Source organism: Phycodurus eques, chromosome 9, assembly GCF_024500275.1.
Source record: "Phycodurus eques isolate BA_2022a chromosome 9, UOR_Pequ_1.1, whole genome shotgun sequence".
NCBI classification, from domain to species: Eukaryota; Metazoa; Chordata; class Actinopteri; order Syngnathiformes; family Syngnathidae; genus Phycodurus; species Phycodurus eques.
Window position 1 is genome coordinate 29,937,053 of NC_084533.1, and position 131,698 is coordinate 30,068,750.

A 131,698-nucleotide genomic window follows, 5' to 3' on the forward strand; every position below is an offset into this window, starting at 1 on the left:
CGTTACGTCATCCCGTGCATGTCGTTCACGTGTTGCAATTCGTCCTCGTTTGTGTCTTTTTTTTTTACGTATTATTTTTATCTTTGTTTTTCTTCTTTTTTTTTAAAGACTTTTTACTGGCGGTATTTTTTTCCCCTCGGGCGGTTTCATCACTACTGCATCCGCGGAGTGACGTCACCTCCGTGCAGTAACGCTTTGACCACGTGAGTCGGTGACGTCACGGTAAACCAGAGCAGACCGAAGTATGCTGAAAGTCACACGCGTGACCGCGAGCTTAGGGCGCGCGCTGCGGTGCTCGACTGGAAGTTCCATCTCACTTCCGGGTTCAAGAACGGTATCGGGACGCGTTTTGGGCCGACACGCGCACGACAGAATCCCACGTGGACTAGAACAGAGCTGCACGGTGGACCCGAACCAGGAAGAACGCTTCTGGTTCGTGGAGGTCACAGGTCAGCACTGCGCGTGCGCTCCACTTCGCGTGCTTGGGTTTGTGTATCCTGCGAATGCTTGTTTCTTGTATGTATTTTCTCTGTAATGTTTACTGTGTTTGTTTGTTAGTGTTGGCGTGCGCATGGTTTTAAAATATACTATGTTGCCTGACTCGATCACGGGTGTCAAACGGGTTTCCACTTGTAAAGTGCTTTTCTACCTTAAGGTAGCTACAAAACAATACTTTTGTATTGTACAGTAATATGGGTGCATAGGGCCTAAAAAAAACAAACTACCAACCCTTTATTGCTCAGTGACTGTTTTTTTTTTCTCTCAATGTCTTTGTCTCCAAAGTGGTCTCTGTCAATTGACTGTCTTGTCGTAGTAGAGCGGCTCCAATTACCGGAGACAAATTCATTGTGTGTTTTTTGGACATACTTGGCAAATAAAGATGATTCTGATTCAATGTAACAGACAATCGGCTATATCGGATGAGCCCCTCACCCTTAATAGTCCGTTCTATCGAGGTTCGACTGAATTTGCCGTGCTTTGAACCGGTCTCCTGTCCTTTCAGATCCAGAGGAGGAACCTGTTATGACGGATGTCGGTCCAAAGCAGAGCTCGCCTCCTCCTCCTCTTACTCTTCGTCCTCCTCCTCAGCGGACTCCCAGCAGGTCTGTGCAGCTTCATTTGAAGAACTTAACCAGCCCGGACCTTGAGGATGAATCCCTCATTCACTTCCACGATGCAGACTTACCGCTGTGCCTGAGCGTGGTGGCGTCCATCAAGAAAAAAAAGGCGGCGCTTAAGGAAGAGCACAAGATCTACGGGACGCCAGATTCAGAGGAACCCATTAGTGATACCCGCTGCCCTGGCTGCGGCGCCGTCCTGCACTGCGCAGACACCGCCGTCCCAGGGTACCTGCCAAGCGAGAAGTACAAGGTCCTGCTACGGGAGGAACGGCTCAATAGCGCTACCTGCCAGCGATGCCATTTTCTGCGCCACCATCAAAAGGCCCTGAACATGCAAGTGTCCAAGGACGAGTTCCGCAACATGCTGCGGGAGATCCGCTCCCAGAGAGCACTGGTCCTTCTCATCGTGGACCTCCTGGACGTCCCCGACTCGGTTGTCCCGGAACTTCCGGACTTGGTGGGTCCCAACAAACACGTGGTGGTTTTGGGCAACAAGATCGACCTCCTTCCCGCAGACTCGCCCAACTACCTGCAACGAATCCGACGGCAGCTGGGCCAGTTCTGTCAGGAAGCCGGGTTCGGGACTCAGGTGAGCGACGTCCACCTGATCAGCGCCAAGACCGGCTACGGCATCGAAGGGCTGATCTCCAGCCTGCAGAGGTCGTGGAAGTACAAAGGTGACGTCTACCTGGTGGGAAGCGCCAACGCGGGGAAGTCCACGCTCTTCAATGCGCTGCTCCAGTCTGACTACTGCAAGTCCAGAGCCTCCGACATCGTTGGCAAAGCCACCATTTCCCCATGGCCCGGTGAGATCGCCGCAAAGTATGAGTATAAGTTGAATGTTGGCAACTGGACTCTTGTCTGTTGTTGACGTCGTTATGATCGTGGCTCGCTATATCGCAGTTCACGTATTGCGGCTTCAGTACATTGCGGCTTTTTTAAATGTACAGTACAGTTACTCAACTGCATATTCTTGGAAAAGTAAACATCCTAAGCTAGTTTTATTTTTATTATCTATCATTTTGCACTGAAAACTGTTTACATATTGCAAGTCGAAAAGTAGTGCAATGAAATTTTCTCTTACATGAGATTGCGACTACGATATTGATCAAAATAATCATGATTCATATCATTTTGGCAATAATCGTGCTGCCCTTCCATAAATCATACATGCAAATCAGTCGCCTTTTGGCAAAATCAGCCGTTTTGAACTCAAAATAGGCCATTTCCATGAATCGTACAGATCCGATGAGTTTTTTCTGAGGGGGGGCGTGTCGCCATCGTCATAGGCTGTTTCGTACTCCTTGAACGCTGGCAGCCTGATGCATTCCACACATCCACCATCCACACACAGATGTAATTGTGAATATTACTCCGCGGCAGACTAATATGCTGGCGCATCAGCCTGAGGTTCCGCATGTGTGCCCGGGACCGGCTTTGAATCAATCACAGGAGTTGACGAGACCAGAAAAAGCACTTCCGCCGCTTCTGCTGTTAAGAAGTAACGGTAGTTTTACTCCATTACCATGATCTAAATGTCGGTCGCTGCTTTTATTCATCAATTATTGCTTATTTATCAACTATTTCGTGAGCGAGACTACGACTTAGACTTCCGCATTGGTGGTGTTTGCGCCAATCCAATTTTAAGCGCTAGTGACGTTTAAGTGTAGTGCACCAATCAAACGACACAAGAAAGTCACATGACCTCACACAACGTCTTCTGTTGGGCTTCCCGGGGATGGGTATTAAAACTAGATAAGCCAGCCTGGCTGATCGTCGTGCCTACGTGGCAGCCGTGTTGGGAAGGTCGTCGTTACCATGAAGGCAACGGCGCGCAACTCGTGTTTGCATTTAGACGAACAAAAGCAGCAGCTTTCATGTATTGCAGTACAATCCCAATTCCAATGAAGTTGGGACGTTGTGTTAAACATAAATAGAAACATAATACAATGATTTGCTGATCATGTTTAACCTATATTTAATTGAATACACGACAAAGATATTTAATGTTGAAGCTGACAAACTTTGTTTTTAGCAAATAATCATTAACTTAGAATTTTATGTCTTCAACACGTTCCAAAAAAGCTTGGACAGGTGGCAAAAAAGACTGAGAAAGTTGAGGAATGCTCATCAAACACCTGTTTGGAACATCCCAAAGGAGAAAAGGCTAATTGGGAAAAGGTGGGTGCCATGATTGGGTAGGAAAGGAGCTTCCCTGAATTGCTCAGTCATTCACAATCAAAGATGGGGCCAGGTTCACCTCTATGTGAAAAGTTGCGTGAGAAAATAGTTCTAGAGTTTAAGGACAATGTTCCTCAACGTACAATTGCAAGGAATTGAGGGATTTCATCATCTACGGTCCATAATATCATCAAAAGGTTCAGAGAATCTGGAGAAATCACGGCATGTAAGCGGCGAGGCCGAAAACCGACATTGAATGCCCGTGACCTTCGATCCCTCGGGCGGCACTGCATCAAAAACCGACATCGATGTGTAAAGGATATCACCGCATGGGCTCAGGAACACTTCAGAAAACCAATGTCAGTAAATACAGTTCAGCACTACATCTGTAAGTGCAACTTGAAACTCTACTATGCGAAGCAAAAGCCATTTATCAACAACACCCAGAAACGCCGCCGGCTTCTCTGGGCCCGAGTTCATCTAAGATGGACCGACACAAAGTGGAAAAGTGTTCAGTGGTCCGACGAGTCCACATTTCAAATTGTTTTTGGAAATTGTGGACGTCGTGTCCTCCGGGCCAAAGAGGAAAAGAACCATCCGGACTGTTATGGACGCATCTGTGATGGTATGGGGCTGTGTTAGTGCCAATGGCATGGGTAACTTACACATCTGCTTCAGCTGCCCCTGCTCCAGTGTGTTACAGTAACTTGTGTATGTGTTCACTGTGATGGGTTAAATGCAGAGAACAAATTTCGTGCATATGCATGCATGTTCATGACAATAAAAGGTGATTCTTCTTCTTCTTCTGTGAAGGCACCTTTAATGCTGAAAGGTACATACAGGTTTTGGAGAAACATGCTGCCATCCAAGGGGACGTTTTCACGGACGCCCCTGCTTATTTCAGCAAGACAATGCCAAACCACATTCTGCACGTGTTACAACAGCGTGGCTTCGTAGTAAAAGAGTGCGGGTACTAGACTGGCGTGCCTGCAGTCCAGACCCGTTTCCCATTGAAAATGTGAAGCTGTACATCGAGCAAGAATGGGAAAGAATTCCACCTGCAAAGCTTCAACAATTAGTGTCCTCAGTTCCCAAACGTTTACTGAACGTTTACCAAACGTTTACTAGATGGCGCCTACCAGTGTGGCCGCCTCGGTAACGCGCTCTCTAGTATTGTCTTTGTTTTTGTGTTTTTCGTCCGTCTTTGGAGACCTTACACGACTCACTTACACAAGGGGAGACCTGCTAACCATCAAGGAGGCTACTCCGGACTTTCTGTCACCAACTTTCGAAAATCCGCTCAGTTTTTTCCCCGAGTTACTCACCGGAGCGGCGTCCGCGGTTTTCGGCGCATGGATGCGGAAGCGGCGCCACAGAGGAAAACGAGCCGGCATTCAGGTGAAACTCCGCAAGAGAGGACACAGATTGGCGTTCCCGTCGATCCACCTCGCGAATGTACGCTCCCTACCCAACAAAATGGACGAGCTTCATCTTCTGTTAAAGACCAGTAAAGACGTCGGACGTTCCGCGGCCATGTGCTTCACGGAGACCTGGCTTTGCGACGCCGTACCCGATGGCGCCGTCACGCTTCCCGGCTTCAACATTCATCGAGCGGACCGCGACATGGAATCATCGGGAAAAACGAAGGGCGGCGGGATATGCCTCCATATAAACGAAAAATGGTGTACGGACGTCACGGTGCTCAGCACACACTGCAGCCCGCATTTGGAGTCGCTGTTTCTGAACTGTAAACCATTTTACTCGCCACGTGAGTTTGCATCGTTTATACTGGCTGGAGTCTATATTACACCGCAAGCTAACACGAGCGCCGCATTGCTAACGCTCGCCGAACAAGTCAACGAAATTGAAAAAAAAACACGCTGACTCACCCCTCATTATTCTCGGGGACTTTAACAAAGCTAAACTCAACCACGAACTCCCTAAATACAAGCAGCACATCGACTGTCCTACCAGGGAAAATAATACTTTAGACCACTGCTACACTACAGTAAAAAACGCATACCGTGCTATACCTCGTGCAGCCCTGGGCTCGTCTGATCACTGCTTAATTCATTTAATACCGACGTACAAGCAAGAACTTAAATGTGCGAAGCCTACAGTGAAAACAGTCAAAAAGTGGACCAATGAAGCAAAGATGGAACTTCAAAGCTGTTTAGACTGCACAGACTGGAGTGTCTTTGAAAATTCAGCTGGCAGCCTGGATGAATATACGGACACTGTCACATCCTATATCAGTTTCTGTGAAGAGGTTTGTGTACCAACAAAATCATTTCGGACATTCAACAACAACAAGCCGTGGTTCACTGCTAAACTTAAGCAGCTTCGCCAAGCTAAGGAAGATGCATATCAGAGCGGGGACAGGGCCCTGTATAATCGAGCTAGAAACCAGCTTACTAAAGAAATTAACATTGCAAAGAGGATCTATGCAGCAAAGTTGGAAAAACAGTTTAGCGCGAACGACTCGAAATCAGTCTGGCGTGCATTCCAATCGCTGACTAATTACAAGCGACGATCCCCCCGAAGCTGAGAACAATAGCACACTAGCCGACGACTTGAATACCTTCTATTGCAGATTTGAAAAGGAGCAGTTTCACTCCACACACCCACCCGGCCGCACCCGCGACCACAACCACACCTCTGACTTCTGCGTTAACCATCCATGAACAGGATGTGAGACGCATCTTCAAACAACAGAAGATTAACAAAGCAACAGGACCGGACCATGTGTCCCCATCCTGCCTCAAAGTCTGCGCGGACCAGCTCGCTCCAGTCTTCACTCAGATCTTTAACAGATCTTTGGAAATGTGCGAAGTTCCATCCTGCTTCAAACGCTCCACCATCATTCCAGTCCCCAAGAAACCTGCAATCTCTAGTCTGAATGACTACAGGTCCTGTCGCTTTGACATCTGTGGTCATGAAGTCCTTTGAACGTCTCGTGCTGGACCACCTCAAGAGTGTCACAGGTCCCCTGCTGGACCCCCTGCAGTTTGCCTACCAAGCGAACAGGTCTGCGGATGATGCAGTCAACATGGGACTGCACTTCATCCTAGAACACCTCGACAGTGCAGGGACCTACGCGAGGATCCTGTTCGTGGACTTCAGCTCAGCGTTCAACACCATCATCCCTGAACTCCTTTCAACCAAGCTTCTCCAGCTCAGCGTCTCACCTGCCATCTGCCAGTGGATTTACAGCTTTCTGACGGGCAGGACACAGCAGGTCAGGCTAGGGGAGGCCACCTCATCCACACGCAGCATCAGCACTGGGGCGCCCCAAGGTTGTGTCCTCTCTCCGCTGCTCTTCTCTCTCTGCACGAACGACTGCACCTCAGCGAACCCGACTGTCAAGCTCCTGAAGTTTGCAGATGACACCACTGTCATCGGCCTCATCAAGGACGGTGACGAGTCTGCATATCGACAGGAAGCGGAGCGGCTGGAGCTGTGGTGCGGGCGACACAACCTGGAGCTGAACACGCTCAAGACGGTAGAGATGATCGTGGACTTCAGGAGGCATCCTTCGCCACAGCTGCCCCTCACGTTGTCCAGCTGCCTTGTGTCAACCGTCGAGACCTTCAAGTTCCTGGGAATTACAATCTCTCAGGACCTGAAGTGGGCGAACAACATCAACTCCGTCCTCAAAAAGGCCCAGCAGAGGATGTACTTCCTGCGGCTTCTGAGAAAGCACGGCCTGCCACCGGAGCTGCTGAGACAGTTCTACACATCGAATCGGTCCTGTGTTCTTCCATCACAGTCTGGTTTGGTGCTGCTACAAAAAAGGACAAACTCCGACTGCAACGGACAATAAAAACTGCTGAAAGGATTGTCGGTACCCCCCTACCCACCATTGAGGACTTGCACGCTGCCAGAACTAAGACAAGGGCGTGCAAAATCCTCTCGGACCGTCCGCACCCCGGTCACCGGCTCTTCCGGCTCCTTCCCTCAGGTAGGCGCTACCGATCAACGCAAACTAGAACTAGTAGACATTCCAACAGCTTCTTCCCTCTTGCGATCAACTTCTTAAACACCTAACCTATAATTCCATTACAACAAGCTGGCAATTTTTTGACTTGAGTTCGTTGTCACATTTCTGTGGGGCCAATTATGTATTACTCGTGCACTCACTGCAGTTGTCTCGCCACGCTGCACTATTTGCATATACTGGCCACTCATGCCAGAGTAGCATCTGCTCCATTTGCACACTGATTGAGGAGTATCTGTAACATTTGCACAACCGACATTGTCCCAGATGATCGCACTACTCGTCACTTTAAACCGCATACACTCCTTGAAGTCTCAGCGCCCTTTGCACAATGGTCATTGCACCGGACTATTGCAATATTAGTCGTTCGAACTGCTCTAAGTGCTAGAGGACTCTGCATCTTTTTGCACAATTGTTTTTTGTCAATGTCTTTATGTCCCCAAAGTGTTCTGTAAATTGACTGTTTGTTGTACTAGAGCGGCTCCAACTACCGGAGACAAATTCCTTGTGTGTTTTGGACATACTTGGCAAATAAAGATGATTCTGATTCTGATTCTGAATGTTGTTAAAAGAAAAGGTGATGTAACACAGTGGTAAACATGACCGTCCCAGCTTTTTTGGAACGTGTTGCAGCCATAAAATTCTAAGTTGATGATTATTTGCTCAGAACAAAGGTTTATCAGTTTGAACATTAAATTACCTTGTCTTTGTAGTGTATTCAATTAAATTTAGGTTGAACGTGATTTGCAAATCATTGTATTCTATTTTTATTTGTTTTTAACACAACGTATCAACGTCATTGGAATTGGGGTTGTATTAGATTGCACTGTCTGCCCAAACGTGGATATTTCAGCTCACTTCTAACTTGAGAAAACACTGCAGTAAATTGTAGATGTTTTGTTGTAGTTTTGCATACACATCAGGACCACTCACAGCAACATCAGAATTTGCATTTTATTTTGTAATTTTTAATTTGTATTTTATTGGTGTTGATTCTGTGGTTAAACAATCAGAAGTTACTATTTACTCAATACTTGAGTAATTATTTCACTGTGTACTTTTTACTCTTCAATGTTTTTGGAGGACTACTTTTTACTTTTACTTGAGTCACATTATTGTACTCAAGTAACAGTATTCTTACTTGAGTACAATATTTGGCTACTCTACCCACCTCTGGAGCGGGCATCCTCTATTGCTACTCTTACGTTTAAGCAACATTTTTGCTCATCAGATCAGCCAGTGTGGTATTTGTTGCACTGGTCTTTTGTATTTTCACGTTGAGGTGCTGGAGGTCGTGGCCCTGGTTGCGGTCCCAGCGGAACCGCCAAGCACATACAACATCGACGACAAATAATTTTTTCCTGAAAAATGTTCATCTTGTACATCTTGTATTAATTAGGAAACAGCACTTACAGTTATCTAATTAGTTTACGGATGTTAAAGTTAAATGTATTAAACGACGAAGCGATGTTAGGGATTATGTCACAAGACAGAATTGAACTAACTTCAAATTTAGCAATGACCAATAAAAACAGAAAAATATTGTACTTAATATTTTCCTGGTGGATGCATTTGGGATTGGCCTTTAAAGTAGGTAATAGTGGAAAAATGAAGTGAAACAGACAATGATTGTAGTCAATATCTTTCTAGAATGAGAGCGCTTAAAGAGGAGGATGCTATTCATGTGGCACAGCTTGAAGCTGGCATCGGGTGCAGGTGGAGATGGGCCTGGCTCAAGTTGGAGGCCAAAACAAAAAAGCAAAGAAATGAGGCAGATTTAATTTTAATCCTAATTTGTACATCAACATGTACTTGAGCGGTGTAAATAACAGTTTTTCTGCGTGAAGAAAATTGATTTTGCCTTATTGTACTCTTCAGTCTTCCAGATTGCTTAATTTATGTTAAAATCAAAAACATTCTCTGCGGGAGCCCGGGGTATCCCCTCAGACGGCCCCCCTCCAATGTTTTTTTTTTTTTTTTATCACCTTTTTCATGCCTTTGGTGTTTGCATGTCTTTGTCACTCCTTTGCAGAGTTCGTCAATCACTGTGATGGTCCGGAACGTAACCACTGCGATAAACCAGGGACTACACTACACCTTTAAAACAAAACGCTGTGTAAATTCTACGTTTGGTATGAAGTTACCCTGTTGATGTGTCTGACTGGTGAAAAGTCTTCAACAACCAACAGGAGTCCAGTTGCCAAAATTAAACTTTTGCAGATTCCCATGACCTGGATGACTGAGGATGTCCAAAGTCAAATTGCGTTGCTTCTCACGGTGTGACGGTGTGCCGTCTTGTGTGCAGGGACCACTCTGAACCTGCTCAAATTCCCCATCATCAACCCCACGCCATACCGGATGTTCCGACGGCACCAGCGTCTTCGGGAGTCTCGCCGGCAGACGGAGGACGACCTGTCGCCCGATGAGCTGAAGTGTCTGAAAGACCTCCGCCGCCAGGGGTACTTAGTAGGTACGACGCGGGCAGAAGAGCAGGGGACGCGGCCGTGCTCGTCGGAGGGCTCAAATCGACTTGGCGTTTTGTGTTCAGGTCGCGTGGGTCGAACATTCCTGCCCCAAGTCGTTCATGGAACAATCGCCTTTGATCCTGACGCTTTAGCCTTTGGAGAGGATAACGACGGCGAAAACTGTTACAACGAGTGAGAAACATGATTGGTCGACTGACGGTGTTCTTCGGTGTTCTAACAAATCAAAGTTTCCACAGGAAAACGAGAGGACTCCCCTGGTAAGTTGACGTATAACGAGCTGAAAGATGCACACTGGCTGTTCGACACACCAGGAATCATGAAGGAACAGGACGTGAGTGGCAGTTCGCCGGATCGGCGCTTCAGCAGCTTCCCCTGGATAACGAGAGTCAACCTTTGTCCGTCCACAGGTCCTTGGTCTGCTCACCCAACAGGAAGTGAAAGCCGTGGTTCCGACGCGGGCCGTCGTTCCTCGCACGTATTTGTTGAAGGCTGGAATGAGTCTGTTTGTCGGAGGTCTGGCCAGGATCGACTTTCTGGAGGTCAGTCGGCATCGTGCTAACCCTCAATGAAAAGTAGCAACACAGCAAGAAAACCTTTCAAGACAGTTTTATTTCTCGGTTACTTTGGACTTAACCCTAAAATTAACTAATTAGCAGGTGACCACTAGTCATGTGCACCCTGATGAAGCTAGCTGTCAAATCAAATCAAGTAGACAAGTCATTCCCAAGCATAATGTATTTTGATTTACTTACTACGGTGGTTCTCAAACCTTTGACACAACGTATCAACCCTAACCCTCGAGACCAAGACCGGCTTCAGGTGTTAGAACACTACTGGATAGTTCCCTAAAAAGTCCACTCTTCTGTGTTGCGTTCGCAATCATTCATCATTCCTGACTCCCCAATCAGTAGAATTTGCAACGTGACAAGCTTTTCCCCAAAATGACAGTCTGTCAAAATGCCAAGTGTGGTTAGAATTTGGAACAGCCACTTCAACCCGAGTACAACGCAGCAAGAATTTTTAAAATTGGATGATTGGTTGCAGAGAAATATATATTTTTTGTGTGGTTATGGTTAGGTTTTAAACTTGTATGGCCAAACATCCGAGGGGGGGTTCTCGAGTCGATGCGTCAAAAAACTTGACTTAATTAGTGGAAATGGAACATTATTGTTGAGAAGGGCAGCAGAATAGCTCATGTACGCCAGTCATCAATTGTTTTTTCGTGAATTTGTTCTGGAGGATTTTCGAGGCCTTTGGAATGCTCATTCCACTTATCACGTTGCTCCTGTTAACACGTTTGACCTTCTTTGCCACACTAACATATCATTTCGGATTGGGGCGCTCCAGGGGGAGAAGTCCTGCTGGTTTTCCGTCATTGCCTCCAGTCAAGTTCCGGTTCACTGTCAGCAGCGTGGAAAAAGCAGACGCCGTTTATCAGAAACACGGCGGACGTGAGCTGCTGGGGGTGAGAGGTCGCCCGTGCTCGCAAGATTCCAGTCCGCTTGAGTTGGGATGGTAACAGACAGCGTTCTTGTGGTTTTGGCTTCAGGTGCCAGTGGGAGGAACGGAGCGCATGAAGAACTTTCCGGCGTTGACCCCTCAGGATTTCCAGCTGGAGGGTCGAGGTCCCCTGGAGGCTGCCGCCGATGTCAAGTTGTCGTCCGCAGGTACGCCGCAAACCGGACTCTGGTGTCATTGCTCAGTCGTCACGGAAACGGGCGCTGTCTGTTGTTAGGTTGGGTGGCGGTGACGGCATTGGAGGGACAGCGGCCGCTGCTGAGGGTTCACGGGCCACCCTCGGCCGGTTTTGGCCTGAGGATGCCGCCCCTACTTCCTCACGTGGTTACCCTGAAGGGGGCGCGCATCCCCAAGTCGTGTGCCTACAAAGTGCTGACGCCGGCGGTGTTGCTGGACGCCGGCCTGAGGCGGAAGAGAAAGACCACCAGGAAGGACAAGAGAAAAGCAGCTGATAAGTAAGAAGAGTCTAAAACATCTTGTCAAATCAAGAAAACATTTATTTCATCAAAGTCTAACTCCTAAAGTGTTGATGTGGGGAAAAAAAAAAAAGCTCAAACATAATAGCAGTTATTGCAACCATTTTCTTTTTCGGTTTAATGTACAGTGTCCTTGAGGGCCTTGAAAGGCGCTTACAAATAAAATGTTTCATTAATTAATCTTTTAATTGAGTTTCATGATGTTGAATGTTATTAGGCACACACAACTGTTTCTAATATTTTGACCACGTTGGTTACATGACTGTCAAAATATTGCAAACAGTTGTCAGTTTGATGACACACGATACACATATATAATAAGGCTGTAACAATTATGTATCGAAACCAAAAATCGCGGTCTTCAAACAGTTTGCTTTCACTTTTGCTTTTCACTACCTACACGTGTTTATGGAGCAGCAAAGTGTCCGCCCAACAAGGCGACACAGTCAGTGGACATCTGCACGGGTTCGACAGTACGGAATATACGCTGGCCCCGCTGCCCAAGTTGTGGGTTAACGTAGCAGTTAGCCGTGCATCGTTAGCCTCGGCTAGTCCGATCTGCTCACTAGGGAGGGAGAGGGACGAGGGAAGCGAGCAGCACAAAGTCACTGAAAGTCCAGCTTCGTCCCCAATGTTGTCCAATAATGTGAGTACGACTGTGCGCCAACAGTACTTTATTGCAACTCGCTACTATTGTGCGCATTCCATAACATGCCTTTCCCAACACTGCTGCAACACTTGTAGTGTAGTGTGCTTCGTGCACAATGTTGTTAAGCTGGCAGCACTGAGCTGTCACAACTCCTTTGAGACGGTAAGAGAAAAGTTGTGTTTTTACCTTTTTGGTTTGGAGCACAGATAGGAAGTCTCCTGCGGTGTTAACTCAATGTTTACGTTGTTGTTTGTTTCCTAAACTCCACAGTGTCGTTTATCCAGCCATCCATTTTCCTTACCGCTTATACTCACTAGGTCTGTGGGCATGCTGGAGGCTATCCTATCTGACTCTGGGCGAGAGGCGGGATACACCCTGAATTGGTCCTTAACCAATCGCAGGGCACACGTAGGCACTCTCACATTCACACCTACGGGCAATTTAGTCTTCACTCAACATATCATGCATGTTTTTGGGATGTGGCAAGAAACCGGAGTACCTGAAGAAAAGCCACGCAGTCATGGGGAGAACATGCAAACTCCACACAGGCGAGGCTGGACTTGAACCCGGGTCCTCCGAACGGTGAGGCAGATGTCCTAACCAGTCATCCGCCATGCGTCATTTAATTTTTATATTTTGAACAGGAGCTATTTTGTTGGAGAAAAGTTTTTCTCATTTTATTATTTCTGGTTTGCAGCACAGACCGGAGTCTTATAATTATTTTTTTTACAATCATGTATAATTGTCCTAAATAAATAGTCAATTTTTTTATTACAATATCTTTTTATTTTTTTTACCTCCACCCAAAAAAATGTGTGTATCGAACCGTGGGTCAGAAATCGTGATGCCGTATCGACTAGTGACTTGTTACAGCCGTAATATATAATATACATATATATTAAACAATGTATTAAAAGCTTACATCGAGCACTCAATTTTTCATGTTGGATTTCATGAGAATTTAACCTTCAGAAGCAACCTAACGTTAATCAAGTGGCTGCCAAAAGCTGATGAAGTTGACACTACTGTAAAAAAAAAAAAAAAAAATGTAAAAATTGCACAACAAGGTCCAAGGTTTAATTAGCTCAATCTGATCTAGAAAAAGATTGTCAAACGCTGGAGAGAAATTTCTGTTGACCCGATTGCCTCTTGACGTTGACGGGTCCTCGAGGTGATGTTATCTGCCGCATCAACACGCGAATAACAGCCCCACCTGCTGCCAGAATTGTCAGATGTGTTTTTGTGCTTTGGCTTCAGGAGGAGGAAATGAAAAGCAGCAGTCATGACAGATTGCTCATGAAAGGCCAGTTTGCGAGGATCGCTTGGTGTTTGGCAAGGGCGCAACGGCTTGACATTAGTTGCTTGCCGGCGTTGCGCCCATGTAGTACACGTTGACAAGATGGCGATTGAGGTGGCGGCGGTATTCGGCCTCCATGGGGAAATGCCGATCGCAGAAGATGCACACGTGACTTTTGAGCTCGGTCGGTGTGGGAATTTCATGGCTGGGCGTCTCCGGGTCGTTGGACGTTTTTTCTGCAGCATTTCCGTTGAGTCCCGAGTCGTCGCTGCCTTCGGAGGCACCGTCGCTGTTGTCGCTTACGTTGCCGCTGTCGCCGCCTCCTTCGTGGCTGCTGTGGACGCCCTCGTCGTCCTCGGGGTCGAATGCTTTGCCGCAATGCTCTGGCGGCAGGGACGAGGGTTTAGCTGGAGACGCCGGAGTGGGCGGTGCAGGGGTTGCGTCAGCAGGCGTGTCAGTGCGACCTTCTTCTGGCCTGTCGATGGGCTCCATCGTAGGTGAGCTCGCCTTTACCGCCGTGGGGGTCGACTCAACCGGGCAGGTGGAGCTTTCTGGTGCATCTGGAACGCCGGACTGGCCTTCCGGCTGATGTGCCAAAGATTTTCTGGTGGACCTCCTGGCCCTTTTGGCGGGCAAGCTGGACGAGGGCGGCGCATTGGCGCTGTGGTTGTACTTTGAAGTGGGATGCGACTTGTTGCCGGTTCGGAGCCGCCGGGCCTCGGAGGCTGGCGCGCACGGAAAGTTGAGCGCTTCAACCGCTTTCCTCTTTTTGGACTTTTCTTTGCCGTCCTTCTGAAGACCTTGTGGAGTGACGAGGCTCTGAGCAGGTTCTTCTTGTTCATACTTCTTGCCGCCGGACCTCCTTGGCTTGCCCCTCTCATTTCCATCTTGCTGGCCTGCCGTTCCTTCCGCTTCCGACTTCTCCCTCTCGTCCTTTGTCGCTTCCGGGTCACACGGTTTGTCAGTCATCGTCTTCTTGACTCTTCTCTTGGCCTTTACGATGCTCACCATCTCTTCTGGGTTTTCCTTCAACTTCTTTTGTCTTGTCGTGATTGTTTTCTCCTGCTCCACTTTCACTGCAGAGCCATTGCATTTCCTGGGAATCTCCTCTGGCTCATCTTCACTCTGCGCTGGTTTTCCGCTCTTTCTGATAGACAGATTGATGGGACCAGATGGTTTGTCACGAGGAACCGGCTCCTTAATGGGACCAGATGGTTTGTCACGAGGAACCGGCTCCTCGTCTGCCTCCTCGCCGTCAAAGTCCTCCTCCACGCCTGACACATTTGTTTTGGAAGGCTCCTCTGGTTTTTTTACCCTCAGTTTGACCTTGGAGACGTCCACGGTGACGTTGCAGCCGGAGTGTCGCGATTTGATGTGGTATTGCAGGTTGCACTTCTTGGAAGCGGCGTACTTGCACAATGGGCAGAGGAACTGGCGAGGGTTGAGGTGGAGCTCTACGTGCTTCTTGAAGTTGCTGCGGTCGGCCGTCTTGTACTCACAGTAGGGGCACGCCAGCGGTTTGGGACCGTTGTGGACCTGGCGGGCGTGACGGGTCACCTCGTGCTGATTGGCTGCCAGGTAGTTGCAGCTTTCACACTTGAAAGGTCGCTCACCTGCGCACAAAACACAACAACCATCAGGATGTGGCTGATGCAGCTTCACTTGACGTCATCAGCAGATGTTGTCCATCAGACAGGAAGTAGACTGAATCAGCATGTGTAAGCCGTAGAACATGCTTCAAGGGACAAATGTATCACATTGGAAGTGTTTGTCGAACAAACAGAAGACAACCAGATAGCCATTTTCTACAGTACTTGTCCTCTTTGGGTTAGGGGTGAGCTGGAGTCTATCCCAACTGACTGGGGGAAAGGCAGGGTACACCCTGGACTGGTTGCCAGCCAATCACAGGGAGCATACAGACAAACAAAGACTGGGCGCCACTCAATGACACGGTACATACAAACAAACAAAAAAGCATTCAAACCTCAAAACAATTTTGAGGTTTAACGAAGCTAATGGAGGAAAGGAAAGGAAGCTTCTCTTGCAACTCTTGTCAGAATAAAATACTCAAGATCTAAGGTCCGCTGTTTACAAGTGACATGATCTATTTCAAATCTGGTGCATACCGGCACTACATTTAATCGGAACAGTTTTACAGATGTGTGACGTGCGCATATCTTAGCAAGATGGAAGTATGTCGTCAACTGTATTTAGCATAGTAGTTGGGATTATTTTCTACACTTTTATTAAAGCAACAGCTTGACAAAATCAGGTTACACGTAGTTAAAAATATCTCTGTCGGCAAAAACCAGCTCTGGTAGGAAGTAGTCATGTTTTCAAATGTGTAAACGATGACATCACAACACATTTACGTCAAGACAGAACATGCACAGGCCGACAACATTCCTATTCACATGACCAAAATTTACTTTTGATCGGTTTGGCAAAAGGAATTTTCACCCATTCGGATTGGGCCCGTTCCAATTGAGGTGTTCATGGCGCAGTTTCATTTGTTTTGGGCTTCTAAATGGATTATACTGAAAACACAAAGCTCCACGTAAGCTCCAGGCTTGTGCCACCCCATGAGAAAAAAACTAACTTATTTGCTACTGCCTAACCTGCCTACCTAGTCTTCAAAACACTTCAACAGCAACATCGAGACACACATACACAAACACACACACTTTGTTTTTACCGTGTCGCTGTGCCATTCGAGTGCTTCAGTGGATAAACAAAAGTCACAACAACGAAACATTGTCAATACACACGCAACGTTTGTGGAACTTTCCAGTTGTCCAGCAATTGTGAGTGGCGGAACAAAAGCTGAATTTGCGCGTGCGCTACTGACCAGAGTGTGTCCGCATATGTCTGGTCAGGTGCGTCTTCTGAGAGCTGGAGTAGTCGCAGTATGGGCACTGGAATGGACGCACACCTGGAACATGGACACACACACGCACACATTAAGGTTGGGCAGAGAGCAGGCGAAACACACACACGTCTCTGTGTTTGTGTGGCTCACCGGTATGCGTCCGGATGTGCTGGATGTAGTTGCTCTTGCGGTCGGAAAAGTAGGAGCACTGAGTGCACGTGTGCAGTTTGCTGGGAAAGTGATTTCGCAGGTGCTTGCGCCAGTGGTACTGACTGACCGTGCTGTATGCGCACAACGTGCACTTGAACACTCTGCAGCAGCACGCACGCACGCACGCACGCACACACACACACACACACACACACACACACACACCGTCAGTTGTCAACACGTGGTAAGAAAGAGCAAAAGAGAACGAAAGAGTGAGAAAATGAAGGGAAAGAGAGGAAGAAATTGAAAGAGACCAAAAAAGAAATAGAGTAAGAAAGAAGGGAAAAAAAAAGAGAAAGTAACAGGAAAAAGAAAAAGTTAAGGAAAAAAAGAAAAGCGAAAGAGCGAAAAACAAGGGTGGAAGGAAGGAAGCAAGGATGGAAAGAAAAAAGAAGCAAAGTGAAAAATAAAAGAAAATGGAGCAAAAGAGGATCAAAGGAAGGAAAAAGAAAAGATGGAGGATAGCTGGGATAGGCTCCACCACGCCCGCAACCCTCGTGAGGATAAGCGGCTCAGAAAATGGATGGATGGATGGAAGTAAGGAAAGAAGGCAAAGAGCAAAATACAGAAAGCAAGCAAGCGTGCGCTTGACCTGTGGTCCTCTCCGTCCTTGTTGTGGTGTTTTAGGTGCGCGACGTAGTGGTCGTATCGGTTGGTGTTGTATCCGCAGCGCTCGCATCGGATCAGGCCTTTGGCGTCCCCTGCCGCCGCCGTTGCCACCTCCTCGCCCTCACCGTCGCACACCCGCGGCGAGATGTCCGGGGCCGTCTTTCCCTCTTTGGCCTTCAGTCTGCTGCGCCCCTCTACGCGGTTGACGACCGCCATCTTGCTGACGGCGTGCGTCCGCAGGTGGTCTACAAACCCTTTCTCGTCGTGAGCCTGAAAGTGGCACGGTTTGCAGTGAAAGGGCTTTTTCTTCCTCGCGGCCTCCGTGGGCACGGCAGGCGCCAGAGGCGCGTCTTTGCGCATTGGTGGCGGAGGAGCGGGGCCGCTTGAGGTTGGCGGCGAGAATTCGGCATCGTCCTCCCGTCCGCCGTTCTGTTGTTGTCGCGTGGCGTCGAGGCCCGGAGCCTCCGAGTAATCGACGGCTACGCAGACGCTGTCGTGGTTGTCGTAACCGTACCTGCGAACGAAGGCCGCGTAACGTCAAGCCGAGCATATGCGGTTCACCCGCGCGTCAGTAAGGGGCGCTCACCTGATGACGCTCTCATCCTCGCTGTCCGAGTAGCCACATCCCACCGTCTTTAGCTCCATCATCTCTTTGTCGTCGGCCACGCTGCCCTCGGCCAACGCGCCGCCGCCGTCCACAGCCGCCACAGCCGCTACGTTGGCCAGCATGACCAGCTGCGGGGCCGCCGAACTGCGGACATCGTCGTCCATCAGCGGAAACGTCTCCATCGAGAACATGGAGGGAGCCGCCATGCTGATTTCCTGGCCGCAAAAACATTTTCTTGCTTTAGGCCTCCGAAACAGAAACCAACTTGATATGTCCACAAGAGGAAAATAAAAAAACAAGCGGTGCAACAATTAATCAAGTCATTGACAACTCGTAGATTTTCAAACGAATCGACAACTTTATTGATAATCGATTAACCGTTCAGAGCCATTGTTCACTTCAAACTGTCCAAATTTTCAGAATCCTGTATATGTGCAATAGACTTTACATCGATTTTATCAGCCTGATCGGTATCGCCTGATAATTAGCATTTTATGCTGAATGGCTGATCGACTTTAATGTCATAATTCGTCGATTCGCTCCGCAAATGACATTTACTCCGTGTCGCTATCGGGCACAGTATATTTGAATCCAAAAGCCAGTTTATTTTTTGCCTTGTCTTTTGACATAGTACTGAAAATATCTGACGGCCAATGAAGTTATTTTTAAAAAATAAAAAAAATAAAAAATGTCAGCGGTATGGGACAGACAAACACGTCTGACACAGACAACACGTAAAATCTATAAATGTTTTGTGATGAGCGCTCCGCTTGACTGACTGGGAGCATTTCCTGCCGACATACTGCTTATATAGAGGAAGGCGGACGTGACTGAGGACAGCATGCGGACGTAAAGGGAGAAGGGTGCGCGTGACAGAGGACGCTAAAGACACGCCCCCAGTAGGTATACAGTTCCGGTATCTGCATCGGTTTGGCTAAGGACCCCCAAAAATGACTGCGGGCAAGCCAGCCTCCACTTGTAAAGTAGCAATCAAGCCAGCTGCCCCGAATTTTGTTCATACTAAGCATTACAGTAATAAGTCGCCAACTCGTGCAAAAGCCACCTTCAAAATAAAATCCTTCCAATAATACGGATGTATCTCATAGATTTTTTTTTAAACAGATTTTTTCAGTCAGGGGTAATGACAGCAAAATAGGCAGTTTTCAGAGACTTTTATTTTGAAATACAATATCAGATCTTCATCAAACCTCTTTTAGTGGAGTCCTTGGTGGTCTGTCACACAGATCTGGACTTGTCTTGCGATACCAATGGGATTATGTTGGGGTGGCTTTGGCTTAGTAGGTAGAACAGGTTCGAATCCCTGCTACGACTGTCCGCATATCTAAGTCTCCTTGGGCAAGACACTGAACCCTAATTTGCTCGCAGTGGACCTGGCAGCGCCTCGCATGGCAGCAGTCGCCCATCGGTTTATGAATGTGTGTGTGAATGTGAGGCTATGTGAAGCGCTTTGGGCACAGTGATGATGTAGATAAAGCGCTATATAAGTGCAGTCCATTTACCATTTATTTTTCTTAAAAAAAAAAATAAATAAATAAAAAATGTTTTAATGCATCTCAAGATTCAAATAACTTTGATGGTTGCATTCCTTAACCGAAGAGCCTTGACGTCTGTATTATTGGGAAGCCTTTATTTTGAAGGTGGCTTTCGCCTCGAGTTGGCGACCTATTACCGTATTGCCTAGTATGAACAAAATTAGGGGCGGCTGGCTTGACTGCTACTTTGAGTGGAGGCTGGCTTGACAGCAGTCGAAAAAGGCACCTACGAAGAGACGCGCTTACGAAGCACAGTTTGAACTGCAACCTATCAGTTACACGGAGGAACATGGAATCGAGTAGCCGCGAGAGAATCAAGATCAACAAATCCATGGTTCACAAGTGGAGGAAGCAGGAAAACGAGCTTCGCCAAGTCAAGAAGACGAAGATGAGTTTCTGCGGAAACAAGGCGAGGTGGCCCGAGTTGGAAGACCATCTCGAGCAATGGATTAATGAGCAAAGAACAGCCGGGAGAAGAGCCTCTACAGTCACCATTCGACTGAGTGCAATAACTCGGGCGGACAATTTGTTATGGATTGTGGATGCTTGGGCTAACGTGTCTGCTTGCACTGTTGTTTGAGCTTTCGTAAAAGCCGACATCATTTCTGAGGAGCCGCACGGCAACGAGACTGACTCCGACGAGTACGAGAGGGAACCTGCCGTGTTTGATGGAGAACTTGCCCAGCTGTACATTTGGGATACAGAACATGAAGACTTTGATGGATTTGTGGATGAGGATTGATCAAAAAATAACTTGAGTAAATTGTTAAATACTTCAATAAAGTACAACCGAACTCACTTTTGCTCCCGCTGCCTTTTTAAAAACATTGTTTTAGCGTGCATGAATGCTACCGTCTGTTTTAAGCTAGCGTATGTTTTACCATGCCTGCGCCCAATAATACGGTGCTCCTTATGTATGTGTTAAATACAGAAATAGTCCCCGTAACTGAGACTGCGCCTTTTAATACGGTGCGCCTTATGGTCGTGAAAATGCAGTACTTCCACATTCGGCAAAACAAGTCTATGCTCTTCCTCCCGGTTCGGCTGATGGAACCGTAGGGGCTTCAAAAGTCTGTATTATTATTATTTATTTATTTTTTTAAACACAACATGTCACCACAGAGCCAGCAAAAATGACAATAGCCAATGTTAGACTTTGTTTGTGATTACATACAGCTGAACCAGAAGTTTACATACATTTTTTTCACATTGTCTGACATAGGGCTGCACAATTAATCAAATTTTAATTGGTCATAATTTTGGCTGCCACAATTAAATTAGCTTGATCGGCGGCGATTTGTACATTTAAAATGCGGGCTCTGCACAATTGCATGAACTTGAAGCACTTTCTCAACCAGTAGTTAGCCAACCACTACGGGGCGGGTGAACGCATGGTTAAGGCTTCATCAAGCTGCCTAAATAACAAGCGAGCATCGTGTGCTCCCTGCAGCGGTATCTGGGAGACAGTAAGCAGTTACTTGGTGGACTAAGTGGCGAGTGAACAAGTCGTGCCGAGAGAAGAAAGTACAGCAAACATTGCAGATGATGGTGAGAGCTCGTCCCTCGAAAAGGGATCAACATCTGTTTTCTGGACATGTTTTGATTCAGGGCAAGTGATGTTGAACAAGAAGTCATCTGTAAAGAGTGCAGCAGAGTCGCTGCCCACAAGCTAACACAACTAATCTGTTCAACCGTCTAAAAAAACAAAATGGCAGAAAAACAGTCAAAAGTATTGGACAACAAATATGTGAAGCAAAGTGGCATTACCTCCACTGCACGGAAAACAGCTGCAGTAAAGCGAGCCTCCAATCGAAAAGATGAAGTCAAGCCAGCCACCAAAATTGTTCTTACTATGTTTTATGGTTAAGACTGCGAGGACTGGTGGCGTCTTACCTTAATACATAGTATGAACAATGGTCGAGGCGACTGCCTTGACTTTTGTGTTTTCGACTGGTGGCTGGCCTGACCAGTGAATAAAGTGAAGAGTAAATAGAGAAGGAAACCAAAACTGTTGAGTTCTTTACAGTTTGGGACCACAACTGACCTATGGTCAAGCACAACAATGGAACCTTGATTATTAACGATACTTTCAGGGATTTTCAAATGAAAAGTAATGTAATGATTTTGAGTTTAGTTTATGTATAATTTGAATTTGCTTCCATTGAGTTGCACTTCATGGTTTCACTCTGTAGTGCCATATTTATTCAGTTAGCCCTGGGTAAATTTGAAATTTTTGGATACATTTTATTTTTTATTGTCCATCACTGATTATTTAAAGTTTCATTGTGCACTGAAATATTTTTACATTGTTTGTTAAAATGTAGTGCAATAAAAATACATATGCTTTCAAGGGGTGGGTAAAAATATCCATTCAGCAATGCATTGTAATTTTTCTTTTCGCAAATCTGCTGAATCAATTCACCTCCTTCCCACTGTGAGGCGCTGTGTGTGTGGTTCACGTATGGATGGAAGCCAAACAAAATGGCTACTCAAGCAAAGCAGCATGAAGGGAGTGACTTCTACTTTGAAATCTGACGTTTGGGGTCATTTTGGATTCCCCTGTAAATCCGGAACACAAAAATGGACAAAACACACTCCAACCACGATACGCAATTCCAACACGAAAATACGCCAGAAGTCGGCGTCCCAGAACTGTAAATGGAGTTAAGACAGCGGTTTTGGAGTCACTGAAGTCAACAGAAAGAAGAGTAAAGTTTAGAAGACAGTGGCGAGGCCAGCCATGATGGACGGATTAGAGACCGTGGCACTCAAGAGACAACAGGAAGCAGAGCAAATGAAGATGTTGAGGTTCTCTCGAGGAGTGAGCAGGTTGGAGGGGATGACAAATGACCTCATCAGAGGTACGGCCAAGGTTTGATGTTTTGGAGACTTGGATGGTTTGGACACATCTAGAGGAGAGAGACTGAGTATATTGGTAGAAGGGTGATGAGGATGGAGCTGCCAGTTTCCTGCTAAATGCACAATGTGAATTAAAGGAAAATACTGTTGATTGTCTAAAGAGGAAACCATTTGCTCTTTCATTAATAAGTGAAATGTTGCATTTTCTCGTGTATTCATAACCCTTCGTTAACCAAGCAAAACTATATTTTATCCTTACACTTGGTTATTCCAATGGAATTGTCAGTAGAATACTTGATTACTAATTGCAAAAGTACTGAATGCAAATACTTATTTGTGCCAGGTCTGTTTAATGTCACTTCAGAAATAAAGTGAGAAAAAGTCATAGCATTTTAATAAGAGTAACTGAAAATGTACTAGGAATCGCTTTTGAAGGGGCAATAAACTAACGATTGACGATTGGCTTTGAAGGTGCAAAAATTTTGATTAGCCCCCTTGTTTTCTTTAGGTTTGATGCACTTGTTTATAAAATTTGTTTTGATAAATATGGATTTTAAAAGATATAAATATATATTAAAATATATCTATATTTTCTCGCTAAAATGCCTCAAAAGGACTCGAAGCTCAAGGTGTTGGACTTGCTACTTGACTCAAGACTGGCCTATCTCAACTTGGGACTTGACTCAGGACTTGAGGACTTGCAAAGCAATGACTTGGTCCCACCTCTAATCGCTACAAAGTGATTTTTTTAGTGGACATTTTAGGAACGATGTAGGTCCAAAAGTTTAAGTGGCCAATCTGAGCAGACTGTGAGCCCTGCGTGAAAGGAAGCATTTTCAGCGTGTTACGTTAAATGCTACTGACGTCATTGTTGTGAAGAATGCGTCCGTGACAAAGTTCGCAAAGTTTGTAAGAGTGGAGGGGGGGGGGAAAACGCTGGTCGGCCATTTTGAAACAGCACCACCACAGTCGACAGCGCCTCGATCGCAAAACAAAAAAAGCAAAAAAACAACTTGAACAGCACATCGAGGACACTCGCTCACATTATGTGAAATCCTTCAACCGTCAGGCAAAAAGTCTAAGCACTTTTACTCACAATCGGCAATCTATTTCCATTGATTTCGTATTTTGGCTGCGCATGAACTTTCCCAAAACATTTAGAAGCACATCGAAGAGAGAAGACTAAAAGCGCAAAGCTGCAAAATGAAGCTGTCAAACGAACGAACGTGGTGATTTGTTGTGCCACCATTTCACTTTTCAACAAAGTTTGCGGAAGCAAACAGCCGGCGAGCGAGCGAAAGCCTCCTCAAAACAGCAAATAAACAAAAACCAGCAAGTGACGAGGCTGAAGAGCAATAAAAGAAGGCAAAAGTGTCGCTTGCAAAGTGTTAGCCATGGTCCTGATCAGCGGCGGACAGCGCCTCCGCCTTTTCGTCTTTTTGTGGTCTTTCTGCTTGCCTCCATTTTCCGCAGTCTCCAAAGTTTGCTTGGAACGGGCGACACAAGGTCGACTTGGAGGTCGGTGAGCGTCACCCAGAACCCGGCCTCACTCACCCGGTCTCCCGCGACGAGCTTGTCGAGCGAGCCGTTGGCTTTCGGAGAACTTTCACACGACGACGACGAAGGAGAAGGAGGAAAAGTTTGCGCACATTCCTGCACACCCCACCGACTGACGTAGTGTCCGTGACGTCACCACGCTGGCCTCGCACACAACTCCGAAAAAACATCTCAAACTTCACTACGACCACGTGTAGTTTACTGCAATCATTTTTTATTTTACTACAGTACTTTTTCTTTACAGTACTTAATTTTACTACAGTATGTTTTCTTTTTCTACAGTACATTGTTATATTACTACAGTACTGGTACTTCTTTATTTTATATATAAATATATAAAATTAACTACAAAAATATTCTCAAACGAAACCTAACTGAACCAAATTGATAAATTAGACCAAATTATGATGTTAAGTACACATGTACTGTATGTTAACAATCCGTGTCAGTTACACATGTACTGTATGTTAATAGTTAGACTCAGTTGCGTGATGAGTGAGTGATTGAGTGGACGATGCGTGCATGGGTGTTTTAAGGTGCAAACCTATTCCAAGGTTAACCAAACATGATCTAACCCAGGACCAAAAGGATGGGCGGCCAGTCTGGATGTGCTGTTCAGTAGCTCGGAGTAGACAACAGCCCAGGAGAAAAGAAGCAACAGAGTAGATGTGGGCCACATTTGACTACATGAACTGGGACTCCTGGGCGCCACAGGTGTCCCAAATCAGCCCAGTCAAGGCAGACGCACTCAGCCAGCGACGCGTTGTGGCGCCTCCAAGAGGATCTCAGGGGAGAGGGGGAGAAAAATGACCTTTGCAATTAAATATGTAAATCTAAAACATATTTTATATACACAGTATGTATGTCTATGTTTAGATTTTTGTATCCATATAACTACATCTATCATGTATGTAATGGCTGAACGCACAAAATTCCCTTGCCTTGACCTAAAGAATACACGTTTTAAGATGCAAAGTAAACCTCATGCAAATCGGGTGACAAATGAGCAAGTTATGATTTATTTTCAATGTTGATGCATTACCTTTGATGGGAACAATGCCCCCACCAAGGTGGCCGTAATGTAGTCACGCTTTGCTGGCGAGTTATTAGGGGTACGTTCGGAAATTGACTCCAAGCGCCCTCTACACTCGGAAGATTCGGAAACGCAGAGCGTTGTTGGTGTGTGCCGTTCGGTTATTTAGAGCCCCGCACTCCCGGAGCGTCAGGCAGGACGATATGTTTACTGGCAGAACTGACACATTCATTATGGCGGACGCACTGACGTATCCTGGCTAATGGCCAACACGCTCGTTCGTAAATTCATTGTAAATGGAGGCGCTGTGTCTCTGAAAACTGCACTCTCAGAGCGCAGTTTGAATTTCCGAACGTACCCATAGGACTCCACCATAGTTTGTAGGCAGGACACGCCCTGCTCCAATATTACTGGCTCCATGACGGCTGCCGCTGCACTACGATTGGCTGTTGTAACCCTAACCCTATCCCAATAGAAGACGGCCTACTGCTTCCACAGAGCCAATCATGTTGCAGTGGGGCGTGTCTTGCCTCGAAACGTGGGTATCCTAATAACGCTTCGCCGGCCAATCTAGTTTTCGATATCTATCTGTGATTTCCAGTGAAATGACGGCTTACCAAAAAAAACCCAAAATAGTTTTGTTTCTTTTATTTATGTAATCAATTGTTCGCGCCTGTATTTCTGTACTTATTGGTAAATTTGTTATAAAATAAAATATGAAACCACACAAAGTAAAAACCATGTATTAAGTGCAAATAAATGTGTAACTTGATCGTTATTGTGCTTTTACTTGTACATGTTGCAGTTGAACTCAAAATGTCCGTTGTCAAAAAAACAAAAACAAAACGTAGCAAACCAAATGTTTTATTTTGAAAGGTCTCAGCGCAGTCGTTTGGCTTCTCGGAAGTAGAAGTTTGAGGACTTTCTGGATTGTTTGTAGCGACAAGTTCCTAGTGGCCCTCTTTGGACCTGTGACGTCACCACGAGGCTCCCGTGGAGTGGTTCATCCTTGAAAGTTTTGAAGACGCGGTCCACCCGAGCCGAACCGAGTCAGCGGAGTCACGTGAACGAATCGTGGGGGAAGCTAACGTGGCTAAAGCTAACTGACAGCGCTCTTGCTGCTGACGTCTCGGTTCGTCTTCGTGTCTACCTCAGGTAAGATGGAGGTCCACGCGAGCAGCTAGCACAATCAGCAGAAGTGAATGAGGTCAGAGGTCATCAGGATGGCCTCTGCGGAACCGTCGGTCAATTTTAACCTCCTCCATCGGACGTGCAAGCTTGTGGTGCTGCTCTGCTTCCTGCACATCTCCGTCACCGTCTTCTTCTACGTCCGCTCCCTGGATATCCGCGTAGCCTTTGTCCAGAACCAGCAGACCCGCAACGGCACTGCCGAGGCTCATCCGCCTCTGGACGCCAAAGAAGCCGAACAAGCTGAGGACGAGCAGGCGGGGAAAAGCTTGAAGAAATGTCCAGAAACGTCTCCCCTGCTTGGTCAGATATTTTCCTCATCTGCTAAACAACTTTAACTTTAACTTTAACCTTTAACTTTTCATTTTCACTTTTACTTATTTTCATGTTTTGTCCTCCTTTTGTTTTTGTTTTTGTATTTTGTTGTTTTTAGTATTTACTTGTCCATACCTTCTCTTTAACTTGTGCTGATCCTTAACTTTGAACCATTTTTGCCATTGACCTAGTTTTGCATTTGTTCTCTGTCTTGTCTCGCTATATTTGTAAACGTAATTGATTTGCGTTCCTCCCGGTGAGGCTCGTTGACGTTTGTTGCCACTTTCAAGCTCATGACGCATCTTCAATCAGGGGTGTTCCAACTACATTTGCAGCCCACTGTGACGTATACTGTAAATAATAATTGACAAAATGGGCTGTGTGTTGTTTGCCTGCCTTGTGCGATTTACTTTCGCTACTGAGTGGAAAGGCAGGAAATGAAGGGAGCAAGTCATTTGCTCTTATCGCTCACTTTTTTTTTTTCTTCCAACAATTACACATCGTTCTGTAAGCTCGCATGTGTTTTGGTTCAAGAGGTGGACGTGTGATTCTGCTGCTGCTCAGTACAGCGGTGGCCTTCAAATCCAGAAAAGTCCATGATTTTTTGCTTATTACCTAGCTGTTTTTTCAAAATATATATGTAGAATTGCTTTGCATATCTTTATCTCCACTGATGGATTGGTTTTAGTGCATTAAATAAAATGTCAATGTGGCCCTCACATCGTTCTATTTTTCTGTTTGCTTGGAAGAAAAGGTTTGGACACCCCAGTGTTAAATTGTAAGTAGCAACGTGATGAGTGGCTGCCATCTTTGTGGAATTCTCTCAAAAACATGGAATGAGTGCTAAAATCCTCCAGAACAAATAAATTCACGATTGATGACTGACGTACTTGACTAATCTTCTCACCAACAAGGTTGCATTTGCACAATTTGAGTCGAGTTTTTAGGGCAAGTGACACCGTTACAAACATCACACTCATTTTAACGTGTCCACTTTTGGGAATTTCAGCCCGTGCTAATTTATGGGTGGATATTTTTAACTATAACTTGGTAGCCAATCAGAGAAGGGCTTCCCCGAGTAGTATACAAAACCAAAAGGTGGACATTTGTGAAGAAATAATCAAGTTCAACTGTTTTTTTTTTTTCTAAATTGAAGGGATTTTTTGGCCAGATTTTCTATAAACACAACAAACTCTCACTGCATTCGCAATCATGCAGCATTCCTTACTGTCCTTACTTAAATTACTTCCAAGGTTTTTTTTAGTGGACATGTTAGGGATCTATCCAGAAGTTCCACAAGTTGAAGTGTCCATGCCAAGCAGACACTCGTTTTTGGCAAATCTTGTCACGTTGCTCCTTAAATGGCTCGATGGATTTATTACCGCTCGAATGGTTGGCGCCCTAAGAGGGGGAGGATCTGTACCCGCTGTGTTTCCTCAGCTGCGACCTCCCCGCCGGCCAACTTTGCTTAGCTGAGGCGCGGGTGACAGTTACGTGCCGACAGAGCTTATGAAGATGCATGGCTCTAACGCTCACTCTGGTTTCCAGTGGGTCCTCTGCGGGTGGAGTTCAACATTCCGGTGAGCCTGGACACGGTAAGGAAGGAGAACACCGGCGTCCGGCCGGGCGGCCGCTACAAGCCCGACGACTGCGTGGCGCTGCAGAAGGTCGCCATCGTCATCCCGTTCCGCAAGAGAGACGAGCACCTCAAGTTCTGGCTCTACTACCTGCACCCCATCCTGCAGCGCCAGCAGCTAGACTATGGCGTCTACGTCATCAACCAGGTAGTCGTCGGCGGATGGGCGGCCTGTCGATGAGTCGTTAGCCTGGTTTACCGGGATCTTAATATTCCCATTAGAATCGGGTTAGAAGTCCAACCTGAAAATATTTTTTAAAATGTGTGTATGGACACACACACACACGCGCACACATACGCACACACACATAGATATATACAGTGGGGCAAAAAAGTATTTAGTCATCCACAAAAGTTCTCCCACTTAATAAGATTAGAGAGCCCTGTAATTTTCATCATAGGTATACCTCACCTATGACAGACAAAATGAGGGGGGGAAAAACTGAAAATCAGTTTTTTTTTTAAATTATTATTTATTTATTTTTATAAATAATTCGTGGAAAAGTATTTGGTCAATAACAAAAGTTCATCGCAATACTTTGTTATATACCCTTTGTTGGGCAATGACAGAGGTCAAACATTTTTAGTAAGTCTTCATAAGGTTTTCACACACTGTTGCTGGTTTTTTGGCCTATTCCTCCATGCAGATCTCCTCTAGAGCAGTGATATGTATATATATATGTGTGTGTGTATATATATATATATATATATACGTGTGTATATATATCTATATACGTGTGTGTGTGTGTATATATATATATATATATATATATATATGTATATATGTATATACGTGTGTATGTATATGTGTGTATGTATATATATATATGTGTGTGTGTGTGTGTGTGTGTGTGTATATATATATATATATATATATATATATATATCTCTCTGACCGGAAACGCTGGGCCGGTGCCGTCGTGCTTTGATGTACTCTGCTCAGCCCCAAGATATTTTTGTGACAATAGGACCAAACGTGTTTGAACTAACAGTGTTTTGGTGACTGTGCTTTCAGTGTAACAATTAACCTAATTGACGGGTTTTTGGTCAATAGCTTCCTGACAGGAATATAAAGCTGCTTTGCCACAACTTTACTTGGTGCTCGTTTGTTTCCCGAAGTGACAAGCACGATCTGTTGACTAAGCAGCCGATTTGTTTTGTTGGAATGTGAGTACCGGCGTCTGTTCACATTAGGGCTGCCACTATCCAATATTGTTATCATCGGTTATTTCATCCATCCATCCATCCATTTTCTATCGCTTATCCGAGGTCTAGTCGCGGGGGCAGTAGCTTTAGGAGGGATGCCCAGACTTCCCTCACCCCAGCCACTTCATCCAGCTCTTCCGGGGGGGATCCCGAGGCGTTCCCAGGCCAGCCGAAAGACGTAGTCTCTCCGGCGTGTCCTGGGTCGTCCCGGGGTCTCCTCCCGGCGGGACGTGCCCGGAACACCTCACCGGGGAGGCATCCGAATCAGATGCCCCAGCCACCTCATCTGGCTCCTCTCGATGCGGAGGAGCAGCGGCTCTAGTCTGAGATCCTCCCGGATAACCGAGCTTCTCACCCTATCTCTAAGGGAGAGCCCGGACACCCTGCGGAGGAAACTAATTTCGGCCGCTTGTATCCGGGATCTTGTTCTTTCGGTCACAACCCACAGCTCTTGACCATAGGTGAGGGTAGGAACGTAGATGGACCGGTAAATCGAGAGCTTCGCCTTTCGGCTTAGCTCCTTCTTTACCACAACGGACCGATACAAAGTCTGTATCACTGCAGACGCTGCACCGATCTGCCTGTTGATCTCCCGTTCCATTCTTCCCTCACTCGTGAACAAGACCCCAAGATACTTGAACTCCTCAACTTGGGGCAGGAGCTCATCCCCGACCTGGTTATTTCAGTTTCACCCCCCTTCCCCCCAATGGCTGTTTATTAACCGATTATTGTTGTTTATTTGGTATTGTTTAATGATTGGACAAAACCATATAACAATTGAGCAATATCAGAGTGGAGTGATGTACTCTGCAACCTCTTGGAAAGTGAGAGTTACTTCTTTGCTACCGATTCATGCCAATGAAGGGCTACTAATTCGATCAACACTTCAGAGGTTTCAACTACATGTCAATTGCAAGTTAATCACACTACGGGTGCAAATCAGCATTATATTATTTTTTCATATGGATTATGTTTCAGTTTCTGGTTTGGTTCGTAACATCCGCCAGAAAATTTAAAAAAATGTTGGTCGTTGTTTTCCAAAGTAAAAGCAGATTTCATGGAGGATGACTGAACTGGGAGGATTTGGACAATTTTTAAGTTCAAGTACAGTAGGTCTCTAAACGATTAATCGATTATGATAATAGTTGTCAATTAATTGTGCACATGAAATTCACATGATGAACAACGGTTCAATTAGGTGTCAGTCATAACACTGACTCACGATGTGGTATGCTTTGGATCATTCACATATCAGAAGAACGAGATTGCAGCTTTTTCACACGTTTTCTGTTTTTGCACATAATGAATACGAAGTATTATTTAAGATTATATTATTTAACGATGTTAGCTGTGTATTTGACCTTTATCAAGCCGTCCTTCAGGTTCTCTTTTCAATTCAAACCCCTTGCGTGGGCTGTAAAAGCAAATTGCTTGGATGAAAACAAATTACTGCTTGAGTTATAACACTTTTTTGAAATGTCAAGTTTGCATGTTGGTGTGAACCTTTCTAACCTTTCTTCTTCTTCTCCTCCTCGTGTCTTCCTCCTCCTCCTCCTCCTCCTCCTCTGTGCGTTTTAACCCTAACCCGGCACGACAGGCTTGTTTCTCTGGAGCTGCTGAGACACACCCCTGCTCCATGTCAGCCAGTTGCAGCTCATCTTGGCTGACAGCTGATGAAAGGGGCTGCACGTTTTTCTTCTTCTTTTGCTTCTTCTTCACCTTCTCCTTCTTTCTCTTTCTTCCTGGGCTTTGTAAAGTCACAACACGCTTTAGTATCGCCATCATTTGCAGGTGAGCTGACCTTGCCGTGTTTATAAAATAAAATCATTTTAGGGTTCAAAGTTTTAATCTTTAACCCCCAACCCCCCAAAAAAAAACTAAAAAAAAAAAAAAAATCAAAACTAAAGTTGGAACCCTAAAGGGATTCAGAAGAGCATTTGTTCAAATTTGAATGTGCCGTGTTCCTCATTATTGCCAAGCGATGGGCGGGGCCTGAGCTGTGCCCCCGTATGGCCAAAATCTATAAGTACTTGATGCACACCCTATTTTCTGTAGATGCCATAGGATGGTGTCAAAAGACTACTTTTGTCTAAACAAAGCTCCTCAACTCACTACACATTGTTTCCTTGGCACTGAGATGCCACCAGATGGCATCAAAGCAATACTAGTGTTGTTTTGGTGCCATCTGGTGGAATCTCATTGCCAAGTACCAAAGCAAACCTGAGCCCAATAACATTGAATAAGGAAAGGTAGTTCCCCCCCCCCCATAGTGGGCCAGTTCAGACACCACAACAACAACACTGATAAAGCCTTTGTGAATGTGTGTGTGTGTGTGTGTGTGTGTGTGTTGCTGCATCAGGATGGAGACGAGATCTTCAATCGGGCCAAACTGTTGAACGTGGGCTACGTGGAGGCAATGAAGGAGTACGACTACGAACTGTTTTGTCTTCAGTGACGTGGACTTAATCCCCATGGATGACCGCAACATCTACAAGTGCTTCAGCCAGCCCAGACACTTGTCCGTGTCCATGGACAAGTTTGGCTTCAGGTCAGATGCGCCGCCGCCTCCTCGCTTGTGTTCATCACATGACCCGCGTGTGTGTGCGGCAATGAGAGCAGAGAGGAAGGCGATGTTGTCTCAAACTGTCGTCCACACTTCCTCTTACCCACGCTCACACGAAGGCAGGCTTCCTGTTGCTCGGACCAATTTGTGGATCAGCAGGCTGCGGAGTATGAAGTCGTCCAATTGCACACGGATAGGAAGTACAGTTGTCCCTCGCCATATCGCGCTTCACTTTGGGCCGTTTCACTGTATCACTGATTTCTAAAAATATTTTCCAGTGATCATTTCTCCACGCGGACTCATGTTACAGACTCTCTTCGCAATAATCGCCAGCGAGGACGAAATACTGCGGAAAATATGAGAGAGAGTCCATTGTTTGGGATAATTTCCTTGAAACATCCATGAAAAAATAAGATAATGAAGTCCAATGTGTCAAATGCCCTGCAGAACTGGCTAACACAACTCCACGTCTACTGTAAACATCCACCCAAATCTCTCCTTACTTCCCTGGACATTTATTGATAGACACAGCGTTGCAGAACAACAGCTCTTGTTTATTTAGGAAAGTGCCTCATACATCTACTGCAAAACATTGCGCAAGAATATTGAATGGCAATAGTTCACAGTTAATAACTAGGCTTTACATGTTCAGGATTTTTGGGGCCGATCACCGATCAGCAAGTTTAAAAAACTGATCACCGATCCGATGTGTCCATTTACATGACTTGTTCATTTATTGTACATACTTGTGTACTGTATACTGAGTACTGTTTCCATCCATCCATTTTCTGTACCCCTTATCCTCACTAGGGTTGCGGGTGTGCTGGAGCCTATCCCAGCTCAAAATTATTCTCTAGCATTTTAGACAATTCTCTATTCTCTAGCATTTTATTTTTAGACAAAAGATTAAAACATCAGTGACCTCTAGGGGGCATTCAAGGATTGGCCACTGACATAAATTTACATCAGATCAACATTACAACATGACAGAAATAATGGGTGCTAACTTCCATCCATTCATTTTCTACCGCTTATCCGAGGTCGTTATCCGAGGTCGGGTCACGTGGGCAGTAGCTTTACTGCCCACGTGACCCAGCCACTTCATCCAGCTCTTCCGGGGGGATCCAGAGGCGTTCACAGGCCAGCCAAAGGATGTCGTCTCTCCAGCATGTCCTGGGTCGTCCCAGGGTCTCCTCCCGGTGGGATGTGCCAGGAACGCCTCACCAGGGAGGCATCCGGGAGACATCCGAATCAGATGCCCCAGCCACCTCATCTGGCTCCTCTCAATGTGGAGGAGCAGCGGCTCCACTCTGAGATCCTCCCGGATGACCGAGCTTCTAACCCTATCTCTAAGGGAGAGCCCTTAGAAATGTCTTGTGCGGAGCCGATCGATTATGTCATTGATCGGATCGGCGAATTATGACATGAGAGCCCATCAGCCGATCAGCATAAAATGCTAATTATCGGCCGACACCGATCAGATCGGCGTAAAGTCTATTAATAACTTCAAGTTATGTCCAGGGTGTATACAGTGGAATATGCCACATCAGGTTTGCGCAACAGTATTTTAATTAAGCATTTGTAAAATAACAAATGGTTTCCCTGCTTAAGGCTCCTGCCCGCGCGACCCGACCTCAAATAAGCGGAAGAAAATGGATGGATGGACTACAATACACTGGCAAACAAATTTGGCTAGAACACTGCAGAAAGAAATGTAGTCGTTGGCGTTCTTTATGTCCTGCCAATGTTTACTTGCTTTGTCATATGGTACGTGTTTGCTAAATGACTCAGCAAGGGTTTTCTGAGTGTGTTGTGCAGATTTCCTTATCTTTTCTTTAGCGGTAGTCGTGCTTGTGGAAACAACATCAAGTGTTTTACGTATTCCCTCATACTCAGGCTGGGGAGGGTTACTTCATCCATCCATCCATTTTCCTCCGCTTATCCGAGGTCGGGTTGCGGGGGCAGCAGCCTTAGCAGGGAAGCCCTCTCTCCAGCCACTTCATCCAGCTCTTCCGGGGTGATGCCGAGGCATTCCCAGGCCAGCCGAGAGACATAGTCTCTCCAGTGTGTCCTGGCTCATCCCACGGGGTCTCCTCCCGGTGGTACGTGCCCGGAACACCTCACCAGGGAAGCGTCCGTGAGGCATCCTAATCAGATGCCCGAGCCACCTCATCTGGCTCCTCTCAATGTGGAGGAGCAGCGGCTCTACTCTGAGCCCCTCCCGTATGACCGAGCTTCTCACCCTATCTCTAAGGTAGAGCCCGGACACCCTGCAGAGGAAACTAATTTCGGCCGGTTGTATCCGGGATCTTGTTCTTTCGGTCACGACCCACAGCTCATGACCATAGGTGAGGGTAGGAACGTAGATCGACCGGTAAATCGAGAGCTTCGCCTTTCGGCTTAGCTCCTTCTTCACCACAACGGATCGATACAAGGTCCGCATCCATGTAAACGCTGGACCGATCCGCCTGTCGATCTCCCGTCCCATTCTTCCATCACTCGTGAACAAGATATTTTAACTCCTCCACTGGGGGCAGGATCTCCTCTCTGACCTGGAGAGGGCACGCCACCCTTTTCCGACTGAGGACCATGGTCTTAGATTTGGTGGTGCTGATTCTCATCCCAGTCGCTTCACACTCTGCTGTGAACCGCTCCAGTGAGAGTTGGAGCTCACAGCTTGATGAAGCCAACAGAACCACATCATCTGCAAAAAGTAGAGATGCAACACTGAGGCCACCAAATCGGACCCCCACTACGCCTCGGCTGCACCTTGAAATTCTGTCCATAAAAGTTCTGAACAGAATCGGTGACAACTCTGACTCAATGTCCCCGCTTCCCCCAAGACGTGGGTGAAGTTCTGCCGGAGGTGGGAGTTGAAACTCCTACTGACAGGGGATTCTGCCAAACGTTCCCAGCAGACCCTCACAATATGTTTAGGCCTGCAAGGTCGGACTGACATCTTCCCCCACCATCAGAGCCAACTCACCACCAAGTGGTGATCAGTTGACCGCTCCGCCCCTCTCTTCACCCGAGTGTCCAAGACATGCGCCCGCAAGTCCGATGACACGACTACAAGGTCAATCATCGAACTGCGACCTAGGGTGGCCTGGTGCCAAGTGCACGTGTGGACACACTTATTCTTGAACATGGTGTTCATTATGGACAATCCGTGGTGAGCACAGAAGTCCAATAATAGGACACCACTCGGGTTCTGAGCGGGGGGGCCGTTCCTCCCAATCACGCCCTTCCAGGTCTCACTGTCATTGCCTATGTGAGCATTGAAGTCCCCCAGCAGAACGATGGAGTACCCAGCGGGAGCGCTCTCCAGCACTCCCTCCAAGGACTCCAAAAATGGTGGGTACTCTGAACTGCTGTGTTTGTGCATAGGCACAAACAACAGTCAGGACCCGTCCCCCCACCCGAAGGTGGAGGGAGGCTACCCTCTCGTCCACCGGGGTGAACCCCAACGTACAGGCGCCGAGCCGGGGGGCAATAAGTATACCCACAACTGCTCGGTGCCTCTCACCGTGGGCAACTCCAGAGTGGAAGAGAGTCCAACCCCTCTCGAGAGGACTGGTACCAGAGCCCAACCTGTGTGTAGAGGTGAGTCCGACGATATCTCGTTGGAACTTCTGACCTTGCACACTAGCTCGGGCTCCTTCCCTCCCAGAGAGGTGACGTTTCACGTCCCAAGAGCCAGCCTCTGTACCCGGGGATCAGATCGCCAAGGTCCCTACCTTTGGTCACCGCCCAGCTCACAATGCAACCAACCCCTATGGCCTTTCCAAAAGGTGGTGGGCCCATGGAAAGGGGGACCCATGTTACCCTTTCGGGCTGTGCCTGGCTGGTCCCCATGGGTGCAGGCCTGGCCACCAGGCGCTCGCCTACGAGCCCCACCTCCAGGCCTGGCTCCAGAGGGGGACCCCTGTGACCCGCGTCCGGGCAAGGGAAAACGCGATCCAATAATTTTTCTCCATATAGGGTCTTTTGAGCCGTGCTTTGTCTGGTCCCTCACCTAGGACCTGTTTGCCATGGGTGACCCTGCCAGGGGCATAAAGCCCCAGACAACCTAGCTCCAAGGATCATTGGGACACACAAACCCCTCCACCACAATAAGGTGACAGCTCAAGGTGGGGCGGGGGAATTACTTTCGAAATGTATTCCGATACAGTTGCTAGTTTCCTATGACGATATGTGACGTCATAACCGTGGAATCTTTTTTTTATTCGCGGTAACAAGTTTAGCAGCTGGTACTGGTAATAGGGTTATAATAATTTAGGATTTTCCATTATAGTTAATTATTTCGTTTTGCCTTTTTTTTTTCAAATTCATTTCATTTTAGTTTTGAGAGCAGGTTTGTTACTTTTTATTAGTTTAAATTTGTTTCAAAAATGCTTTGTTTTCATTTAGTTTTTATTAATTTAAGTGTGAATACTCGATAATGGAAAATTGCACATCGTTAAAGCCACGTTGACAATTGTATCTTGCCTAACCTAACCTAACCAATCAGAAGTAAGTTTTCGCCATGTATACGTCATTTGGAATAGAGCAGGGAAAAGCTCTGTCTGTGCATGCTTCGTCTCGACGTAAATGCGTGGTGACGTCATCGTTTACGCGCGGCGTAAATATGGCGGCTCCCGACGGAGTTCGTATGTGACTGAGAATTTTTTTTAACTACTTATAAATTGTTAATTTTTTTTTTTTTTAAATAAACGTATAAAAACTGTGCTGAATAGATGACGGACCTCCATCTTGATAAATGACGTGATGCTCACTGTAACGCGTGATATAGTAATTATCGTGACAGGCTTATGTATTGTATATACAGTGGTGAAACAAATGATTAGCCAACCCTTTTTTCTTCAATTTCGTATTAATTTGAATGCCTGCATTGTGCTACTCGAGGTACACTATATTGCCAAACATATTCCCTCACCTGCCTTGACTCACACATGATCTGAAGTGACATCCCCTTCTCCATCACTAGGGTTTAATATGACGTTGGTCCACATTTTATAGCTGTAACAGTTTTAACTCGTCTGAAAAGGTTTTCCACAAGGTTCAGTATGTGTAGAAAATATTTGGGCCATACTTCCTTCCTCCATTTGTGAGGTCACACATTGATGTTGGACGAGAAGGCATGGCTCTCAGTCTGCACTCCAATTCATCCCAAAGGTGTTCTATCAGGTGGGTGTCAGGACTCTGTGCAGGCCAATCAAGTTCCTCCACACCAAAGTCTCTCATCCATGTCTTTGGGACATTGCTTTGTGCATTGGTGCACAGGCATGTTGGAACAGCAAGAGGCCTGTACAATCCTGAGATCAACCCTATGGAACACTTTTGAATGAATTAGAGAATTAGACTGAGAGCCAGGCCTTCTCGTCCAACATCAGTGTGTGACTTTAGAAAAGCGTTTCTGGAAGGATGGTCAAAAGTTCCCATAAACACACTCCCAAACATTGTGGACAGCCTTTCCAGAAGAGTTGAAGCTGTTATAGCTGCAAAGGGTGGACCGAAATCATATTGAACCCTATGGATTTGGAATGGGATATCACTTAAGTTCATATGTGAGTTAAGGCAGGTGAACGAATATTTTTTGGCAATATAGTGTATATTACCTGCAAAATATTATTGTCTTATTAAACATGATTTTGGTTATTATCAAGAAAACCATAAAAAATGGCTAGATATCAGCTCTTAAACTCTTATGAGCTTTTTACCTTGTCATCCTTATTTAACCAAACAAATGTACCTTAAGTAGTACCAGGCATTAAAAATGAAGAAGAAACTGAAGAAGAAGGGTGGTCTAATTTCCCCCCATGACTATATTAATATATTTAAATATACTTTGCTTTACTTCTACATGATATACTGTAAGCTTTTAATATGCCCCTCCCTAAACACAGAGCAGAGCTCATCCTCCATGAGGGGCCACATTTTCGTATCTGCGTGGATGCGCATATTGTATGTGCTACCGTGAGGTGCATGTGGCACATAGAGCAACAACTTAGCTTGAGGAAAGAGAGAGCCAATGATTACAATGACAGCACTCGAAATCTGACCAATCAGAGGGATGCACTTGTCACCGCTGCACGGGAGGCACTTACAGAGCAACTAATATAGTTTACTAATTGCTCCTCCCGGCTCACGCGCGCACACACACACAGAAACCTCCCTCCACACTTTAAAGGCACTTTGAACTTGTCGGAAGATAGGCAGTCATTGACTGACCCGTCTGCTTTTTGTGTGCTGGCCTTTAAGACACAATTGGAGTGCTGTCCCATTTTTTTTAAAAATAGCGGTACTATAACTGTGGTACCGTGCTATGTTTTAAGTCAAAATTCCTCAGTTAGGTACTAGTATCGGTACTTTGTGCAACACTCAGACAGCCGCCGGTGTACTTTCAATCACTTTATTGAACAAACAACAAAGGGAGGCAGTCAACACGCAGACTGGCTAACGGGTTAGCCACTTAACAGCCCGCTGCTCTCCTGCGCCAACAACAGCCAACTCATTGGCTGACTCCCACATCACTCACCGGGCCAGGGCCCGCCTTTAAAGGCCACTCATATTCAAAGTCAAAGAGACTGCAGTGTAGAATGTGATGATGGTGAGCCCAACTCGACAAAATAATATCGGCACTTTACATGCATATTTTGTATTGTTATTATGCATAAAGCTTTAAAATATATTTAATTACCGGAGACAAATTCCTTGTGTGTTTTTTGGACGTACTTAGCAAATAAAGATGATTCTGATTCTGGAAAAAAATATGTTTAAGGCCGCTACATGGTGGACTACAGTCTTGAGCAGGCATTGCTGGAACGTGAATGAGGAACCACTGTACTCTTTAGCATGAAGACTTTGTTTTTCTGTCACTTGATTTAAATTCTGAAAGGTAGTGGTCTTCCCATTCCTCATGTGTTGAGCTTGTCTTTTTGTGCATGTGCAGGTTGCCGTACAATCAATACTTTGGTGGCGTGTCATCAATGATGAAAGAACAGTACCTGAGCATCAACGGCTTCCCCAACAACTACTGGGGTTGGGGGGGTGAGGACGACGATATCTACAACAGGTTAGCAAGCAAACCTCACCCTTGTTCTTCTTAAAAGGGAAGTAAAGCCACCTTTTTTATTTTTTATTATTATTATTATTTTTTGTTTTGTTTTTGCATAAATACATGCCACCACTAACCCAAAACATGCTATTCTGGTTAATATTGTGTTCGTTCAATAAGAATGAAAAAATAATAATTCATCAATCTCCAGCTATATTCGGTCGCTGCTATTATAGGCAATATCCTCTGCTGGCGACGAGTACTGTGTTTTGATTAGTGGACATAACAACCTATAAAGAACATCAATCCATCCATTTTCTTTACCGCTTATCCTCACTATGGTCGCGGGTGTGCTGGAGCCTATCCAGCTATCTTCGGGCGGGAGGCGGGGTACACGCTGAACCGGTCGCCAGCAAATCGCGGGGCACATACGAACAAACAACCATTTGCACTCACATTCACACCAACGGGCAATTTAGACCTACCACGCATGTTTTTGGGATGTGGGAAGAAACAGCGAGCCCGGAGAAAACTCGTCCAGGCACAGGGACAACATGCAAACGCCACACAGGCGGGGCCAGGGATTTGAAGCCGGGTCCTCAGAACCGTGAGGCAGAACTGTGAAGCAGATGTGCTAACCAGCAGCCCATATATAACATATACAACATATTCTTGCAGAAAAAAATGCGGGTTTACTTCCCCTTTTTAACAAACCTCAGACCTTTGATACACTTTACCGGTTAATGTGTTTCACGGCTGAAACATTTTCAGAAGGCGCTCGAGGTTTATTTGCAGCTCGGCACCATCAGGCGTGTTTTCAGGATGGCCTAAAGTACTTCCGGCGTAGTGCCGGAAATCTGCCGTATGTGGTTGTGTGTTGCTGAAGTGCTTCCATACCATAGCGAATCAACATCTTCATTTCCGCCACCTCCAGCTCTGCTTCCTGTCATCTCTTCAGTGCCACTGTCTCTAATCCGTCCATCATGGCTGGCCTCACCACTGTTTTATAAACTTTGCCCTTCATCCAAGCAGAGACTCTTCTGTCACACAACACACCTGACACCTTCCTCCACCCCTTCCAACCTGCTTGGACCCGTTTTTTCACTTCCTTACCACACTCACCATTGCTCTGGACTGTTGACCCCAAGCATTTCAAGTCCTCCACCCTTCCTATCTCTTCTCCCTGTAGCCTCAGTCTTCCCCCTCAACCCCTCTCATTCATTCTGTTTTACTTCGACTAATCTTCATTCCTCTCCTTTCCAGTGCATGCCTCCACCTTTCTAACTGTTCCTCCACCTGCTTCCTGCCTTCACTGCAGATCACAATGTCATATGCGAACATCAAAGATGTACAATTTCATTCCAAAATGACACCGCCACCTAGAGGTTATGAGAAAGGTGTACACTTTCATTCTAATTTGCCACCGCCATGTAGTGGTTATGAAAAAGTTTTAGCCTACACTTCCATTCCAAAATGACAGGGGTATGTATGACTGCATATATGTACAGTTGTGCTCATAAATTTACATACCCAGGCATAATGTGTATGACAACAATAATGCGATTGGCTGGCGACCAGTTCAGCGTGTACCCCGCCTCTCGCCTGAAGATAGCTGGGATAGGCTCCAGCACGAACGGGACCATAGTGAGGATAAGCGGTAAAGAAAATGGATGGACGGATGGACTGAACAACAACCATCATTAATTTCTTTATGGTTATGTTTTGTTTAATGGTAATGCTTTTCTGAAATGCTTGACTGTTTAATTTGAATCCCCTTAAAATATTACAAATTCTGCCTGGGTAATCAAACATATGAGCACAATTGTGTGTTTTCTCATTTACTAAATAAAAGTAAGGCTGTGAACTTTCAAAATACGAGCAAATAACTAAAACGGAAGTATTACGTGTTCAAATAAAGTGCTTAACTTCAGAATAATTCTTTGAAAAAAAAAAAATACAGATAATACTTCGCTTTGATCATATGGGTAGAAGCAAAATCATGCATTGTAAATATGCATTATAGGTACATACATAAAAGTGTTTTCCAGAATTTTGAGGTCAACTTTGGCGGTGCATATTATACATGGGTGGGCATTATACATGAGAAATTACGGAAATGTAGCTCCTTCTGACCTTCTCTGTACTTTTCCATCAACATCTTCAAGGCAAATAATCCATCTGTGGCACTCTGACACCATACTGTTGCTCGCAAATACTCACTTCTGTCCTGAGTCTAGCCACCACTACTCTTTCCCACAACTTCATTGTGTGGCTCATCAACGTTATTCCTCTATAGTTCCCACATTTCTGCACATCACCCTTGTTCTTAAAAATGGGCACCAGCACACGTTTCCTTCATTCCTCAGGCATCTTCTCACCCGCTAGAATTCTGTTGCACAAGCTGGTCAAAAACTCTACAGCCACCTCTCCTAGATGCTTCCATACCTCTGCAGGAATGTCATCAGGACCAACTGCCTTTCCATTTTGCATCCTCTTTCGTGCCTTTCTAACTTCTCCCTTACTAATCATTGCCACTTCCTGGTCCACCACACTTGCCTCTTGTACTCTTCCTTCTCTCATGTTCCTCATTCATCAATTCCTCAAATTATTCTTTACATCTATCCAGCACACTACTGGGACCAGTCAACACATTTCCATCTCTATCCTTAAGCACCCTCACCTGGTGCACATCCTTCCCATCTCAAGCCCTCTTTTTCTCCTTCTTTAGTGTCCCACCTGGCATACATGCCTCTTGTTTGGCTTTTGCCACCTCTACCTTTGCCCTACGTCACATCTCAATGTATTCCTTTCGCCTCTCCTCGGTCCTCTGTGTCCCACTTCTTCTGAGCAAAGCTCTTTCCTTGTATGACTTCCTGTACTTTGAGGTTCCACCACCAAGTCTCCTTCTCCTCTTTCCTACCAGAAGATACACCAAGTACTCTCCTGCCTGTCTCTCTGATCACCTCGGGTGTAGTGGTTCAGTCTTCTGGAAGCTCCTCCTCTCCACCGAGAGCCTGTCTCACCTCTTCCCGAAAAGCCACACAATATTCCTATTTTTAATATATTAGTATTTTACTTGTTACTAATTTATTTTCTTTTGTTCATTTAAGTTATATTTAGAGTTGTTTTTTGGTAGTTAAACAAATACTAATGCTTGCTATCAATGCATAATCGTAATTGTAATTTCAATATCAATCAAAATAATCATGATTATAATTTTTTCCCATAATCGCCCAGCCCTAAAGTATATATAATACAGACAATACTGTATGACCTGGGTTCGCTTGCCAAGGGCCCCAATCTTAGAGGAGCTTATCTAACATTCCAAGATGGAACCATGAATGACTAAAAGACAAACATAGATAAAACAACAAATTCCAAAGTCTGAGATTTTATTTGATTTCTCCTTGAGACCTCGGTACCCAATTCTATGTGACATCGCGCTGAAAGAGGTTTGTTTGTAAAGCTTTGTGACAAAGAGATGATTGTGTAAGAGTGTGTTGTTTACAAACTTTATTGTGAACTGAGTTATGTCCTTTTGGCAGGCTGGCGTACAAAGGAATGACCATCTCCAGGCCGAGCGGCGAGGTGGGAAAATGTCGGATGATTCGGCACGAGAGAGACAAACAGAACGAACCAAACCCTCAGCGGTACGACAAAGCACTCGCTCTTGAGCTTCTCTTTGGCTCTTCTCTGTCTCGCTCTCTTCTCACCAGCACAATGCTTATTAACCAAGTATCTTAAAGACTTGAAATGAATTTGTCACCGTAATTGGTGTCATTCTTGTACTATTACAAAAAAAAAAACATCACAATATACATTTTGGATATACAGTAAACACAAAGTAAAAAAAAAAAAAAAAAAAAGGCCTACTGTAAGGAAGGCATAAATAGGTGTTAACAAATTTAGCACCAACCTATTGCATTGAAGAGGAGCTAGTGCATGTCATGGTGCTAACCTAAAAACAAAACCAGTCTTATATCGTTCTGGTGTAATAATTATTAATGAGGAGAGGGGGAGCAGTCTGCGCGTGTCGCTCTTCAACATACAACGAATGCGCGTCACAAGACAACAGGGATTGAGGAGGTGAGTTGGTGGGTGACTATGGCATTATTCGGGAACATGTATCCCGCCATGTCTCAGATGACCCAGGGATCTCGTTTAGTGCATGTCCCGCGGCTGAGACGCACAAAAATAAAAAATAAAATAAACAACCGATTAATCTAATCGATTATTAAAATGATAATTAGTTGCATCCCTAAAATTAAGTAAACACATTATTTTATTCTTGACTTTAAAAATTAAGAAAATTGAAAAGCCTTTTTCACTCGATACCAATCAGCTGACAATCACATGATCGGCCCCGATTTGCGATCACGTGATCAGAAGGGGACAATCCTATTGTATGGAGATTTATTTGCCAATGCAAATCTCTTCCTCTGCTTATTTTTATAACACTGATTTTGTTGTGTTGTACAAATAAATGAAATTAAATAATAAAAATAGCGCAGTAATACTGATCAAGTTTTGTAGGCTTTACACGATCAGGATTTTTGGGACCGATCAATGAGGTTAAAAAAACAATAACCAATCCGATCACAAGATGGAGCACTGTGTCTATTTAAATGACCTGTTCATTTACTGTATATACTTGTGTACTTAATTGCTCAAAACAATTATATTTACAATAAATAATGTATCTTTGGTCCTCTATGCCAGTGAGGCATAGTGACAGACAGAACAAATGAATGGTCTTCTAATGTATGGATGTATTCTAATCAGTCAGGTCAAACCAACATTACAACATGACAGAAATAATGGGTGCTAACTTACTGTAATTAAATTACTTTATTGTAATTAAATTACTTCACCCACACCGAAACCTAGAGCATGATTCGACAGAGCGCCTGTTAGTGCTAGCACTAGCTTGTTTTTCTGTCTGTCTGTTGTCGTACGAGAGCGGCTCCAACTGCCGGAGACAAATTCCTTGTGTGTTTTTTGGACATACCTGGCAAATAAAGATGATTCTGATTCTGATTGCTAGGCTACATAACGTTTTGTTGCCTGCTTGCGAGCCGTATCGTATTAAAAGTATGGGAACATACCTCAAGCAAGCCTTAAACGAACATCCTCTCCTGTCCTGAGCACCGGTGACCACCAACACACGTTTTTCCCCCATTTTCTCCTTATAATACAGTCGGCACGATCCACTTTTGTTGTCGTCGCCACGGTAACAAGTGTATCCGGTCGCATTTGAGTTGACAAGATAAAGCCCAATTATCGTAAAAAACGGGATGCGGTGGTATCGGAATACAAGATTTCATTAGCCGTAGTCTAACATACTGCAATCGTGAAAGACCAATTTGTCTTGTTGTCTGATCCAGGCATTACGTGTTGTCTGTCTCAGACGTCTGTCCCATACCGCCGATATGTTGTTTTTTTAATAACTTTTTTGGCCGTCAGATACTTACAGTACTTCGTCAAAAGACACGCGACAAGGCTAACAATAAACTAGCTTTTGGATTCAAATATACTGTGCACGATGGCGACGCGGAGTAAATGTCTTTTGCAGAGCATGATTGGATTGGCGAATGACGACATTTCAGCCGATCATGCATAAAATGATAATTATCCGCCGTTACCGATCAGGCCGATGAAATCGGTGTAAAGTCTGTTTTGATCAGCAATCATCAGCAAGTTACATTAAGTTACGTAATAACAACTCATAGTTTTTGATCAAAGTATTTCTTGCTAACGACTCAGTGGAATGTTCCAAATGATTCTGCCCCAAATAGGGTTGGGCATCGAGAATCGAGAACCCATTGCAACTGGGACTAACGTTCCGGTTCTCCCGAGATCGTTCAAATTTTAACATTTGGGTTCCCAGTTTCGATGCCTGAATCGAGAATCATTTGGAACCAGAATAGAAATAAGGAACCAGAATCGGGACCGGAATCGCTCAAACGATGCCCAACCCTAGCCCAAAATCACTGAAAAGAAGTCTGTGGTACTTAAACCGATATAAAGGACGTGTTTGTCAGTCAAGTTCTACGTTTACGTAGGCGGCGTTCTGCGCTACGACCTCAATCAATTTTTCATGCACAGAACTGGTTAACTGCTGGATGCTTTGTGGCTGGATCTGGTTTGAGGCCGCAACAACCGCCTCCCAGACTTGCTGCTTGGAGCCGTACCGCCTAGCCACACTGGTAGAGCTTCCTTTTAAGGAGGCTCCACAGGTTCTCCATGGGGTTGAGGTCAGGCGATGACGGCGGCCACACCAGGAGTTTTTCTCCTTTGATACCCACAGCAGCGAAAGCCTCAATGGTGCTTTTTGTAGCGTTGTCTTGCGTGAGAATGATTTGACGGCAGAAGGTGCGCTTCTTCTCATACCACGGCAGGAAATTGTCCATTAGAAACTCGACGTATTTGTCAGAGGTCATTTTCCCGCACTGGGGAACCCCAAAGGGGCCCAGCGTCTCGCTGCCCATCATCCCGGCCCAAAACGTCACCCCGCCAGCTCCGTGCTCCGCCGTCCGTCCGGAATTCCTCCCTTCCAGACCGTCCATCGTCGCACGCCGTTCGTCGATGAATAAAACATTTAGAAAAAGAGTCTCGGCGTGTTTCCGAGCCCAGCGCAAACGTTTCTGCTTGTGAGCATCGCTCAGGGGCGGAAAGACACGTTGGTGCGTGACGAGCAGCCTTTGGAGGATTCTGCATCGGGACGTTCTCGGGACTCCTGACACGCCGGCGGCTTCGAAGATCCGCTTGCTGCTCATCACGGGCGTTTGCGCAGCCGCGCTCTGAATGCCGGATATTTGCCCCACGGAAAGTTTCCTCACGATGCCTTTATCGGAACGAACACGCTTGCCCTCCGAGTCGCAAACAAAATATTTCACAGTGCGATGATCCCGCTGAAGTCTTCTAGAAATGTCCAGCGTCGTCATCCCTTTGGCGAGGCACTGGGTGATTTCTCGCTTTTCATCAGCAGAAAGATCCTTCTTCTTCCCCATTCCATGTTAAAAGTAGGACAAGTAATCGAACTCGAATGAGGTTCAGCTGGAAGGTCAAGCCGAGCCGGCGGGCCGATGTGGTCTTTGGAACTGACAATGCTGATGACTAGACGGGCTTGATGCTGTAGAGAGCCTCTGGGGGCGCGCAGCTTTGGAGGAGGGGCTCTGGTGCTGATGGGGTATCTGGACGAGGGGTACCCCCCACCCCGCCTGCTGTCTCCTGCCTCTTTACTGCCAGAATAATTAGGACGCAAATCCCTGCTGACGAAGCGTCATCGGAACACCTCCTTTATCTGCGTCTCGGCTCCTCCGCAGTAACGGTAAAAAAACCTTGTGGAATGTTGGTGGAAAGAAAATGTGGCAAGTCAAACGCCTGATGGTTCGTTTCGCTCATGTCAGGCACCAAAAAAACCACGAAAATGGACAAGAGCAAGGAAAACAACAAGACGGCAGTCACAAGCACACCAGCCGTGTGTGCGTACTCGCTCCTCTCTCTCTTCCTCACTTGCTCCCTCACTTCCTGCTCGCTCACTTCTTGCTCTCTCCAAATGTCTGACTGGTCTTTTGTTTTGTTTTGTCACCGCGTCAGGTTCGACCGCATCTCTCACACCAGACAGACGATGTACAAGGACGGCATCAATTATCTGTCCTACAAGCTGGTTTCCAAGGAAACGCTGGCGCTTTACACCAAGATCACCGTCGACATCGGAAAACCGTGAGAAGCGTCGGGCGGGCCCGAGCGAATCTTGGTCGGCCAGCGCCATTGTTGTCTTTGCACAAGTCAGCTTTTCTCAGTTACTGGCTCCGCAATCAATCATCAATAATCAAGACAGCTGTGACTGCATGTTTTTATGTTGGGGGTGGGGGGGAAAGGTCATATGCTGTGGGAAAAAATCAAATTGAAGCATTTTCTTCTTCTTGTTTCTATGACAACTGATTGTGAATTTCTCAGCCTGGATTGATTGATCAGTTTTAATCACGTTGGCGTGCGTGCGTGCGTGTGTTGAAAGACTTCCACTTGTCTTTATGACAAGCAACGTCATTGATTATTGATTAGCTTTATTTTCTTGTTAGAGCTGTGCGATATGGACAAAATTGTATATCCCAATAACGATATATATCATGATATATTTTTCCTTTAAATTACATTAAATTAATGGAAATTTTCAGTGATCTTTTCTCAATTTATTTATAAAATACATATTTTATTTAGACCACACAATTAAATGAATAAAAGATTAACCATTTTATAAAACACAAATGTCTAAATAAATGAAATAAATGAAAATATCTCATAGTACAACCACTTTTACCAGGAATGAATTGCAAAGAGAAAATAAATACAACACAATGCTTCAAGTAACATTCAAGTATGCCTACCATTTAGCCAGTAAAAGTATTACTAAGTGCAGGAAAAGAAATGACAGGATTCCTTGGGGAGCAGCAAGGGTAATCTAACGATAAGAACCAATAGATAATGCGCGAGAGACTTTTAATACCGTATCGACGATGTATATCGTTATATCACACAGCTCTTGTGTGTGTGCTGGGTGGCTTCCAAGTGTCACTTGGTCGTGTGTGTGTGTTGGGTGGGTTGCGAGTGTCCTAATAACAAGCAGCGTCATTGATTATTGCTCAGCTTTAAATCACTGCGGTGGCTTCCAAGTGTCCTTATGGCAAGGAGCATCATTGCTTATTGATCAGCTTTAATTGCGTGCTTTCAACGTTCACTCTCAAAAGGTTCATGCTGAACTTTGGCCTTCATGTCATTAGCATCAAGTTGTTGAATCTCGCAGAGGAAGTGACAGATGTAGCTTGTTTTCACATTACTTGCACTTTTGTTAAAGTTTTCAAAGTGAAATCCTAAAATGTGGGATCAATGTGACACATTTTACACAACTAAAGATAAAATCACTTGAAAGAGGTTTGTGTGTATCTGTCAAGTCCATCATCTTGTGAACACGTAACACTGGAGCTTTATTTTACAAAAACACTTTGGTTGATTTCCTGACAATGTGTAAAAACAACACCAGTAGCTTGAACGGATTGAAAAAGCTGTCAAATTAAAAGTTTGGCTAAAATGCTTTTTAGCAACATCCAAAAGAGGAAGTGAGATTTTGTTGACACATCTTTGCGATTATTTGCTCAAGTTAGTGAATGAGCTAGCGAGTGTTAGCTAGTTAATGATGATAAGCTAGTTAGCAACAATGCTAAGAAACAAAGATAGTATCAGTTTGTACTTGTTTCACATTTTGACGAACCAAACTCAAGCTGGGTGCATTTCTAGGATTTTAAAGCTTGCTACTGTTCTTGTTTTGTGGTGAGATTGTCAACAGGAAGTGAGCATATGACTTCGTGGATTTAAAAAAAAAAATGATGCAAAGTTGAATTGGGAATGTTTCACATGAAAACTGTGACATCATCACTGAGCGACGTTCATGGTCCTGCTGGAGTGACTTTTGATAACCTTTTGGAAAAGGTCGTCTGCAAAAAGACGAGGAAAAGTTAGGGTGTCGTCCGGCGCTTCGTGAGGTCCACTTGGAAAGAAAAACTCACCGTTCCTGAAGCTCCCAGAGTCCGAGCGCTGGGAAAAAGACAAAGACGGGCAGCGACAAGCACACGATTGTCAGCCTAAGTCACATGACTTGTGATGTCAACCATGCTGACCACAAATTTTGTTCTGTGGCTCTCACCGTGGAAGAGGTAGAAGAAGAAAACGACCTGATGGAAGCCTCCGGCCCGTCCGCTTGTTCTCGGTTGGCCTTGGGAGCTGCAGACAAGCAGATGCCGTCTTTACCAGCTGCTCAAAATGAACCTCTCAGATCAGCTTGGACTCACGCAGCGGTTTGATGATGCTGTTGACGCCGTGGACCACACCGTTGGTGGCCATCAGGTCGCTGTGGGCCACCGGCACTCTGTTCACGAAGACTGTGAAGTTCCTCTGCAGGCGAGATGTGACGTTAACCGAAAATGAAGCACAAAACCCAAAGGAGGTGCCAGCACTTACCACGCCCAGCTCCAGCTTGTCGCCCTGCAAAGGTTTGATCCTGGTGTGAGAGCCCACTCCCCCGCTGACCACCATCCCCTCACCCAGGTGGTACTTGAGTAAGGACGACAGCTGCTGGCGGTTTCCTGGAGAAACAAAAGCACAAGTTAACATTTATTTCCACGTGGACAGCTTCTTGTTGCAATCACGTAAATATTTGTCTTCTTGGAAGCGCAAATGTTTGTCTTTTAAATCAGCAAGTAGCATCAACACCTCACCAAAGAAGCAAAAGAAATGCAAATAAATTCCTAAAAGGCTTGAAATCCTCAATTTCCTGTTTACACAAGCGTCACTCACGCATCAGCTTGTTGACTTCCAGCTGCGACATTGCGTCGAAAGCGGCGTTGGTGGGTGCGAAGAAGGTCAGCGCACCGGGTTGGTTGAGCAGCTCCGTCATTCCGGCAATTTGTATAGCCCCAACCAGAACGCTGAGAGACCAAAGAAGTCGCATGACATTAACATCAGTCCAGAAGTCACCGCTACCCCTGACTCACCTGAAGCGGTCGTCCGCCTTCAAGACGTCCATTATTGTTCCCACGGCGGGCGTGAGCACATTGTCAACAGTGAACATGGTGCCGTAGCGTCCCGTCTTGTCGTGGGCAGCCAGGCACGCGTTCTCAATGCACAAGTTCTACACAAGAGCCCATTAAGCACCGCAAGCTTTATCGTGAAAACAAAAAAGAAGCCACGGAATGGCACTAGCAGACAGGATGTCACAAGCAAGAAGGGAACGGCGCTGGCATAGAGGAAGTGACAAGCAAGAATGGAACGGCACTGGGGGACAGGAAGTCAAAAGCAAGAACAGAACGGCGCTGGTGGACAGGGAGGCAGAAGCTAGAACGGAACGACGCTGGCGGTCAGGAAGGCAGAAGCTAGAACGGAACAACGCTGGCGGACAGGAAAGCAGAAGCAAGAAGGGAACGGCACTCTGGGACAGGAAGTCAGAAGCAAGAACGGAACGTCATGGCGTTGGGGGTCAGGAAGGCAGAAGTGAGAACGGAACGGCACTCGGGGACAGGAAGTCAGAAGCAAGAGGAACGGCACTGGCGGACAGGAAGGCAGAAGCGAGAATGGAACGGCGTTGGCGGACAGGATGGCAGAAGCGAGAAAGGAACGCCGTTGGCGGACAGGAAGCCAGAAGCAAGAGGAACGGCACTGGCAGACAGCAATGCAGAAGCAAGAACGGAACGGCACTGGTGGACAGGACGTCAGAAGCAAGGAGGGAACTGCGCTGGCAGACAGGAAGTGACAAGCAAGAATGGAACGGCATGGCGCTGGCGGACAGCAAGTCCGAAGCAAGAACAGAAGTGCGCTGGGGCACAGGAAGTCAGAAGCAAGAACAGAGCGACGCTGGCGGACAGGAGGTCAGAATCAAAGATGGAATGGCATCAGCAGAAAGCAACTGGGCGCGTGTCAATCAAAAACAAGATTGGTTACATTTCTGTAGACAAAGACTCGAAGTTTGACTCCCGACAGCGTCTCCAGCTCCTGATTGTGATACAAGGACTTGGATGACAGCTGCTCCTTGATGATGTGATTGGTCATCACCTTGGTCACGTCAGTTGTCACGCTTCCTGTCAATCGCACACACATCAACTCCGTGGCGGCCGGTAAGCAAAGCGAGTGGCGTTCTGGTGGGCGCCAGCTGTTACCTGTGAAGGCGTCGTCCAGGGGGACCAGTACGGTCAGCGGTTCGGAGCCCTTCAGGTGGCTGCTCAGACCCGCCTCCACAAACATTTGGGTCGCCCTTGCCACATTGGCGCTTTCGGCCAGCTCCAGAAGAGTTTTTGCTGCACAACACAAGTCATTTAGATGGTTTTCTGCTGTTTTATTTTCTTCAATGGTCAACTTTGACTCATAGCTAGTACTTTTAATACTTTTCCCAGTTGTTATGTTGAGTGCTTAGACTACTTAGGCCCGCTAAACAATGGGGATGTTTATGTCCCGATTTTGCTCCTTCCTGACCAAGGACGTCAAACGCCACACTATCTTAAGTCTTCTAAGAAGTGATCCTGTAAGATGAGCCTGTGGTCCGAGGTGTGGTAAGAATGGATTTGTGCAGATAATAGGGCCCCCAAACGAGTCAGGCTGACAAGCTTAAATATTAAACGTGTTCAATATTTACCACTCAAAAGCCGACTTGTCCTTAGTCATGACTTTGCGAATTGAAAACGGAATGTTCCCTGACTCAGGAACAACAAACCGACCGTGAATAAAAACAAACGTCCTTCTCGATGCCGAATTTTGTGTAAGTGGCGTTACCAGACACCGAGAGGTATTTTCCATAGCGAGTCTTTTTATTGATGACATCGCCATTTACAACACTCCCTTCAGCAACACTCGGGAAACATCGTCGCAACATATCATGCGTGACCATGTGAGATTTCTGTCTTGTCTTGTTCGTCGATCTGTGGCGGAACAGAATCTTTGTATGTGGTGTTCTGTGTCGAGATTATCGGCGCACACAACACCGAGTACGACCAAAACAGATTTTTATCTTCATGTGCGAGGTCTGTTACAGATTTAAAAAATATTTTTTAAGATTTAAAAAATCCTTGTGTATACCAAGCCTTTAGTAGTATTAATAGTATTTCGAGCACTGTGAATTATTGATGTTTGGTGTAGTGTGTTACCCGAGTCCGGGATGAGCAGTTCATTGATGTAGTGGACGACGCCGTTGGTGCCCAGCTGGTCCTTCTTGACGACCACGGCCTTTCCGTTGACTGTCAGCTGGTCTCTGTCGCATCCCACTTCCAGAACTGTACCCTGCAACGTCTCCATCGGCGTTCCCGACACGATGGACTCTGCGCAGCGCATGTTCTTTAGGATGTGGTAGTTGAGCAGATCTGAAAGCCCGTGGGAAACAGTGAGTGAGGAAACGGGCATACAAACGGGAAACCATTTTGACGTTGGGTCCTGCTTTCTTTTTACCTCTAAGGGATACAGGGTCTCCCAGGATCCTGTTCAGAGTCTCTTTTGGAATCTTCTCGAAGGCCTCGTTGGTAGGAGCGAAGATGGTGTACTGACCCTCGTTCTCCAGAATGTTGGTCAGACCGGCGGCGGCAATGGCTGTCTGAAAGGCCGCACAGGAAGTCGTCCCATCTCGTTAGCGTCTCGGACATGCGTGACAATAATCAAACGGGAGCTACGACTTACACGCAGCGTCTCCAGGTCGTCGTCAACGTCGATCAGCATGTGCACATTGTTGGAAATGGCCGTGATGACACGGTCCACCACGTGCACGATGCCGTTGGTGGCGTGCTGGTCCGCTTTGATCAGACGGGCGCAGTTCACGGTCACGATCTGAACGCAGAAGGCATTTGTCTTCTCCGCATGTTTTTGTGAGCGTGTACGTTCATGTGTCTGCGTGTTACCCCGTTGGAGTAGTGGTGCACGTGTACGTGGAAGTCCTGGTACATGGACGAGAAAGACGAGCCGTGCTTCAGCTCCTCCGACGTCAGCCGGCGGTTGATCATGTGATAGTGGAGAGCATTGAGGAGCTCAATGTTCACGTTGCTCACCAGAGCGTCCAATATCTCCTGCGCACATGCGCGCACACACACAAGCTATCTACGTTAATCGTGACACTTGTGTTTTGGGACGGAACTAATTCTGCAGCACAAGTTGTAAGGCAACTCCACTTGGACAAACTCTGTGCCACATCATCAGGATGACAAATTACACTACGTTCCAAATTATTATGCTACTGATATTTTCCTAAATAGTCAACGCAAATCACAGCATAAAGTTAAAGCCATCAATCATCAGAATATAATTCAAATGTTGTCAAACAAACCTCCCATTGATGACAGTATTTTTTTCAAAATTAAAAATCTTCAAATGCACTGTTCCAATTCATTATGCACACCAGAGTTTCAAGACATTTTTAAAGAGCTGAAATAGTCACTTGCAGCATTAGGAGGTCATACTAACTGAAATCAAAAGCAATTTCGATTAAACACATCGGAACAAGTCAAGTTCTGACAAAGGACCCCTTATTTGACAACAGCTTCACAGTTCTCTCATCCATTCAACTTGTGACTTTAAGGTTTTGCTTGAATTTCTTTGCATGCTGCCAGAATTGCCTCCCAGAGTTCCTGTTTGGATGTCACCTCCCTCCCACCTGTGGGTGTAACTCTGTTGCTTCTGCCTCACACCCTCAACACTTTTGCTTGAGAATGCTCCAAATATTCTTAATAGGGTTGAGGTCAGGGGAGGATGAGTGCCAGGACATGAGTTTCTATCCTTTTATATCCAAAGCAGCAAATGATGCAGTGGTATTCCATGCAGCACGGGATTGTCTACTGATGAGTGCCATGTAAGCCTGGATGGTCCAGATGGATGGAGTAGTGGATGGTTGGTGGAAGGCCGACGTGTCTCAACAAGGCTGCAAGGTCAGCAAGGATGTGGCGGACTGGCAAAGTTGCGTATTTGGCCTGAAAAATGCCGGGGAGAGAGCTTGTCAGCACGTTTTGGGTCCCTGAAGGATTTAGGGTTAGGGTTACACCGAATGACCTCTGAAAAGTAAGTGGACTTTCTAACTGACGGCTTTCGTCCATGCTACCAGAAGAAGAACCTGTCCTCTCATGAACAAAATCATCTTCAAGCATGAAAATGCACCATCTCATGCTACAAGGAATACCTCTGCGTCATTGGCTGCTGCTTCCCTCCTCACCTGACCTCGACCCAATTGAAAACCTTCGGAACAGTCCAAGAGCAAAAGATCTTAGAAGACTGGATGCAGTTGACATCCAAACAGCAACTCTGGGAGGCAATTCTGAGATCCTGCAAAGACATTGAAGCTACAAGTTGCATGGATGTAAGAATTGTGAAGCTGCTATCAAATGAGGGGTCCTATGTCAAAACGTGCCTCACCCGCAAAGCCCTCCGTAAAACGGGGGATGCCACCCATCCATCACACAGCCTCTTCAGTCTGCTGCCATCAGGGGGGAGGCTGCGGAGTCAGGACCAACCGACTTTAAGACAGGCTGTCAGGAAGCTGAACTCACTGCCCGCTCTGCCCCCTCTACCTCTCTTCTCCCCTGCCCACCTGAACTCTGAACCCCCACGCACATGCGCATGCACACACACGCTCACACCTCCCCACACTGCTTTCTAATTTGTAAATGTCTTTATGTGCCTTGGTGCTCAGACTTTGACTGTGTTGCCTGTCTCCTAATCTGTGATATTTGCACATTTAATTTATACTTTTTATACTGTATATACCAAAGTTTTATTTAGCTTCTTTATACTGATGTTTATTATTTATACCATCTTTTGTAGCACCGCAGGCCCTTGAGTACCATAATTCCAATCCTCTGTATGTGCTATGCATATTGTAGAATTGACAATAAAAGTAACTTGTAAAAGTACCTTTTAAAACCCTGTTTTTTGGGTAACAATTTGGAACAGTTCATCCATCCATCCATTTTCTTTACCGCTTATCCTCACAAGGGTCGCGGGCGTGCTGGAACCTATCCCAGCTATCTTCGGGCGGGAGGCGGGGTACACCCTGAACCGGTCACCAGCCAATCGCAGGGCATATACAAACAAACAACCATTCGCACTCACATTCACACCTATGGGCAATTTAGAGTCTTCAATTAACATACCATGCATGTTTTTTGGATGTGGGAGGAAACAGGCGTACCCAGAAAAAAACCAAGCAGGCACGGGGAGAACATGCAAACTTGCAAACATGCAAACACAGGCGAGGCCGGATTTGAACCTGGTTCCTCAGAACTGTGAGGCAGATGCACTAACAAGTCTCCACCGTGCTGCCTGGAACAGTTCAAGTTTTCTCTTTTTGAAAAAGGTACTGTCATTATTTGGAGGTTTAAAAACATTAAAATTGGACTTTAATGGATGATGACTGTCAGACAAACTCAGAAAAATATCATTTGCATAATCATTTGCAACGTAGTCCAGATGAGAACAAATTGCAAATGAAAGGCGAATGTTCCCGATTGTATTGAGAGACGAAGACGCATAGTGTACCGTGGGCAGGGCGGCCCAGGCCTGGTTGCTGGGCGCGAAGAAGGTGAAGCTTCCGGGACCTTCGATCTCCTCCCTGAGTTGGGCTCTGTCGGCGTACATCTTGGTGGTGGAGGCGCCCACCGCCCCCACTGTGTTGTAGATATTCACCAGAGGCAGAGCTGCACACACCACACCAACAACCCCTCAATAGATGGCCTCCATCTCGCCCGGGACAAGTCGAGACAGACAGCAATAAGATCGACGACAGAATAAAAACAAAAGCAAAGCCAACACACACAAACTGATTTCAGATGTTTGTGTGGAGGTTGAAGCGTTAAAGTGAAGACCGTGTCAAAGGATCAGAGTGCACAGGGGATGGATTGCATTTGTGTTAGCGGTCAAATGTCATACCTGCAGGGCAGCCTCTCTCTCCAGGAATCTTCTCGTAACCCGGACAGCACTCGTAAGTCACCACCCTGTGCCGGACCACACATCGACGACAGCACATGTGAGGCCCGTTACACATCAAGTCAATCGGGCTGTTTTTATCCCAATTTTGCCCCTTCTTGACAAAGGACGTCAAATGCTAGACTATCTCATGTCTTATAAAATAATCCTATAAAATGGTCCTTTAGTCTGAAACAGGTTGGGGCCGACAATTTGAAATATTGAACGTGTTCAATATTTTCGACCAAACCTCTTCATGTGTGTGGTTAAAGGCGAGTCATGGCGCCGCGAATTGTGACATGCAACAGAATGTAGCCAATCAAGAAGTGTCCTGACTGAGGAACGCAGAAATGACCGTGAATAAAGACAAATGTCTTACCTGATTTGACATTTATACATTTTTAAAATAAATGTGGGTTCCCCAGACAGCAAGAATTTTTTTTTTCAAGCAAGTCTTTTATTTAGTTAGTTAGTTAGTTAGTTAGTTAGTTAGTAACGTTGCCGTTCTACAACACTCCCGCTTCCGGCAACCTTCGGAAACACTTGGCAAACACTGGTGCGTACCAGGAAGTGTTTCTTCTTCTTCGTTTTTGTCGGATCACATTTGATCACGCGAGATTCCTGCCTCGGAGGACTTGTTTGTCGATCGGTGGTGGAACAAAACCTTTATGTCCACAAGACCAAAACTGTTAAATGTCAGATTTTTCTATCTTCATGTGTGGGGTCTGTCAGATAAAAAAATCTTTTAGGTTTGAAAAATTATTGTGTGAACCAAAGACAACACATCAACGATAACACAACACTGAGGACTCGTGGCGTCCTCCCAATCAAACGCAGACGTCCATTTCCTGTCGTTGTGGTTGGGACCTTTGTGAGAGAGGAACTTAAGGTGGGATGAAACTTTTCAAACTTTTCCACACACGCACGAGGATGGACCACCTCCTTGAGCTCAGCACACACGGAAATTCTTGCCTGCTTGTAAAAGTTCTTAGTCAATGTTTTTCCCCCATGTTGTTTTTTCCCCACATTGTTCATAAATGTCTTTTTTTTTTGTGTTACCACTTCGCGTGTGCGTGTGTGTTTGTGGTGAGAAGATGAATGAAACCGCTTCGTAGAAAAGCGGATCAGCGTAAAGATCCGATCCAGCTGCCAGAGTTCAAACTTGGCGTGAAACCTCGCCTCCCCACTTCCTGTTGAGATGTCCAAAATAAACGTGCCTCGTAAAGATCGTTTCCTCGGAGACACCAAGAATCTGCCACCAAATGTCTTCAGGGCAACAAGTAAGAGAAAAAAAAATTCCTGGCTGGGAAGGCCAAGAAAAGAAGAAAAGGAAAACCATCACGATTTGAGAACAGTTTCAACAATGCGACTAAAAGACGTCTTCATCGTCTTCACTTCCAACTGAACCAAATGAAATGTCGGCCAAGTCTTTTCAACTTGGACCTGGAAGACTGCTCAGCTTTGAGACGTTCTTCATCTGGGTTTTCCTTGCATAATCATTTCCAGCACCTCCACACAGGAAGTCCTTGAAAACTTTTTTTTCCCAGCAAATATGAAGCGGAAATGTGTGGAAATGTTCACGCAAAGACACAAGAAAACATAACAAAATGTATTTCATGCACAAAATGGATTTACTCAGACTAATTCATCATTTTGTGGCATCAAGCGTGTGCGTGTGTGCGTAATGACAGACACGCAGAAGGTTTGCATGCAAACGAAAATGTGAGCAAGCAGGAAAGGGACTGGCTGTTCCTCGCTTCGGGTCTTGGGTCACGTGACCTCATCAATAAAATTCAGCGAGTCCAATTACTTTTCCAGACGTGCCTCTCATAAAACAAATACAACCCCAATTCCAATGAAGTTGCGACATTGTGTTAATAAAATGAAGTTGCGACATTGTGTTAATAAAATGTGTGTCAATAAAACAGAATACAATGATTTGCAAATCCTGTTCAACCTATATTTAATGGAATACACTACAAAGACAATATATTTAATGTTCAAACTGATGAACTTTGTTTTTAGCAAATAATCATTAACTTAGAATTTCATGGCTGTAACACGTTACAAAAAAGCTGGGACAGACAGGGTCATGTTTACAACTGTGTTACATGACCTTTTCTTTGAACAAAATTCAATAAACGTTTGGGAACTGAGGACACTAATTGTTGGAGCTTTGTAGGTGGAATTCTTTCCCATTCTTGCTCGATGTACAGCTTCATCTGTTCAACAGTCCGGGGTCTCCGTTGTCATATTTTACGCTTCATAATGCGACACACATTTTCAATGGGGGACAGGTCTGGAGTGCAGGCAGGCCAGTCGAGTACCCACACTCTTTTACTACGAAGCCACGCGGTTGTAACACGTGCAGAATGTGGTTTGGCATTGTCTTGCTGAAATAAGCAGGGGCGTCCGTGAAAAAGTCCCCTTGGATGGCAGCATATGTTTCTCCAAAACCTGTATGTACCTTTCAGCATGAATGGTGCCTTCACAGATGTGTAAGTTACCAACGCCATTGGCACTAACACAGCCCCATACCATCACAGATGCTGGCTTTTGAACTTTGCGTCCATAACAGTCCGGATGGTTCTTTGGCCCGGAGGACACAACGTCTACAATTTCCCAAAACAATTTGAAATGCGGACTCGTCGGACCACAGAACACTTTTCCACTTTGTAATTGTACGTTGAGGAACATTGTCGTTAAACTGTTGGACTATTTTCTCACGCACTTGTTCACAAAGAGGTGAGCCACACGCCCCATCTTTGCTTGTGAATGACTGAGCAATTCATGGAAGCTCCTTTTATACCCAATCATGGCACCCACCTGTTCCCAATTACCCTATTCACCTGTGGGATGTTCCAAACAGGTGTTTGATGAGCATTCCTCAACTTTCTCAGTCTTTTTTGCCACCTGTCCCAGCTTTTTTGGAACGTGTTGCAGCTATAAAATTCTAAGTTCATGATTATTTGCTAAAAACAATCAAGTTTATCAGTTTGAACATTAAATTATCTTGTCTTTGCAGTGTATTCAATTAAATATAGGTTGAAAATGATTTGCAAATCATTGTATTCTGTTTTTATTTATGTTTAGCACAACGTCCCAACTTCATTGGAATTGGGGTTGTAAGAAAGAAGACGACAAGGGACCACGAGGGCAGTCATAAGTGGAAGGAAGCGGCCAGTAGCGTTTCTTCTTTTGTCCTTTCTTCTACTTTTCTTCTCATCTGTCAGGTTGGCCCGTTGCTATGACAGTCCGCCATATTGGATGTGGTAGATCTGGTGCGTAAACTAACGCAAGTCAATAGATTGAACTTTGGAAACCAAAAACTGACAAAGTGCATTGAATCTGAGGATTTTAAATGTTTACGCCTTGCAGTATAAGTTTAGCATACACAGTATGTAGGTCAGAAGCAAAACAATGTAGTTTTCAAATGTGTTTACAGCTTTACTGTGAGAACCTTAAGGACGAGGACCTTTACTATTGCGGACCGCCAACCATTTGTCGACGCGGGTGGTACTGACAGACCTTTCCGATCGGAAGCTAATTGGCCACTGGCCAGATTGGGGGCGGTGGCGACTGAGTCGGAAGCTAATCGTCCATGGGAAGCAGAGGTGGCTAGACGGCGGGTTCTGATCAGACGCTATCACCCTGATCATCTACGGGGCTGAGAGGGTGTGGCCCGGTACCAAATGGCCCGTAGTGGTTGGGACCACTGTTGTACTGTATATGTAGATTTTTTTTTTGTTTGTCCAATCAGATTTCAGCTTCTATGTGTTGCCATACAAATGTAATCTGCCCAATGCCTTGAGAAACTCCCCGATTTCCAGAGTAGTCTCCGACGACGATTGTAGCCTGTATCCGGGTCGGAGCGCCCCAAACCGGGCTGCCGTGCGGCGCGCCCACACGCTAAGTCGTCCCACGCTAACGATCTTCTGCCGGTAACGCTGACTCTCGTGTGCATCGAAAGCAGAGTTTCTCTACCAGTGCAGGAAAATCCACTGCATAGAACACTGACTTTGCTCACAGAGCCTCGTGAGCTGCGGACTCTGAGGTTACGTCCCGGTGGTCAACGCCAACGCGTGCTGTGTCCACAGGAGGCGGGAGCTAGTTGGCAGTTTGAAGGCATTTCATTCTTCCGACTCCCCCACAGCTGCGCGCAACACAGAACCCTGTTCCCTCACTCCACACTTACATTTTCTAACTTGTCGGGAGACAGGAAGTCATCGTTTTTTTGTGTAATGGCCTTTAATATATGAGCGCTGTCGCGTATGTTTTTGTTTTGTATTTGAAGTACCGGTAGTAAAAAAAACTGGTACAGTGTTATTTTTTACGCCAAAATACCTCCGTCCGGTACTGGTACCAGTACTTGGTGCAACACTACTTGGCTGTATGGATTGGTGTCTCCTCCTCGTATTGTTTGCGTCACCACTTCTTCATCTTCTTAATTGGGACTTGGGGGAGGTTGTGCTTGAAGTTTTGCAGTCATCTCGGCTGTCCTCCTTCATCCACTTCTTCCTTCAAATCACCATTTGACTCTTTTCCTCACCGTTTTTCGCAGTTCGTTTTCGTTTGCTTTTGTCTCTCACTGTTGTTTGTTTGTCAGTCGTATTATTTCATCACTTTCCTACTCGCCGATAGCGCTTTTGATCGGATTGCGTTTGGTTTTGGGGTTTTTTGCTCCGCTTATGAACGCTTTTTCTGAAAACACTTGTTACATTTGTTGCTATTTGGCAGCACTGTGTGTGTCCAAATGTTGTTCGTTTTTGTGCGTGTGTCCAAATGTTGTGTCAAAATATTTAGTGCAGCAGCAGCGTGTGAGTGAAGTCACGTGGGCGCCGTGGGCGTGCGCACTCACGTGGGTTGGTTGCAGATCTTGCGATGATACCATTGCTTGCAGTTGGCTAAATATTTCTTGTCGCTGCCTCGCAGCTGCTGCATGGCGCACACGTTCGGCCTGCAGGGGGTGACACAAAAAACAGCGTTTCACCTTTCTTGACTTGGTGAATGTCCATCCATTATCTGTATTCCGCTTTATCCTCACGCATGTTGCGGGCGTGCTGGAGCCTATCCCAGCTATCTTCGGACGAGAGGCGAGGTACACCCTGAACCGGTCGCCAGCCAATCGCAGGGCACATAGAAACAAACAACCATTCGCGCACACTCACACCCCGGTCCTCAGAACTGTGAGGCAGGTGGGCTAACCAGTTGTCCACCGTGCCGCCCCATGGTGAATGTTATTAATATTATTATTAGGAAGCAACAGCCGGCACGGTGGTAAGCACATCTGCCTCACAGTTCTGGGGACTTGGGTTCAAATCCCGGCCCCGCCTGTGTGGAGTTTGCATGTTCTTCCCGTGCCTGCGTGGCTTTTCTCCGGGTACTCTGCTTTCCTCCCACATCCCAAAAACATGTGTGGCAGGTTGATTGAAGACTCAAAATTGCCCATAGGTGTGAATGTGAGTGCGAACGGTTGTTTGTTTTATGTGTCCTGCGATTGGCAGGCGACCGGTTCTGGGTGTACCCCGCCTCCCGCCCGAAGATAGCTGAGCCTGGGATAGGCTCCAGCAGTTCTCGACCCTAGTGAGGATAAACAGGGAAGAAAATGGATGGATGGATGGAATCAACACAGTCATGACTAATGCACTAATATTTCACAATGGATCTCATTTGGCTCCTTTGACTAAGTTTGAGTAACTTCTGCTTTCACCATAAACATTTTCACTTTCATTAAGAAACATTGCATATCCGCTAAATTTTCCTCGTCAGCGGCTCGAGGAAACTTTCATTGATAACAGTCGTCATCATAATTATCGTGTTAGTGGCGCTTGGCTAAAAAGGTGAGCGAGCGAGTGGTTAGTTAGTAGTTGCGTGCTAGCAGAGACAGACGCTGGAGTGTTGTTCACCCTTGCTGGCGTCCGCGGACGCGGCTGTGCTGCAGGACGGCCTGGTAAGGCGAGCGGGCCAAACTTTTGCGGCTCCATGAGAACAAGAAGAGAAAAAACGCAAGCAGCAAACGCGACTTCATCCTCGCCAAACTTCTTCAAAACTTGTCTCACGCGCGTACGGAATCTTCTTTTCCTTCGTTCGTTCGTTCTTTCTTTCTTTCTTTCTTTCTTGTTCTTGCACGGCTGCTGTTCTGCTCACTTTTATGCAAGAGGGGGCGGGGGGGGGGGGGGGGGTCGGCTGCTCACTGGGCGGAGACCTTTTCCTTCCACTTTGAACAGCGATTGAGAAAATAATCTCGATTCGTTGAATTGATAATCTTTTGTGTTTGTTACATTTGACTTCATTAATGTTAATTGCTCAAATTCTCGCGTCTTCTTTACTTGTCAACTTGTTTGGGGGGAATTTTAATTGAGTGATGACGTCATACAAATAATCGTCATCATCATCATCATATTACATAAAAAGTGTAGGGCAGTAACTAATTACACGTAACAAGACGATGTAATTTAATTACAAAATGGATGTAATTTTTATCCATTACATTACTGGATTAAAATGTGTCATTCAATTACAAACTTGTTGGAAATCTCCTTGATTACAATTTTAGTTAGGGTGAGCAAAAGCTCAGATCATTTCCTCCTTCTCAAGCCGCATCTTGTGATTGTCACTCTCTGGTCATGTGCCATTCTACTCAGTCCCAAACATGACATATTTTTCCAAATACGACCTTGGAGCGCCCCCTTGTGGTGTAATCTATTAGTTTGTCTGAGATTTAGAGGAGGTTTCTATGGTTTGAATCCACTTTTCCCAAGAAACGTCAAGGGTCCTCTTGATGCCTTCATTCAAAATTAAGAAAAGTCATCAAAATGTCATCAAATATAATTAATTATATTACCTTGAGAAAGTCATTGAAATAGTTGCATTACTGTTATCAATCTTCCCAACACTGGACATAAAGCAATGAAACACACACACACGCGCGCGCACACACACACACACAGTGTGTTCTTCATCTCTGCTGTTGTGTGTTTGATGTGTGCACTTAGGCTACGGTTGCCGTTTTGTGTTGGGCAAACCACTTCACACACAACATGTGTGAAGTGGTTTGTCTGAGGACGAAATGATGGAGAAGCTTTCAGGACTTTCCTGGCGTGAATTGCATCCCACATGGTTGAGCACACGTGCACATTTGCAGCCAAATGGCTGTAGGCCACAAAGAAACTTTTGGTTCGGCGCCGGCGTTGAGGAAAAGTCAACAAGTCTCCTGCTGACTCCATCTTGAGGCTGTCAACATATTTCCTGTTGTCCAAAAACCCCAAAACCACCACAGACTCAAAGACTTAAAATCTTAATTGCACTTCAGGTGTGAACATTTTCCTCACAAAAAGCTAACTTTTCAGCAGAATACTCCACAAGTTCAACAATGCAGAATCCCACTCACATTTTAAGGACAAATTCGTGTGTTAAGTCCCTCTAAAGTGAAAAACAATGTCTTATCAATTTGACACATCACAGAGAAGTGTTGTTAACAAGCCAAATTGAGATATTTGAATGAATAAAACAAATCAAGTATAAAATGAGGGGTGGCACGGTGGACAACTAGTTAGCACATCTGCCTCACAGTTTTGACGACCGGGGTTCAAATCCCGGCCCCGCCTGTGTGGAGTTTGCATGTCCTGTCCGTGCCTGCGTGGATTTTCTCTGGGTACTCTGGTTTCCTCCCTCATCCCAAAAACATGCATGCGAGGTGCTGCATTTTACGCCTTTTAGGCATAGATTTCTAGCTAACTGCATCCCATATTGGTAGAAATGGGCCATGTTATTGTTACAAAGTAATTTGCAATTGGGCTGCATGGCCGCTGATCCAAGAAGCCGCTAAATATTGACAGCTTGTTCAACTACAACTTCAGTGAAGCTTGCGTGTTTTTGGAATGTGGGAGGAAAAAGTCACACAAGAACAAGATAACCAAACTAATAATAATATTAGTATTGATGATGATGATGATGAATCAGAATCAGAGTCATCTTTATTTGCCAAGTATATCCAAAAAACACACAAGGAATATGTCTCCGGTAGTTGGAGCCGCTCTAGTGCGACAACAGACAGTCAGTTGACAGAGTGTTTGTTGGGTGAATGCTCTGAGACTTCGAGCAGTTTGAGTTTTATTTTGTGTGAAAATGTGAACCATATGATTGGACACTTTCGTTGTGCTTTTAAAGCAAGAAGGCGCGTTGTCATAGTAACACTTTAACGACGTGTGCACACTGTCTGAATGAAACAAGCAAAATGAAACCAACCCTCTAACCCTAACCCGCTTAACTACTGGTGTTGTACACATGTGTGTGTGTAGGTGTGTACATGTGTGCCTGTAGACTCTTCACACACCCTAGCAAAATTGTCACACTGGCAAGACCATATCGACATCCATCCATCCATTTTCTGAACCGCTTCTCCTCACTAGGGTCGCGGGCATGCTGGAGCCTATCCCAGCTGTCATCGGGCAGGAGGCGGGGTACACCCTGAACTGGTTGCCAGCCAATCGCAGGGCACATAGAAACAAACAACCATTCGCACTCACAGTCATGCCTACGGGCAATTTAGAGTCTCCAATTAATGCATGTTTTTGGGATGTGGGAGGAAACCGGAGTGCCCGGAGAATACCCACGCAGGCACGGGAGAACATGCAAACTCCACACAGGCGGGGCCGGGGATTTAACCCGGGTCCTCAGAACTGTGAGGCTGACGCTCTAACCAGTCGGCCCACCGTGCCGCCAAGACCATATCTCTTGCATGATATTGGCCCTCTAAGAATTTGTCATGTACCTGACAGCTGTGAACAGGGTTAGGGTTAGGCACACGCATGAGGTTAGCAGGGAATACCAGACTTCCCTCTCTCCAGCCACTTCCTCCAGCTCTTCCGAGGGGATCCCGAGGTGTTCCGAGGCAAGCCGAGATACGTAGTCTCTCCAGCGTGTCCTGGGTCATCCCTGGGGTCTCCTCCCGGTGGGATGTGCCAGGTACACCTCACCAGGGAGGCATCCAGGAGGCATCCTAAATCTGGCTCATCAATGCGGAGGAGCAGCGGCTCAAGTCTGAGCCCCTCTCGGATGACTTCTCACCCTATCTCTTAGGGAAAGCCCAGACAATCTGCAGAGGAAACTCATTTCGGGCCGCTTGTATCCGGGATCTTCTTATTTCGGTCATGACCCTCAGCTCGTGACCATAGGTGAAGGTAGGAAAGTAGATCGACCGGTAAATAGAGAGCGTCACCTTTCGGCTTAGCTCCTTCTTCACCACAACGGACCGATACAAAGTCCGCATCACTGCAGACGCTGCACCGATCTGCCTGTCGATCTTCCGTTCCATTCTTCCCTCACTTGTGAACAAGACCGCAAGATACTTGAACTCCTCCACTTGGGGCAGGATCTCAGCCCCAACCTGGAGAGGGCACTCCACCCTTTTCTGACTGAGGACCATGTTCTCAGATATGGAGGTGCTGATTCTCATCCCAGCCGCTTCACACTCGGCTGCGAACCGCTCCAGTAGGAGTTGTAGATCACGGCTTGATGAAGCCAACAGAACCACATCATCTGCAAAAAGCAGAGATGCAATACCAAACCGGACCCACTCTACGCCTCAGGTGCGCCTAGAAATTCTGTCCATAAAAGTTATGAACAGAATCAGTGACAAAGGGCAGCCTTGGCAGTGTCCAACCCTCACCGGAAACTAGTCCAACTTACTGCCGGCAATGCGGACCAAACTCTGACACCGGTCGTAGAGGGACCGAACAGCCCGTATCAGAGGGTTCGGATCCCTATACTCCTGAAGCACCCCCCACAGGACTCCCCAAGGGACACGGTCGAACGCCTTCTCCAAGTCCACAAAACACATATAGACTGGTTGGGCGAACTCCCATGCTCCCACGAGGACCCTGCCAAGGGTGAAGAGCTGGTCCACTGTTCCACGGCCAGGACGAAAACCACACTGCACCTCCTGAATCTGAGATTTGACTTCCCGATGGACGCTCCTTTCCAGCACCCCTGAATAGACCATGGAGGCTGAGGAGTGTGATTCCCCCTGTAGTTGGAACACCCTCCGGTCCTCCTTCTTAAAAATGGGGACCACCACTCCAGTCTGCCAATCTAGAGGCACTGTCCCCGATGTCAATGCGATGTTGCAGAGGCGTGTCAACCAGGACAGCCCGACAACATCCAGAGCCTTTAGGAACTCCGGGCGAATCTCATCCACCCCCGGGGCCTTGCCACTGAGGAGCTATTTAACCACCTCAGTGACCTCAACCCCAGACATAGGAGAGCCCGCCTCAGAGACCCCAGACTCTGCTTCCTCGTGGGAAGGTGTATCGGTGGCATTGAAGAGGTCTTCGAAGTATTCTCCCCACCGACTCACAACGTCCCAAGTTGAGGTCAGCAGCCCCCCATCCCCACTATACACAGTGTTGACAGTACACAGCTTCACCCTCCTGAGACGCCGGATGGTGGACCAGAATTTCCTCGAAGCCGTCCGGAAGTCGTTCTTTGTGGCCTCAACGAACTCCTCCCACGCTGAAGTTTTTGCCACAGCGACCAAGCTGCATTCCGCTTGGCCAGCCGGTACCCGTCGGACTGGCATCTTCCCCCACCATCGGAGCCAACTCACCACCAGGTGGTGATCAATTGACAGCTCCGCCCCTCTCTTCACCCGAATGTCCAAGACATGCGGGCGCAAATCCGGTGACACGACCACAAGGTCAATCATCGAACTGCGACCTAGGGTGTCCTGGTGCCAAGTGCATGTGTGGACACCCTTATGCTTGAACATGGTGTTCGTTATGGACAATCCGTGATGAGCACAGAAGTCCAATAACAGAACACCACTCGGGATCTGATCGGGGGGGGGCCGTTCCTCCCAATCACGCCCTTCTAGGTCTCACTGTCATTGCCCACATGAACATTGAAGTCCCCCGGCAGCACAATGGGGTCCCCAGCGGGAGCGCTCTCCAACACCCCCTCCAAGGACTACAAAAAGGTTGGGTACTCTGAACTGCTGTTTGGTGCATATGCACAAACAACAGTCTAACCCTAACCCTAACCCGAAGGCGGAGGGAGGCTACCCTCTGGAGGCTACCCTCTCGTCCACTGGGGTGAAGCCCAACGTACAGGCGCCGAGCCGGGGGGCAGTAAGTATACCCACACCCGCTCTGCACCTCTCACCGTGGGCAACTCCAGAGTGGAAGAGAGTCCGACCCCTCTCAACAGGACTGGTACCAGAGCCCAAGCCGTGTGTGGAGGCGAGCCCTAATATATCAGGTCGGAACTTCTCAACCTCACACACCTCAGCTTGCCTGGGAACGCCTCGGGATCCCCTCGGAAGAGCTGGAGGAAGTGGCTGGGGAGAGGGAATTCTGGGATTCCCTGCTAACCTCATGCATGTGCCTAACCCTAACCCTGTTCACAGCTGTCAGGTACATGACAAATTGTTAGAGGGCAAATAGGGGGCTCTTTCTTTCCCTGCCAGAGAGGTGACATTCCAGTCCCTAGAGCCAGCTTTTGTAGCCGGGGAATCGGATCGCCAAGATCCCCGCCTCTGGCTACCACCCAGCTCACATTGCACCCGACCCCTATCGCCCCTCCCACAGGTGGTGAGCCCATGGGAAGGTGGACCCACGTTACCCTTTCGGGCTGAGCCCGGCCAGGCCCCATGGGTCCAAGCCCGGCCACCAGGCGCTCGCCTTCGAGACCCACCTCCAGGCCTGGCTCCAGAGGGGGGCCCCGGTGACCCGCGTCCGGACAAGGGAAAATGTCTTCCTGAATTTTTTTAACATCATAGGGGGTTTTGGTGCTGTGCTTTGTCTGGTCCCTCACCTAGGACCTGTTTGCCATGGGTAACCCTGCCAGGGGCATAAAGCCCCAGACAACTTAGCTCCTCGGATCATTGGGACACACAAACGCCTCCACCACAATAAGGTGACAGCTCAAGGAGGGGGACCTTCACTATGAATGCATCAAATTTGGAAACAGTACTTTAAGCGTAGCTCTTTCAGCATGGGAGACGAGTACCCGTAGAAAACCAAGGTGGCATGAAAACAATTGCTAAATTAGAAAAAAATTTTCGTGTTTCTTTCACAAGTGTCTTTAACGTTATTAATCAAATTATATGTAAATGACCCAGTTAAAGTGTTGTAAAGTTAATCCTTTGGCAGATGAGAAGCCAATGTAAGGATTTGAGAACTGGAGTGATATGATCCACTTTTATGTTGCACACAAACCTGATTCTTGTAAGCGCTGAAGTTGTACTTGCGGCTGATGGTAGCTGAAGCCTCTTCCACGTATTTGACAATGGAGTGACAAAATGGCTGTTGTATTTCCTGCACACAAGAAATCTCCCTGGCAACCAAAATGCTCCAACCATTAGTCAGCTTTTGTTGCCACGCCAGCGGATTGGTGGCGAGTGGGCTCACGTGACCAGTGATATCAGGTCACCTGAAACGCACCTGAAATAGACACCTGCGTCCCGCCTCGCACGACCGCTGCGTGGAAAACCTTGTCTCTCCTCAGTGGGATTCCTCCCAGCATCGGGCGAGATGGCCGTTCACATTCCGGACGACTCAGACTTCTCATCATTTAAGGATCAGTGCCTCGGTACCCAAGGCTGGACCCGCCGCTACCACAAGGGAGGGATCACCGTGTGGTGCTGCCCCGACGACGGCGTCAACACCATCCAGAAGATCAAGGTGATCAGCGACATCATTTCAGCACACACCAATTGTAGCACTCAATTTGATCAACATCAAACAAAGCAGAATCAATTTGTTTGTATTCAAACCCTTTTTTACATTTTAATGCATGAATTCAGCTAAGATTCTTCTGAATTCAGCTAAGTTTCTTCATCATCCCAAACATGTTCGACATTTGTGACACACAAAAATACACTTAAATAGAAACAATCACACTAACATAGAGGAGAACATAGACACAATCAAACATAGCTGTGAACATACAAACACAAATATGCAGACAGATGCACATCGCAAAGCTCACGTGTCAATTTTGAATGAGGACGCAGATCCAGTTACATGACGGATGGAAAACACAGATCACATTCACACTCCCCGTGATGTCGTTCTGCTGATGGCATCAAGACGACGTTCTCTCAATGTTGGGTCGTCATGACGTTCAAATGAAGTCATGACGTTTTCAAGAAGTCATCATGACGACGTTCACTCGACATTCTCCTGATGTCGTTAAGATAACGTTCTCTCAACGTTCTCGTTATGTTGTCATGGCGTTCTCATGAAGTCCTCATGACGACATTCTCACGACGCTTTCCTGATGTCGTCATGACAACACTCTCCTGATTTTGTCAGGACGACGTTCTCATGAAGTCGTCATGACGATGTTCTCACGACGTTCTCCTGATGCCATCCAGATGAAAATCGTGTGCAAGGACGTGAGTGGCGAGACGCTGTACGACGTCCTGCACGACACGAACTACCGCAAGAAGTGGGACAGCAACATGATCGACACATACGACATCGGCCGGCTAACCGTCAACGCTGACGTCGGCTATTACTCCTGTAAGCTGTCGATCATTCTGTTGGCTGTATAAAGCTGGACGGACGGATGCTGGAATTGTCAATGCTAACGACGGACGTCCTCACACTGGACTGAAGGACAACATTTGACTATATTTGCGTTTTGCTATTCTACTTGTGTCCTGTAGGTGTCCGTCTGTTGTGGACAATATCCCAAAGACATGCTAATGCTAATAGCGGGTACAAATGAAGAGAGCGTCCCAGTCTAATATGTGGGTTCATTTGTGAAGTTTGCATGTTTGCTTGAATACACGCAGAAAACCCACACAAGCACGACGGTGTTCGCATATTCTCCCTGTGCTCATGTGGTTTTTGTTCAGGTGCTGCGGCTTCCTCCCAGATTCCAAAAACATGCTTGTTGGGTTCACTGAAGACTCTAAATTGTCCTTCGTTGTGAACATGAGTGTGAGCACTTGTCCTCTGACCAGTCCAGGATTAGCCCACCTCGATCTGGCCCAGAGTCGGCTGGGATCAACTCCAGCTCAGCCGTCCGTTACCCTAATGCGGCTTAGAAAATGGATGGACGATTGATGAATAACCAGTGAAGGGTTGAATGTTTTTGATTGAAGGGAGGTGTCCCAGTCCACTGAAGAATCGAGACTTTGTGACGTTGAGGTCATGGCTTCCTCTTGGCAGCGACTTCCTGATCATCAACCACTCCGTCAAACACGCAGTAAATATTCATCAATATCCAAGTATAAACCGTCTACTGTATGTGTGTAGTATCATCAAACATATTCAGCACATAAGCACAATTGTCATTTATTCTTTTCAGCATATCATTTATATGACTGATTGACTGTTTGTCTCGGCAGCAACATCCTCCAAAGAATGACTTTGTCCGCGCCGTCTCTCTGCTCACCGGGTACTTCATCCAGTCCAGCGGAGCAGACAGCTCGTCTCTGTACTACCTCAGCCAGCTCGACCCGCGAGGTGACAACACAAACATCCAAATCTCATCCTGGCAGGGACTCAAAATGTTCAAGGGCGACGTGTGGGGACCAACATGGAAACTGAAGGAAGTCTTTCTTTGTCTGTAGGTTCTTTACCAAAGTGGGTGGTGAACAGAGTCTCTCAGTTTGTGGCTCCCAAGGTATATGAAGTTACTTGATAAATGAAGGTAAAGTAAGTTATTTGAAGGTATCTGCAGTATTGAGTATAGACCTTTTCAAAATGTTTATCAACAATAGGCACCAGTGTACTTCCAGATGGCATTAAAGCGAGTGATGAATGCTGATTGCTCACTGAAAACGATGACAAAAACTTGTCGTGTTGGGGCTTATGCCGCCAAATATACAGAAAAGCTTTAGATTATTTACATTTCCTGAAAAAAATAAATCCAAATTAATCCAGCGGAGCCTGTGCGTGAGGAGGAAAAATGGAGCAGATGTCGTAAACGGTGAGACGTAGTCGCCATTTGTAAAGGGATCGACTGGGAAGCAAACCTCCGTCGCTGGGTTTGTGGAAGACATTTCTCACAAATTTGTAGAAAATGTTTGCTTTAGTTGTCCTTGAGTCATTTAGCAAAACATCGTGGCTAGCCTGCCTACTAACATTATCTCTTCAGTTCTACATTTTCATTGTGGAGTCTCCCTATTTATTTATTCATTTATTTACGGGGGGTGTTCCCTGGGGGTGGTCAACAATCGGATGTTGTTGCTGTTGCCGGGCGTGATTCGTGAAACGACTGTCCGGCATACCAATCAGTTGATCACTCGTCTCGTGGCAAAACAGCTCGCGAGGGCAATGCAGTGAGGAGTGCAATGACCTCGACATTGGCGAGACGAAGCAGCCGCTACACAGGTACAGGTTTATTCGGGTCCAGAATCAGCGGTTCATTTGCATCTCAAGAAGAAGGGACATTCCTTTAACGACAACAACAATGAATGAATGTGGTTGGATGTTTGGTGGTGGTCAGAGCAGTGCAGCGGTGCAGAATGGAAGCCACGCTTCCATCAAACTGCCCCCTGAATCAAGTTCCCTGTTGAAGTGTGAGCTAAGGTACTGGTTGGCCTGAGTGTGGGTGGATTGGGGGGTAGGGTTCTCTGTCAGTTCTTTGGGGCCTACCCACCCAGCACCACAGTGGTGTGTCTGAGCGCTTTGGCTATTCTGGAAGGGACACCTTTCTGGGCTCCCGGCGGTATTTCGGTGCTGAGGTCTTGGTGATTCCTTGGTTTCTGTGTCTTGCCCCCAAGACTACCTTGGGGTCTCTGTAATTCCTCATATTTTGTGTCCTGGGGGAATGCCTAGGTTGGGGGCAGGATGGGCCGAGCACCTTTCTGCACTGGCGAGAGGTGGGCTGCATGGTCTTAATCCAACACAGTCGCAAACACTGTGACCCAATCTTCAGTACTGATCAGTCACAGAATTGGTGCTGTGACCACAACTGCTCTGTGTAGATGTGAGAACTTATGAGGACTCCCAGCGGGTTTTGGGAGGAAGGCGACGTGTGTAGTACAAATGAGGCTACTGCTCAAACAGCTCTTGCCTTTATGTTCCTGCCCATCTGTCTTTGTCTGTCTTGTTTGGCTTCACATATGGTGTGTCACACCTTTTCTGAATACGATTTAAATAAAGAAGTAAAAGTGTGGTATTTAATTCTTATTTTTTTTATCTTATTTTATTTATAGTTTTTGATTAATTTGATCTTCAGAGAGGGCAGGGAGAGGTCACTATACTCAAGCGCACATTATTAAATGCATTTTGTATCTGCAATGCTTTTTACCAGTCTTGGCATAAACTAAATCAAACCATACCGACAAAAAAAAAGACAAAAGAATACGGGCCAGTGTTCTGTGTCCCTTCTAAGCAATTTACCTCGCACAACATATTTCTTTCAACTGACACTTCACACATTCAAGCTACAAAGACTGAAATCATCATTGCAGCCATTTCCATGGTCTCTTAATACTGTAGTTCTCCCTTGTTCAAAGGACACATTAGGTTTGTTTTTTTTACTGGTGCCATCGGTTAATGCTAACGCTTTTACCACCCACAAGTATGTGCCTGTGAGGTTATGGCAAAAGGTCTATTTATTTATTTGTTTAATTTATTTATTTACAAGGGAAAAAAGTCACAGTGCAGTAGGTTCAAGCAACTGTGACATACGTCCCTGTGGCTTCTTCTCAGGCAATGAGGAGGATCTACAAGGCATCTCAGAAGTATCCCGAATGGAAGCGGAAGCACAATCCCAACTTGAAGCCGTGGATGTTTCCAGAGCAGAACACGCTGCCGTGCATCCGTCTGTCCGAGCTGACGCTGCAACGCGCCGACTCGTTGGAAAACATAGACGAGAGCGGCCTGAGCGAGGACAAGGCCAAGCACAGTGATGACGACGAGACTTGAACACGTCCACTTTGGCAACTTTCTACTTTGCCTTCTTTTGTTTGACTGAGTGGAAAAGTATCAAAGTCATCCCGATTATGATGATCCAAATGAATATCATTTTCTACCCAGAATCATTGTTTGTTCTGTCATAAAGTAAAAAAAATGGGGGTTAACACTTCTACAGTTGTATTGATTTGTCAAAAATGCAAAAACTCCACAAGCACGTATGCTAGTTGCTTATGTAACCCTAACCCTATTATATGACCTTGGGTAGCACCATCACCAAGTGGTGAGCACGTCTGCCTCGCAATTCAGAGGTTCGTGGTTCGAATCTCGGCGCTGGCCTTCCTGTGTGGACTCTGTAGGTTCTCTTGTGTATTCTCCTTCCATAATCTAAAAACAAGCTTCTTATTTAGGTTAATTGGAGCCTAAACCAGTGATTCTCAAAGTGTGGTACGCAGAATCCATCTAGTGGTACAATCACCAAATCCATCCATCCATTTTCTGAGCCGCTTCTCCTCACTAGGGTCGCGGGCGTGCTGGAGCCTATCCCAGCTGTCATCGGGCAGGAGGCGGGGTACACCCTGAACTGGTTGCCAGCCAATCGCAGGGCACATAGAAACAAACAACCATTCGCACTCACAGTCATGCCTACGGGCAATTTAGAGTCTCCAATTAATGCATGTTTTTGGGATGTGGGAGGAAACCGGAGTGCCCGGAGAATACCCACGCAGGCACGGGAGAACATGCAAACTCCACACAGGCGGGGCCGGGGATTGAACCCGGGTCCTCAGAACTGTGAGGCTGACGCTCTAACCAGTCGACCACCGTGCCGCTACAATCACCAAATTAAATGTTCAAATTGTGCATAATGCTACATTGGCTTAATTTTCCCCCAGTAAAGTAAATTTGTTAAATACATCCATCCATCCATTTTCCTTACTGCTTCTCCTCACTAGGGTCGCGGGCCGCTGGAGCCTATCCCAACTATCTTCGGGCGGGAGGCGGGGTACACCCTGAACCGGTCACCAGCAGTTCAGTTATATTTAACTTTTTAGTTCAATATATTTGCATTTAATCTGTGAGACCTGTTTTTTTCCCCCAAACATTTGTGAAGTACGTCTTCATTGAATCATTTAAGAAGTTATTTTTAAAAAATGTGCCATATTGATGAAGACTGTACATTAACTATGGCACTGTATTTTAATGTTGGTCACGATGGTGTAACATGGAGACCAAAGTACTTTTTTAGGCGGCAAGCTGTACTTAAAATTTGAGAGCGACCACTTAAACTGTCAATGAGTGGGAATTATTTGCCGAAATGTGCCTTGCCGTTGACTGGCGACCAGTCCATTGTTTGTCTCTATGTGCCCTGCAATTAGTTGCAGTCCAGGGCTTCACCCGGCTCGATCTCGCCCGAAGTTATCCGGGATAACTCGTGAGGATAAGCACGACTGCAAAGAAAATGGAGGGATGGAAATGTTGTGGTGAAACGACACGCCCTGGTGGCTATTGAGAGTATTGTGAGGAATTGTTGATGCTGCGATCTGACTAAAAAATAAACGCCCATCGTTATACTGTAGATACAGTAGGTACGGAAAGTATTCAGACCCCCTTGAATTTTTCACTCTTTGTTATATTGCAGCCATTTGGTAAAATCATTTAAATTATTTTTTTCCCCTCACCAATGTACACAATGTACCCCATATTGACAAAACTGAAACTGAAATATCACGTGTATATATATAAATATCACGTGTATATATATTTTCCATTTTCAACACCGCTTATCCTGGTTAGGGTCGCGGGAGCCTATCCTAGCTGACTTGGGCGAAAGGCGGACTACACCCTGAACTGGTCGCCAGTCAGTCACAGGGCACATATAGACGCGGACAACCATTCACACTCACATTCACACCGTCACTGAGTGGGAACTGAACCCACGCTGCCTGCACCAAAGTCAGGCGAGTGTACCGCTACACCATCAGTGACTTTTTATTTATTTATATATATATATGAGTGTATACGTATGCATGTACTGTATGTAAATATATGTAATGTATATATGGTGAATGGTAAATTGACCATATGCACTTAGATGTGCATATAACACATATTTCAATCCATCTATCTATCTTTAAATGCCAGAAAAAAATGAAAACGTAATGGTTATTTTTATGTTCTATCAAACTTCAGGTGGCAAAAATTAGCATGTTGTAAGGGTGCCTTTTTGCACCGGATCGAGTAGCATATTTATATAATGCCATATAGTTATCGATTTGTTGAACAGGTTGTAGCGGCACGGTGGTCGACTGGTTAGAGCGTCTACCTCACAGTTCTGAGGACAAGGGTTCAATCCCTGGCCCAGCCTGTGTGGAGTTTGCATGTTCTCCCCGTGCCTGCGTGGGTTTTCCTCCGGACACTGCGGTTTCCTCCCACATCCCAAAAACATGCATTAATTGGAGACTCTCAATTGCCCGTAGGTGTGAATGTGAGTGCAAATGATTGTTTGTGCCCTGCGATTGGCTGGCAACCAGTTCAGGGTGTACCCCACCTCCTGCCTGATGATAGCTGAGATAGGCTCCAGCACGCCCGCGACCCTAGTGAGGAGAAGCGGCTCTGAAAATGGATAGATAGATGGATGAACAGGTTGTTCACGTTGACTCTCGGACGTCTTTAATCATATTGATGCAATTTGCACTAGTGGATTGACTCATGATGTCTGAGCCAAATCAGCGCATCGAGGTCGACTGCTCATGTCTGCCGAGGCTAACATGGCGGCATCCGCAGAATCGCGTGGGCTTTTCACGGATGGTGTGAGGGCAGCCCTCCACACGTGGCCCGTTCTGCAGGTAAACATATATTTTACACATTTATATACATACACTTCAATACATTTACATGTTGTGTACGCACACACTTCAATGACCTACTGTTAGTCTCACGCACGACCCGACGGAGAGATGAGCCGCCAGTAAGCTCGTTACGGTGTTGGACAATGTTTCTGCTCACATCCTCCTTTTGGGCTTTTACATTACTTTCTTTTATAATTCTATAAATAGTTGTTGAAGGGTTACGAACGTTTACTTTCATTATCATTATGATCAGGAAGTGGCGAATCCGCCCATCTCGAGAGGAAGGAAAGACTAGCTTTTTTGTTTTGAAATAAACTACTCAGAAACAAGCAGTTGGCATTGAGAAAACCAGGAAAGGGATGAAAACAACAACATACTAGAAATACTATTAAAAGTAACAATAATAGCGATTCTACTACTATTGGGAAAATAGTTGTAAAACATGTTCAGAATCAGAATCATCTTTATTTGCCAAATATGTCCAAAAAACACACAAGGAATTTTGTCTCCGGTAGTTGGAGCCGCTCTTGTACGACAACAGACAGTCAATTGACAGAGTGTTTGTTGGGTGAATGGCAGACTGAATTGGCAGAGAGCACTTTTGAGACATAAAGACATTGAGGAAAAACAGTCACAGAGCAATAAGGCAGAACTGGTGTACTGGTCACCAGTTGAAGCAAAACACTAGTTTTTGTACTTATTTATTTGCATTCACTCAAAGTGTGGCATCTCTTCACAGTCTCATTGGATTTTCTTACTTATTCCTGCAGTGTCTTTAATTGCACATACCTGTTTTTATTGTTTGTTACTTGGTGAAATGTGTTACACTGCATAAGGCTTATGCCAAACGTAACCGTTTCTTTTTTTGTGTGGTTAACAATAAGTGCTCTTCTTTCAAAGAACAAAAACATTGAAATAAAAAATGTATATTTAGTATGTACCAATCTTTACACACACAGTCTTTCATTTCAAATAAAAATGTACAAGTGCACACAATCAGATATTCCCCTTAAAATGAACAGATGCTGCATATGCCTTCTGATGTGTACAACAGTTCAACACACAAAGTAGTTACTTAAATCGATGAAAAACGTATAGCATGATTCTTGAAGCCGTTCCGCTTGATTTTCCATGGAACAAAATGATGAATGATGATTTTGGCAGTGACCCAAATCCCGATTGTGCTTGTTGTCTCGTGTGATGATGATGTTACAACGTTTCCATGCTTTCAGATTGCGCTGGATAATGGCTTTGGAGGCCTGTACGGGCAGCAAAAAGCTGATTGGCTGGTGGATGTTGTCCAGCAGTATTTCCATGACAATGGTAAATAAATCAGCCATCTACAACAACCGAAGAAACAAATTAATCAATCGGTGGGACGAGTCCATCCCCGTGTCCCTCTTTTGGCGTCTCAGTGGGGCTGGCAGACCACCCTGGTCCTTGGGCGGGGGTTGTGTCCTCTGACAGGGTGGGTGCCTTGTCCCGCGCTGCCCCCTTTTGGAGGGTTGAGGCGGAGTCCGCCTGTCCTCATTGGGCTGGCACAGAAACTCTGCACACTAGATGAACAACACGCACTTCCATCCATCCATTTTCTACTGCTTATCTGGGTCGGGTCGCGGGGGCAGTAGCTTTAGCAGGGACGCCCAGACTTCCCTCTCCCCAGCCACTTCATCCAGCTCTTCCGGGGGGATCCCGAGGCGTTCCCAGCCCAGCCGAAGGACGTAGTCTCTCCAGCGTGTACTGGGTTGTCCCCGGGGTCTCCTCCCGGTGGAACGTGCCCTGAACACCTCACCAGGCAGGCGTCCGGGAGGCATCCGAATCAGATGCCCCAGCCACCTCATCTGGCTCCTCTCAATGTGGAGGAGCAGCAGCTCTACTCTGAGCTCCTCCCGGATGACGAGCTTCTCACCCTATCTCTAAAGGAGAGCCCGGACACCCTGCGGAGAAAACTCATTTCGGCCGCTTGTATCCTGGATCTTGTTCTTTCGGTCATGACCCATAGCTCGTGACCATAGGTGAGGGTAGGAGCGTAGATCGACCGGTAAATTGAGAGCTTCGCCTTTCGGCTTTGCTCCTTCTTTACGACAACGGATCGATATATAGTCTGCATCACTACAGACGCTGCACCGATCCGCCTGTCTATCTCCCGTTCCATTCTTCCCTTACTTGTGAACAAGACCCCAAGATACTTGAACTCCTCCACTTGGGGCAGGAAATCATGCCCGACCTGGAGAGGGCACGCCACCCTTTTCTGACTGAGGACCACGGTCTCAGGTTTGGAGGTGCTGATTCTCATCCCAACCGCTTCACACTCAGCTGCGAACCGCTCCGGTGAGAGTTGGAGATCACGGCTTGATGAAGCCAACAGAACCACATCATCTGCAAAAAGCAGAGATGCAATACTGCGGCCACCAAACCGGACCCCCTCTACGCCTCGACTCCGCCTAGAAATTCTGCCCATAACAGTATGAACAGAATCGGTGACAAAGAGCAGCCTTGGCGGAGTCCAACCCTCACCGGAAATGAGTCCGGGTTACTGCCGGCAATACGGACCAAACTCTGACGCCGGTCGTACAGGGACCGAACAGCCCGTATCAGGGGGTTCAGTACCTCATACTCCCGAAGCACCCCCCACAGGACTCCGCGAGGGACACGGTCGAACGCCTTCTCCAAGTCCACAAAACCCATTTAGACTGGTTAGACGAACTCCCATGCACTCTCGAGAACCCTGCCGAGGGGATAGAGCTGGTCCACTGTTCCACGGCCAGGACGAAAATCATACTGCTCCTCCTGAATCCGAGATTCGACTTCCCGACGGACCCTCCTCTCCAGCACCCCTGAATAGACCTTACCAGGGAGGCTGAGGAGTGTGATCCCCCTGTATTTAGAACATACCCGCCGGTTCCCTTTCTTAAAAAGGGGGACCACCACCCCAGACTGCCAATTCAGAGGCACTGCCCCCAATGTCCACGTGATGTTGCAGAGGCGTGTCAACCAGGACAGCCCTACAACATCCAGAGCCTATAGGAACTCCAGGCGAACTCCACCCCCGGGGCCTTGCCACTGAGGAGCTTTTTAACCACCTCGGTGACCTCAACCCCAGAGATAGGAGAGCCCGCCTCAGAGACCCCAGACTCTGCTTCCTCATGGGAAGGCGAATCGGTGGCATTGAGGAGGTCTTCGAAGTATTCTCCCCACCGACTCACAACGTTCTGAGTCGAGGTCAGCAGCGCCCTATCCCCACTATACACAGTGTTGATGGTGCACTGCTTCCCCCTCCTGAGACGCCGGATGGTGGCCCAGAATTTCCTCGAAGCCGTCCGGAAGTCTATTTCCATGGCCTCACCGAACTCCTCCCATGCCCGAGTCTTTGCTTCAGCGACCACCAAAGCTGCATTCCGCTTGGCCAGCCGGTACCCATCAGCTGCCTCAGGAGTCCCACAGGCCAAAAAAGCCCGATAGGACTCCTTCTTCAGCTTGACGACATCCCTCACGGGTTTGGGGATCGCCGCCACGACAGGCACCGACCACCTTACGGCCACAGCTCCGGTCGGCCGCCTCAGCAATGGAGGTGCGGAACATGGTCCATTCGGACTCAATGTCCCCCACCTCCCTGGAACGTGAGTGGGTGCAGGCCTGGCTTGAAAATCCATTAAAGTGTTTTGGGGATCATAGTTTATGGTATATTTCAGGCACAACATCGTTAATATAGGTCATTATAATCACTTTCAGGGGTGTGTCAATTATTAGTGAACCTTTTCTCTTTGGTTGTTGTTTTTCACTCGTTTGTTTCATGTGATCAGCTGACTTGGAGCAGGATGAAGTTGAAGATTTCATCAGCACCCTCATGGATCAGGAGTTTCATACGGTGGTGGATGATGGGAGTTTACCTCAGGTACATGCACCTTCATCATCATCACAATTCTTGTCTCGTTTATTGTAATTATTTTGATAACAATTTAAGCCACAATCCTCATAAATGTTGCTAAAATGACCACATGCTAGAGTACAACTTAATTCTACACAACTAATACGCACACCTGAGTTAATCTGTGTGAGTGTGTGTAAATTGTGTGTGGGGACATTGTCAGTCATCCAGGTCGTCCTGGTAACCGGCAAAGGTTGAATGGAGGCAACTGGACGGTTCTTGTTTGTTGAAGATGTTTCAACTTTCACCCGGAAGGCTTCTAATTTAAGTTACTGACACATAGCAATACCCCCCCCCCATAGCAATGCACAAATATTATTATTACTAGTATTACTATTTCATCCTCAAAAATGGGAGAATGGGCATGAAAATAAAGATCCCGGTATTACTGGATCAATATCAACGCACTTACATATGAATGCAATATCAAATCGAATCCCAACGTAAGAACGGAAATCGAATTTGGGAGGTGCATCTTGTTGTGATGGGCTGGTTGTCGTTGCACAGTGAGCAGATCTTGCCAGGAGGAGTCGAAATTTCCGGGTTTGTCGCTTCGGGGAAACATTTTCAGCGACAGCGTTGGCTAAAGTATGTTGCACTTGTCCAGATCTGCATGAGCTCCTCTCGAATGGCGTCAATGATTAAGTGTGCCTGTGGTATACACTCGCTCAGAAGTTTGGTCTGGCTTTTCTGGAGAACTTGTCCTGCTCTGTGGCTTTAAACTGTAGACTTTTGGGTGGCAGTCTGTTGGGGGGTTTTGATGGAAAAATAATCAATGAATTACAGATGTACAAGCATAAGATGCGCAGTGAGCGACAAGGACTCACCACTTGGCTTGAGTTGAATTTTGCTGGCTTTTTTTCCCCAAGCTTTTTGCCATTCACTCCATCAACTGTGTCATCTTTTGCGACACTTACTACTAAGAACCACAAAACACTTTGTCTGTACCGGATGTATACATACTCTGTTCAAGTGTCAGGTGGCATTTCTTTTCCTTGTAATAGACAGAAAAACCCAAAAGTCACCCCCTAATCTTTATCTTCTACTCAAAAGCTGTGCTGATCTCAAATCCTGCTGCCATTTACAGGGATCTATTACTAATTACTGTTGTTTACAAGCTTGATATTCCAAGACAAGCTGCACCAGATCCTTGTCCACGCCTACTCGTTGAAAAACGTACTTCACCTTGATAGACATCTATGGCACCTATGCACTCACTGGACACCTGCACACACAAATTCTGTATTTCACTGAAAAAATGTAACTATCTACCAACACCTCCATGCAAATGCACCACCTCTCTGCAAACCTGAACCCCTCACCCTCTGTCAGTCTTTCTCCTCTTTAAAACTCTTCAGAAATCGCTGATCTCATTCATAAATCCAAGCCCTTCACCTGCCAGCTCGAGCCCCTCCCTGCGCCCTCATCTCCAAATTACCCTTCATTTCCAAAGTCCTTGAAAAAGTAGTCCACACCCACTTATCACGAAACAGCCTTTTTGAGCCTTTCTAGCCCGGTTGTTGTCCACTCCACAGTACTGAAACAGCTTGATTTAAAAATTGTCATGGGTGTGTGTTCCGGTTTTTGTTTTCCCCCCGTTTCACACACACCTGCTCCTGTGAGCATCTTCACCACCTGTGCCTCGTTCACCCTAATTACCTCCTGTATTTAACCTCGTGTCTCATTCCCTCTCGTCGCCAGTTCGTTGTACCTTGTCGTCGCTTTCCAGCATTCCTTGTTTACACGTCACAGACTCACAGTAAGACTTTTGACCCTGTTCCGATTATCGACCTCGCCTCTTTGCCTCATGTTTTTGGATACTGTTGCCTTTCTTGGATTGCCTGCCTGTGTACCGACCTATGCCCGTCTATTAAACCTCTCTTTTTGGAAACTGTCCATTTGGTTTGGAGTCATGCGTTTTTGGGTCCTATCCTCTGTTCCGTTCATGACAAAAATCACCACTGTCCTCCCCCGTTGCACTTGACTTCAGTTCACTCTCCATCCTCATCCTCCTTGACCTACAGTAAGTGCGGCCTTTGACATCATCTCTTCCCCCATCCTCCTCAATAGTCTCTCCTCCATCGGCATCACCCACAGTGTTCTAGACTGGTTCCACTCATACCTCAAAGACTGCATGCAGTTTATCCAGCTCAAGTCCTTCTCATCCAAACCCTACCCAGTCCCTTCAGGTGTTCTGGGGCCCCCGCTTTTCATCATCTACAGAACTTCCTTTCCCTCGGCACCACTCTCCATAAATGCAATATCCTCTTCCATTGCTTTGTGGATGACACCCAGCTCTACCTCTCTTGCAAACCCAAGATTTCACTTCCTCCCTTCTCTCTCACCTTCTGCTTATCATAAATTAACGCCTGGCTCACCTCCAACTTCATGACACTAAACAGTGTTAAAACAGAACTTCAACTTGTCAGAACGTAATTTACACTGTCCAAAGTTAACGGTCTATCCATCACAGTTGATCGCTCTGAGTTTGGGTGTCATCCTTGAAAGCACAATGCACTTTCTTTTTCCATTCTCATATCAATAACATAACCCGGTCAGCTTACTTCCACCTACGCAACATCAACCGACTCCGCCCCATACTGGCTCTGTCTTGGTTCACAGTCTTGTCACCTTTCGTCTTGACTATTGTAACTCCCTGCTCTTCGGCCTCCCTCAAAAGTCCCCCCATAAGTTGCAACTGGTCCAGAACGCCACTGCATCATCATCACAGAGACCTCCCCTTTCCACCACATTGCCCCATCCTCCAGTAACTTCATTGGCTCCCAGTAAAATTTCAAATACAGTTAAAACTCCTCTGAACCTTCAAGGCCATCTACAACCTCCCCCCTCCATACTCGTCTGACTTCCTCCACATCACCACTCCGGTCCGCACCCTCAGGTCCTCCTCCTCCATCCACCTGACTGTCCCACCTGCCTGTATCAGCACCATGGCGAGCAGAGCCTTCAGTCGCTCTACTCCCCAGCTCTCGAGCTCTTTGCTATCAGACCTCCCCAACTCGGTTTCTTTCACCACCTATAAATCCAAACTCACATCCCACCTGGTCAATATCGCCTACCCACTGTAAGTTCACTGCTCTGTATTTTTCTCTTTGTGTTTTATTCTCTCTGTATAATTTTGTTTTTCTTGTTGAGTTATTGGATCTACAGTGTCCTTGAGGGTCTCGAAAGGCGCTTACAAATAAAATATATAATTATTATAAATAGTACACAACAAATACAGACAGCTGAGTTATTAGTACACAACTAATACACACTGAGTTCATAGTACACAACTAACATACACAGCTGAGTTAATAGTTCATAACTAATACACGCAGCTGAGTTAATAGTACACAACTAATACACACAGTTGAGTTAATAATACACAATACACACTGCTGAGTTAATAGTACACAACTAATACACACAACTGAGTTGCACTAATACGATATAATAATATAATATAATAAGATGTACTGTATGTTTTTACTTTGTGCGTTTACTCAGGTGTGTGTACAACTGATGCAGATGTTCTGTCAGTGGCAGCAGGGGGCGCAGCAGCAACTGTCACACTCCATCCAATTGCTGACACAGAACAAGCCGCCCAGGGCAAAATTCGCAGCACCGCCCACACAGTCGGACTCGGACAGCGATGGCGAAACACAGGTCAGGTCACACACCCCACTTGGCTGAGATTCTCCCATTTGTGTCCTAGGTCAATTTTTTTATGCATATGGGCTTGCACACTTCTTATTAGGGTTTCCACAAATTATTATTTTGGTAGTCGATTAGTCACAGATTATTTCATCGATTAATCAACTAATCGGATAGTATATACAGTGCCATGAGAAAGTATTAACACCCCTTCACGTTTTACGCATTTTTGTATGTTACAGACGTATTCTAAAGCTGATTTGAGTATAGTTTTCTTTAAAATAAATCTACATAAAATATCCCATAACGACAAAGTAAAAACATATTTTCAGACATTTTTGTAAATTTTTAAAAGAAAAATTCAACATTCAAACATAATGGGTACATAAGTATTCACACCCTTTGCTATGACACTCCAACTTAAGCTCTTGTGCATCTGATTTCCACTGATCATCCTTTAGATGGTTCCACAACTTGGAGTCCACCTGTGGTAAATTCAGTTGATTGGACATCATTTGGAATGGGACACACCTGTCTATATAAGGCCACATAGTAGGGGGGGATATCAGAGCAGAAAGCAAGCAATGAAGTCTAAGGAATTGTCTGCACACCTCCGAGTCTGGATTGTGTCAAGGCACAAATCTGGGGAAGCATACAAAAGAACTTCAGCAGCATTGAAGGTCCCGAAAAGCACCTTGGTCCCGATTATTCGGAAACGGAAGAAGTTTGGAACCACCGGGATAGAACCCTATGGTCACTAAGGTGGAGGTCCAGTGTTCCCTTGCGGAGATGGGAGAACCATCCAGAAGGTCAACCACTGTTAACACACTCCACCAATCATGCCTTTCTGGTAGAGTGGCCAGATGAAAGCCACTTCTCACTAAAAGGCACATGGCAGCCCGCTTGGAGTTTGCCAAAAGGCACCTTAAGGATTCTCAGACCTGCAGAAACAAAATTCTCTAGTCTGATGAAACCAAAATAAAACTTTTTGGCCTGAATTTCATGTGTCATATCTGGAGAATAAGAGGCACTGCTCCTCACCTGGCTAACACCATTCCAACTGTGAAGCATGGTGGTGGCAGCATCATGCTGTGAGGCTGTTTTTCTGCTGCAGGAACTGGGTGACCTGTCGGCATGGAGGGGAATATGACAGCTGCCACACACAGAAAAATTATTCATAGAACTTGCGCCAGAGTGCTCTCGAACTCAAATTAGGGCGTCGATTCGCCTTCCAACGCGACAATGACCCAAAGCACACAGCCAAGATAACAAAGCAGTGGCTTCAAGAGCAGCCTGTGAATATCCACGTGGCCCAGCCAGAGCCCGGACTTGAATCCGATCAAACATCTCTGGAAAGACCTAAAAATGGCTGTCCACCGACATTGCCCATCCAACCTGACTGACCTTGAGAGGATCTATAGAGAAGAATGGGAGAAAATATCTCACAACAGGTGTGCCAAGCTCATAGAGCCATACCCAAGAACACTTGAGGCTGTGATTGCTACCAAAGATGCTTCAACAAAATATTAAGCCAAGGGTGTGAAGAGCTATGTACATCAATACATTTTCACAGCTGTCTGAAAATATTTTTTTACTTTGTCAATTATGGTATATTTTATGTAGATTTAAAAAATAAAAAATAATAAAAAAAGAACACCACACTCAAATCAGTTTTAGAATAAGTCTGTAACATAGCAGAATGTGGAAAAGGTGATGGGGTGTTACTGGCACCGTGCGTGTGTGTATGTCATACATGCAAATCAGTCGCCTTTCTGTGAAATTCGCCGTTTTGAACTCAAAATAGGCCATTTACGCGAATCGTATAGATCCGATGAGTCGTCGTCATAGGCTGTTTTGTACTCCTTGAACGCTGGCAGCTTGCGGTAACGGTACTTTTACTCTGTTACAATTATCTAAATGTTGCTTGCTACTTTTATTGATCAATTATGGCTTAACTATTTTGTGCGCAAGACTACAACTTCAACTTCTGCATTAAGTGCTGTTTGTGCCAATCCAATTAAAGTGTTAGTGACGTTTAAGTGTAGTTCATCAATCAAATGACACAAGAAAGTCACATGACCTCACACAATGTCTTCTATTGGGCTTCTCGGGCATAGGTATCAACACTAGATAAGCCAGCACCAGCCCGGCTAATCGTCGTGCCTAAATGGTCACCATTTTGGGAAGGTCGTTGTTACGATGAAGGCAACGGCGCGCGACTCGTGTTTACATTTAGACGAACGAAAACAACACCTATAATATATATATATATATATATATATATATATTATAGGTGTATATGTATGCTACAGAAGAATAAATGCAGATGTTAATTGTTTGTCGTTGTTGTTATTAGTCGACTAATTGTGTCATCCCGACTTTTCACCCATGCATTCTCCTAGCCAGACTTGTGATACGCCTACTGCGCCGAAACTGGAAAACATGCAAAAACACCAACTTGGTGTGATTCACTGACAGCTGAGGCTGCCTTTAAAACTTGGACATTTCCTAACTCTGATTATCATTTTAATCCGTGACAAAGACCAAGCACACTTGAAATGTCAAAATAGCTTACAGCAGCGGCTGTGCAGACGTGCGCACCGCTACCTCTGGCTGGCAGTTACCAGGGTTGGAACGTGTTATGAAAACCGTACAAAGCGTTCGGTTGGCATGTGTATGTTTTGATTATAAGCACGTGCAACTTCTTTTCTTTCTAACTTACTAATGAGGTGGCGCGGTATACACTCCAGAGCAGAAAGTGCCACGAATGTGCCTAAAGCAAAGTGCCAAGCACCCAATGCAGAAGAAGAAGCGGTGAAGAGGAGTTGTGGAGAAAAAAAAAAAGGTGGAGACGTTTGTGTGCATGGCAAGTGAAAATGAGTCCGTGCTAGATGAGCCAGAAGCATTCTAGACTGAAGGTCTGCTGTGTGGGTCCATCCACGTTCCATCTAAAGCGAACTATGATGACATTGCTAAGAAAGCTTTTAACAATTGTGTGACAGTGTATGTCGTTGAGTTATGGCCCTTAGTTAGTTATTTCTGTGTGTGTGTGTCTCTGTGTGTGTGTGTGTGCATGCGTGCGCGTGCATACGTATGTAGGTGATGGAGTTTGAAAGTACCTCAGCCAATACAAAAAATCATCATCCTCATGAAGATGAAGATGGATGGACGCTGGTTGGAAAAAGGAAGTGATGCTCAAGATGACCTTTGACCTGCTCTTGCATTGACTTTGAGGACTGGTGACGCTTCTGTGATGCCATCATGGTTGTTCACATGACTCTACATTATGTCTCCACCTTCACATTTTTGTGTTTTCTTTTCGGGGGGGGGAAACAAAAAATTTTTGATTCCAATTGGTCATTTTGTGTCTGCTCTTTGAACTCAACATGAATGCAGAAACAGAACGATGAAGAATCTCCCCAAAAGCAGATATAGTAAAAAAAAATAATACATAAAATTAAAAAAACTTTAGTCCAGCAAGCAGCTGAGTTTGTGCATAGTAGCTTTGCAATGTGCATGGTACATTATTGATAAATGACTTTTTTCTTTGTGTACAAAAGCTGTGGTACCTTGAGTGAAGTGTTTTGTTTGGTCTGTGCCTGAGCTGGTAACGTATTACTTGTACACTGTAGAACAATTTGAAAAAAAAAATATTCTGTTGAGTTAGATTTTTATGATGCTTAACACAAAAATTTGCATGCTGATTCCAAAATTGCAGTCGTTTTTTTTGTCGCACGTCTGTCATGGACTGCCCTGCAGTACTGTTTTGGAGCCTGGATGGCGCTTTGCGCCCTCTTGTTCTGTCTCTTCCCTCCCCTCTCTGTTTCAGCTTTCGGGTTAGGGTTAGGTGAGGGGAACCGAACCCTCCCTCTCCCAGTATAGGGGAAATAATTCCCCTTCCGGGATCGGGGGGGAGATGCACGGTCCATCCCCCTGCGCCATCTCCCGTCTCCATTTCCCCATTCCTGGCGGCGTGCCTGCTGGCCCCGCCGGTCATAGTGGACCACTTTCCACTCTCCCCCAGTCATCTGTGTTTTAATTTTCTTTTTTAATTCCAAATTGTATAGAGTCGCCTTTGTTATTTATGTCATATTTTTTTCTTTTAGATATGCTATTTATTAATAGGTATACATTTGTAATATATTTCTAATCAAAACCCACAAAAAAACAAAAAAATCCCCCCCAAAAACTTTTTTTGTCGACCAAACGGTGTGCCTCGACAACGTTTCGGCTCTAATGAGCCTTCCTCAGGTCCTGGCATACCAAATTCAAAAAATACAATGCACAATAAGGCGATGTTTACTGTCCAAACATCGAAACCAAACTGAGTCAGTAAAAACGTTCTTCCCTTTTATACCCACTGTTTTTTGTCCTATGTTTAAAAATATATTTTCAAAGAATAACGTGCAAAAGTGCTTGTGTGCGCTGTGCCACATGTGATTGTGTATGCATCCAGGGGTTGGTGCGTCCCAGTAGTAAAAGCAGCATAAAGCTTAAGATCATGGCCAAGGTGAAGAAGGAGAAGGAAAAGCTCCACAAGCAGAAGTCAAACAGCTCGCTCTCAGGTTGGAACAGCCGATAAAACACACCCAAAGTCATCTAGCAGACAAATTGGAATTTGGACTGTTGTTTTGAGCAGGTTACTTTGCTTCCCTCTCGTGGCCTGGTGAGGTAAAATTTACAGCTGCATGGCCAGCTACTTGAAGCTTTCACACAGTATTCCTTTTCCCCCTTTTCCATTTTGTCCACGAATTTATTCTCCTTTCCTTTTTGAGAGCCTCACCCACCGAAATAGCCTTTGTCCTGAGAACATGCGTGCTTGCACACTGCCGATGTACGTTGCAACATTAACATAATTAGATGTCAGCGTGCCAGCTCCGATTGTTTTCAACACAAAGTAGCATGTGTATTGATTTAAAAAAAATGAACTACCTCTTGACATTTTCAATCAAAAAAGTATTTAATACATGATAATTGGTCCTAAAGTTGTGGCCAGTTGTTAAAGATGTACTGTTTTTAGAAGAACTTTTGTAAATCATTATTGTGCGCACGTGTATATAGAGTACATATTGTGGGCATCTGGCCAAATTTGGTCCGTCTATCCATTCATTTTCAACACCGCTTATCCCGGTAAAGGTCGCGTGGCGCTGCACCGGAGCCTATCCCAGCTGACTTTGAGCGAAAGGCGGATTACGCCCTGAACTGGTCGCCAGTTAGTTGCAGGGCACATATAGACAGGGACAACCATTCGCACTCACATTCACACTGTCACTGATTGGGAACTGAACCCACGCTGCCCGCACCAAAGTCAGGCGAGTGTACCACTACGCCATCAGTGACTTACCCAAATCTGTTCAATTTCATATTTTTTCACCAATTGATACTGTTGTTCAGTCCACACGTGGAACTGTTATTCTTCCAAATGACTGAGTGTTGTAAATTGCTTGCTCTTTGATGATGCAGTGTTAATAAAGACAAAGTTATTTTGTTTTCCTGAAAAGTAATGGTTTTGGACATGCAAGTATTCCACCCAACGCCAATGATATCCAACCTATAGGATACAGCGTGGTTTTTGTATGAGCGCGCATTTGGAGTTTGTAATCGCTTGTGGTCGTGCCGCTTTAGGAACACGGGATGTCAAGTGTAGGACTCCTGAAGCAGAATCGCCAGGCAACCGATGATCTTTTCCGGCCCCTAACCTTGACCGCCGCGAGTGAGGAGATGCCGTCCTCTTACCTGCCAGCACCTGCTGTTCTGACTGTGGCGTAGGCGGCAAGGATTAGCTGTTTTGCGTTTCCCTTACTGTGTATTTTTTTTTCGAAGCAAGCGGTGTCACTTGCATTGCTACTCCACTGGCCTGCTATGCTAATGAAAGAGCCTACAATTATGTCATTTTGTCATATACACGTTGCTTGCATGCAGCAGAGTACAGCCATCTTTTAGAAACGACACGATCGAAACCGCCTTCAGACTGAAATGAGACTTTTCGGGGACACCTTGTTTCTACATCATGCAACCTTCAATGACACCAGAAGCCGATGTGCAGAAATCTTGGACGTTGAACAGAAAAGAAAAACATTGAATGTATTTGTGTGTTGAGCGGTTAATAATACTACTGATAATAATATTGATAATGATGTGGACATGCAAGGTGCTCAAGTGGTTTTGACTTTGTTTGGCTTGTCGTGACCTCAACTAAAGAGGTCATGGGGGTGGTTCATGATCAGCTGACTCTAGATGTAAAAAAATTTACTACATTTATGGCAAAAGCTGCAGAATCCAAACTTTTTGGGGAATATTTGTTTTCTAAATGTCTTTGAAAATATAACATTCGAATGAAGGACTTCCATTGTGTGTAGTGACCCTGAACAATTCAGTTATTTCAAAAATAAAAACTGATGCAAATGAAACATATTCGACAACCTTTCTTCCTCGTACGAGTACAGCAGACTTTGGCATCACGTGAATGACTTCAGTCGAGCACGATAAATGGACAGTTCTCGGACATAATTAGGACTTGGTCATCTGATTGGGTCGCATTTGGCGCCAAAAGGTACGCACACTAAGCTGATTGGTTAATGCAAAACATCTATGATTGGTTAATGCAAAACCTTTATTTTCGGTTTGGATCGCTTAACGGGTGAGGCGAGTGACGTTACTTTTGCCTTCATTTGTTCCAGCCAAGGTAAGCACGCTGCTTCATGCTCTCTAGCAATTAATGTTGTTTTAGCTGTGTATTGACTTATTTGAGCGTATTTTTGACATGTTTGACTCGGGCACGCACTCAGAGTGTGATAGCGTCTTGTGAGTGATTTGACATGCTTATACAGCTGAGTGAACATGTGGGGTCGCCATTTTGTAGCGCAAGGTTTGAACTTTACTCGACGGCCAGATGCGTAATTGGCTTCGTGGCGTCGCTGGCTTGGGTTTTTACACTTTGCGTGAGTGGTGTGAAGGCATTTTGAGTGTTTTAGCGGCGTTGTAACGTACAATTGCCGTCATCCTCGTGGCGGGACTGTGGCTTAAACATGACGTCAGCAGTCGTCATTGTTTAGCAAAGTTTGAACTTTGTTCGATGCATAATTGGCTTCGTGGCGTCGCTAGCTTGGGTTTTTACACTTTGCGTGAATGATGTGAAGGCGTTTTGAGTGTTTTAGCGGTGTTGTAACTTACAATTGCCGTCGTCATCGTGGCGGGACTGTTGCTTAAACATGACGTCACCGCAGCAGCGCTGCTGTTCCGCGTTCGTCATTGTGTTTAGTAAAGTTTGAACTTTGTTCGACCCCCAAATGCATAATTGGCTTCGTGGCGTCGCTGGCTTGGAGTTTTACACTTTGCGCGAGTGGCGCGAAGAAGTATCGAGCGTTTTCGTGGTTTTAGCGGTGTTGTAATGCACAATTTCCGTCGTCCCCTTGGTGGCAGTGTCGCTTGGATACGGGAATGAAACCGATCCCTCCCTCTCCCGGGTTGTTGACGGTCTGTCCGGCCACGTCCTCCATAGCAGACCGTAGTCCACTGGCCATCCCGACCCATGTTTTGTTACTTATGTTGTAATTTATTGATTATTATTATTATTTTTTTTTTTATTATTGATCAATTAATTATGAGTTCGCCTTGGTTATACAAGTAATGAATTGTTTGATTTGTTTTGTATTTATTAGCCAAGGTATCAATTTGTAATGTATTTTTATAATAATCAACCAAAAACAATTGAAAAAAACCAAAACAAAAAAACAACCAAAAAATACCCCCAAAGAATTGTATCCCCTTGTGCCTGGACGACGTTTCGGCTCTTGTGAGCCTTCTTCGGGTCCCTGGCACACAGATTCCCCAAGCGCAGCTCTCTATGTTGTCACTCCGGTGGTCAAATGCAAACTGAGGCTCTTCGTGTGCGCTGGCTTTTATATACTCCCTCATTTGCATAAACTTTTCTCCCAACAATGAACCGAATTTATTTTTCACTTTTTCCCTTAACCCTATAATCCCCCAATGAAATGTAGTTCTAGTGAGTTTTCCCATTTTAAAACTGCACATATAATGTATTATAACTATATTCATTATTATTAAATGGTTTTTAATCTTTATACCACCTTTTGATATTTTTAACTTTTAATCGAAAGTTTGTTGAATGTATTGGTGTTTTAATTGTTTTATGTGTAGTTTAAGTGTTTTAATGGTTTTTATCTCTGTTTTACCCAATTATTTATTTATTTATTAGGGTTAGGGTTGCGAAGACCGCTAGAGTTAGAATTAAAAGATGAAGATGACGGCTAGGGTTAGATTTGGCAAACTGAACACTTCCCCACCAGGAATTGGTGGCATTGCCCCCTCTTCCTGTAGGAAAGGATGGTGCACGGTCCATCCACCCTTGGTTACGCCTCCCGTAACCCTGGTTCCAATCCCTGGGGTATGTGGGCTGGCGGCCCCGCCCATAGCGGACCTCTGTCCAACCCCCACCCTCCATGATATTTGCTTCCTTTATTTGAGTTTGCCTTGGCTATTTAAGTAATCTTCATTTTTGTTGTTTCTTATTTATTAGTTTCGGTATCAATTTATGATGTATTAGAATGAAAGAAACAAAACCAAAAGTCAATAAAACAAAAAAAATCCGCAATTCAAAGCAAAATACCTGTAACAACCTATTATGCGTGTGCCCTGACAACGTTTCGGCCTGTAAGGGCCTTCTTCAGGTCGTGGCACACTTTCTTTTAATAGCAATAGCAAAGCAGCTCTACTCTTAAGTGATGTTCACCCTCTGACATCCAAAACAAACTGAGGCTTCTAGGCATGTCCCCCTTTTTTTTGCTGCTCTTTTTAAAAAAACATTTTAACTTGTGTTAAAAGTAACATAACTTCAAAATTAACCCTATGTTGTTATCTTTTACTACTAAATGCATTACATAACCTATATTTTAACTGTATTTAACCATTTCAACTAAAATTGTAACTTTATTTATATCTTTTAACTGTTTTTGTTTTTTAATGTTTTATATTTTTTATAATTTTTTTTGTTTTTTTTAATGTTATATAGTTTTTTTAAATTTTAATAGGGTTAGGTTAGGTGAGGGGAACGGGTTAGGTGAGGTGAGGGGAACCGAGCCCTCCCTCTCCCGGACACAGGGACGTAATCCCCCTTCCAGGATCGGGAGGGGGGTGCACGGTCCTTCCCCCAACGCTCCCCTCCGTCCTCCCGTTCCCGTTCCTGGTGACGCGCCTGTTGGCGTCGTCGTCCATAGTGGACTTGGGTCCACTGTCCATTCCACATCTTTTTGTTTTTTTAATTTATGTGTATATTTATCTTTTATCCAGTAATATGTATTTATTTATTTATTTATTTATTGTGGTGGATTCGCCTTTGCTATATAAATAATAAGGGTTGTTTTCAATTATGCTATCTATTAGGCTAGATCTGTATTGATAATGTATTTTTATATAATTGCAAAAAAAACCCAAAAAAACATTTTTTACAAAACCCAAAAATAACAAAAAAATGGCCAAATCTGAAATAAGCTGTGACTTCCGGTCCAATTCTGTGTGCCCAGACAACGTTTCGGCTCCTTGAGCCTTCCTCAGGTCTAATGGCACACAGTCACAGCACAGCAGGTTTGCGATGTTCGCACTCCGGTGAACCAACTCGAACTGAGCCAAAATGAGTGCACATCCTTATATAACCTCTGCTGTCTTTGTATTTGCTGTTCTTTTTACAACACTCACATTTAGTTTCACTTTAGAAATTAACCCCATAATGGCCAAATGTTTTGCAATGTCCCTATAAATGACTTTATGTCCAACTAAATGATGTATTAATTTGACCTAACCTTGTTTTTATTGTAACATTTGATTATTAATTAGGTTTAATAGTATTAATATTGTTTTTATATATTTTTTTGGTTGTTTTGTAGTTTTTTTGTAGTTTTTCAGTTTTTTTTCCTTTTTTTTGCCATTTAACTTATATGAACTATGGTTTAACTGTTCTTAACTCTTTTGACCCTTATTGATCCTTTTTAATAACCTTTTAATAACTTTTAGACTTTTTAATAACTTTTTAACTTTTTAGTAACTTTAATGACTATTTAATAACCCTTTTAACCATATTTAGATTAGGATTACAGATAGGGTTAGTTTTTGAGTTTATTTATGGTTAGGGCTACAGTCACAATTTGGTTAAGATTAGGAGTAGAATAGGGTTAGTGATAGATTATAACTAGATTTAGAGTTCACGCCTAGGGTTGGCAGAGATAGCTAGGGTTAGGGTTAGGGTTGGTTAGGGTTAGGGTTAGTTAGGGTTAGGGTTAGGGTTAGGTTAGGTGAGGGGAACCGAACCCTCCCTCTCCCAGTATAGGGGAAATAATTCCCCTTCCGGGATCGGGGGGAGATGCACGGTCCATCCCCCTACGCCATCTCGGGTTAGGGTAGGGTTAGGGGTTAGGGTTAGGGTTAGGGTTAGGGTTAGGGTTAGGGTTAGGGGAGGGAATCCGAGCCTCCCCCTCTGGGGACGCGAGCGCCCCCCAGAGAGGAAGGAATGCACTGTCCATCCCCCAAGCTCCACACTACGCAACCGCCCGGCCCCACCACTGAGACACGCGGGAGAATTCCCCTTTTAATGTACTCCGATTTGAGTTACTGCTTTAATTTGATGTTTGTTTTGACCTTTTTGTTGTCTTATTTGACTTCAATTGTTCCGTATTTGGTTTTATGTTTGTTTTGACCTTTTTGTCTTGTTTGACTTCAATTTGTCTTTTGTTATCACCCTGTGTCCTTATTTGACTTTATTTTTTGTCTTGTTTGACTTCCATTTGTTTTTTTGTTAATAAAATTGCTTTTAATCACTCTGTGTCCTTATTTGACTTTGTGTTTGTGACTTTTTTGTCTTTGTTTTGTTTTTCTTAGTTTTCTAAATTTAGACTTTTCATTTTGTTTTTCTTCTAATTAGCCGAATTTGGCGTGCCAACCTCCTTCCATTAGTTACATTATGTTCCGTCCATCCTCCAAAGTTAATAAAATTGCTTTTGATCACTCTGTGTCCTTATTTGACTTTGTGTTTGTGACTTTTTTGTCTTTGTTTTGTTTTTCTTAGTTTTCTAAATTTAGACTTTTCCTTTTGTTTTTCTTCTAATTGGCCGAATTTGGCGTGCCAACCTCCTTCCATTAGTTACATTATGTTCCGTCCATCCTCCTAATTTAGGTTTTAAGTTTGTCTGTCCTAATTTTGACTTTGTTATCCTTAATTTAGGTTCAATTCCTCCTTAATTTAGGTTCAATTTATTTTAGTTCCACCTCTTTCTTTGTCTTTTCACCATTCCCCTAACCAAATTTGGCGCCCCCTGTCCATCAAATAAAAAATGGCATGTCCGCCCCAAAATAAATACATACACATATACAATTAATGGCACCCCCCACATCAGTCCAGCATCATTCCCCCGAGTAAGCTTTTCGCGCGCGACGTTTCGGCTTGGTTTAGCCTTCTTCAGGCACTGCTTACTCACTGTGTCTGTTGGACTTCTTGTCCTTTCCGTTTGTCGTTTCCCCAAGATGCTTTTCTTTAAAACAAAATCTTCTCTTGTTTATTCTGTCTCGTAGCTGTTCCTCTTTCCGTTGCTTTTCTTCAATTGTGGTTTGTTTTGGTTCCTCTGTTGGTCTTTTGGTTCCTCTTCTGTGTTTGTGTTTCCCGCTTGGTCATCTCCACTCCACTTCCTTGTTTGTGTTTTCCGCTTAGTCATTTCCTGTCTGCGTTCCACTCTTTTCCGTCCCCTCTTGTTGGGCTTGTTTTTTGGTTCCGCTTGTTTTTGGTTCCGCTTCTGTTCTTTACTCTTTTAGTGTTTGAGTGATTTCTCTTTTCTTTTTTGAGTTATTTTACTTCTGTTCTTTACTCTTTTAGTGTTTGAGTGATTTCTCTTTTCTTTTTTGAGTTATTTTGCTTCTGTTCTTTACTCTTTTAGTGTTTGAGTGATTTCTCCTTTATTTTTTGAGTTATTTTGCTTCTGTTCTTTACTCTTGTAGTCTTTGAGTGATTTCTCCTTTCATTTTTGAGTTATTTTGATTTTCTTTTGGTGTTAATTTTTCGCCCCATTGGGAGAGGCCCTAGGGTTCGGGTTATCCCCCGAATTTAATGGCGTAACTGGGGTTGCGCAGATCCAAATTTAAGGTTAGGGCTGGACCCCTCTGGGGTTATGGTTAGGATCCGGAGTGGGTGAGGCATCCGGTCCTCCAAGGAGGAGCCGGCAGGAATCCCCCCACAACGCGACCCCCCCCACTGACGCCAACTCCAGCCACACTCATTCCACCAACCTGACTAAGGTCCAATTTGTTGGTTCACGTGCTCGTCCGGCATCACCTCCTCTGTTGCGGATGGATCCCTCGGATCCCAGCTACGACTCCAGCTCACGCGGCTTACGGCTCTCTGGCGGCGCGACTCCATTCACGCGTCTTACGGCTCCCTGGCGGCGCGACTCCACTCACGCGGCTTACGGCTCTCCGGCGGCGCGACTCCACTCACGCGGCTTAGGCTCTCTGGCGGCGCGACTCCAATAGGTAAGGTCCGGAAGGCGGGACAAGGCGACCAGGGCCAGGGTCGGGGGACGAGCACGCAGGCGAGGGACCCCACCGAATCCAGGCCAATGGCGCGGAATCCAAGGGAGGGGTTCGGGCAGAAGAGAGCAAGGGGGAGGCACTGGCGAGGTTAGGGGAGGGAATCCGAGCCTCCCCCTCTGGGGACGCGAGCGCCCCCCAGAGAGGAAGGAATGCACTGTCCATCCCCCAAGCTCCACACTACGCAACCGCCCGGCCCCACCACTGAGACACGCGGGAGAATTCCCCTTTTAATGTACTCCGATTTGAGTTACTGCTTTAATTTGATGTTTGTTTTGACCTTTTTGTTGTCTTATTTGACTTCAATTGTTCCGTATTTGGTTTTATGTTTGTTTTGACCTTTTTGTCTTGTTTGACTTCAATTTGTCTTTTGTTATCACCCTGTGTCCTTATTTGACTTTATTTTTTGTCTTGTTTGACTTCCATTTGTTTTTTTGTTAATAAAATTGCTTTTAATCACTCTGTGTCCTTATTTGACTTTGTGTTTGTGACTTTTTTGTCTTTGTTTTGTTTTCTTAGTTTTCTAAATTTAGACTTTTCATTTTGTTTTTCTTCTAATTAGCCGAATTTGGCGTGCCAACCTCCTTCCATTAGTTACATTATGTTCCGTCCATCCTCCAAAGTTAATAAAATTGCTTTTGATCACTCTGTGTCCTTATTTGACTTTGTGTTTGTGACTTTTTTGTCTTTGTTTTGTTTTTCTTAGTTTTCTAAATTTAGACTTTTCCTTTTGTTTTTCTTCTAATTGGCCGAATTTGGCGTGCCAACCTCCTTCCATTAGTTACATTATGTTCCGTCCATCCTCCTAATTTAGGTTTTAAGTTTGTCTGTCCTAATTTTGACTTTGTTATCCTTAATTTAGGTTCAATTCCTCCTTAATTTAGGTTCAATTTATTTTAGTTCCACCTCTTTCTTTGTCTTTTCACCATTCCCCTAACCAAATTTGGCGCCCCCTGTCCATCAAATAAAAAATGGCATGTCCGCCCCAAAATAAATACATACACATATACAATTAATGGCACCCCCCACATCAGTCCAGCATCATTCCCCCGAGTAAGCTTTTCGCGCGCGACGTTTCGGCTTGGTTTAGCCTTCTTCAGGCACTGCTTACTCACTGTGTCTGTTGGACTTCTTGTCCTTTCCGTTTGTCGTTTCCCCAAGATGCTTTTCTTTAAAACAAAATCTTCTCTTGTTTATTCTGTCTCGTAGCTGTTCCTCTTTCCGTTGCTTTTCTTCAATTGTGGTTTGTTTTGGTTCCTCTGTTGGTCTTTTGGTTCCTCTTCTGTGTTTGTGTTTCCCGCTTGGTCATCTCCACTCCACTTCCTTGTTTGTGTTTTCCGCTTAGTCATTTCCTGTCTGCGTTCCACTCTTTTCCGTCCCCTCTTGTTGGGCTTGTTTTTTGGTTCCGCTTGTTTTTGGTTCCGCTTCTGTTCTTTACTCTTTTAGTGTTTGAGTGATTTCTCTTTTCTTTTTTGAGTTATTTTACTTCTGTTCTTTACTCTTTTAGTGTTTGAGTGATTTCTCTTTTCTTTTTTGAGTTATTTTGCTTCTGTTCTTTACTCTTTTAGTGTTTGAGTGATTTCTCCTTTATTTTTTGAGTTATTTTGCTTCTGTTCTTTACTCTTGTAGTCTTTGAGTGATTTCTCCTTTCATTTTTGAGTTATTTTGATTTTCTTTTGGTGTTAATTTTTCGCCCCATTGGGAGAGGCCCTAGGGTTCGGGTTATCCCCCGAATTTAATGGCGTAACTGGGGTTGCGCAGATCCAAATTTAAGGTTAGGGCTGGACCCCTCTGGGGTTATGGTTAGGATCCGGAGTGGGTGAGGCATCCGGTCCTCCAAGGAGGAGCCGGCAGGAATCCCCCCACAACGCGACCCCCCCCACTGACGCCAACTCCAGCCACACTCATTCCACCAACCTGACTAAGGTCCAATTTGTTGGTTCACGTGCTCGTCCGGCATCACCTCCTCTGTTGCGGATGGATCCCTCGGATCCCAGCTACGACTCCAGCTCACGCGGCTTACGGCTCTCTGGCGGCGCGACTCCATTCACGCGTCTTACGGCTCCCTGGCGGCGCGACTCCACTCACGCGGCTTACGGCTCTCCGGCGGCGCGACTCCACTCACGCGGCTTAGGCTCTCTGGCGGCGCGACTCCAATAGGTAAGGTCCGGAAGGCGGGACAAGGCGACCAGGGCCAGGGTCGGGGGACGAGCACGCAGGCGAGGGACCCCACCGAATCCAGGCCAATGGCGCGGAATCCAAGGGAGGGGTTCGGGCAGAAGAGAGCAAGGGGGAGGCACTGGCGAGGTTAGGGGAGGGAATCCGAGCCTCCCCCTCTGGGGACGCGAGCGCCCCCCAGAGAGGAAGGAATGCACTGTCCATCCCCCAAGCTCCACACTACGCAACCGCCCGGCCCCACCACTGAGACACGCGGGAGAATTCCCCTTTTAATGTACTCCGATTTGAGTTACTGCTTTAATTTGATGTTTGTTTTGACCTTTTTGTTGTCTTATTTGACTTCAATTGTTCCGTATTTGGTTTTATGTTTGTTTTGACCTTTTTGTCTTGTTTGACTTCAATTTGTCTTTTGTTATCACCCTGTGTCCTTATTTGACTTTATTTTTTGTCTTGTTTGACTTCCATTTGTTTTTTTGTTAATAAAATTGCTTTTAATCACTCTGTGTCCTTATTTGACTTTGTGTTTGTGACTTTTTTGTCTTTGTTTTGTTTAGTTTTCTAAATTTAGACTTTTCATTTTGTTTTTCTTCTAATTAGCCGAATTTGGCGTGCCAACCTCCTTCCATTAGTTACATTATGTTCCGTCCATCCTCCAAAGTTAATAAAATTGCTTTTGATCACTCTGTGTCCTTATTTGACTTTGTGTTTGTGACTTTTTTGTCTTTGTTTTGTTTTTCTTAGTTTTCTAAATTTAGACTTTTCCTTTTGTTTTTCTTCTAATTGGCCGAATTTGGCGTGCCAACCTCCTTCCATTAGTTACATTATGTTCCGTCCATCCTCCTAATTTAGGTTTTAAGTTTGTCTGTCCTAATTTTGACTTTGTTATCCTTAATTTAGGTTCAATTCCTCCTTAATTTAGGTTCAATTTATTTTAGTTCCACCTCTTTCTTTGTCTTTTCACCATTCCCCTAACCAAATTTGGCGCCCCCTGTCCATCAAATAAAAAATGGCATGTCCGCCCCAAAATAAATACATACACATATACAATTAATGGCACCCCCCACATCAGTCCAGCATCATTCCCCCGAGTAAGCTTTTCGCGCGCGACGTTTCGGCTTGGTTTAGCCTTCTTCAGGCACTGCTTACTCACTGTGTCTGTTGGACTTCTTGTCCTTTCCGTTTGTCGTTTCCCCAAGATGCTTTTCTTTAAAACAAAATCTTCTCTTGTTTATTCTGTCTCGTAGCTGTTCCTCTTTCCGTTGCTTTTCTTCAATTGTGGTTTGTTTTGGTTCCTCTGTTGGTCTTTTGGTTCCTCTTCTGTGTTTGTGTTTCCCGCTTGGTCATCTCCACTCCACTTCCTTGTTTGTGTTTTCCGCTTAGTCATTTCCTGTCTGCGTTCCACTCTTTTCCGTCCCCTCTTGTTGGGCTTGTTTTTTGGTTCCGCTTGTTTTTGGTTCCGCTTCTGTTCTTTACTCTTTTAGTGTTTGAGTGATTTCTCTTTTCTTTTTTGAGTTATTTTACTTCTGTTCTTTACTCTTTTAGTGTTTGAGTGATTTCTCTTTTCTTTTTTGAGTTATTTTGCTTCTGTTCTTTACTCTTTTAGTGTTTGAGTGATTTCTCCTTTATTTTTTGAGTTATTTTGCTTCTGTTCTTTACTCTTGTAGTCTTTGAGTGATTTCTCCTTTCATTTTTGAGTTATTTTGATTTTCTTTTGGTGTTAATTTTTCGCCCCATTGGGAGAGGCCCTAGGGTTCGGGTTATCCCCCGAATTTAATGGCGTAACTGGGGTTGCGCAGATCCAAATTTAAGGTTAGGGCTGGACCCCTCTGGGGTTATGGTTAGGATCCGGAGTGGGTGAGGCATCCGGTCCTCCAAGGAGGAGCCGGCAGGAATCCCCCCACAACGCGACCCCCCCCACTGACGCCAACTCCAGCCACACTCATTCCACCAACCTGACTAAGGTCCAATTTGTTGGTTCACGTGCTCGTCCGGCATCACCTCCTCTGTTGCGGATGGATCCCTCGGATCCCAGCTACGACTCCAGCTCACGCGGCTTACGGCTCTCTGGCGGCGCGACTCCATTCACGCGTCTTACGGCTCCCTGGCGGCGCGACTCCACTCACGCGGCTTACGGCTCTCCGGCGGCGCGACTCCACTCACGCGGCTTAGGCTCTCTGGCGGCGCGACTCCAATAGGTAAGGTCCGGAAGGCGGGACAAGGCGACCAGGGCCAGGGTCGGGGGACGAGCACGCAGGCGAGGGACCCCACCGAATCCAGGCCAATGGCGCGGAATCCAAGGGAGGGGTTCGGGCAGAAGAGAGCAAGGGGGAGGCACTGGCGAGGTTAGGGGAGGGAATCCGAGCCTCCCCCTCTGGGGACGCGAGCGCCCCCCAGAGAGGAAGGAATGCACTGTCCATCCCCCAAGCTCCACACTACGCAACCGCCCGGCCCCACCACTGAGACACGCGGGAGAATTCCCCTTTTAATGTACTCCGATTTGAGTTACTGCTTTAATTTGATGTTTGTTTTGACCTTTTTGTTGTCTTATTTGACTTCAATTGTTCCGTATTTGGTTTTATGTTTGTTTTGACCTTTTTGTCTTGTTTGACTTCAATTTGTCTTTTGTTATCACCCTGTGTCCTTATTTGACTTTATTTTTTGTCTTGTTTGACTTCCATTTGTTTTTTTGTTAATAAAATTGCTTTTAATCACTCTGTGTCCTTATTTGACTTTGTGTTTGTGACTTTTTTGTCTTTGTTTTGTTTTCTTAGTTTTCTAAATTTAGACTTTTCATTTTGTTTTTCTTCTAATTAGCCGAATTTGGCGTGCCAACCTCCTTCCATTAGTTACATTATGTTCCGTCCATCCTCCAAAGTTAATAAAATTGCTTTTGATCACTCTGTGTCCTTATTTGACTTTGTGTTTGTGACTTTTTTGTCTTTGTTTTGTTTTTCTTAGTTTTCTAAATTTAGACTTTTCCTTTTGTTTTTCTTCTAATTGGCCGAATTTGGCGTGCCAACCTCCTTCCATTAGTTACATTATGTTCCGTCCATCCTCCTAATTTAGGTTTTAAGTTTGTCTGTCCTAATTTTGACTTTGTTATCCTTAATTTAGGTTCAATTCCTCCTTAATTTAGGTTCAATTTATTTTAGTTCCACCTCTTTCTTTGTCTTTTCACCATTCCCCTAACCAAATTTGGCGCCCCCTGTCCATCAAATAAAAAATGGCATGTCCGCCCCAAAATAAATACATACACATATACAATTAATGGCACCCCCCACATCAGTCCAGCATCATTCCCCCGAGTAAGCTTTTCGCGCGCGACGTTTCGGCTTGGTTTAGCCTTCTTCAGGCACTGCTTACTCACTGTGTCTGTTGGACTTCTTGTCCTTCCGTTTGTCGTTTCCCCAAGATGCTTTTCTTTAAAACAAAATCTTCTCTTGTTTATTCTGTCTCGTAGCTGTTCCTCTTTCCGTTGCTTTTCTTCAATTGTGGTTTGTTTTGGTTCCTCTGTTGGTCTTTTGGTTCCTCTTCTGTGTTTGTGTTTCCCGCTTGGTCATCTCCACTCCACTTCCTTGTTTGTGTTTTCCGCTTAGTCATTTCCTGTCTGCGTTCCACTCTTTTCCGTCCCCTCTTGTTGGGCTTGTTTTTTGGTTCCGCTTGTTTTTGGTTCCGCTTCTGTTCTTTACTCTTTTAGTGTTTGAGTGATTTCTCTTTTCTTTTTTGAGTTATTTTACTTCTGTTCTTTACTCTTTTAGTGTTTGAGTGATTTCTCTTTTCTTTTTTGAGTTATTTTGCTTCTGTTCTTTACTCTTTTAGTGTTTGAGTGATTTCTCCTTTATTTTTTGAGTTATTTTGCTTCTGTTCTTTACTCTTGTAGTCTTTGAGTGATTTCTCCTTTCATTTTTGAGTTATTTTGATTTTCTTTTGGTGTTAATTTTTCGCCCCATTGGGAGAGGCCCTAGGGTTCGGGTTATCCCCCGAATTTAATGGCGTAACTGGGGTTGCGCAGATCCAAATTTAAGGTTAGGGCTGGACCCCTCTGGGGTTATGGTTAGGATCCGGAGTGGGTGAGGCATCCGGTCCTCCAAGGAGGAGCCGGCAGGAATCCCCCCACAACGCGACCCCCCCCACTGACGCCAACTCCAGCCACACTCATTCCACCAACCTGACTAAGGTCCAATTTGTTGGTTCACGTGCTCGTCCGGCATCACCTCCTCTGTTGCGGATGGATCCCTCGGATCCCAGCTACGACTCCAGCTCACGCGGCTTACGGCTCTCTGGCGGCGCGACTCCATTCACGCGTCTTACGGCTCCCTGGCGGCGCGACTCCACTCACGCGGCTTACGGCTCTCCGGCGGCGCGACTCCACTCACGCGGCTTAGGCTCTCTGGCGGCGCGACTCCAATAGGTAAGGTCCGGAAGGCGGGACAAGGCGACCAGGGCCAGGGTCGGGGGACGAGCACGCAGGCGAGGGACCCCACCGAATCCAGGCCAATGGCGCGGAATCCAAGGGAGGGGTTCGGGCAGAAGAGAGCAAGGGGGAGGCACTGGCGAGGTTAGGGGAGGGAATCCGAGCCTCCCCCTCTGGGGACGCGAGCGCCCCCCAGAGAGGAAGGAATGCACTGTCCATCCCCCAAGCTCCACACTACGCAACCGCCCGGCCCCACCACTGAGACACGCGGGAGAATTCCCCTTTTAATGTACTCCGATTTGAGTTACTGCTTTAATTTGATGTTTGTTTTGACCTTTTTGTTGTCTTATTTGACTTCAATTGTTCCGTATTTGGTTTTATGTTTGTTTTGACCTTTTTGTCTTGTTTGACTTCAATTTGTCTTTTGTTATCACCCTGTGTCCTTATTTGACTTTATTTTTTGTCTTGTTTGACTTCCATTTGTTTTTTTGTTAATAAAATTGCTTTTAATCACTCTGTGTCCTTATTTGACTTTGTGTTTGTGACTTTTTTGTCTTTGTTTTGTTTTTCTTAGTTTTCTAAATTTAGACTTTTCATTTTGTTTTTCTTCTAATTAGCCGAATTTGGCGTGCCAACCTCCTTCCATTAGTTACATTATGTTCCGTCCATCCTCCAAAGTTAATAAAATTGCTTTTGATCACTCTGTGTCCTTATTTGACTTTGTGTTTGTGACTTTTTTGTCTTTGTTTTGTTTTTCTTAGTTTTCTAAATTTAGACTTTTCCTTTTGTTTTTCTTCTAATTGGCCGAATTTGGCGTGCCAACCTCCTTCCATTAGTTACATTATGTTCCGTCCATCCTCCTAATTTAGGTTTTAAGTTTGTCTGTCCTAATTTTGACTTTGTTATCCTTAATTTAGGTTCAATTCCTCCTTAATTTAGGTTCAATTTATTTTAGTTCCACCTCTTTCTTTGTCTTTTCACCATTCCCCTAACCAAATTTGGCGCCCCCTGTCCATCAAATAAAAAATGGCATGTCCGCCCCAAAATAAATACATACACATATACAATTAATGGCACCCCCCACATCAGTCCAGCATCATTCCCCCGAGTAAGCTTTTCGCGCGCGACGTTTCGGCTTGGTTTAGCCTTCTTCAGGCACTGCTTACTCACTGTGTCTGTTGGACTTCTTGTCCTTCCGTTTGTCGTTTCCCCAAGATGCTTTTCTTTAAAACAAAATCTTCTCTTGTTTATTCTGTCTCGTAGCTGTTCCTCTTTCCGTTGCTTTTCTTCAATTGTGGTTTGTTTTGGTTCCTCTGTTGGTCTTTTGGTTCCTCTTCTGTGTTTGTGTTTCCCGCTTGGTCATCTCCACTCCACTTCCTTGTTTGTGTTTTCCGCTTAGTCATTTCCTGTCTGCGTTCCACTCTTTTCCGTCCCCTCTTGTTGGGCTTGTTTTTTGGTTCCGCTTGTTTTTGGTTCCGCTTCTGTTCTTTACTCTTTTAGTGTTTGAGTGATTTCTCTTTTCTTTTTTGAGTTATTTTACTTCTGTTCTTTACTCTTTTAGTGTTTGAGTGATTTCTCTTTTCTTTTTTGAGTTATTTTGCTTCTGTTCTTTACTCTTTTAGTGTTTGAGTGATTTCTCCTTTATTTTTTGAGTTATTTTGCTTCTGTTCTTTACTCTTGTAGTCTTTGAGTGATTTCTCCTTTCATTTTTGAGTTATTTTGATTTTCTTTTGGTGTTAATTTTTCGCCCCATTGGGAGAGGCCCTAGGGTTCGGGTTATCCCCCGAATTTAATGGCGTAACTGGGGTTGCGCAGATCCAAATTTAAGGTTAGGGCTGGACCCCTCTGGGGTTATGGTTAGGATCCGGAGTGGGTGAGGCATCCGGTCCTCCAAGGAGGAGCCGGCAGGAATCCCCCCACAACGCGACCCCCCCCACTGACGCCAACTCCAGCCACACTCATTCCACCAACCTGACTAAGGTCCAATTTGTTGGTTCACGTGCTCGTCCGGCATCACCTCCTCTGTTGCGGATGGATCCCTCGGATCCCAGCTACGACTCCAGCTCACGCGGCTTACGGCTCTCTGGCGGCGCGACTCCATTCACGCGTCTTACGGCTCCCTGGCGGCGCGACTCCACTCACGCGGCTTACGGCTCTCCGGCGGCGCGACTCCACTCACGCGGCTTAGGCTCTCTGGCGGCGCGACTCCAATAGGTAAGGTCCGGAAGGCGGGACAAGGCGACCAGGGCCAGGGTCGGGGGACGAGCACGCAGGCGAGGGACCCCACCGAATCCAGGCCAATGGCGCGGAATCCAAGGGAGGGGTTCGGGCAGAAGAGAGCAAGGGGGAGGCACTGGCGAGGTTAGGGGAGGGAATCCGAGCCTCCCCCTCTGGGGACGCGAGCGCCCCCCAGAGAGGAAGGAATGCACTGTCCATCCCCCAAGCTCCACACTACGCAACCGCCCGGCCCCACCACTGAGACACGCGGGAGAATTCCCCTTTTAATGTACTCCGATTTGAGTTACTGCTTTAATTTGATGTTTGTTTTGACCTTTTTGTTGTCTTATTTGACTTCAATTGTTCCGTATTTGGTTTTATGTTTGTTTTGACCTTTTTGTCTTGTTTGACTTCAATTTGTCTTTTGTTATCACCCTGTGTCCTTATTTGACTTTATTTTTTGTCTTGTTTGACTTCCATTTGTTTTTTTGTTAATAAAATTGCTTTTAATCACTCTGTGTCCTTATTTGACTTTGTGTTTGTGACTTTTTTGTCTTTGTTTTGTTTTCTTAGTTTTCTAAATTTAGACTTTTCATTTTGTTTTTCTTCTAATTAGCCGAATTTGGCGTGCCAACCTCCTTCCATTAGTTACATTATGTTCCGTCCATCCTCCAAAGTTAATAAAATTGCTTTTGATCACTCTGTGTCCTTATTTGACTTTGTGTTTGTGACTTTTTTGTCTTTGTTTTGTTTTTCTTAGTTTTCTAAATTTAGACTTTTCCTTTTGTTTTTCTTCTAATTGGCCGAATTTGGCGTGCCAACCTCCTTCCATTAGTTACATTATGTTCCGTCCATCCTCCTAATTTAGGTTTTAAGTTTGTCTGTCCTAATTTTGACTTTGTTATCCTTAATTTAGGTTCAATTCCTCCTTAATTTAGGTTCAATTTATTTTAGTTCCACCTCTTTCTTTGTCTTTTCACCATTCCCCTAACCAAATTTGGCGCCCCCTGTCCATCAAATAAAAAATGGCATGTCCGCCCCAAAATAAATACATACACATATACAATTAATGGCACCCCCCACATCAGTCCAGCATCATTCCCCCGAGTAAGCTTTTCGCGCGCGACGTTTCGGCTTGGTTTAGCCTTCTTCAGGCACTGCTTACTCACTGTGTCTGTTGGACTTCTTGTCCTTCCGTTTGTCGTTTCCCCAAGATGCTTTTCTTTAAAACAAAATCTTCTCTTGTTTATTCTGTCTCGTAGCTGTTCCTCTTTCCGTTGCTTTTCTTCAATTGTGGTTTGTTTTGGTTCCTCTGTTGGTCTTTTGGTTCCTCTTCTGTGTTTGTGTTTCCCGCTTGGTCATCTCCACTCCACTTCCTTGTTTGTGTTTTCCGCTTAGTCATTTCCTGTCTGCGTTCCACTCTTTTCCGTCCCCTCTTGTTGGGCTTGTTTTTTGGTTCCGCTTGTTTTTGGTTCCGCTTCTGTTCTTTACTCTTTTAGTGTTTGAGTGATTTCTCTTTTCTTTTTTGAGTTATTTTACTTCTGTTCTTTACTCTTTTAGTGTTTGAGTGATTTCTCTTTTCTTTTTTGAGTTATTTTGCTTCTGTTCTTTACTCTTTTAGTGTTTGAGTGATTTCTCCTTTATTTTTTGAGTTATTTTGCTTCTGTTCTTTACTCTTGTAGTCTTTGAGTGATTTCTCCTTTCATTTTTGAGTTATTTTGATTTTCTTTTGGTGTTAATTTTTCGCCCCATTGGGAGAGGCCCTAGGGTTCGGGTTATCCCCCGAATTTAATGGCGTAACTGGGGTTGCGCAGATCCAAATTTAAGGTTAGGGCTGGACCCCTCTGGGGTTATGGTTAGGATCCGGAGTGGGTGAGGCATCCGGTCCTCCAAGGAGGAGCCGGCAGGAATCCCCCCACAACGCGACCCCCCCCACTGACGCCAACTCCAGCCACACTCATTCCACCAACCTGACTAAGGTCCAATTTGTTGGTTCACGTGCTCGTCCGGCATCACCTCCTCTGTTGCGGATGGATCCCTCGGATCCCAGCTACGACTCCAGCTCACGCGGCTTACGGCTCTCTGGCGGCGCGACTCCATTCACGCGTCTTACGGCTCCCTGGCGGCGCGACTCCACTCACGCGGCTTACGGCTCTCCGGCGGCGCGACTCCACTCACGCGGCTTAGGCTCTCTGGCGGCGCGACTCCAATAGGTAAGGTCCGGAAGGCGGGACAAGGCGACCAGGGCCAGGGTCGGGGGACGAGCACGCAGGCGAGGGACCCCACCGAATCCAGGCCAATGGCGCGGAATCCAAGGGAGGGGTTCGGGCAGAAGAGAGCAAGGGGGAGGCACTGGCGAGGTTAGGGGAGGGAATCCGAGCCTCCCCCTCTGGGGACGCGAGCGCCCCCCAGAGAGGAAGGAATGCACTGTCCATCCCCCAAGCTCCACACTACGCAACCGCCCGGCCCCACCACTGAGACACGCGGGAGAATTCCCCTTTTAATGTACTCCGATTTGAGTTACTGCTTTAATTTGATGTTTGTTTTGACCTTTTTGTTGTCTTATTTGACTTCAATTGTTCCGTATTTGGTTTTATGTTTGTTTTGACCTTTTTGTCTTGTTTGACTTCAATTTGTCTTTTGTTATCACCCTGTGTCCTTATTTGACTTTATTTTTTGTCTTGTTTGACTTCCATTTGTTTTTTTGTTAATAAAATTGCTTTTAATCACTCTGTGTCCTTATTTGACTTTGTGTTTGTGACTTTTTTGTCTTTGTTTTGTTTTCTTAGTTTTCTAAATTTAGACTTTTCATTTTGTTTTTCTTCTAATTAGCCGAATTTGGCGTGCCAACCTCCTTCCATTAGTTACATTATGTTCCGTCCATCCTCCAAAGTTAATAAAATTGCTTTTGATCACTCTGTGTCCTTATTTGACTTTGTGTTTGTGACTTTTTTGTCTTTGTTTTGTTTTTCTTAGTTTTCTAAATTTAGACTTTTCCTTTTGTTTTTCTTCTAATTGGCCGAATTTGGCGTGCCAACCTCCTTCCATTAGTTACATTATGTTCCGTCCATCCTCCTAATTTAGGTTTTAAGTTTGTCTGTCCTAATTTTGACTTTGTTATCCTTAATTTAGGTTCAATTCCTCCTTAATTTAGGTTCAATTTATTTTAGTTCCACCTCTTTCTTTGTCTTTTCACCATTCCCCTAACCAAATTTGGCGCCCCCTGTCCATCAAATAAAAAATGGCATGTCCGCCCCAAAATAAATACATACACATATACAATTAATGGCACCCCCCACATCAGTCCAGCATCATTCCCCCGAGTAAGCTTTTCGCGCGCGACGTTTCGGCTTGGTTTAGCCTTCTTCAGGCACTGCTTACTCACTGTGTCTGTTGGACTTCTTGTCCTTCCGTTTGTCGTTTCCCCAAGATGCTTTTCTTTAAAACAAAATCTTCTCTTGTTTATTCTGTCTCGTAGCTGTTCCTCTTTCCGTTGCTTTTCTTCAATTGTGGTTTGTTTTGGTTCCTCTGTTGGTCTTTTGGTTCCTCTTCTGTGTTTGTGTTTCCCGCTTGGTCATCTCCACTCCACTTCCTTGTTTGTGTTTTCCGCTTAGTCATTTCCTGTCTGCGTTCCACTCTTTTCCGTCCCCTCTTGTTGGGCTTGTTTTTTGGTTCCGCTTGTTTTTGGTTCCGCTTCTGTTCTTTACTCTTTTAGTGTTTGAGTGATTTCTCTTTTCTTTTTTGAGTTATTTTACTTCTGTTCTTTACTCTTTTAGTGTTTGAGTGATTTCTCTTTTCTTTTTTGAGTTATTTTGCTTCTGTTCTTTACTCTTTTAGTGTTTGAGTGATTTCTCCTTTATTTTTTGAGTTATTTTGCTTCTGTTCTTTACTCTTGTAGTCTTTGAGTGATTTCTCCTTTCATTTTTGAGTTATTTTGATTTTCTTTTGGTGTTAATTTTTCGCCCCATTGGGAGAGGCCCTAGGGTTCGGGTTATCCCCCGAATTTAATGGCGTAACTGGGGTTGCGCAGATCCAAATTTAAGGTTAGGGCTGGACCCCTCTGGGGTTATGGTTAGGATCCGGAGTGGGTGAGGCATCCGGTCCTCCAAGGAGGAGCCGGCAGGAATCCCCCCACAACGCGACCCCCCCCACTGACGCCAACTCCAGCCACACTCATTCCACCAACCTGACTAAGGTCCAATTTGTTGGTTCACGTGCTCGTCCGGCATCACCTCCTCTGTTGCGGATGGATCCCTCGGATCCCAGCTACGACTCCAGCTCACGCGGCTTACGGCTCTCTGGCGGCGCGACTCCATTCACGCGTCTTACGGCTCCCTGGCGGCGCGACTCCACTCACGCGGCTTACGGCTCTCCGGCGGCGCGACTCCACTCACGCGGCTTAGGCTCTCTGGCGGCGCGACTCCAATAGGTAAGGTCCGGAAGGCGGGACAAGGCGACCAGGGCCAGGGTCGGGGGACGAGCACGCAGGCGAGGGACCCCACCGAATCCAGGCCAATGGCGCGGAATCCAAGGGAGGGGTTCGGGCAGAAGAGAGCAAGGGGGAGGCACTGGCGAGGTTAGGGGAGGGAATCCGAGCCTCCCCCTCTGGGGACGCGAGCGCCCCCCAGAGAGGAAGGAATGCACTGTCCATCCCCCAAGCTCCACACTACGCAACCGCCCGGCCCCACCACTGAGACACGCGGGAGAATTCCCCTTTTAATGTACTCCGATTTGAGTTACTGCTTTAATTTGATGTTTGTTTTGACCTTTTTGTTGTCTTATTTGACTTCAATTGTTCCGTATTTGGTTTTATGTTTGTTTTGACCTTTTTGTCTTGTTTGACTTCAATTTGTCTTTTGTTATCACCCTGTGTCCTTATTTGACTTTATTTTTTGTCTTGTTTGACTTCCATTTGTTTTTTTGTTAATAAAATTGCTTTTAATCACTCTGTGTCCTTATTTGACTTTGTGTTTGTGACTTTTTTGTCTTTGTTTTGTTTAGTTTTCTAAATTTAGACTTTTCATTTTGTTTTTCTTCTAATTAGCCGAATTTGGCGTGCCAACCTCCTTCCATTAGTTACATTATGTTCCGTCCATCCTCCAAAGTTAATAAAATTGCTTTTGATCACTCTGTGTCCTTATTTGACTTTGTGTTTGTGACTTTTTTGTCTTTGTTTTGTTTTTCTTAGTTTTCTAAATTTAGACTTTTCCTTTTGTTTTTCTTCTAATTGGCCGAATTTGGCGTGCCAACCTCCTTCCATTAGTTACATTATGTTCCGTCCATCCTCCTAATTTAGGTTTTAAGTTTGTCTGTCCTAATTTTGACTTTGTTATCCTTAATTTAGGTTCAATTCCTCCTTAATTTAGGTTCAATTTATTTTAGTTCCACCTCTTTCTTTGTCTTTTCACCATTCCCCTAACCAAATTTGGCGCCCCCTGTCCATCAAATAAAAAATGGCATGTCCGCCCCAAAATAAATACATACACATATACAATTAATGGCACCCCCCACATCAGTCCAGCATCATTCCCCCGAGTAAGCTTTTCGCGCGCGACGTTTCGGCTTGGTTTAGCCTTCTTCAGGCACTGCTTACTCACTGTGTCTGTTGGACTTCTTGTCCTTCCGTTTGTCGTTTCCCCAAGATGCTTTTCTTTAAAACAAAATCTTCTCTTGTTTATTCTGTCTCGTAGCTGTTCCTCTTTCCGTTGCTTTTCTTCAATTGTGGTTTGTTTTGGTTCCTCTGTTGGTCTTTTGGTTCCTCTTCTGTGTTTGTGTTTCCCGCTTGGTCATCTCCACTCCACTTCCTTGTTTGTGTTTTCCGCTTAGTCATTTCCTGTCTGCGTTCCACTCTTTTCCGTCCCCTCTTGTTGGGCTTGTTTTTTGGTTCCGCTTGTTTTTGGTTCCGCTTCTGTTCTTTACTCTTTTAGTGTTTGAGTGATTTCTCTTTTCTTTTTTGAGTTATTTTACTTCTGTTCTTTACTCTTTTAGTGTTTGAGTGATTTCTCTTTTCTTTTTTGAGTTATTTTGCTTCTGTTCTTTACTCTTTTAGTGTTTGAGTGATTTCTCCTTTATTTTTTGAGTTATTTTGCTTCTGTTCTTTACTCTTGTAGTCTTTGAGTGATTTCTCCTTTCATTTTTGAGTTATTTTGATTTTCTTTTGGTGTTAATTTTTCGCCCCATTGGGAGAGGCCCTAGGGTTCGGGTTATCCCCCGAATTTAATGGCGTAACTGGGGTTGCGCAGATCCAAATTTAAGGTTAGGGCTGGACCCCTCTGGGGTTATGGTTAGGATCCGGAGTGGGTGAGGCATCCGGTCCTCCAAGGAGGAGCCGGCAGGAATCCCCCCACAACGCGACCCCCCCCACTGACGCCAACTCCAGCCACACTCATTCCACCAACCTGACTAAGGTCCAATTTGTTGGTTCACGTGCTCGTCCGGCATCACCTCCTCTGTTGCGGATGGATCCCTCGGATCCCAGCTACGACTCCAGCTCACGCGGCTTACGGCTCTCTGGCGGCGCGACTCCATTCACGCGTCTTACGGCTCCCTGGCGGCGCGACTCCACTCACGCGGCTTACGGCTCTCCGGCGGCGCGACTCCACTCACGCGGCTTAGGCTCTCTGGCGGCGCGACTCCAATAGGTAAGGTCCGGAAGGCGGGACAAGGCGACCAGGGCCAGGGTCGGGGGACGAGCACGCAGGCGAGGGACCCCACCGAATCCAGGCCAATGGCGCGGAATCCAAGGGAGGGGTTCGGGCAGAAGAGAGCAAGGGGGAGGCACTGGCGAGGTTAGGGGAGGGAATCCGAGCCTCCCCCTCTGGGGACGCGAGCGCCCCCCAGAGAGGAAGGAATGCACTGTCCATCCCCCAAGCTCCACACTACGCAACCGCCCGGCCCCACCACTGAGACACGCGGGAGAATTCCCCTTTTAATGTACTCCGATTTGAGTTACTGCTTTAATTTGATGTTTGTTTTGACCTTTTTGTTGTCTTATTTGACTTCAATTGTTCCGTATTTGGTTTTATGTTTGTTTTGACCTTTTTGTCTTGTTTGACTTCAATTTGTCTTTTGTTATCACCCTGTGTCCTTATTTGACTTTATTTTTTGTCTTGTTTGACTTCCATTTGTTTTTTTGTTAATAAAATTGCTTTTAATCACTCTGTGTCCTTATTTGACTTTGTGTTTGTGACTTTTTTGTCTTTGTTTTGTTTTCTTAGTTTTCTAAATTTAGACTTTTCATTTTGTTTTTCTTCTAATTAGCCGAATTTGGCGTGCCAACCTCCTTCCATTAGTTACATTATGTTCCGTCCATCCTCCAAAGTTAATAAAATTGCTTTTGATCACTCTGTGTCCTTATTTGACTTTGTGTTTGTGACTTTTTTGTCTTTGTTTTGTTTTTCTTAGTTTTCTAAATTTAGACTTTTCCTTTTGTTTTTCTTCTAATTGGCCGAATTTGGCGTGCCAACCTCCTTCCATTAGTTACATTATGTTCCGTCCATCCTCCTAATTTAGGTTTTAAGTTTGTCTGTCCTAATTTTGACTTTGTTATCCTTAATTTAGGTTCAATTCCTCCTTAATTTAGGTTCAATTTATTTTAGTTCCACCTCTTTCTTTGTCTTTTCACCATTCCCCTAACCAAATTTGGCGCCCCCTGTCCATCAAATAAAAAATGGCATGTCCGCCCCAAAATAAATACATACACATATACAATTAATGGCACCCCCCACATCAGTCCAGCATCATTCCCCCGAGTAAGCTTTTCGCGCGCGACGTTTCGGCTTGGTTTAGCCTTCTTCAGGCACTGCTTACTCACTGTGTCTGTTGGACTTCTTGTCCTTCCGTTTGTCGTTTCCCCAAGATGCTTTTCTTTAAAACAAAATCTTCTCTTGTTTATTCTGTCTCGTAGCTGTTCCTCTTTCCGTTGCTTTTCTTCAATTGTGGTTTGTTTTGGTTCCTCTGTTGGTCTTTTGGTTCCTCTTCTGTGTTTGTGTTTCCCGCTTGGTCATCTCCACTCCACTTCCTTGTTTGTGTTTTCCGCTTAGTCATTTCCTGTCTGCGTTCCACTCTTTTCCGTCCCCTCTTGTTGGGCTTGTTTTTTGGTTCCGCTTGTTTTTGGTTCCGCTTCTGTTCTTTACTCTTTTAGTGTTTGAGTGATTTCTCTTTTCTTTTTTGAGTTATTTTACTTCTGTTCTTTACTCTTTTAGTGTTTGAGTGATTTCTCTTTTCTTTTTTGAGTTATTTTGCTTCTGTTCTTTACTCTTTTAGTGTTTGAGTGATTTCTCCTTTATTTTTTGAGTTATTTTGCTTCTGTTCTTTACTCTTGTAGTCTTTGAGTGATTTCTCCTTTCATTTTTGAGTTATTTTGATTTTCTTTTGGTGTTAATTTTTCGCCCCATTGGGAGAGGCCCTAGGGTTCGGGTTATCCCCCGAATTTAATGGCGTAACTGGGGTTGCGCAGATCCAAATTTAAGGTTAGGGCTGGACCCCTCTGGGGTTATGGTTAGGATCCGGAGTGGGTGAGGCATCCGGTCCTCCAAGGAGGAGCCGGCAGGAATCCCCCCACAACGCGACCCCCCCCACTGACGCCAACTCCAGCCACACTCATTCCACCAACCTGACTAAGGTCCAATTTGTTGGTTCACGTGCTCGTCCGGCATCACCTCCTCTGTTGCGGATGGATCCCTCGGATCCCAGCTACGACTCCAGCTCACGCGGCTTACGGCTCTCTGGCGGCGCGACTCCATTCACGCGTCTTACGGCTCCCTGGCGGCGCGACTCCACTCACGCGGCTTACGGCTCTCCGGCGGCGCGACTCCACTCACGCGGCTTAGGCTCTCTGGCGGCGCGACTCCAATAGGTAAGGTCCGGAAGGCGGGACAAGGCGACCAGGGCCAGGGTCGGGGGACGAGCACGCAGGCGAGGGACCCCACCGAATCCAGGCCAATGGCGCGGAATCCAAGGGAGGGGTTCGGGCAGAAGAGAGCAAGGGGGAGGCACTGGCGAGGTTAGGGGAGGGAATCCGAGCCTCCCCCTCTGGGGACGCGAGCGCCCCCCAGAGAGGAAGGAATGCACTGTCCATCCCCCAAGCTCCACACTACGCAACCGCCCGGCCCCACCACTGAGACACGCGGGAGAATTCCCCTTTTAATGTACTCCGATTTGAGTTACTGCTTTAATTTGATGTTTGTTTTGACCTTTTTGTTGTCTTATTTGACTTCAATTGTTCCGTATTTGGTTTTATGTTTGTTTTGACCTTTTTGTCTTGTTTGACTTCAATTTGTCTTTTGTTATCACCCTGTGTCCTTATTTGACTTTATTTTTTGTCTTGTTTGACTTCCATTTGTTTTTTTGTTAATAAAATTGCTTTTAATCACTCTGTGTCCTTATTTGACTTTGTGTTTGTGACTTTTTTGTCTTTGTTTTGTTTTCTTAGTTTTCTAAATTTAGACTTTTCATTTTGTTTTTCTTCTAATTAGCCGAATTTGGCGTGCCAACCTCCTTCCATTAGTTACATTATGTTCCGTCCATCCTCCAAAGTTAATAAAATTGCTTTTGATCACTCTGTGTCCTTATTTGACTTTGTGTTTGTGACTTTTTTGTCTTTGTTTTGTTTTTCTTAGTTTTCTAAATTTAGACTTTTCCTTTTGTTTTTCTTCTAATTGGCCGAATTTGGCGTGCCAACCTCCTTCCATTAGTTACATTATGTTCCGTCCATCCTCCTAATTTAGGTTTTAAGTTTGTCTGTTCCTAATTTTGACTTTGTTATCCTTAATTTAGGTTCAATTCCTCCTTAATTTAGGTTCAATTTATTTTAGTTCCACCTCTTTCTTTGTCTTTTCACCATTCCCCTAACCAAATTTGGCGCCCCCTGTCCATCAAATAAAAAATGGCATGTCCGCCCCAAAATAAATACATACACATATACAATTAATGGCACCCCCCACATCAGTCCAGCATCATTCCCCCGAGTAAGCTTTTCGCGCGCGACGTTTCGGCTTGGTTTAGCCTTCTTCAGGCACTGCTTACTCACTGTGTCTGTTGGACTTCTTGTCCTTTCCGTTTGTCGTTTCCCCAAGATGCTTTTCTTTAAAACAAAATCTTCTCTTGTTTATTCTGTCTCGTAGCTGTTCCTCTTTCCGTTGCTTTTCTTCAATTGTGGTTTGTTTTGGTTCCTCTGTTGGTCTTTTGGTTCCTCTTCTGTGTTTGTGTTTCCCGCTTGGTCATCTCCACTCCACTTCCTTGTTTGTGTTTTCCGCTTAGTCATTTCCTGTCTGCGTTCCACTCTTTTCCGTCCCCTCTTGTTGGGCTTGTTTTTTGGTTCCGCTTGTTTTTGGTTCCGCTTCTGTTCTTGACTCTTTTAGTGTTTGAGTGATTTCTCTTTTCTTTTTTGAGTTATTTTACTTCTGTTCTTTACTCTTTTAGTGTTTGAGTGATTTCTCTTTTCTTTTTTGAGTTATTTTGCTTCTGTTCTTTACTCTTTTAGTGTTTGAGTGATTTCTCCTTTATTTTTTGAGTTATTTTGCTTCTGTTCTTTACTCTTGTAGTCTTTGAGTGATTTCTCCTTTCATTTTTGAGTTATTTTGATTTTCTTTTGGTGTTAATTTTTCGCCCCATTGGGAGAGGCCCTAGGGTTCGGGTTATCCCCCGAATTTAATGGCGTAACTGGGGTTGCGCAGATCCAAATTTAAGGTTAGGGCTGGACCCCTCTGGGGTTATGGTTAGGATCCGGAGTGGGTGAGGCATCCGGTCCTCCAAGGAGGAGCCGGCAGGAATCCCCCCACAACGCGACCCCCCCCACTGACGCCAACTCCAGCCACACTCATTCCACCAACCTGACTAAGGTCCAATTTGTTGGTTCACGTGCTCGTCCGGCATCACCTCCTCTGTTGCGGATGGATCCCTCGGATCCCAGCTACGACTCCAGCTCACGCGGCTTACGGCTCTCTGGCGGCGCGACTCCATTCACGCGTCTTACGGCTCCCTGGCGGCGCGACTCCACTCACGCGGCTTACGGCTCTCCGGCGGCGCGACTCCACTCACGCGGCTTAGGCTCTCTGGCGGCGCGACTCCAATAGGTAAGGTCCGGAAGGCGGGACAAGGCGACCAGGGCCAGGGTCGGGGGACGAGCACGCAGGCGAGGGACCCCACCGAATCCAGGCCAATGGCGCGGAATCCAAGGGAGGGGTTCGGGCAGAAGAGAGCAAGGGGGAGGCACTGGCGAGGTTAGGGGAGGGAATCCGAGCCTCCCCCTCTGGGGACGCGAGCGCCCCCCAGAGAGGAAGGAATGCACTGTCCATCCCCCAAGCTCCACACTACGCAACCGCCCGGCCCCACCACTGAGACACGCGGGAGAATTCCCCTTTTAATGTACTCCGATTTGAGTTACTGCTTTAATTTGATGTTTGTTTTGACCTTTTTGTTGTCTTATTTGACTTCAATTGTTCCGTATTTGGTTTTATGTTTGTTTTGACCTTTTTGTCTTGTTTGACTTCAATTTGTCTTTTGTTATCACCCTGTGTCCTTATTTGACTTTATTTTTTGTCTTGTTTGACTTCCATTTGTTTTTTTGTTAATAAAATTGCTTTTAATCACTCTGTGTCCTTATTTGACTTTGTGTTTGTGACTTTTTTGTCTTTGTTTTGTTTAGTTTTCTAAATTTAGACTTTTCATTTTGTTTTTCTTCTAATTAGCCGAATTTGGCGTGCCAACCTCCTTCCATTAGTTACATTATGTTCCGTCCATCCTCCAAAGTTAATAAAATTGCTTTTGATCACTCTGTGTCCTTATTTGACTTTGTGTTTGTGACTTTTTTGTCTTTGTTTTGTTTTTCTTAGTTTTCTAAATTTAGACTTTTCCTTTTGTTTTTCTTCTAATTGGCCGAATTTGGCGTGCCAACCTCCTTCCATTAGTTACATTATGTTCCGTCCATCCTCCTAATTTAGGTTTTAAGTTTGTCTGTCCTAATTTTGACTTTGTTATCCTTAATTTAGGTTCAATTCCTCCTTAATTTAGGTTCAATTTATTTTAGTTCCACCTCTTTCTTTGTCTTTTCACCATTCCCCTAACCAAATTTGGCGCCCCCTGTCCATCAAATAAAAAATGGCATGTCCGCCCCAAAATAAATACATACACATATACAATTAATGGCACCCCCCACATCAGTCCAGCATCATTCCCCCGAGTAAGCTTTTCGCGCGCGACGTTTCGGCTTGGTTTAGCCTTCTTCAGGCACTGCTTACTCACTGTGTCTGTTGGACTTCTTGTCCTTCCGTTTGTCGTTTCCCCAAGATGCTTTTCTTTAAAACAAAATCTTCTCTTGTTTATTCTGTCTCGTAGCTGTTCCTCTTTCCGTTGCTTTTCTTCAATTGTGGTTTGTTTTGGTTCCTCTGTTGGTCTTTTGGTTCCTCTTCTGTGTTTGTGTTTCCCGCTTGGTCATCTCCACTCCACTTCCTTGTTTGTGTTTTCCGCTTAGTCATTTCCTGTCTGCGTTCCACTCTTTTCCGTCCCCTCTTGTTGGGCTTGTTTTTTGGTTCCGCTTGTTTTTGGTTCCGCTTCTGTTCTTGACTCTTTTAGTGTTTGAGTGATTTCTCTTTTCTTTTTTGAGTTATTTTACTTCTGTTCTTTACTCTTTTAGTGTTTGAGTGATTTCTCTTTTCTTTTTTGAGTTATTTTGCTTCTGTTCTTTACTCTTTTAGTGTTTGAGTGATTTCTCCTTTATTTTTTGAGTTATTTTGCTTCTGTTCTTTACTCTTGTAGTCTTTGAGTGATTTCTCCTTTCATTTTTGAGTTATTTTGATTTTCTTTTGGTGTTAATTTTTCGCCCCATTGGGAGAGGCCCTAGGGTTCGGGTTATCCCCCGAATTTAATGGCGTAACTGGGGTTGCGCAGATCCAAATTTAAGGTTAGGGCTGGACCCCTCTGGGGTTATGGTTAGGATCCGGAGTGGGTGAGGCATCCGGTCCTCCAAGGAGGAGCCGGCAGGAATCCCCCCACAACGCGACCCCCCCCACTGACGCCAACTCCAGCCACACTCATTCCACCAACCTGACTAAGGTCCAATTTGTTGGTTCACGTGCTCGTCCGGCATCACCTCCTCTGTTGCGGATGGATCCCTCGGATCCCAGCTACGACTCCAGCTCACGCGGCTTACGGCTCTCTGGCGGCGCGACTCCATTCACGCGTCTTACGGCTCCCTGGCGGCGCGACTCCACTCACGCGGCTTACGGCTCTCCGGCGGCGCGACTCCACTCACGCGGCTTAGGCTCTCTGGCGGCGCGACTCCAATAGGTAAGGTCCGGAAGGCGGGACAAGGCGACCAGGGCCAGGGTCGGGGGACGAGCACGCAGGCGAGGGACCCCACCGAATCCAGGCCAATGGCGCGGAATCCAAGGGAGGGGTTCGGGCAGAAGAGAGCAAGGGGGAGGCACTGGCGAGGTTAGGGGAGGGAATCCGAGCCTCCCCCTCTGGGGACGCGAGCGCCCCCCAGAGAGGAAGGAATGCACTGTCCATCCCCCAAGCTCCACACTACGCAACCGCCCGGCCCCACCACTGAGACACGCGGGAGAATTCCCCTTTTAATGTACTCCGATTTGAGTTACTGCTTTAATTTGATGTTTGTTTTGACCTTTTTGTTGTCTTATTTGACTTCAATTGTTCCGTATTTGGTTTTATGTTTGTTTTGACCTTTTTGTCTTGTTTGACTTCAATTTGTCTTTTGTTATCACCCTGTGTCCTTATTTGACTTTATTTTTTGTCTTGTTTGACTTCCATTTGTTTTTTTGTTAATAAAATTGCTTTTAATCACTCTGTGTCCTTATTTGACTTTGTGTTTGTGACTTTTTTGTCTTTGTTTTGTTTTTCTTAGTTTTCTAAATTTAGACTTTTCATTTTGTTTTTCTTCTAATTAGCCGAATTTGGCGTGCCAACCTCCTTCCATTAGTTACATTATGTTCCGTCCATCCTCCAAAGTTAATAAAATTGCTTTTGATCACTCTGTGTCCTTATTTGACTTTGTGTTTGTGACTTTTTTGTCTTTGTTTTGTTTTTCTTAGTTTTCTAAATTTAGACTTTTCCTTTTGTTTTTCTTCTAATTGGCCGAATTTGGCGTGCCAACCTCCTTCCATTAGTTACATTATGTTCCGTCCATCCTCCTAATTTAGGTTTTAAGTTTGTCTGTTCCTAATTTTGACTTTGTTATCCTTAATTTAGGTTCAATTCCTCCTTAATTTAGGTTCAATTTATTTTAGTTCCACCTCTTTCTTTGTCTTTTCACCATTCCCCTAACCAAATTTGGCGCCCCCTGTCCATCAAATAAAAAATGGCATGTCCGCCCCAAAATAAATACATACACATATACAATTAATGGCACCCCCCACATCAGTCCAGCATCATTCCCCCGAGTAAGCTTTTCGCGCGCGACGTTTCGGCTTGGTTTAGCCTTCTTCAGGCACTGCTTACTCACTGTGTCTGTTGGACTTCTTGTCCTTCCGTTTGTCGTTTCCCCAAGATGCTTTTCTTTAAAACAAAATCTTCTCTTGTTTATTCTGTCTCGTAGCTGTTCCTCTTTCCGTTGCTTTTCTTCAATTGTGGTTTGTTTTGGTTCCTCTGTTGGTCTTTTGGTTCCTCTTCTGTGTTTGTGTTTCCCGCTTGGTCATCTCCACTCCACTTCCTTGTTTGTGTTTTCCGCTTAGTCATTTCCTGTCTGCGTTCCACTCTTTTCCGTCCCCTCTTGTTGGGCTTGTTTTTTGGTTCCGCTTGTTTTTGGTTCCGCTTCTGTTCTTTACTCTTTTAGTGTTTGAGTGATTTCTCTTTTCTTTTTTGAGTTATTTTACTTCTGTTCTTTACTCTTTTAGTGTTTGAGTGATTTCTCTTTTCTTTTTTGAGTTATTTTGCTTCTGTTCTTTACTCTTTTAGTGTTTGAGTGATTTCTCCTTTATTTTTTGAGTTATTTTGCTTCTGTTCTTTACTCTTGTAGTCTTTGAGTGATTTCTCCTTTCATTTTTGAGTTATTTTGATTTTCTTTTGGTGTTAATTTTTCGCCCCATTGGGAGAGGCCCTAGGGTTCGGGTTATCCCCCGAATTTAATGGCGTAACTGGGGTTGCGCAGATCCAAATTTAAGGTTAGGGCTGGACCCCTCTGGGGTTATGGTTAGGATCCGGAGTGGGTGAGGCATCCGGTCCTCCAAGGAGGAGCCGGCAGGAATCCCCCCACAACGCGACCCCCCCCACTGACGCCAACTCCAGCCACACTCATTCCACCAACCTGACTAAGGTCCAATTTGTTGGTTCACGTGCTCGTCCGGCATCACCTCCTCTGTTGCGGATGGATCCCTCGGATCCCAGCTACGACTCCAGCTCACGCGGCTTACGGCTCTCTGGCGGCGCGACTCCATTCACGCGTCTTACGGCTCCCTGGCGGCGCGACTCCACTCACGCGGCTTACGGCTCTCCGGCGGCGCGACTCCACTCACGCGGCTTAGGCTCTCTGGCGGCGCGACTCCAATAGGTAAGGTCCGGAAGGCGGGACAAGGCGACCAGGGCCAGGGTCGGGGGACGAGCACGCAGGCGAGGGACCCCACCGAATCCAGGCCAATGGCGCGGAATCCAAGGGAGGGGTTCGGGCAGAAGAGAGCAAGGGGGAGGCACTGGCGAGGTTAGGGGAGGGAATCCGAGCCTCCCCCTCTGGGGACGCGAGCGCCCCCCAGAGAGGAAGGAATGCACTGTCCATCCCCCAAGCTCCACACTACGCAACCGCCCGGCCCCACCACTGAGACACGCGGGAGAATTCCCCTTTTAATGTACTCCGATTTGAGTTACTGCTTTAATTTGATGTTTGTTTTGACCTTTTTGTTGTCTTATTTGACTTCAATTGTTCCGTATTTGGTTTTATGTTTGTTTTGACCTTTTTGTCTTGTTTGACTTCAATTTGTCTTTTGTTATCACCCTGTGTCCTTATTTGACTTTATTTTTTGTCTTGTTTGACTTCCATTTGTTTTTTTGTTAATAAAATTGCTTTTAATCACTCTGTGTCCTTATTTGACTTTGTGTTTGTGACTTTTTTGTCTTTGTTTTGTTTTCTTAGTTTTCTAAATTTAGACTTTTCATTTTGTTTTTCTTCTAATTAGCCGAATTTGGCGTGCCAACCTCCTTCCATTAGTTACATTATGTTCCGTCCATCCTCCAAAGTTAATAAAATTGCTTTTGATCACTCTGTGTCCTTATTTGACTTTGTGTTTGTGACTTTTTTGTCTTTGTTTTGTTTTTCTTAGTTTTCTAAATTTAGACTTTTCCTTTTGTTTTTCTTCTAATTGGCCGAATTTGGCGTGCCAACCTCCTTCCATTAGTTACATTATGTTCCGTCCATCCTCCTAATTTAGGTTTTAAGTTTGTCTGTTCTAATTTTGACTTTGTTATCCTTAATTTAGGTTCAATTCCTCCTTAATTTAGGTTCAATTTATTTTAGTTCCACCTCTTTCTTTGTCTTTTCACCATTCCCCTAACCAAATTTGGCGCCCCCTGTCCATCAAATAAAAAATGGCATGTCCGCCCCAAAATAAATACATACACATATACAATTAATGGCACCCCCCACATCAGTCCAGCATCATTCCCCCGAGTAAGCTTTTCGCGCGCGACGTTTCGGCTTGGTTTAGCCTTCTTCAGGCACTGCTTACTCACTGTGTCTGTTGGACTTCTTGTCCTTCCGTTTGTCGTTTCCCCAAGATGCTTTTCTTTAAAACAAAATCTTCTCTTGTTTATTCTGTCTCGTAGCTGTTCCTCTTTCCGTTGCTTTTCTTCAATTGTGGTTTGTTTTGGTTCCTCTGTTGGTCTTTTGGTTCCTCTTCTGTGTTTGTGTTTCCCGCTTGGTCATCTCCACTCCACTTCCTTGTTTGTGTTTTCCGCTTAGTCATTTCCTGTCTGCGTTCCACTCTTTTCCGTCCCCTCTTGTTGGGCTTGTTTTTTGGTTCCGCTTGTTTTTGGTTCCGCTTCTGTTCTTTACTCTTTTAGTGTTTGAGTGATTTCTCTTTTCTTTTTTGAGTTATTTTACTTCTGTTCTTTACTCTTTTAGTGTTTGAGTGATTTCTCTTTTCTTTTTTGAGTTATTTTGCTTCTGTTCTTTACTCTTTTAGTGTTTGAGTGATTTCTCCTTTATTTTTTGAGTTATTTTGCTTCTGTTCTTTACTCTTGTAGTCTTTGAGTGATTTCTCCTTTCATTTTTGAGTTATTTTGATTTTCTTTTGGTGTTAATTTTTCGCCCCATTGGGAGAGGCCCTAGGGTTCGGGTTATCCCCCGAATTTAATGGCGTAACTGGGGTTGCGCAGATCCAAATTTAAGGTTAGGGCTGGACCCCTCTGGGGTTATGGTTAGGATCCGGAGTGGGTGAGGCATCCGGTCCTCCAAGGAGGAGCCGGCAGGAATCCCCCCACAACGCGACCCCCCCCACTGACGCCAACTCCAGCCACACTCATTCCACCAACCTGACTAAGGTCCAATTTGTTGGTTCACGTGCTCGTCCGGCATCACCTCCTCTGTTGCGGATGGATCCCTCGGATCCCAGCTACGACTCCAGCTCACGCGGCTTACGGCTCTCTGGCGGCGCGACTCCATTCACGCGTCTTACGGCTCCCTGGCGGCGCGACTCCACTCACGCGGCTTACGGCTCTCCGGCGGCGCGACTCCACTCACGCGGCTTAGGCTCTCTGGCGGCGCGACTCCAATAGGTAAGGTCCGGAAGGCGGGACAAGGCGACCAGGGCCAGGGTCGGGGGACGAGCACGCAGGCGAGGGACCCCACCGAATCCAGGCCAATGGCGCGGAATCCAAGGGAGGGGTTCGGGCAGAAGAGAGCAAGGGGGAGGCACTGGCGAGGTTAGGGGAGGGAATCCGAGCCTCCCCCTCTGGGGACGCGAGCGCCCCCCAGAGAGGAAGGAATGCACTGTCCATCCCCCAAGCTCCACACTACGCAACCGCCCGGCCCCACCACTGAGACACGCGGGAGAATTCCCCTTTTAATGTACTCCGATTTGAGTTACTGCTTTAATTTGATGTTTGTTTTGACCTTTTTGTTGTCTTATTTGACTTCAATTGTTCCGTATTTGGTTTTATGTTTGTTTTGACCTTTTTGTCTTGTTTGACTTCAATTTGTCTTTTGTTATCACCCTGTGTCCTTATTTGACTTTATTTTTTGTCTTGTTTGACTTCCATTTGTTTTTTTGTTAATAAAATTGCTTTTAATCACTCTGTGTCCTTATTTGACTTTGTGTTTGTGACTTTTTTGTCTTTGTTTTGTTTTTCTTAGTTTTCTAAATTTAGACTTTTCATTTTGTTTTTCTTCTAATTAGCCGAATTTGGCGTGCCAACCTCCTTCCATTAGTTACATTATGTTCCGTCCATCCTCCAAAGTTAATAAAATTGCTTTTGATCACTCTGTGTCCTTATTTGACTTTGTGTTTGTGACTTTTTTGTCTTTGTTTTGTTTTTCTTAGTTTTCTAAATTTAGACTTTTCCTTTTGTTTTTCTTCTAATTGGCCGAATTTGGCGTGCCAACCTCCTTCCATTAGTTACATTATGTTCCGTCCATCCTCCTAATTTAGGTTTTAAGTTTGTCTGTTCCTAATTTTGACTTTGTTATCCTTAATTTAGGTTCAATTCCTCCTTAATTTAGGTTCAATTTATTTTAGTTCCACCTCTTTCTTTGTCTTTTCACCATTCCCCTAACCAAATTTGGCGCCCCCTGTCCATCAAATAAAAAATGGCATGTCCGCCCCAAAATAAATACATACACATATACAATTAATGGCACCCCCCACATCAGTCCAGCATCATTCCCCCGAGTAAGCTTTTCGCGCGCGACGTTTCGGCTTGGTTTAGCCTTCTTCAGGCACTGCTTACTCACTGTGTCTGTTGGACTTCTTGTCCTTTCCGTTTGTCGTTTCCCCAAGATGCTTTTCTTTAAAACAAAATCTTCTCTTGTTTATTCTGTCTCGTAGCTGTTCCTCTTTCCGTTGCTTTTCTTCAATTGTGGTTTGTTTTGGTTCCTCTGTTGGTCTTTTGGTTCCTCTTCTGTGTTTGTGTTTCCCGCTTGGTCATCTCCACTCCACTTCCTTGTTTGTGTTTTCCGCTTAGTCATTTCCTGTCTGCGTTCCACTCTTTTCCGTCCCCTCTTGTTGGGCTTGTTTTTTGGTTCCGCTTGTTTTTGGTTCCGCTTCTGTTCTTGACTCTTTTAGTGTTTGAGTGATTTCTCTTTTCTTTTTTGAGTTATTTTACTTCTGTTCTTTACTCTTTTAGTGTTTGAGTGATTTCTCTTTTCTTTTTTGAGTTATTTTGCTTCTGTTCTTTACTCTTTTAGTGTTTGAGTGATTTCTCCTTTATTTTTTGAGTTATTTTGCTTCTGTTCTTTACTCTTGTAGTCTTTGAGTGATTTCTCCTTTCATTTTTGAGTTATTTTGATTTTCTTTTGGTGTTAATTTTTCGCCCCATTGGGAGAGGCCCTAGGGTTCGGGTTATCCCCCGAATTTAATGGCGTAACTGGGGTTGCGCAGATCCAAATTTAAGGTTAGGGCTGGACCCCTCTGGGGTTATGGTTAGGATCCGGAGTGGGTGAGGCATCCGGTCCTCCAAGGAGGAGCCGGCAGGAATCCCCCCACAACGCGACCCCCCCCACTGACGCCAACTCCAGCCACACTCATTCCACCAACCTGACTAAGGTCCAATTTGTTGGTTCACGTGCTCGTCCGGCATCACCTCCTCTGTTGCGGATGGATCCCTCGGATCCCAGCTACGACTCCAGCTCACGCGGCTTACGGCTCTCTGGCGGCGCGACTCCATTCACGCGTCTTACGGCTCCCTGGCGGCGCGACTCCACTCACGCGGCTTACGGCTCTCCGGCGGCGCGACTCCACTCACGCGGCTTAGGCTCTCTGGCGGCGCGACTCCAATAGGTAAGGTCCGGAAGGCGGGACAAGGCGACCAGGGCCAGGGTCGGGGGACGAGCACGCAGGCGAGGGACCCCACCGAATCCAGGCCAATGGCGCGGAATCCAAGGGAGGGGTTCGGGCAGAAGAGAGCAAGGGGGAGGCACTGGCGAGGTTAGGGGAGGGAATCCGAGCCTCCCCCTCTGGGGACGCGAGCGCCCCCCAGAGAGGAAGGAATGCACTGTCCATCCCCCAAGCTCCACACTACGCAACCGCCCGGCCCCACCACTGAGACACGCGGGAGAATTCCCCTTTTAATGTACTCCGATTTGAGTTACTGCTTTAATTTGATGTTTGTTTTGACCTTTTTGTTGTCTTATTTGACTTCAATTGTTCCGTATTTGGTTTTATGTTTGTTTTGACCTTTTTGTCTTGTTTGACTTCAATTTGTCTTTTGTTATCACCCTGTGTCCTTATTTGACTTTATTTTTTGTCTTGTTTGACTTCCATTTGTTTTTTTGTTAATAAAATTGCTTTTAATCACTCTGTGTCCTTATTTGACTTTGTGTTTGTGACTTTTTTGTCTTTGTTTTGTTTTCTTAGTTTTCTAAATTTAGACTTTTCATTTTGTTTTTCTTCTAATTAGCCGAATTTGGCGTGCCAACCTCCTTCCATTAGTTACATTATGTTCCGTCCATCCTCCAAAGTTAATAAAATTGCTTTTGATCACTCTGTGTCCTTATTTGACTTTGTGTTTGTGACTTTTTTGTCTTTGTTTTGTTTTTCTTAGTTTTCTAAATTTAGACTTTTCCTTTTGTTTTTCTTCTAATTGGCCGAATTTGGCGTGCCAACCTCCTTCCATTAGTTACATTATGTTCCGTCCATCCTCCTAATTTAGGTTTTAAGTTTGTCTGTTCTAATTTTGACTTTGTTATCCTTAATTTAGGTTCAATTCCTCCTTAATTTAGGTTCAATTTATTTTAGTTCCACCTCTTTCTTTGTCTTTTCACCATTCCCCTAACCAAATTTGGCGCCCCCTGTCCATCAAATAAAAAATGGCATGTCCGCCCCAAAATAAATACATACACATATACAATTAATGGCACCCCCCACATCAGTCCAGCATCATTCCCCCGAGTAAGCTTTTCGCGCGCGACGTTTCGGCTTGGTTTAGCCTTCTTCAGGCACTGCTTACTCACTGTGTCTGTTGGACTTCTTGTCCTTTCCGTTTGTCGTTTCCCCAAGATGCTTTTCTTTAAAACAAAATCTTCTCTTGTTTATTCTGTCTCGTAGCTGTTCCTCTTTCCGTTGCTTTTCTTCAATTGTGGTTTGTTTTGGTTCCTCTGTTGGTCTTTTGGTTCCTCTTCTGTGTTTGTGTTTCCCGCTTGGTCATCTCCACTCCACTTCCTTGTTTGTGTTTTCCGCTTAGTCATTTCCTGTCTGCGTTCCACTCTTTTCCGTCCCCTCTTGTTGGGCTTGTTTTTTGGTTCCGCTTGTTTTTGGTTCCGCTTCTGTTCTTGACTCTTTTAGTGTTTGAGTGATTTCTCTTTTCTTTTTTGAGTTATTTTACTTCTGTTCTTTACTCTTTTAGTGTTTGAGTGATTTCTCTTTTCTTTTTTGAGTTATTTTGCTTCTGTTCTTTACTCTTTTAGTGTTTGAGTGATTTCTCCTTTATTTTTTGAGTTATTTTGCTTCTGTTCTTTACTCTTGTAGTCTTTGAGTGATTTCTCCTTTCATTTTTGAGTTATTTTGATTTTCTTTTGGTGTTAATTTTTCGCCCCATTGGGAGAGGCCCTAGGGTTCGGGTTATCCCCCGAATTTAATGGCGTAACTGGGGTTGCGCAGATCCAAATTTAAGGTTAGGGCTGGACCCCTCTGGGGTTATGGTTAGGATCCGGAGTGGGTGAGGCATCCGGTCCTCCAAGGAGGAGCCGGCAGGAATCCCCCCACAACGCGACCCCCCCCACTGACGCCAACTCCAGCCACACTCATTCCACCAACCTGACTAAGGTCCAATTTGTTGGTTCACGTGCTCGTCCGGCATCACCTCCTCTGTTGCGGATGGATCCCTCGGATCCCAGCTACGACTCCAGCTCACGCGGCTTACGGCTCTCTGGCGGCGCGACTCCATTCACGCGTCTTACGGCTCCCTGGCGGCGCGACTCCACTCACGCGGCTTACGGCTCTCCGGCGGCGCGACTCCACTCACGCGGCTTAGGCTCTCTGGCGGCGCGACTCCAATAGGTAAGGTCCGGAAGGCGGGACAAGGCGACCAGGGCCAGGGTCGGGGGACGAGCACGCAGGCGAGGGACCCCACCGAATCCAGGCCAATGGCGCGGAATCCAAGGGAGGGGTTCGGGCAGAAGAGAGCAAGGGGGAGGCACTGGCGAGGTTAGGGGAGGGAATCCGAGCCTCCCCCTCTGGGGACGCGAGCGCCCCCCAGAGAGGAAGGAATGCACTGTCCATCCCCCAAGCTCCACACTACGCAACCGCCCGGCCCCACCACTGAGACACGCGGGAGAATTCCCCTTTTAATGTACTCCGATTTGAGTTACTGCTTTAATTTGATGTTTGTTTTGACCTTTTTGTTGTCTTATTTGACTTCAATTGTTCCGTATTTGGTTTTATGTTTGTTTTGACCTTTTTGTCTTGTTTGACTTCAATTTGTCTTTTGTTATCACCCTGTGTCCTTATTTGACTTTATTTTTTGTCTTGTTTGACTTCCATTTGTTTTTTTGTTAATAAAATTGCTTTTAATCACTCTGTGTCCTTATTTGACTTTGTGTTTGTGACTTTTTTGTCTTTGTTTTGTTTTTCTTAGTTTTCTAAATTTAGACTTTTCATTTTGTTTTTCTTCTAATTAGCCGAATTTGGCGTGCCAACCTCCTTCCATTAGTTACATTATGTTCCGTCCATCCTCCAAAGTTAATAAAATTGCTTTTGATCACTCTGTGTCCTTATTTGACTTTGTGTTTGTGACTTTTTTGTCTTTGTTTTGTTTTTCTTAGTTTTCTAAATTTAGACTTTTCCTTTTGTTTTTCTTCTAATTGGCCGAATTTGGCGTGCCAACCTCCTTCCATTAGTTACATTATGTTCCGTCCATCCTCCTAATTTAGGTTTTAAGTTTGTCTGTCCTAATTTTGACTTTGTTATCCTTAATTTAGGTTCAATTCCTCCTTAATTTAGGTTCAATTTATTTTAGTTCCACCTCTTTCTTTGTCTTTTCACCATTCCCCTAACCAAATTTGGCGCCCCCTGTCCATCAAATAAAAAATGGCATGTCCGCCCCAAAATAAATACATACACATATACAATTAATGGCACCCCCCACATCAGTCCAGCATCATTCCCCCGAGTAAGCTTTTCGCGCGCGACGTTTCGGCTTGGTTTAGCCTTCTTCAGGCACTGCTTACTCACTGTGTCTGTTGGACTTCTTGTCCTTTCGTTTGTCGTTTCCCCAAGATGCTTTTCTTTAAAACAAAATCTTCTCTTGTTTATTCTGTCTCGTAGCTGTTCCTCTTTCCGTTGCTTTTCTTCAATTGTGGTTTGTTTTGGTTCCTCTGTTGGTCTTTTGGTTCCTCTTCTGTGTTTGTGTTTCCCGCTTGGTCATCTCCACTCCACTTCCTTGTTTGTGTTTTCCGCTTAGTCATTTCCTGTCTGCGTTCCACTCTTTTCCGTCCCCTCTTGTTGGGCTTGTTTTTTGGTTCCGCTTGTTTTTGGTTCCGCTTCTGTTCTTGACTCTTTTAGTGTTTGAGTGATTTCTCTTTTCTTTTTTGAGTTATTTTACTTCTGTTCTTTACTCTTTTAGTGTTTGAGTGATTTCTCTTTTCTTTTTTGAGTTATTTTGCTTCTGTTCTTTACTCTTTTAGTGTTTGAGTGATTTCTCCTTTATTTTTTTGAGTTATTTTGCTTCTGTTCTTTACTCTTGTAGTCTTTGAGTGATTTCTCCTTTCATTTTTGAGTTATTTTGATTTTCTTTTGGTGTTAATTTTTCGCCCCATTGGGAGAGGCCCTAGGGTTCGGGTTATCCCCCGAATTTAATGGCGTAACTGGGGTTGCGCAGATCCAAATTTAAGGTTAGGGCTGGACCCCTCTGGGGTTATGGTTAGGATCCGGAGTGGGTGAGGCATCCGGTCCTCCAAGGAGGAGCCGGCAGGAATCCCCCCACAACGCGACCCCCCCCACTGACGCCAACTCCAGCCACACTCATTCCACCAACCTGACTAAGGTCCAATTTGTTGGTTCACGTGCTCGTCCGGCATCACCTCCTCTGTTGCGGATGGATCCCTCGGATCCCAGCTACGACTCCAGCTCACGCGGCTTACGGCTCTCTGGCGGCGCGACTCCATTCACGCGTCTTACGGCTCCCTGGCGGCGCGACTCCACTCACGCGGCTTACGGCTCTCCGGCGGCGCGACTCCACTCACGCGGCTTAGGCTCTCTGGCGGCGCGACTCCAATAGGTAAGGTCCGGAAGGCGGGACAAGGCGACCAGGGCCAGGGTCGGGGGACGAGCACGCAGGCGAGGGACCCCACCGAATCCAGGCCAATGGCGCGGAATCCAAGGGAGGGGTTCGGGCAGAAGAGAGCAAGGGGGAGGCACTGGCGAGGTTAGGGGAGGGAATCCGAGCCTCCCCCTCTGGGGACGCGAGCGCCCCCCAGAGAGGAAGGAATGCACTGTCCATCCCCCAAGCTCCACACTACGCAACCGCCCGGCCCCACCACTGAGACACGCGGGAGAATTCCCCTTTTAATGTACTCCGATTTGAGTTACTGCTTTAATTTGATGTTTGTTTTGACCTTTTTGTTGTCTTATTTGACTTCAATTGTTCCGTATTTGGTTTTATGTTTGTTTTGACCTTTTTGTCTTGTTTGACTTCAATTTGTCTTTTGTTATCACCCTGTGTCCTTATTTGACTTTATTTTTTGTCTTGTTTGACTTCCATTTGTTTTTTTGTTAATAAAATTGCTTTTAATCACTCTGTGTCCTTATTTGACTTTGTGTTTGTGACTTTTTTGTCTTTGTTTTGTTTTTCTTAGTTTTCTAAATTTAGACTTTTCATTTTGTTTTTCTTCTAATTAGCCGAATTTGGCGTGCCAACCTCCTTCCATTAGTTACATTATGTTCCGTCCATCCTCCAAAGTTAATAAAATTGCTTTTGATCACTCTGTGTCCTTATTTGACTTTGTGTTTGTGACTTTTTTGTCTTTGTTTTGTTTTTCTTAGTTTTCTAAATTTAGACTTTTCCTTTTGTTTTTCTTCTAATTGGCCGAATTTGGCGTGCCAACCTCCTTCCATTAGTTACATTATGTTCCGTCCATCCTCCTAATTTAGGTTTTAAGTTTGTCTGTTCTAATTTTGACTTTGTTATCCTTAATTTAGGTTCAATTCCTCCTTAATTTAGGTTCAATTTATTTTAGTTCCACCTCTTTCTTTGTCTTTTCACCATTCCCCTAACCAAATTTGGCGCCCCCTGTCCATCAAATAAAAAATGGCATGTCCGCCCCAAAATAAATACATACACATATACAATTAATGGCACCCCCCACATCAGTCCAGCATCATTCCCCCGAGTAAGCTTTTCGCGCGCGACGTTTCGGCTTGGTTTAGCCTTCTTCAGGCACTGCTTACTCACTGTGTCTGTTGGACTTCTTGTCCTTTCCGTTTGTCGTTTCCCCAAGATGCTTTTCTTTAAAACAAAATCTTCTCTTGTTTATTCTGTCTCGTAGCTGTTCCTCTTTCCGTTGCTTTTCTTCAATTGTGGTTTGTTTTGGTTCCTCTGTTGGTCTTTTGGTTCCTCTTCTGTGTTTGTGTTTCCCGCTTGGTCATCTCCACTCCACTTCCTTGTTTGTGTTTTCCGCTTAGTCATTTCCTGTCTGCGTTCCACTCTTTTCCGTCCCCTCTTGTTGGGCTTGTTTTTTGGTTCCGCTTGTTTTTGGTTCCGCTTCTGTTCTTGACTCTTTTAGTGTTTGAGTGATTTCTCTTTTCTTTTTTGAGTTATTTTACTTCTGTTCTTTACTCTTTTAGTGTTTGAGTGATTTCTCTTTTCTTTTTTGAGTTATTTTGCTTCTGTTCTTTACTCTTTTAGTGTTTGAGTGATTTCTCCTTTATTTTTTTGAGTTATTTTGCTTCTGTTCTTTACTCTTGTAGTCTTTGAGTGATTTCTCCTTTCATTTTTGAGTTATTTTGATTTTCTTTTGGTGTTAATTTTTCGCCCCATTGGGAGAGGCCCTAGGGTTCGGGTTATCCCCCGAATTTAATGGCGTAACTGGGGTTGCGCAGATCCAAATTTAAGGTTAGGGCTGGACCCCTCTGGGGTTATGGTTAGGATCCGGAGTGGGTGAGGCATCCGGTCCTCCAAGGAGGAGCCGGCAGGAATCCCCCCACAACGCGGTTAGGGTTAGGGTTATAGGGTTAGGGTTAGGGTTAGGGTTAGGGTTAGGGTTAGGGTTAGTTAGGGTTAGGGTTAGGGTTAGGGTTAGGGTTAGGGTTAGGGTTAGGGTTAGGGTTAGGGTTAGGGTTAGGGTTAGGGTTAGGGTTAGGGTTAGTAGGGTTAGGGTTAGGGTTAGGGTTAGGGTTAGGGTTAGGGTTAGGGTTAGGGTTAGGGTTAGGGTTAGGGTTAGGGTTAGGGTTAGGTTAGGGTTAGGTTAGGTTAGGTTAGGTTAGGGTTAGGGTTAGGGTTAGGGTTAGGGTTAGGGTTAGGGTTAGGGTTAGGGTTAGGGTTAGGGTTAGGGTTAGGGTTAGGGTTAGTAGGTTAGGTTAGGTTAGGAGTTAGGGTTAGGGTTAGGGTTAGGGTTAGGTTAGGTTAGGGTTAGGGTTAGGGTTAGGGTTAGGGTTAGGGTTAGGGTTAGTGTTTAGGGTTAGGGTTAGGGTTAGGGTTAGGGTTAGGGTTAGGGTTAGGGTTAGGGTTAGGGTTAGGGTTAGGGTTAGGGTTAGGGTTAGGGTTAGGGTTAGGGTTAGGGTTAGGGTTAGGGTTAGGGTTAGGGTTAGGGTTAGGGTTAGTAGGGTTAGGGTTAGGGTTAGGGTTAGGGTTAGGGTTAGGGTTAGGGTTAGGGTTAGGGTTAGGGTTAGGGTTAGGGTTAGGGTTAGGGTTAGGGTTAGGGTTAGGGTTAGGGTTAGGGTTAGGGTTAGGGTTAGGGTTAGGGTTAGGGTTAGGGTTAGGGTTAGTGTTAGGGTTAGGGTTAGGGTTAGGGTTAGGGTTAGGGTTAGGGTTAGGGTTAGGGTTAGGGTTAGGTTAGGGTTAGGGTTAGGGTTAGGGTTAGGGTTAGGGTTAGGGTTAGGGTTAGTTAGGGTTAGGGTTAGGGTTAGGGTTAGGGTTAGGGTTAGGTTAGGGTTAGGGTTAGGGTTAGTTAGGGTTAGGGTTAGGGTTAGGGTTAGGGTTAGGGTTAGGGTTAGGGTTAGGGTTAGGGTTAGGGTTAGGGTTAGGGTTAGGGTTAGGGTTAGGGTTAGGGTTAGGGTTAGGGTTAGGGTTAGGGTTAGGGTTAGGGTTAGGGTTAGGGTTAGGGTTAGGGTTAGGGTTAGGGTTAGGGTTAGGGTTAGGGTTAGGGTTAGGGTTAGGGTTAGGGTTAGGGTTAGGGTTAGGGTTAGGGTTAGGGTTAGGGTTAGGGTTAGGGTTAG

At 45.4% G+C, this 131,698-nt stretch overlaps 6 protein-coding genes across 9 annotated transcripts; 4 read left to right on the plus strand and 2 right to left on the minus strand.

The window, feature by feature from the left end:
* The first annotated feature begins 221 nt into the window (after positions 1-221).
* noa1 (nitric oxide associated 1) lies at positions 222-11,967 on the plus strand. Its single transcript, XM_061686657.1, is given in 10 exon segments — positions 222-449; positions 1,004-1,927; positions 9,605-9,769; positions 9,848-9,956; positions 10,014-10,116; positions 10,193-10,324; positions 11,133-11,186; positions 11,188-11,250; positions 11,335-11,452; positions 11,521-11,967. Coding segments are annotated over 10 exon segments (2,115 nt in total). The 5' UTR covers positions 222-244; the 3' UTR covers positions 11,763-11,967.
* On the minus strand, positions 11,843-24,093 carry rest (RE1-silencing transcription factor). 2 transcript variants are annotated; one of them, XM_061686362.1, is made up of 6 exons: positions 23,987-24,093; positions 18,000-18,235; positions 17,397-17,927; positions 16,745-16,905; positions 16,574-16,657; positions 11,843-15,338 (listed from the first exon to the last, which is right to left on the minus strand). In XM_061686362.1, exons 2-6 carry the CDS (start codon positions 18,224-18,226, stop codon positions 13,783-13,785), a joined length of 2,559 nt encoding a protein of 852 aa, XP_061542346.1. In that variant the 5' UTR covers positions 18,227-18,235; positions 23,987-24,093; the 3' UTR covers positions 11,843-13,782. The 2 variants fall into 2 exon arrangements, with proteins under 2 accessions (XP_061542346.1, XP_061542344.1); XM_061686360.1 differs by having other exon boundaries at positions 23,891-24,093.
* Positions 24,094-25,918: 1,825 nt separating this feature from the next.
* On the plus strand, positions 25,919-48,350 carry b4galt1l (DP-Gal:betaGlcNAc beta 1,4- galactosyltransferase, polypeptide 1, like). Its single transcript, XM_061685397.1, is given in 7 exon segments — positions 25,919-26,513; positions 28,074-28,309; positions 31,727-31,804; positions 31,806-31,915; positions 38,883-39,005; positions 42,533-42,637; positions 46,587-48,350. Coding segments are annotated over 7 exon segments (1,071 nt in total). The 5' UTR covers positions 25,919-26,224; the 3' UTR covers positions 46,717-48,350.
* tgfbi (transforming growth factor, beta-induced) lies at positions 47,951-61,620 on the minus strand. Of its 2 annotated transcripts, XM_061685396.1 has the most exons (17): positions 61,373-61,620; positions 60,325-60,423; positions 55,431-55,495; positions 55,041-55,198; positions 52,418-52,582; positions 52,200-52,346; positions 51,975-52,116; positions 51,677-51,889; positions 50,696-50,833; positions 50,481-50,617; positions 49,538-49,674; positions 49,341-49,471; positions 49,005-49,129; positions 48,836-48,938; positions 48,691-48,767; positions 48,554-48,581; positions 47,951-48,481 (listed from the first exon to the last, which is right to left on the minus strand). In XM_061685396.1, exons 1-17 carry the CDS (start codon positions 61,492-61,494, stop codon positions 48,420-48,422), a joined length of 2,049 nt encoding a protein of 682 aa, XP_061541380.1. In that variant the 5' UTR covers positions 61,495-61,620; the 3' UTR covers positions 47,951-48,419. The 2 variants fall into 2 exon arrangements, with proteins under 2 accessions (XP_061541380.1, XP_061541379.1); XM_061685395.1 differs by having other exon boundaries at positions 48,836-49,129.
* A 6,288-nt stretch (positions 61,621-67,908) lies between these two features.
* Positions 67,909-72,352, plus strand: stard15 (StAR-related lipid transfer (START) domain containing 15). The gene is made up of 6 exons (XM_061686077.1): positions 67,909-68,146; positions 68,842-68,989; positions 69,577-69,680; positions 69,823-69,940; positions 70,048-70,100; positions 72,137-72,352. Exons 1-6 carry the CDS (start codon positions 67,997-67,999, stop codon positions 72,350-72,352), a joined length of 789 nt encoding a protein of 262 aa, XP_061542061.1. The 5' UTR covers positions 67,909-67,996.
* A 2,738-nt stretch (positions 72,353-75,090) lies between these two features.
* On the plus strand, positions 75,091-89,143 carry tsr2 (TSR2 ribosome maturation factor). 2 transcript variants are annotated; one of them, XR_009769238.1, is made up of 6 exons: positions 75,091-75,186; positions 76,422-76,512; positions 78,993-79,084; positions 82,625-82,783; positions 85,871-87,336; positions 88,397-89,143. XR_009769238.1 is itself a non-coding variant. In XM_061686610.1 (5 exons), the coding sequence occupies exons 1-5, from the start codon at positions 75,091-75,093 to the stop codon at positions 85,961-85,963; spliced, it is 531 nt and encodes a 176-aa protein (XP_061542594.1). In that variant the 3' UTR covers positions 85,964-89,143. The 2 variants fall into 2 exon arrangements, 1 of the variants encoding a protein (XP_061542594.1); XM_061686610.1 differs by having other exon boundaries at positions 85,871-89,143.
* The last annotated feature ends 42,555 nt before the right edge of the window (positions 89,144-131,698 follow it).

Excerpts from the sequence above, each read along its gene's own strand:
- rest (XM_061686360.1), bottom strand. Across the intron at positions 16,658-16,744 it reads GCACATCCGGACGCATACCG|GTGTGCGTCCATTCCAGTGC; the intron begins GTGAGCCACACA and ends TCCATGTTCCAG. Across the intron at positions 15,339-16,573 it reads ACATATGCGGACACACTCTG|GTGAGCGACCTTTCAAGTGT; the intron begins GTCAGTAGCGCA and ends TTTTGTGCGCAG.
- tgfbi (XM_061685395.1), bottom strand. The coding sequence starts at position 61,494 with ATGAAGTCGCGTTTGCTGCTTGCGTTTTTTCTCTTCTTGTTCTCATGG. Across the intron at positions 55,199-55,430 it reads AGAGAGAGGCTGCCCTGCAG|CTCTGCCTCTGGTGAATATC; the intron begins GTATGACATTTG and ends TGGTGTGTGCAG. Across the intron at positions 52,583-55,040 it reads CCTGGGCCGCCCTGCCCACG|GAGATATTGGACGCTCTGGT; the intron begins GTACACTATGCG and ends GCATGTGCGCAG.
- stard15 (XM_061686077.1), top strand. The coding sequence starts at position 67,997 with ATGGCCGTTCACATTCCGGACGACTCAGACTTCTCATCATTTAAGGAT. Across the intron at positions 69,681-69,822 it reads ACCACTCCGTCAAACACGCA|CAACATCCTCCAAAGAATGA; the intron begins GTAAATATTCAT and ends TTGTCTCGGCAG. Across the intron at positions 70,101-72,136 it reads CTCAGTTTGTGGCTCCCAAG|GCAATGAGGAGGATCTACAA; the intron begins GTATATGAAGTT and ends GCTTCTTCTCAG.
- tsr2 (XM_061686610.1), top strand. The coding sequence starts at position 75,091 with ATGTCTGCCGAGGCTAACATGGCGGCATCCGCAGAATCGCGTGGGCTT. Across the intron at positions 76,513-78,992 it reads GCAGTATTTCCATGACAATG|CTGACTTGGAGCAGGATGAA; the intron begins GTAAATAAATCA and ends TCATGTGATCAG. Across the intron at positions 79,085-82,624 it reads ATGATGGGAGTTTACCTCAG|GTGTGTGTACAACTGATGCA; the intron begins GTACATGCACCT and ends GCGTTTACTCAG.